This window comes from Oncorhynchus kisutch, linkage group LG20 (genome assembly GCF_002021735.2).
Source record: "Oncorhynchus kisutch isolate 150728-3 linkage group LG20, Okis_V2, whole genome shotgun sequence".
Taxonomy (NCBI): domain Eukaryota; kingdom Metazoa; phylum Chordata; class Actinopteri; order Salmoniformes; family Salmonidae; genus Oncorhynchus; species Oncorhynchus kisutch.
In genome coordinates, this window is record NC_034193.2 from 43,016,021 (window position 1) to 43,157,027 (window position 141,007).

A 141,007-nucleotide genomic window follows, 5' to 3' on the forward strand; every position below is an offset into this window, starting at 1 on the left:
CCTGGATTCCAATTTCTGTTTTTGCTTTACGCGCACACCTGTTTCTCCCACCTGTTTGGCCTAACTAATCAGCCTCGCAATACGGGCGCCATGCTGCAACAGACAGGAAGCAGAAATGGTGTGCGAGAAAACATTTGAGCAAACCTTGAAATCCATCTTTGATTAATAGTCATTTCAGCGTGACTTGACTTGAACGCTTCTCCAATGTCACGTCCCAAGACGGAAAGTTAAATAAATGTACTTACACGTTATTAACTGTATATATGATGGCGACCTGGTAGGGCTACAACATGTCAAATATAGTTTTGGTAAAAATGCATGATGTCAACATGAACATAATTATGTATGGAATAAATTAAAAGGCGAATGTGACAAAATCTAGATTTTTGCATGAACTATCCCTTTAATTCAAATGTAATTCTGCTTCCTGTGGAGTGTGGCCAATTCAAATCTAATACGTTTATGGGAATTAAAGACCAATTAGCAATTCAGAATTGGTACATACCTTACTCAGAATGTCCAGCACCCTCCGTTTAAGAGGTAGGCATACGCGTGACGACTGGTCCGCGACATTACTGTTGAATGTTCTATTGTTCGCCTTCCTCGGTTTAGACATGCCCTTCGCTGTTGTGTATGCAGTCTGTGTTTTAGGCATGTCCTTAGCTCCGCGTTTAACCTTTTGCAAAGCGAGAACAGCTCTCTTCTCCTCTATGAGCTCCAGGTCCTCCACACTGAGCTCCACAGGATCTCCATCAACATCCCCATCTGTGTCTGGGGAGAAGGGAGCACCACTACCCCTCAATGAGCCTTCGCTCCAGTCTCTGGACGATGGGTCCATTATGTAGCTCATATCAGAGGAAGCGCCATAGTCCCCCCAACCTTCTCTAGTCCTCCTCATGCTGGAGTATTCACTGTAGAGCTCTCTGGCCATAGCCTGGCCGTTGTCTCTCTTAAGGCTATCCTTCCATTGTCCTGAGCTCAGTTCTCCGTACTCCCTCCGCCGACTGCACCTCTCTGGTTCTCCATACTCCCTCCGCCGACTGCGCCTCTCTGGTTCTCCATACTCCCTCTGGTGACTGCGCCTCTCTGGTTCTCCATACTCCCTCTGGTGACTGCGCCTCTCTGGTTCTCCATACTCCCTCTGGTGACTGCGCCTCTCTGGTTCTCCATACTCCCTCTGGGGAATGCGCCTCTCTGGTTCTTCATACTCCCTCTGGGGAATGCGCCTCTCTGGTTCTCCATACTCCCTCTGGGGAATGCGCCTCTCTGGTTCTCCATACTCCCTCTGGGGAATGCGCCTCTCTGGTTCTCCATACTCCCTCTGGGGAATGCGCCTCTCTGGTTCTCCATACTCCCTCTGGGGAATGCGCCTCTCTGGTTCTCCATACTCCCTCTGGGGAATGCGCCTCTCTGGTTCTCCATACTCCCTCTGGGGAATGCGCCTCTCTGGTTCTCCATACTCCCTCTGGGGAATGCGCCTCTCTGGTTCTCCATACTCCCTCTGGGGAATGCGCCTCTCTGGTTCTCCATACTCCCTCTGGGGAATGCGCCTCTCTGGTTCTCCATACTCCCTCTGGGGAATGCGCCTCTCTGGTTCTCCATACTCCCTCTGGGGAATGCGCCTCTCTGGTTCTACATACTCCCTCTGGGGAATGCGCCTCTCTGGTTCTACATACTCCCTCTGGGGAATGCGCCTCTCTGGTTCTCCATACTCCCTCTGGTGACTGCGCCTCTCTGGTTCTCCATACTCCCTCTGGTGACTGCGCCTCTCTGGTTCTCCATACTCCCTCTGGTGACTGCGCCGCTCTGGATCTCCATACTCCCTCTGGTGCCTGCGCCTCTCTGGATCTTCATACTCCCTCTGGTGACTGCGCCTCTCTGGTTCTCCATACTCCCTCTGGTGACTGCGCCTCTCTGGATCTTCATACTCCCTCTGGTGACTGCGCCTCTCTGGTTCTCCATACTCCCTCTGGTGACTGCGCCTCTCTGGATCCATTCTGCCAAGGTGCCTGAGCTGGGCTGATACTCCAGGTTCACTGCAGAGAATAAAGGGGGCGGTGAACTGTACTGTGTGTCTGGGTGACAACTATATAACACTAATGTTAAGTATGTGATGAATATAAACATGTTGGTTCTTGATGATGCTATATTGGCTGTTATTTGCCCATATATGCACGCTCAAGGCAAGACATAAGTCCTCAAACGATTTAAAAGGCTTTTAAACAAACAAGTTGAGTTCCAATATATAAGTAGTTGCATGTCTTCTTTAATGCTAACTTAGCTTGCTTGTACGTTATTGTTCTGAATGTCAGCTGAAATGTGCTAGCGTTAGCCAGCTAACGTTAGCCATAGTTTACTACCTAGCTAGTTTGTAATGTAATTTTCAGAGCAGGCTGGCATATACCTTGCTAGCTAACGATGGTAAATGCAAGCATGCCAGATAGAATATCGACAAATACATGAAATTGCCACATTGAAATAGTCACATTACACATTTTCCATAATAAGTGGTGGCAAACATTGACTATAGCTAATGATTGCCTACCTCGAGTCTGTTACCTTCGCGCAGGCTTGTGTTCGCCGTCTCATTCTGGATCTTGTCGGGTCAAACAATTTGCATTACCAGTCTCTCTTAAAAATAGGAGTGCTTCGACTTCAATATAAAATGTATAGATCGTGTTATGTTCGTAATAAACTGGTCAAACAACATAAACTCTTTTCTTGTCTACTTCGTCTAATAGTTCTGTATTCAGCTTCATAGGATCGACATTCCAATACTGCCACCAATAGGACGGAGTGCGAAGAGCATGGCATTTTCTATGACCAAACCAATGAAAGTTATGCCTGAAAATAAATGTTAAATTACTTTTGACATACAATATTAGACAGAATATTTTATTAATTTAAATATATACAACGTGAAAGACGATCTATAGACTGAACCTGGGCAGTTTTCTTGCTTTTAGCTATCAGGCATGAGAACTTACAAACATGTCATTGCATTGATACACATGTACTATGCCCAGGGCCAGGAGTTTTTCCTGACCACATGACCAGACCAAGTAAACTCCACGGCCTTAAGATTTGGTTTATAACGGGCGAGAAAATGAATTTGCTGAGCAGATATCATAGTCAAGAAAAACTCCTGGCCCTACCCATACCACACACAATGCAAAACATTACACTGAAAATAGCTTCAACATGAAGCATTTAAGGATGAGGATAAACTATAACAAATCCTTTCGCTAGTGTCATGACAAATCTAGCTTCCTGAAGAACCACTTCTTCTGTGTCAGCATTTAGTTTCTCCCAATCTATCATTGCTACTCCTTCTGGATCTTGGGCTCCTCTTCAAAGGGGAAATCTGTTGCAGCGACCTGAGGGGTCACTTTCCCTGATGCTTCTGCAAGCAGTCACTCATTTTGTGCTGGGGAGCCTTATTCCTCCTCTTCAAAAGCCGTTTCCTCTTACACAGACGCTTCCTTAGATGATTGTGATAACTAAAATGAAAATACCTGGGAGGAATATTTTGTTTACCCCCTTTGCTCTCTTCATTCATCCCGGTTCAGAGGGGGACTTTGTCACCATCTGACAGGACACTTTCACATGTTTCTGTCTCTTCCATGTTTATTCTTTTCACTTTCACTACAGCTTCTGCATACTTCTGTCTCTTTTCCTTGTGGTTGCTAGCGGGCTGGATGTATGTGAGATGGTGGTTGCTAGCGGGTTGGATGTATGTTGTATCTCTGACTTAAGGTCAATCAATCAAATTAATTTACTTTTGAAAGCCTTTTTTCCATCAGTAAATGTCACAAAGTGCTTAGACAGAACTCAGTGCTTAGATAATGTGGCCCAGTCCGATGATACCCCCAGACAGGGCCAACAAGGCAGGATGTAACTGCTTAGGTGAAGTGAAGGCCATCCTCACATAGGGAATGCTGCTTTTTAGTTATCTTTTCGACAGTATAAAAAAAATACATTTTCGATTGTTTTTATCCACCTCAGTCTGGTTGGAAAAGTAGGCCGATCGAGCAGCAGTGAGGGCTTTTCGATAGTTCTTTCCAAGCTAGTCGGAAGACTTCCAATTTGGTGGAGCGCCATTTCCGTTCCATTTGTCTACAAACTTGCTTCAGGGCATGTTTTTTTTTCTTTATACCAGGGAGCATGTTTCTTGTGACAAATGGGGGGGGTTACATAGGAGGGGCAAGACTGCTGCAGTGTTGGCAGCCTGGGTAGATGAGAGCTGGAGGTTGCTAGTAGCAGGCTGGGTAGATGTGAGCTGGAGGTTGCTAGCAGGCTGGGAGTATACGCATGTCTGGTTTAAGGATGTGGTTCCATTAGAGTAATATGGGGGGGCGCTGGGGTAGGGTGGATCCCCAGGGGGGTTAGGTAGGGGGGGCTTATTACCAGGCGAAATGGCACCAGCAGGCATGATTCCAGGTGGCATTGTAACAGGAAGCATGGTACCAGGGGGCATAGTACCATGAGGATAACCCCACCCTGGAGGGAAGGCAATGGTGTAGGGGCTGCTGTGGTATGCCATATACTGAGAGTACTGGGTGGGGGAGCAGGTTGCCATCATAGAATCATGAGAAACAGGGTATATAGGGTCCATAGAGTATGAGTAGAGCTCAATGGAGCTTTCCCTGGACTCATTCCCATACCAATCCCTCTCAGATCTCTCCATGTCCCAGTCTCTAGTAATAGAGTGGCTGTCCCAGTCACTCTCACTGTCCCAGTCTCTGGTCCTAGAATGTTTGTCCCTGTCCCTTTGCAGGCACCTCGCTCTGTCCCTGTGCCTCTCAGATCTGTATCTGACCCGTCACTGTTTCTCTCTCGGCCTCCGTCCCCGTCGATCTCCGAGTCTCTGTGCCTCTCAGATCTGTCCCTGTGCTTCTCAGGTCTGTCTCTGTGCCTGTCACGCTCGGCCTCCGTCCCAGTGGCTCGCTCGGCCTCCGTCCCAGTGGCTCGCTCGGCCTCCGTCCCAGTGGCTCGCTCGGCCTCCGTCCCAGTGGCTCGCTCGGCCTCCGTCCCAGTGGCTCGCTCGGCCTCCGTCCCAGTGGCTCGCTCGGCCTCCGTCCCAGTGGCTCGCTCGGCCTCCGTCCCAGTGGCTCGCTCGGCCTCCGTCCCAGTCTCTCGCTCGGCCTCCGTCCCAGTCTCTCGCTCGGCCTCCGTCCCAGTCTCTCGCTCGGCCTCCGTCCCAGTCTCTCGCTCGGCCTCCGTCCCAGTCTCTCTCTGGGTCTCTGACTCTCTAAGATCTGTCACTGTCTTCCTCTCCATTTCTTTCTGATCTCTTAGTTTCTCTGACTACCGGTATGTCCTTGTCTCTCTTCGGTACTAGAGTGTCTGTGCCCATCTCCCTCTCAATCTCTTTCAGATCTGTCCATTTCTCTGACTATATCCTCCTCCCTCTCTCTTTCCTCGTCTCTGGCGCCAGAGTGTCGCTGGTAGTCCCTCAGATCTCTCCGTGTCTCTCTATGTCCCATACCCTGTTACTAGAGCTGCTGTATTCACCAGTCATGTTTGAGTGCTGGTTTAGAAGGGGGCTGGCGCTGTCTGATGGTAATGAGGAAGTACTAAGATGTTTAAATGAAGGCTCGCTTTCCTTTTTCTCTTTTCCCCTTCTCATTCTCGAACTCCTTCCTTTTCAAGTCTCCCATCTTCCCATATAGCCTGTCATTGGTCCCGTCTGTCAGCTGACCCAACTCCTCAACCCCCAAGTCCAGCCCAACGATCTCCAGCAGGGTCTGCATCTGCTCGTGCCACTGCTCATCCTCAAGCCTCACCTTCGTCTTCTCCTCAACTAGAGAAGACTTGGATCTACTGCTGGAGTCAACATGACCCTCGGGCAGAGTCGGCCAAACTTGTGGTAGCTCCTCGCCCACAATGAGTAACCCATTTTCGTCGTTGACGATCTTTGAGAGCTTGTTGAGGTCCACCCCTTCATTGAGGACATTGAGGAAGCACTGGAAGCCTGTGGCTGCTTTATCTTGCTCCTGTGTCCTGAGTGAATTAAGTGGCCTCTGAATGGTTGGATTATGCGGTTCATCATCAGGGACCACCTAACAGGAGACACGAGGAAATATCAATGAATATCTACCCACTTCAGCTACAAACAAACAAAATGTGTATGATCTGCTTGCATCATCAAGATGGCCCATCAAACGTATCCTTCATTTACATATCACTTGTGTGCGCATTTCACACTACCTGTGTGTTATCATGGGCTTGGTATATTTATCTGAATGTCACGATAGATGTACAGTGCCCTCCATAATTGCTGGGACAGTGAATACATTTTTTCTTCTTTTGGCTCTATATTCCAGAAGTTTGGATTTTAAATCAAACACTGACTATGAAATTGAAGTGCAGACTGTCAGATTTAAATTGATGATATTTTAATCTATAAATCGGGTGAACCGTTTAGAAATGACAGCACTTTCCGACATAGCGCCGCGCAATGATGTGGTCATTGTGTGCTATGAATATGGGACCAAATACTTCACTTTTTACTACTTTAATACACATAAGTGAATTTGTCCCAATACTTTGTCCCCTAAAATGGGGGACTATGTATAGAAAGTGCTGGAATTTCTAAATGGTTCACTTGATATGGATAAAAAAATACTCTCAAATTAAAGCTGACAGTCTGCACTTTAACCCCACAGTCATTATTTGATTTCAAATCCAAACCTGTGGAGTAAAGACAAAATAAGATCAAATGCTTCACTGTCCCCAAATAATTGCAGAGGGCACAGTATTTGGTTGCATTGTGTCAACTGCATTTTACTCATAATTACTCATTCAGCAATGATTGGCTGTTATCTGACTTGCTATGCTACAAGTCCATCTCAATGACTGTTAGCATGATAGGTAGCAATTGATGCATCTGAAAGGATAGCAACATTTTCATGCAGGTGGTCAACGGAGATGACGCGAATATAGCCATGACATTCGAGACAACAGTGTAGGTGTTCTATAAGAACACACAAAAAGATGAGGTGTCCAAGTAGGTAGACACTTAATATCTAGCGTATGTGGGATGGGTGTCAATCGCAGAAATCGATTGTATAAATCGGGGGGCCATGGTTTTCTTGACTTCCTTCTTATGATACTTTTGCCGACCTCTATGTTTTGTTATGGCTACATACCTCATTGTCGGGATAGCGTCGCTGGTTCATTAAAACCCTCTTCATTTTCTAGGGGAGCTCTAATCATCAGATCCAATGCTCGCATCTTGTTTTGATTCTTCAGCTCGGCAGGGGTATCCTGGAGGAAAATAGAGACAATATTTTAGAATAATATATGCCATTTAGCGGATGCTTTTATCCAGAACGACTTACAGTCATGTGTGCATACATTCTACGTATGGGTGGTCCCGGGAATCGAGTCCACCACCCAGGCGTTACAAGCGCCATGCTCTACCAACTGTGCTACAAAAGGACCACATACTAAAAGCACCATTTTAGTATGTGTAATGAGGTTGCCCCTGGATAGTGATCCAAGGTCAGTTTTTTATTTACCTCTTAGACTCTTAATAGTTCATGTAAGAACCAGGTTTTTCTACTGCTAAGTCCATGTAGTAGAAACATCAGAATCCAAACATCAAGAAAGATCTGGTGGTCACCCTGATGGTGCGGGTTTTTTCCATTCTCGCAATGCATAAGCCGTAAACAATAAAGGCGCTTGACTTTATTCTACACACCTTGATTCATTCTGGAAGTGTTTTTGCACAAATGCATTTTTGGAACTATTTACCATCAAGCAGCAACTTCTTTTTGATCTATCAGGAAATATCTATTCATAACAGGGTTAACGTCAATTCGGAATTAAAATGATATTCGACATCAATTGAAATTTGAATTGGTCACACCCCACAGGAAGCAGAATTTGAAATAAAGGAAGTAGAATTTAATTCAAATCAAAGAAATTCAACTGAGATATGAATATATGAGTCTCGACCCATTGACAAATACTTTGCCAAAATTACCTGCCACCTCTTGCTAAAGATTACAGATACAATTAAATGTTAGTTTGATTATAACTCAATGTCAAACAGTATTTTGTTTGTATTTTTGTCATGAAATTGAGAAATGTATGTTTTTCTATCATTACATTTAATAACATGTATAGCGAGTTATACTGAACAAAAACAAAGATTTTACAGAGTAACAGTTCATATAAGGAAATCAGTCAATTTAAATATATTCATTATGCCCTTATCTATGGATTTCACATGACTGGGAATACAGATATCCATCTGTTGGTCACACATACCTTTAAAAAAGGTAGAGGCATGAATCAGATAACCAGTCAGTATCTGGTGTGACCACCATTTGTCTCATGCAGCGCGACACATCTCCTTTGCATGGAGTTGATCAGGGTGTTGATTGTGGCCTGTGATATGTTGTCCCACTCCTCTTCAATCGCTGTGCAAAGTTCCTGGATATTGGCGGGAACTGGAACACGTTGTCCTACACGTCGATCCAGAGCATCCCAAACATGCTCAATGGGTAACATGTCTGGTGAGTATACAGGCCATGGAAGAACTAGGACATTTTCAGGTTCCAGCAATTGTGTACAGACCCTTGCGACATGGGGCTGTGCATTATCATGCTGAAACAAGGGGTGATGGTGACGAATGAATGGCACGACAATGGGCCTCAGGATTTCGACACAATATCTCTGTGCAGTCAAATTGTCATCATTAAAATGCAATTGTGTTTGTTTGCCGTAGCTAATGACTGTCCATACCATAACCAAACCGCCACCATGTGGCACTCTGTTCACAACGTTGACATCAGCAAACCGCTAGCCCACACAACGCCATACACATCGTCTGCGGTTGAGGCCAGTTGGATGTACTGACAAATTCTCTAAAATGACATTGGAGGCGGCTTATGGTGGAGAAATAAAAAATACAATTCTCTGGCAACAGCTCTAGTGGACATTCCTGCATTCAGAATGCCAATTGCAAGCTCCCTCAAAACATGAGACATCTGTGGCATTGTGTTATGTAACAAAACTTCACATTTTAGAGTGGCCTTTTGTTGTCCCCAGCACAAGGTGCACCTGTGTAATGATCACGCTTTTTAATCAGCTTCTTGATATGCCACACCTGTCAGATTAATGGATTATCTTGGCAAAAGGGAAATGCTCACTAACAGGGAAGTAATATATATAGAATATTTCTGGGATCTTTTATTTCAGCTCATGAAACCAACACTTTACATGTTGCATTTATATTTTTGTTCAGTGTGTAAGGGAGACAACCTACAAAATAATATTTACATATCTCCAGGCCACAAAGTAAAGGGAATTTGACCCAAATCTATCCCTTAAATTCTAATTAAATTCTGCTTCATGTGGCGTGTGTCCAATTCCAATCCCAACATTTTATGGAAATGTGAGACCAATTAGCAACTAAATTCAGAATTGACCCCAACCCTAATTAATAAATACAGAACTAATAGGTTACCTTATGCAGTAGGTACCGTACCGGTGTTCTTCTGAACTTACTTAGAATGTCCAGCACCCTCCGTTTAAGAGGTAGGCATACGCGTGACGACCTGTCGGCGACATTGTTGTATGTTTTGAATATTGTATTGTCCATATTTGGTCTGTTTAGACATGCCCTTCACTGTTGTGGATGCAGTCTGTTTTTTAGGCATGTCCTTAGCTCCGTGTTCAAGCTCTCGTGTAGCAAGAACAGCTTCCTTGCTAGCGAACTACTCCTCTATGACCTCCTTACGAGCGAGTTCCAGGTCCACACTGGGCTGCACAGGGTCAACGTCCCCATCTGTGTCTGGGGAGAAGGGAGCACTGCTACCCTTCAATGAGCCTTTGCTACAGTCTCTGGACAATGGATCCATGATGTAGCTCATATCAGAGTACTCCTCCGAATCCCCACTTGCTTATCCTTACTGCCACCGCGGGCTGTACCTCTCTGGAGCCATTGGGTATGTTCCAGCGTGCCTGAGCTGGGATGACTCTTCAGGCATAGGCGGAAATCCCAGGGGCGGTGGGGGGGGGGACACGACCCCCCCATCCTGGGAAAAATATGATTTGTCTCCCCCAATATATCACTGTAAACATAACTATGTAATTTAAATAATATTAATAATACGCAATGAAAGCACTTGCGCTGATTATAGACACTTAATAGCGTGTTTTTAAAAGATTAAAAGATTTCAAAAGATTGCGACCCCCCGCCCTTTGCCTCACAATGGTTTGATCCACTGCCAGTTCCTTATCTGGCAGGTAACAGAGGGTTCGTATCTTTTTTTTAAAATTAACAACAAAACAATACATAAAGCACATAAGGGAACACAAGCATACATAGATTACAAACAATGGACAATCGAGCTAGGGGGTACAATATCACATTACAATTACACAAGGACCTTAAGGGACATACATATACTTACAATTCGAACAGCTTTTTTGTTAGTAGAGCATTTAACCGTCTTAAAATACAGTTCAATTTATTTTTGTAGGGTACGAAAATGTGGTTTTCTGTTTGTAAATGTACATTTGTGAATATGAAATTTGACTAAAAGAATAATGAAATTAATTACATAAAAAATGTTTCCGCTTATTTCTATTGTATGTAAAGAATCCAAACAGTACATCTCTCCACAATAGTGTAAAATCTTCATAAATGTGTTCAATTATAAACCTACTGATGTCTTGCCACAGTTTTCTTACATGCATACAATGCCAACAAATATGCAAAACTGTTTCTGGGTGGTCATTACAAAAGGAGCAATTTGAGTTGATGTTTTCCTTAAACTTCTTCATATAGTGGTTGGCAGGATAATATTTATGAATAATTTTAAAGGAAACTTCCTTAATTTTGTTAACAAGTAGGTATGTGTGTGGCAACATCCAAACTTTTTCCCAACAGATATTAGTATCTACTTTCTGAAAGGCACGTAATTGACGTGAGGTCAATCCAGTCAATCGCGCCATAGCAATGTTTTTTTAAATAAAAATAATTATGTTGGCAGGGTTTACTCACACACTAGCTGAATTTTCAGAGCTAGCGGGCAAACATTAACTATTCGTCAAAGATGCAATCTTTGCTATCGTCAGTTTATTCCAAGATCAGCATGCAGTTGTAGTGCTTCAAAGTCCATGTGATAAGGTTAGCGATAAACTGAACTCCCAACTGAACAGAACTACACTCTCTTCTACCATTGTCTTAAATATCTGTAATGGTCTCGTTGCAAAAACTAAATCGTCGCTATGGGACTTTGAAGCACGTGTGCTGATCTTGGAGTAAACTAACAATAGCAAAGATTATAGGAAACACCACAGAAACGGAATTGGTGCTCGCTAGCTTTGCAAATTCAGCTATTGTTGGAAGCCAGCCAATATGAAACAAACTATATTAAAATGACAAAAGGTTGCAGTATATGTTGTGTAAATGGTGAACTCATAGCTGTCAACTCTTGTCACTGCAATCCGTTTCACATTTGCTAGCTACCTTTTAGATCGAAGCCCATATAGAATGATAGAAGATAAGATGATAGAAGCCCATCTTCTACTGTAAATAACCTACACACTGTGTGTGTTTGTGCAGCTAGCCAGCCTGCCAGGTAGAAGAATGTCAGAAAAAAAGTAAAAAGACAGACATCAGAGTATTTTTCAGTACACCAAAACGCAAAGCAAGAACCCTAGTAGCCTAAGACTAGTTGATAAAATGTTCATTAGAAAGAAGTGAAATGCTAATGTTAACGTTTCACAATGACGTCATTAGGCAGATCAGGCAACAGGGGGCACACAGACATCAGGGCTGGGGACAGATGGGCAGAGACAGGGAGTCTCAGATAAGTTTGTTGAGTCTTTATTTGGCAACATTATGAAAGGTTCTACATTTTTTTGAGTTGTAAAATAGGGACATAATTGGAAAATACCATGGATACCCCCACTCTCAACTTAAACTGGTGACTGAACTAGGATTTGTTTAAGACAATGGTATTGCTGTTGTGAATAATTGTGTCGTTTTGGGTAATGGTAGTTAGGAGTACGGCAAACACCTTATTTCTTTTCTAGAGACAGACTGTGAGTCAGTGAGTGTGGTGAAAGGGAAAGAGCCAAGGAGAGAGACTTCAGAGGACAGTGTCACAGCCACGGCAGGACCAGGTGTCAACCTTGTTGCCAGCAGCACCAGTATAGGGGACAGTGTCACAACTGACTTGCCTAGTTAAATAAAGGTTAAAAAAATAAACTAGAATCCTTGTGCTGCTGAATACGTTCATTACACTTTTTTATTTAATGGAACCCTTGCCATTACACCAGGGACCCCTAGGGGTCCACCTACCCTGTTTGAGAATCCCTGGTGTATAGTATGATATTTGTTATTTTGTTTAGTAGTTTTTAGCACAGTACACTTACTAATTATTTATTTAATTTAATATTGCATACTTTGTGTGACATACTTGTCCATAGCTGTTGTTTGAAGAGTTGAGACACTAACTGAACAATAACTAACTATTTCTGAAGGATATTTTGGTTGATTTGTTTGGGTTTTTCATTGAAGTAGTTACAGTGCCTTGCGAAAGTATTCGGCCCCCTTGAACTTTGCAACCTTTTGCCACATTTCAGGCTTCAAACATAAAGATATAAAACTGTATTTTTTTGTGAAGAATCAACAACAAGTGGGACACAATCATGAAGTGGAACGACATTTATTGGATATTTAAAACTTTTTTAACAAATCAAAAACTGAAAAATTGGGCCCCCTTAAGTTAATACTTTGTAGCGCCACATTTTGCTGCGATTACAGCTGTAAGTCGCTTGGGGTATGTCTCTATCAGTTTTGCACATCGAGAGACTGACATTTTTTCCCATTCCTCCTTGCAAAACAGCTCGAGCTCAGTGAGGTTGGATGGAGAGCATTTGTGAACAGCAGTTTTCAGTTCTTTCCACAGATTCTCGATTGGATTCAGGTCTGGACTTTGACTTGGCCATTCTAACACCTGGATATGTTTATTTTTGAACCATTCCATTGTAGATTTTGCTTTATGTTTTGGATCATTGTCTTGTTGGAAGACAAATCTCCGTCCCAGTCTCAGGTCTTTTGCACACTCCATCAGGTTTTCTTCCAGAATGGTCCTGTATTTGGCTCCATCCATCTTCCCATCAATTTTAACCATCTTCCCTGTCCCTGCTGAAGAAAAGCAGGCCCAAACCATGATGCTGCCACCACCATGTTTGACAGTGGGGATGGTGTGTTCAGGGTGATGAGCTGTGTTGCTTTTACGCCAAACATAACGTTTTGCATTGTTGCCAAAAAGTTCAATTTTGGTTTCATCTGACCAGAGCACCTTCTTCCACATGTTTGGTGTGTCTCCCAGGTGGCTTGTGGCAAACTTTAAACGACACTTTTTATGGATATCTTTAAGAAATGGCTTTCTTCTTGCCACTCTTCCATAAAGGCCAGATTTGTGCAATATACGACTGATTGTTGTCCTATGGACAGAGTCTCCCACCTCAGCTGTAGATCTCTGCAGTTCATCCAGAGTGATCATGGGCCTCTTGGCTGCATCTCTGATCAGTCTTCTCCTTGTATGAGCTGAAAGTTTAGAGGGACGGCCAGGTCTTGGTAGATTTGCAGTGGTCTGATACTCCTTCCATTTCAATATTATCGCTTGCACAGTGCTCCTTGGGATGTTTAAAGCTTGGGAAATCTTTTTGTATCCAAATCCGGCTTTAAACTTCTTCACAACAGTACCTCGGACCTGCCTGGTGTGTTCCTTGTTCTTCATGATGCTCTCTGCGCTTTTAACGGACCTCTGAGACTATCACAGTGCAGGTGCATTTATACGGAGACTTGATTACACACAGGTGATGTATTTATCATCATTAGTCATTTAGGTCAACATTGGATCATTCAGAGATCCTCACTGAACTTCCGGAGAGAGTTTGCTGCACTGAAAGTAAAGGGGCTGAATAATTTTGCACGCCCAATTTTTCCGTTTTTGATTTGTTAAAAAAGTTTGAAATATCCAATAAATGTCGTTCCACTTCATGATTGTGTCCCACTTGTTGTTGATTCTTCACAAAAAAATAGTTTTATATCTTTATGTTTGAAGCCTGAAATGTGGCAAAAGGTCACAAAGTTCAAGGGGGCCGAATACTTTCGCAAGGCACTGTATATAAACAAATTCATACTTTTATCATCTTTTGGTCGCTAGCAACGCGACCTAGTCATTCATTCTTTATGTTCTGTCATCATGCTCGCTGGCAACATTCCTATCCCTTGCGGCTAACACAGTCACTACCTCTGCAGGCAAAATAACAGCAAAGTAGCTGTTTTCTATTGACCTTAATATGGATACATCCATAACAATGAGCTGATAATGCCCGGCATAGCTAGAAAACGTCTTTCCACTAGATGTTGGAACATTGCTGCGGGAACTTGCTTCCATTCAGCCACAAGAGCATTAGTGAGGTCGGCCACAGATGGTTGGGCGATTAGTTCGTAGTCAGAGTTCCAATTCATCACAAAGGTGTTCGATGGGGTTGAGGTCAGGGCTCTGTGCAGGCCAGTCAAGTTCTTCCACACCAATCTCAACAAACGATTTCTGTATGGACCTCACTTTGTGCACGGGGGTATTGTCATGCTGAAACAGGAAAGGGCCTTCCCCAAACTGTTGCCACAAAGTTGGAAGCACAGAATCGTCTAGAATGTCATTGTACTGTATATATAGTGTAGATGTCCTGGAGGGCAGAAACTCGTCTTCAGTGATGTACTGGACTGTCCGCACCACCCTATTTGGCGCCATGCGATCGAGGGCAGTGCTATTGCCATACCAGGCAAGATCTGAACACAAATCAGATGACATAGCGACTTTTGTGCATCTAGACCAGTCTTTTCAATGGGATTTCCGTATTCTGATACTGTAGCAGAAGTCACATGTAAGTATCAAGTGTAGACACCAGGTCGTGTCTACACTTGACACCTACATGCGACTTATGGTATCAGCAGAGGTTTGGGGTCACTTAGAAATGTCCTGTCCTTTAAGAAGCAATACAACTTTCTTTAGACCAGTTGAGTATCTGGAGCATCAGCATTTGTGGGTTCGATTACAGGCTCAAAATGGCCAGAAAAAAAAGAACTTTCTTCTGAAACTCGTCAGTCTATTCTTGTTCTGAGAAATTACCAAGAAACTTAAGAAACTGATAAACAGACTCCTCACAAGTCATCAACTGGCAGCTTCATTAAATAGTACCCGCAAAACACCAGTCTCAACATCAACAGTGAAGAGGTGACTCATGCTGGCCTTCTAGGCAGAGTTGCAAAGAAAAGGCCATATCTCAGACTGGCCAATAAAAATAAAAGATTAAGATGGGCAAAAGAACAAAGACACTGGACAGAGGAACTCTGCCTAGAAGGCCAGCACGAGTCGCCTCTTCACTGTTAATGTTGAGACTGGTGTTTTGCGGGTACTATTTAATGAAGCTGCCAGTTGATGACTTGTGAGGAGTCTGTTTATCAGTGATTCTGAGATTCTGCCTAGAAGGCCAGAATCCGAGTCCCCTCTTCACTGTTGACGTTGAGACTGGCGTCCCCCTTCACTTCTAAAACTAAAGTTGCGCCCCTGGCTCTCAGAATACGAAGATCTCATAGGGGTCTAGACGCACAGAAGTGGCTTTGTGCTGATTGTGTTCAGATCTCGCTGAACATAACGTGATTGCTGGCCTCATAAATGCTAACTATGTTCAGAATACTAGAGCCGCATGAATCTGATGCAGAACCTCTGCTACTAAGTTAGGTAGCAAACGTTAGCTACAAGCTGTCATTTTCAGAATATGCTGTGAGCGTGACAGAAGCATATAGCCCGATAATTGTTTTGTTTTTTATCAAGACCAAACACATGACCTTAGTCTTAAAAAAGAATGTGCAAGCAGTAACTATAAAACGAGTGTTTACTTCCTGTCTGCAACCTCACCCGCGCTCTTTGTCTTAGGCCTGAAAGAGGGTACTGTCACATTATGTTCGCCGTGTCATTTCGGATTTTGAGGCGTCAAACAAGTTCCACGTACCCTACCAAAGCCTGACAGAGTGCTCGACTTCAAATACAATTGCATAAAAATGTATATATTAGTAAACACAAAAGTAACGATCTAGCTAGCCAAAGACAAAAAGTATTTTATTTTTCTGCTGTACCTGCTTCTGTAGATCCCCCCCCCCCCCCCCCCCCCCCCCACCTTCTTATGATTAAAATTATAATACTGCCGCCAACAGGACGGAGTGTGACATAGTTTAGAGCATCATCATGACTTCCATATTGAAGTAACTTTTTGAGAAAAAGAAATAAAATAACTCTTTATTTTGTATATATACACAGTGAAAGAGGATCCACAGAAATGGGTTAAGAGTTTTTCCTGACCAAATGACCAGCCTAGGAAAATATCCAGGACCGAATTAAAGCGAAAAGCCTATATAGGCAATCATTTTTGCTAGTCAGATCACGTTGTCAAGAAAAGCCCCTGACCGTACCCATGCTACTACAGATAAACCCAATCTGAAAGAAAAAAAAATCTTCACTATGTAGCCTTAAAGGATGTGGCTCAAAGATAACAAATCCTTTGCTAGTGTCATTACAAATCTATAAATGGTTGATAGGTAACAATGTAAGCCAACTGATGTCCATAGGGTCTAGATGGGTCAGCAGCAGGTTCTATTCTAGTGGGAGATGAGCTCATGATGCCAAGTGAAGATCTGCAGAAAAGAGGAAGAGTTCAGACAAATTACTTGCTACGACAGAAAAACAATCATTGCATAACTGACCCAAATCAAATATTCCAGGGTCATTAACTTAAGACACTTAAAACACAACTCTATTTTCCACATTTCTCCAAAGTGGAGTGAACACGCCAGTATACACATTCTTTGGCGAAATAGATGAGTATTTCTACTGCTTTTACTTACAACAAACTGCCTTGGAGTTTATGTTGGTGTTTGTTGCGTCGATTTCCGCTTCATCTTCAGGTTGAACTCTTCAAGCTGAGAAAGGGTATACACTCGCATGTCAACAAAAATATGAATGAATGGTGAATAATATCGCTAGCAAAAAAGACACAAGCAAATAACGACAAAAGTGAGAACAGCATAGAAGTAAGCAAAGGTCTTTCATACCAAAGATAATACTGTACATCCAGAAGTAATTACACAAACCTTCTTCTTTAGTTTCCCCTTAATCGCTTCTTCGGGCATTGTTTTTTTCTCCCCTTCAACATCGCTCTCTGCCTCCGCTTCAGAGAGGGCCCTGGGGTACTTTGCCGCCAACTGAGCGGCCACTTTCGCCGCAGCTCTTGCAATCAGTCCATCTCTCTTCCCTTGGAGATCTCGATATATTCTCCTCTTTCTCAGAACCTCTTTCTTGTATTTATTACACCTTTCTTCAAGCGCCTGCCTGTTTCTCGTGACTCTTGTCCGTCTCATGCGGCGTTTGCTGCCCTTGGGCACCACCGTCTTAACGTAATGCAGACAGCGGGGGGGTGATGGCTCCTTCAGTTGTTGGGCCTTGCTCAAGGAGATGGGGCCTGGGGTCAACACTTTCAGTGCTGGCGTCAGTACAGCCGTGCTTGTGAACTTGAGTTCACTATTGGGCTGGGTAGGTGTGACCTGGGGGTTGCTAGCAGTCTGGATGTATGTAAGCTGGCGGGTGCTAACGTGCTTGGTAGATGTGACCTGGGGGTTGCTAGCGGGCTGGAAGTATGTAAGCTGGCGGGTCCCACCAGGCTGGGTAGATTTACCCTGGGGGTTGTTAGCTGGCTGGATGTATGTAAGCTGGCGGGTGCTAGTGGGCTTGCTGTTTGGGAGTTGTAGGTTCATGAGCTGGAGCAGGTTGCCAGTGGGCTGGTTGTATGGGAGTGGGATAGATGTTAACTGGTGGTTACTGGCAGGCTGAGTAGATGAGAGCTGGAGGTTGCTAGCAGCCTGGGTGTATGCGTATGTCTGGCTTAAGGCTGCTGTGCTATTAGAGTAATGTGGTGGGGCGCTGGGGTAGGGTGGATACCCAGGGGGGGGGTATGGGAAGGGAGGCATGGTAGCAGGGGGCATAAAACCAGGGGGCATAAAGCCAGGGGGCATAATACCAGGGGGCCTAATACCAGGGGGCATAAAGCCAGGGGGCATAAAGCCAGGGGGCCTGGTACCAGGAGGCATAAGACCAGGGTGCATAAGGCCAGGGGGCATGGTACCAGGGGGCATAAGGCCTGGGGGCATGGTACCAGGGGGCATAAGACCAGGGGGCATAAGGCCAGGGGGCATGGTACCAGGAGGCATAAGGCCAGGGGGCATGGTACCAGGGGGGATGCTACCAGGGGGCATAAGGCCAGGAGGCATGGTAACAGGGGGCATGGTAACAGGGGGCATGGTAACAGGGGGCATGGTGCCAGGGGGATAACCCCAACCTGGAGGGAAGGCATTGGCGTAGGGGCTGCTGGTATACAGAGAGAACTGGGTGGTGGAGAAGGTTGCCATCATAGATGCATTAGGAGGGGGAGAAAAAGGATATATAGGGTCCTTGTGTGTGTTGAGCTCAGCAGAGCTTTCCTTGGACTTGTCCCTATACCAATCCATGTCACTTTCTTTTTCCCGGTCACCATCTCTGTCCCAGTCCCTGGTACTACATCGCCTGTCCCTGTCTCTGTCCCTAGAGCGCCTGTCCCGGTCTCTGTCCCTGTTACTAGAGCGCCTGTCCCGGTCTCGGTCCCTGTTACTAGAGCGCCTGTCCCTGTCTCTGTCCCTGGTACTAGAGCGCCTGTTCCTGTCCCTGGTACTAGAGCGCCCGTCCCTGTCTCTGTCCCTGGTACTAGAGCGCCTGTCCCTGGTACTAGAGCGCCTGTCCCTGGTACTAGAGCACCTGTCCCTGGTACTAGAGCACCTGTCCCCGGTACTAGAGCGCCTGTCCCCGGTACTAGAGCGCCTGTCCTCGTCTCTGTCCCTGGTACTAGAGCGCCTGTCCTCATCTCTGTCCCTGGTACTAGAGCGCCTGTCCTCGTCTCTCTCCCTGGTACTAGAGCGCCTGTCCCTGGCACCAGAGTGCCTGTCTCTCTCACTGTCCCTGGTACTAGAGCGCCTGTCCTCGTCTCTGTCCCTGGTACTAGAGCGCCTGTCCTCGTCTCTCTCCCTGGTACTAGAGCGCCTGTCCCTGGTACCAGAGTGCCTATCTCTCTCACTGTCCCTGGTATCAGAGCGCCTATCTATCTCGCTGTCCCTGGTACTAGAGCGCCTGTCCCTGTTGTTGTCCCTGGTACCCGAGTGCCTGTCCCTGTCTCTGGAACCAGAGTGCCTGTCTCTCTGACTGTCCCTGGTATCAGAGTGCCTGTCTCTCTCACTGTCCCTGGTATCAGAGTGCCTATCTCTCTGGCTGTCCCTGGTACTAGAGCGCCTGTCCCTGTTGCTGTCCCTGGTACCCGAGTGCCTGTCCCTGGAACCAGAGCGTCTGTCCCTGGTACTAGAGTGCTTGTCCCTGGGACCAGAGCGCCTGTCCCTGGTACTAGAGTGCCTGTCCCTGGGACCAGAGCGCTTGTCCCTGGTATTAGAGTGTCTGTCCCGGTCTCTCTCAGATTTTTCCCCGTCTCTCTCTCGGTCTCTCTCAGAACTGGCCCAGTCTCTGTCCCGTTCTCTTTCTCCATTTCTCTTAGATCCGTCCCTCTCTGTGTCCTCGTCTCGTTCTCTGTCTCTAGTACTAGAGTGCCTGTCTGACTTCAACGGGCTCCTCTCCTGGTCTCTCTTCATCCCGTACAGCCTCTCCTTGGTCCGGTCTGTCAGTCGGCCCAACTCCTCCACCCCCAGGTCTAGCCCGATGGACTCCAGCAGGCTCTGGAGCTGGCCATGTGGGAGATCCAGCCTCCTTTCTTCACGAATGTGAGAGTGACTGTGGTCTTGTGGCAGAGCTCTACTGTGGGGCCCCAAGCAATCCTGAGAGTTCTGAGCTGGGGCCTCCTTATACTCACTCCTGTAGGCAGTCTTGGGATGGGCCTCCTGTATAGGGGGTAACTCATTCACGGTGTTGACAATCTTTGAGAGCTTGTTTATGTCCACCCCTTTGTTGAGGACATTGAGGAAGCGCTGGAAGCCTGTGGCTGCTGTGTCCTGCTCCTGTGTCCCGAATGAGTAAATGGTGGATTCGTGTTGTTTATCCTCAGGGACCTAAAAGGAGACATGATAAAATTTCAATGGATAACCATCCACTAAGACAGCTGCTTGCTTTATAGCTTAAAAATGGATGAAGGTTGACATGATTCATACTCGATTCGTACCAGTTATATGGTCACATTCTGCAAAGAAGGACATGGGCCAACTGTACTTTGCCTAGAACAGAGTAGCATGTCTGGCCCTTAAATGTACACAGAGGGCTAACATCCAAAACATGTAAGTCAGTCTCTCCTGGCTCAAAGTAGTCTGTTTAATCAAGAATTTTGACAGTAACCCTCAAAAAGGTAATTAATATTAACGCTTTTAATTTCCATAGGTAAGCTAAGTTTTAGTTTATTGGGCTTCGGGAATGTGAATGAAAAAGTGCCTCAGGCCTTGAACAAAAATAAATCACTGATTGAGGGGATATCGGTGAACAAATGCCGTGGTTAAGGCTACGACGGCGCCAGTGCAATGAGTGGCGCTTACTCAGGGGTTCAATAGCTCATATCAGACCGAGAACCTAATGCGTCTTAGTTAGTTCCTTATGAGTTTTAGTATAGAAAACGATCTCTCCGCAGAAGCGACTGTTACAGGATTGTAAACACAGCTTGATTGCCATAGCAACATCCGGGAAACTGGGCAGAAGTGAGTTGTGCTTCAAATACAGCAGTTCTGCAACATATTTAATTGAGCCCCTCATTCTCCTTAATTGCCGGCTTCAACACGTTATGGAAATAAACGAATGTATTCGAAGCTCTGGGGACAGGTCGTCCTGGATACTGGACAGACAAAAAGAAAGCGGTTTGCGATTTCATTCATACTGGTGAACCTGTGTTTGAGTTGTGTGGTTGCAAATATCAACAATCTCTATATCTTGGCATGCATTATTCAAGAATACGTTTACATTTTGTGCAGCGCAATGGACATAGGCCAATAATGAAACATGTCAGGAAAGACGGTCTGGGTTGGCAATACTCCGTATAGAAAAGTCGGGCCGCAAACTGGATCTCCAGGCTGCGCTGAAAAGATTTGCACAAAAAAATGGAGGACTTCAGGAGACTCTAAAGTTAGATTTAACTTATCTTGAATATTGCAGCCCATTTGTGTAGGCTATTAGCCAGACAAAACCCGCTGAGTTCAACAATAAATAAATAGTGGCTGATTTTACCCTCAAGCCAAGTACTTTTTTCCTCTGTTTTTTACATTTTATTTAACTAGGCAAGTCAGTTAAAAACTCATTCTTATTTACAATGACGGCCTACCCCGACCAAACCCTCCCCTAACCCGGACAACGCTGAGCCAGTTGTGCGACACCCTATGGGACTCCCGATCACTGCCGGTTGTGATACAGCCCGAGATAAAACCAGGGTCTGTAGTGACACCTCTAGCACTGAGATGCAGTGTCTTAGACCTCTGTGCCACTCGGGAAGAAAACTTGTTAGGCAATTTTTTAAATGTATCCTTTATTTAATTAGGCGAGTCAGTTAAGGACAAATTCTTACTTACAATGACGGCCTAGGAACAGATTTTTACCTTGTCGGCTCGGGGATTCGATCAAGCAAACGATTACTAGTCCAACGCTCTAACCACAAGGCTACCTGCTACTTTTATAAAAAAGCAGCTAAATAGCAGCTAAATACAGTACATAGCTATAAATAGTACACTGAATAATGAAAGAATCCCTAGTAAACTAGTGTTTTGTGGGTGGACTGACTTATTTGGCATTAGTAGACTGGTTTTACTCACAACAACGTTCTATCTAAACTAGGAGAGAGCAGGAGGACGGCTCATGACAGGCAGGTTCAGGTAGCCTATACAGGACAGTTGTATATTATTTTAAAAATCCATTGGTAGCTGATTAGTATGCGGTTGCATAAAAACATGAATTTCCCATTTTAATGATTGAGCATGTAAATACATTATTGCCACCAGTCAGCAGTCTACAAATGGCAGCATTGCGTCATGTATAGGTTCGTGAAATGTTAGACTTAACATGAGAAAATGACTACCAATAAACATTTATCCATTAGCCAAAGCAAAGCTATAGATGCCTTCGCACTTTCAGCACCATGGACAGCCATCGTTTATTTTAAGGGGGGGGGGGGGTCAAAGAACTGTGTTACACCGGGGGTATTGAGGTATTGAAAGTACCAAACTATCTGTTCAATAAGTTAACACACAGCTCAGACACCAAGGCATATCCCATAAGACATGCTAGTATGCTACCAGGGTTCTCTTCACAGTCCCCAGAGGCTAGGAAACGCACAGTACTATATAGAGCCATGACTACGTGGAAATCTCTCCCAAAATGTGATGTAGTAGTGGAGCGATGTAGTGGTGGGAATGTGGATTTGTATGATGCACAATGTTTTGCAAGATGTGATGTTTTGTGTGTTCCCCCAGGAAGAGTAGCTGCTGCCTTGACAACAGCTAACGGGGTGCCTAATAAAATACTAAACTGGTTTGTAGTAGTAGATGTAATATATAGTAAGTGAGAGGGTTAGCTGTGCGTGAGTTGTGTGTGTCGGAAATACATGGAGGAAACTCAATTCTACACTCAGTTCTCTGTTCTGTATTTCGACTGCCAGCGCATGGAAGAGAAGCATCCACTTGGCAAACCACACTATTTTCCTAACTTGCAAAATGTATAATATATGCATCGTCAAAATAAAACCTGAAGTTTGGTAATTGAGAGAATTGGTAAGGAATGCTTGGATGTGGATGTCCATGCATATGGTAGGTCAGACAGTTTAGTTGGTCGTCATACGTTACATTGAATTATACTTGTAAAAACATGATATAAAAGCAGATCAGAGTTTCCTAGCAACTAACGTTAGCTAGCTTACGTCAGATTAGCTAACATTAGCTAATGTCTTTTTCAGAGCAGGCTGGCTATTTTAACATAAATATGCCAGTCAGGAAGGTACCGGCAAATAAATTAAATCACCAAATGTAAAGTCACATTGCCAATAGTTCTGGAAATGCATGCGCAAGAACGGACAAAACCGGATTATTTACCTTCTCTCCCTTCCCCCTGGTAGCATCGCGCATGTCTTCGTCATTATATGTTGTGTGTCGTCTCATTCTGGATTTTGAGGGTTCAGATATTTGATCGCCCTACCACTGAGCTCTTTGACTTGAAAACCAGATTGTAGTATTATAGTGTAGAAATAAAAAGGTTTATAAACTATGGTTTTACAGCTAGTTAGCTTTTCCAATCATACGTCTCCAGCAGGGTTGGGAGAAAGCGGATGTTTCCGGTTTTCACGGATACAGTATTTTCAACCTAACTTCCGTTTCCACTGATAAACGAATGTGGGGACTCCGTAAGGTCAGAGAGCAAGAGGCAAAGCGTAAGGTTTTACTCCGCCACAAAATCTAGCAATTAAAATAAGCCCAGGAAATGAGGCATTTTTGTAATGAGGTCAATGAGAGCGTATCGAATTTGGTCAACAAAAAATGTAATTGCTCATTTGTTTCATCGGGCTTATTTGATCGAATATAAGTTTCGTAATGGCTAGGTTGATACGAATGCACTGATATAAGTGTATGCACGTGGCAATTTAAAAAAATAACGACTTTAAATTGGAGTTGGGCTATGGAGATATAGGACACATCGTGGACATTGAAATTGAAAGCTTCCACTATTTTTAAGTAGTCAACTGGGTGGGTATTCCTATGAGTTGGAAGAAATCAGACAATGAAAAAGAAAATTAACTGATACAATAATAGCACTGATATACAAAGATGAGTCTTCTTTCAATCTCTATGGCTGTTGTTGAAACGCGTATCTGCCCTCTCATTGGGTGAATGGTCCCACCTGACCTCGCCTCCTCCAACCTGGCTTCAATCTTTGAGGGACATGTAATTTCCACTGTTAGACTGGTCACTCAAAACTCTTGTCAATATAATAGACAATCTTTGGTTAGGTTACTTCTAAAGTTGTTAGCTGGGATATTTTATAGGATTGGAAGTGCAACACTGCCACCAACAGGACGGTATTAGAATTTCCCCAACTTTAACAAAACGACATTTGTTGAATTCTTTACTTAACTTGACTAAATACGTCAGTAATTACTGAATTGAATACTGCAGTGTTCGTTTTAAACTACAGTGTTAATAAATACAGGACACATCAGCAGACAGAGCTAATATTTTATTAGTTAATTCACATGGGGGCAGTCAGTCAACTAACCCCCATTCACTTGTAACAATGAATAGCACATTTGACAAATGGCGTACTTACAGTAGGTGTTTAATGTAAAACAGATCTGCAAAGTCACATACATACAGTGCCAGCCCAAAGTTTGGACACACCTACTCATTCAAGGGGTTTTCTTTATTTGGACTATTTTCCACATTGTAGGATAATAGTGAAGACATCCAAACTATGAAATAACACATATGGAATCATGTAGTAACCAAAAATGAATTAAACCAATCAAAATATATTTTATATTTGAGATTCTTCAAAATAGCTACACTTTGCCTTGATGACAGCTTTGCGCACTCTTGGCATTCTCTCAACCAGCTTCATGGGGTAGTCACCCGGAATGCATTTCAATTAACAGGTGTGCCTTGTTAAAAGTGAATTTATTGAATTGGTTTTCTTCTTAATGCATTACAGCCAATCGGTTGTGTTGTTTCAAGGTAGGGGTGGTATACAGAAGATAGCCCTGAGGAAGACCAAGTCCATATTATGGCAAGAACAGCTCAAATAATCAAAGAGAAAATGACAGTCCATCATTACTGGTCAGTCCATCCGGAACATGTATGAAGTCATATTCTGCGGCAAAAGCAGATAAGGAGCTCGCAGAGAACGGGGGAGCGTTATCTGTAACCAGGACCTCTATCGACCCCTTGCCTGGAAAAAATGGACTTTAATCCATTGATAACACCAGCTGATGTGGTTATGGGTGTCTTTGCTATTCCAATGTATCTTGAGTAGTAATCTACCACTAGCAGATAAGTGTCATTTTTCCAATCGAACATATTGTCCCTACCTTTTGCCATGGCCGTTTTGGCAGCTCCGTTGCCATCATTGGCTCCGGATGACAAGGTTGACATTTTGTACAGACCTCACTCTAGGCCACTAGCTTGGCAATCTGAGTACTCAGACCAAGCTACCACACTGACTGTTGAGCCCTCAGTCTGCATTTGGTTATCCCCATGTGTCCCTCATGCACTCTGTCTAGCATTTCTGGTTGTAGAGTCTCTGGGATAACTATCCGTTGTCCTTTCATGAGAAGGTCTCCATTACAGTGGAAGTCACTTTGGTGAACCCAATAGGGCTTCAGCAGCTGAGGCAGTTCCTCCTAACTGGGCCATCCCTTTTTGCACTATCTGTTGGCAGATGTGGTCTTGTTGCTTCCTCTGCAATCTGCTGCAGTTTGGTCTGAGATGCAGGTAGACTGTCCCTTATTGCATTAATGGACACCTGTACCTCACCCTCTAGACATTGCTCCTCCTCTGATAATGGACGTTTAATTGGGGCCCTGGAGAGTGCATCTGCTGTGATCAGTGCCTTCCCTGGCACATACACCATCTTGTAGGTGAACCTCAGTAATCTGAGGCGGAAGCGCAGAACTCTGGGAGGCAAGTCGTCCAGTGCTTTTGTCCCTAACAGAGCCAACAGTGGTTTGTGGTCAGTCTCTGCTGTAAACTGCAGGCCAATAAGGTATTGGCTGAGCCTTTCACATGCCCATGTGATCGCCAACGCCTCCTTCTCCACTTGAGCATATCCTTGCTCTGTGTCGGATAAGCTTTGGGAGATGTATGCTATGTACGCCACTCCATCTTGTCCTGCATCTGTGTGAGGACCGCCCCTAGCCCAAAGGATGATGCATCTGCTGATACTTTTGTCTTAGCGTGGGGACGGTACTGGGCCAGCACTCTCTGTGAGGCCAGATCTCCTTTGATTTTGTCAAACGCTACCTGTTGCATGTGACTCCATGACCAGTCATTCTCTTTGGCTAGTAAGTCTCTCAGAGGTTTGGTTGTATCTAAGAACTGTGGGAGGAACTTACCCACATATGTGGCCATGCCTAAGAAGGTCCTGACTTCAGCCACATTCTGGGGTCTGGGTATATCTGTGATGGCGCTGATCTTCTCTGGGTCCGGCTCTATTCCAGCTGCACTGATTTTGTGTCCCAAGAACAAGACCTCTGATTGTGCAAAAGTGCATTTTTCATTGAGTGTCAGGCCAGTCTCCTGGAGTCGGGTCAGAACTGCTGTGAGCCTTACATCATGTTCTGCTCTGTCCCTTCCGCACACGAGCACATCGTCCGCGTGGACTACGACGCCACTCAGCCCATCCAACAGCTGGGACATGCGTCTTTGGAAATGCTCAGGACCGGAAGCGATTCCAAATGGCAAAACATTAAAACAGTACCGGCCAAACGGTGTGAGTGCCCTACTCTCTGATGACAGCGGTATCTGCCAGAAACCTGAGCGGGCATCCAGCTTTGTGAAGACTTGTGAGCCATCCAATTGAGCCAGTGACTGCTCCACTGTTGGTAAGATGTGTCTCTCTCTGCAGAGTGCCTCATCCAATTTAGTCATGTCCACACAGATCCTTATTTCCCCATTGGCTTTTGGGACCACCACCATCCCTGCACACCAGTCTGTGGGACTCTCTATTTTAGACACCACCCCAATTTCTTCCATCCTCCCCAACTCTTCCTTTACTCTGGCCAATAAAGGGATAGGCACCCGGCGGGGGGCGGTAAGGGCATAGGGGACAGCATCCTCTTCCAGGTGGATTTTGTAGTCACCTTCTATCCTTCCTAGACCAGAAAACACTTTTGGGAATTTCATTTTGAAAACCTCACCTGGGTCCTCCAGTTCGCTCACTCTCTCAATGAGTTACAATGCTTCCAATTGCTGGCAGCCCCAGCAACGGTCTGGCTAGAGAGTCAATGACGAAGACGGGCTGGATGGCACTTTTGTCTTTACTCTCCAGTTGAATCACCAAGTGCCCTACCACTGGTAAAATGTTATTACTGGGCCCGTACAGTTTTTTGTTTGTAGAGAGCAAAAGGGCCATCCCTGCTATAGCTATACAGCCTAGTTGGGATAGCTGTCACTGCTGCCCCAGTGTCTAGTTTAAATGACAACCTCCCCATTGAGTTTAATGTCTGAATGCCAGCCAGTATTGTTTCCCTTTACTTCTCTGCATTCTGCATCCTTTGCTGGGCAATCTGTCCATCTGTGGAAAGGGGACTTCCCACATTTGCGACAAACATTTGAACTAGCTACTGGTTGTGTCTGTGATTGTTTTCTCCACGTCTGTCTCTGTTCTCTGTTCCCCTCCGTTTTTTTTAGCTCAGGTATGAAAATGCATGTATTTCCTCACTCTCTTCGTTCTGCAAGGAGCTGCTGTCGCGCAGCATCGTCTGCTGTCTTTTTACTGTTTCACTCTGCCTAACCTGGTTTACAGCTTTGGACAAGGTAAGCTGGGAATCCAACTGTAACTTTTCAGAAAGTGAGATATTTCTTATTCCGACTACAATCCGATCTCGGATCAGCTCTTCCCTGAGCGCGCCAAACGGACAATGTTCTGCTAGTTTGTGAACAGCTGTGATAAAACTGTCGGTGTTTTCACCCTGCCCCTGTTTGCGCATATTAAACCTAGCTCTCTCAAAAATAAGGTTGCGTCTCCCTACAAAATGCGTTTCAAAACAGTCTTTAACGGCACTGTAGTTAAGTTTCTCTTCCTCGGTCAACGTTGAAACATTTAATATATCCTCGGCTTCATCACCCATAGATTAGATCAGTGTATTAACTTGAAATGCCTCATTTTTCACGTTTAAGCCTGATGCTACCCTGTACCTTTCAAAGCGCCTGATTGATCCATTTCGGCCAGTTTTGAATGTCCATACAAACTAAATTATCGGGGGGTCTAATGCGAAATCCGTCAGCACTAGCCACTGGCCTGTCCGTGTTAGCGCCAGAGCCCGTTGAACTTGGAGTCGCAAACCCTGAAATCCCGCCAGCTTCTTCCTCTTGCAACATGTTGCTTAGCAGTAGCTTAGTCCTTGCTTGTTAGCTAGCAAAATAATGATATGCGCTGTTTTATCTCCAACACTGTGCCCTCCCTGCTTTGAAACAGCCTGAATGTATGATTTACTTGGTACGTTCTTCACATTTATGTGAATTTTAAAACCACTTCTGACACCATGTATTATGATCTAAAATAAAGACGTGTGACAACGAGGTTCTAGCTCCAGCCTGTTTATTAACCTAACCCTCGCATGTCCTACATATGTACGGATACCCCCAAGGGACATCCTACTACACTACTAAAAGACACCAATAAGAAGAAGAGACTTGCTTGGGCCAAGAAACATGATTAATGGACATTAGACCGGTGGAAATCTGTCCCTTGGTCTGATGAGTCCAAATTTGAGATTTTTGGTTCAAACCACTGTGTCTTTGTGAGACGCAGAGTGGGTGAACAGATGATCTCTGCATGTGTAGTTCCCACTGTGTAGCATGGAGGAGGAGGTGTGATGGTGCTTTGCTGGTGACACTAAGTGATTTATTTAGAATTCAAGGAACACTTAACCAGCATGGCTACCACTGTATTCTGCAACGATACGCCATCCCATCTGGTTTGCGCTTAGTGAGACTATAGCGCAAAAACTCTGTTTTTCAACAGGACAATGACCCAACACACCTCCAGGCTGTATAAGGGCTATTTGACCAAGAAGGAGAGTGATGGAGTGCTGCATCACATGACCTGGCCTCCACAATCCCCCGATCTCAACCAAATTGAGATGGTTTGGGATGAGTTGGACTGCAGAGTGAAGGAAAAGCAGCCAACAAGTGCTCAGCATATGTGGAAACGCCTTCAAGACCGTTGGAAAAGCATTCCAGGTGAGACTGGTTGAGAGAAAGCCAAGAGTGTGCAAAGCTGTCATCAAGGAAAAGGATGGCTACTTTGAAGAATATCAAATATATTTTGATTGGTTTAAACCTTTAAACTTTGGTTACTACATGACTCCATATGTGTTTTCATAGTTTTGACATCTTAACTATTATTCTACAATGTAGAAAATAGTCAAATAAGAAAAACACTTGAATGAGAAGGTGTGTCCAAATTTTTGACTGGAACTGTACACTGCTGTAGTGGTCTATCACATAGTCACTAATGTGGGGCGAGCGTTGCTCCCTAAAGTGATACAAATGACAACGATGCTCCAATCCCATGGAACATTAAGACATTTATATTCTGTGTCAATGATGGATGGAATGGCATCAAGAGGGTTCTTGTGCATGAGACGGGAGGGAGCCAATCTAACAGGAGCACAGGACGAAACAGTCCCAGGGCCATCTCCTGCCGATCTGCAAGCACTAGCGATCTCCACATGAGGGCGCTGTAACAGAGAGCAACTGGAGGCAGCATTGGCGTAATGAGAAGGTTCCGTACTTCTGAAACAGAGACATACAGTACTACTAATACTACTACTACTACTACTACTACTACTACTACTACTCACACACACACGGTTCTTACCTCCTCACTGGTAGAACTTCAGCTCCGTCAAAGAACAGGTCCCCCAGTTCCTCTTCTGCTGGTGTTTCTCCACTGAGCAGGGCTGATATGTCCGTCAGACACTGGCCCTCCAACATCCTCAACGTCTCAGTCAGAGCATTCCCTGCGTCCTGAGGGACAGAAGCACACACGTGCAAAAATACACAAATTAACGCCCCCACACACAAGCACAAGCGGAGAAGACCTGACAAACAGCAATTTGTGACGTTTATATATGAAATTCTGAAAGTTCATAGTCGGAAATGTACGTCACATAATATCCATCAGTCCATACCCACACTCATGTAAAAAATATATATATAACACTATGAAAGTGTTGCCTATTACATTAGGCCATGGCATACTCTACCCATATTTGATTCTAACCCCTCCTACACGAGTCCATGCAGATCCCACTGGGCTTGTCCCTCAGGATGGACATCATCACCTCGGCCGTCACAGAACCTGGGGAAACCAGAAAAGGTGTTGTCTAAGTAGGTTATTAGTCGTCTATTTTTATGGGAAAGCCGACCGGAGAGAAAATGGCAGGAGACAGGAAATTACATAAGCTTGTTACATTCAATGTACTTTCTATGGTAAGAGGGGATACCAAGCCGTTATTAAAAATAGCTGTATAAGCAATACGACAACCAAACCAACCATGTATAGGGTTGTTAATAGAGCCTGCTTTAACATCATTTGGGGAGTTTTTACACTTATAAGGAGTTGAAAGTGTTGAATTAGATTAGAATATAATAGAAAGAATGGTCTCCCTCACCATCATGCTGTTGGAGGAGCTGTTGCCCCCACTGTGGCGCTTCTTGGCCAGTTCCATCCTGGCGGGGGGGTTTTCAGACTTGAACACCTCGTTGAAGCAGAACTCTCCCTCGCCGCTCCACCAACCCTGGGCCTGGGCCACACTCCGCAGCTCTGGGTGCTCCGCCGAGATATCCGTCCCAATGGTCAGCGCATTGGAGATGTTCTTCACCCCCTCTGTGGGAAGCAAAGACAGGTTGGGGGGGTGCATAGTTGTATGCTGCTGGTAGAAGTTGCTCAGAGATGCACAGTTCTAGGATCAGCTTACCCTCCCACTATCCTAACCACAACCGTAAGGGTGAAACCACAAATCGAGTCTCCCGTGGGCAGATTTTGCATGTAGACTGAAGAATCTGCAGAGACTGAATGGGATGTGTGAGATAAGGAGCAGCATTGGTTTCCGGTTTTGGGGTTTTCGTCACTGGTTATTTGCACGTATCAGGATTGGGCGAAGGCAGTGCTTAAACTGCTTTGGTTCGCACGTGTGCCCACACAGATCGGAAGGGGGAGGGGGCTTTGGCTGAGATTTCTTTATGCGAGGGTGGAGACTTCATATTTGCCACTCTCAATTTCTAACACGGACTGTATGAACAAATCAATTAATCACTCGGCTGACCAATTTCCGTGAGATTTTACTTCTTAACAGAGACTACCCCGAAACCAACCTGTTTCAAAACGTCTGTCCACACTACAGCTCCAGTGATGTTAGAGCAATTTCCACACCATGTAACTTCTTGTGCCCCCCCCCCCCCCGAAAACATCCATTCACACTACAGCTCCCACGGTGTTACAGTAGTTTCCTCACCTGTCACTTTCTGTGCCACCCAGAGCTTTCAGGACCAAGGCCTCATGGCGGTCCACCAGGAGGAAGGAGTTGTGGTAGCTGAAGGGAGCCGGGTCCTCCCTGCATGGCCCCCCCTGGCCGTGCTGCTCCAGCAGACCAGTGATCACACTCACTGGCCCCCAGGCACTGTCCGCACGCTCCAGTCCCAAGCTGTCAAGCAGTAGAGTAGAGTAGAGTAGAGCAGTAGTGTGGCGTAGAGCAGTAGAGTAGAATAAAGTAGAGTAGAATAGAATAGAGTAGAATACCGGTAGAATAGAACAGTGTTTCCCAACCCTGGTCCCCTGGTCCTCCAATGTAAAGGCAGCTTTATGACATAAGTGAAAACACACTTGGGCCGGATTCAATCAAAACTCCCATAGCAATGTTTGGGCAGTAGGCCTATCTTTGTTTACATGACTAGTCCCTACGCACACATGTAAGTATTAACCTGTGATGAAGGAAGTCTACCTAGTACATTTAGCACATCTGCTACTAGCACATCTGCTACTACCTAGCCCTATATTGCTATTCTGACTACGGGCTGAAATACTTGCACATCTCCAGTTAGGATATCTACTTTTCAACAAATTTACCAATGACATTAATGCATTGATTATTCACACCAAACTTTGAGTGATGTGATTCTGAAGTTAGTAAATAGATTCTTAAAGGGCAGCGCTACCCTATCATTGTCTGAAGTAGACCGGCCAGTCAATCAATCAGACCGCTCCTTCAGGAACCTGACCCAACAGCCAGCCCAGCCAGCTCAACTCGTCTCTCTATCTTTCGGACCAGGAGGTGATTCTGAAGTTAGGATTCACTTGGCCCCCAAAACAAACACCACTGTTTGGTATGCTGGCCTACGGTTAGCCGGGCTTACCGGACCAGGTCCATTCCTAGCAGGGCTTCCCCTGGGTCGATAGCTTCGCGGGTCCACACAGCCTCATTCCCGATGCAGACCCCCTTGTCGTTGGCCCCCATCTCGGCCCCCCACAGCCAGGGAGGCCGGCTGAGGACCACAGCATGGGTGTGTTCTGCTTGAGGGATCTGAATGTATGTGCACTGCAGGAGGAGAGATGGAGACTTATGTTGTCGTTCAATTCTCTTTTTATGTGATTGTAGCATAAATTCTACTGGCAAACCATACCAACACATACTCAGCCAATACCGCAAACCTGTCGTATCAACCGTTGGTAACATAAAGGCGTGGAAATACAGATAAATGATAGTCTGTCATTCAAACTTTAAACTTTGTGAATAGTAAATTAGAACATGTTGATTGTGTATAGCAAGGAGGGGTATTTCAGAGGTTTGATAACCCTTCTCCGTTATATTGCCCAGACTGACTGCTCACCAGTGACAACAACTCTAATCCAATTAGTGATGTTGGTCACAGAGCAAAACACCTGTTGTGACCATTTTTAACATAAATGCCTACACTCTGGCTACAGGCCTACATACAATGTTCAGAGGGCAGACCCATGCTTCATCCAGGTTTAATCTCATTGAGATCAAATCTCTTTTTTTCAAGAGAGCCCCGATCCAAGATGGCAGCAGGATTATAATTTGCAACAGGGTCAATCTATGGGGAGAAGTGAAGCTAGGCCTAGCTTACCTCCAGCATGGTCCCGGATGGGTGACTGGTTGCTGGGTAGTAAAGAACCTCTTGGACTTCATCTCTAGGACGGTCCGAGTTCTTCCCAAAGATCACGTGATCATCTTGTGAGCCAGGGGGCAAGGACACAAAGCAGTCACACGAGAGGGGTGGCTCGGGCTCTGCCATCCTGAATGAACAAGAGGACAAACAAGCACCATAACAAATGTATTACCAGGAAATAAACTGAAATCATATCAGAGGTCAGAAGTTTTTCCTGGTCAGGACAAATGATCAGGACAAATGATCATAGCCTTAGTCATCCATTGGTAAAATCAGGAACACTCATAGCTACGTTGGTCAATAAAATGGTATGTCTTTTTATTTTTTACCTTTATTTAACTAGGCAAGTCAGTTAAGAACAAATTCCTATTTTCAATGACGGCCTAGGAACAGTGGGTTAACTGCCTTGTTTAAGTAAACTCAAAAATATACACATACTGTGTATCACTGTCACTATCAGTTAGTCATGTTTTTTTTTACAGTTTTCCCATTTCTATTTCATGTCACACTGACTATTGTATATAGCCTAAGAAGCCTATAGAATGGGCACACGTGACATAAGGCATTCATCCCCTATACAGTATCTTTAGGGAAGAATCAGGTATAATATGTTATTCCTGTCAACTAGTGCATTGTCCATCCCTTCTCAAACAGCGATAAGGGGGAGTCTTGTGCACTGCACTTCTCGGTAATCTTTACAAATCCGAATGGTCCTTGCCGTCTCCTTCTTATCAACATGGCTATTTAGTAACGATGTTCTATTATACAATGCGGGAAACATTTGAAACAATGTGATCGAAGTCTTATGGAGACGTGATAGCCTAAAATGTGCTTTAGTCAAATGTTTATTTAAGATAGGGCCTATATAAACGGTATCGTTGGCGATGTGCACTTGCTGTCACTTCCCGGTTTCAGGAGATATCACGCTTAAAATGCACAAATAAACGCCTCTCATTTCACTTCAATCCAAGGGTTGGCTGCCATTATAACCTGTTGAGCAATAGGGTTACTGTAGCTACTGATATGTTGCAATTTCCTACAGGACAAATGTTACCTTTTTAATCGCAAAACCAGACGTGGTAGTTACCAGAAGGCAGATTGTAGTTGAGCTACTGTACCACGTGATCGTATCCAAAGGTTGTATTTAAAGGTCTAGTCTCGTTGATTACTTACTGCAAATACATAACTGAAAAACAAGTGCATAGCCCTATTCAACAATTAGCCAACAAATGTTGCTGTAACAAGCGCACAATGAGATTGTTCCAAATAAAGTAACTGGGAACATGGCAGCATGATTCAAGAATACATCATCACAACTTCTTAGATTTGGGTCCTCTATATTCTATTATCAAATAGATCATGTAATTGCTCAAAAAGAGCATATCCATCCCACCCATGGCATGTAGACTACACTGTAATGATTAATAACCAGTATGTTTTTATTCTCAGCGCACTAATAGCCTGGTCCCAGATCGGTTTGTGCTAACATGTCAAATCATTAGATGTGCCTGCTGAAAGCAAGAACAACTTCGAAAATCCGACATACTTTATTACTCTCCTTCTGCTGCCACCTGTAGCCCAAAACTAAAAGCAACCAACACCAAAGCAACTTTAAAACGTGCAGGCTTGCTGTCTTCAGGTTGTATGAACAATCATTTTTGATACTACTTATGGCTTACCTTTCACACTACAAATACCTTTGCATATATCCCGATGCATTTTAATGGCCATAGGTTTAAATGGAGAGGACAGGTTAAACAAAAATGGAGCCACTACTCCTCCAGAACTGTTAAAAGCTAAAAACTCCATTCAATCTTTAAAACATGCAGACCGGTTTGGAATTGGTGTACTTGTATACAGCTTTTTGATACTATACATTTTGAACAAAACTTTTTCAAATTTGCATACATTTCCATAGATTTAAAGGCAAAATATGGATTTGCCACTGCTCTTGAACTGTTCCAGCTACAAACACCAACCCAAAGTTGACATGTGCAGACTGAATCAACTTAGATTGCTTTAACACAGTTTGTTGCTACCATTCATACTTCATAAACTATAAAAGCTTTTTATATCCCATTTTAAAGGCAGAATGCAGGTTTCAACATTCTAAACTGAAATCACTGCCACAAAACATTCAGAATGTTCAAACTGAAGACCTTAGAGAGCTTAAAAACACATAATATGGCTTATGATGCTATGGTACTCACTCTATATTACTATACTAGCCCACTATAACCAACTATAATAACTCCAAACCAACAAACCACCCCAAAATAGGTAACTATAACTAACCCATAGCCTATGAAAACCCTATTACTACCAATACTACTTCTACTATTACTACAGCTGTTGCTACCACTACCACTATACTACTATTTCACAACCATAAATACTTCAAGACTATCAAGCACACACATTTACTTCAGGAAATGTCATTTTCTAGTTAATAAAAGTTATCCTTCAAGTAAGATTTTAAACTTATGTACGAAGAACTTTCACATTTGAGAGTCATTTGAGAGTAAACTCTCAAAAGTCTTTATATTACTTTGTAAGAGAAACGACCAATTGAAAAGCAGCCTTTCTGGAAATGTGGACGTAACCTCAGTGGCCTCAATAGGCCTCTATAGCATGATGCTGGGTCAGGGATTTGAACAATGGAGCTAGCGATTCTTTGGGTTTGGTCAGGTATAAAAGAAAGGGTTAAACCAGGTAGGAAGTCAGTTCAGGAGCAGCAACCAGCAGCACAGTTAGCAAACATGTCCACCACCAACATGAACAGGGGCAAGGTAAGCACTGGGAAGGTTTTGAAAATACATACCAAAATTTTTCTAGATTGGTATAGAAAAGGGCTCTAGCACCCCAAACTAAAACATGAATGTTTGACTTATCCCAATATCCTGGTTGCCATTGTGACTGAATAGTAGCCTATCCCACATGTCTCTCAAATGTTTCTTTCATACAATTGTTTAATTCATAGAAATGATTCCATTATATTTTCAGATCGTCTTCTACGAGGACAGGAACTTCCAGGGTCGTTCCTATGAGTGCAGCAGTGACTGCAGTGACATGAGCTCCTACCTGAGCAGGTGCCACTCCTGCAGGGTCGAGAGTGGCTGTTGGATGCTGTACAACCACAACAACTACATGGGAAACCAGTACTTCATGAGGAGGGGCGAGTACCCCGACTACATGCAGCACTTTGGAATGAGTGACTGCATCAAGTCCTGCCGCATGATCGCCATGGTAGGTCGAAAATATCTCCGCTTAAAAATAGTCACATCTTGTCATTGAAGGTAAAACATATTTTAATGGCCACACTCTCATATTCAACAATGTTCTAAATAATGATCTCATCTATGAACCCTGTACTTTTCTCCTGACAGCACAGAGGAAACTACAGGATGAGGATCTACGAGAGGGAGAACTTCGGAGGTCAGATGCACGAGATGATGAACGACTGTGACAACATCACGGATCATTACCGCATGTCCAAATGCCAGTCCTGCAACGTGATGGAAGGCCACTGGCTGATGTACGAGCAGCCCCACTTCAGAGGCAGGATGATGTACATGAGGCCTGGAGAGTACAGCAACTTCAGCATGGGCATGGGAATGGGAGCCATGGGCGGCATGAGTGGTATGAGGTTCATGAGCATGAGGCGTATCATGGATTCCTGGTACTAAATCATTCACAAACCTATTAAAATGTTCCCTTTTTAAGTGTGACAAAAAAAATGTGCCTGCTGATTTGTTGTTCACACACCTGCATCCCTTGTCATATACAGTCCCTTACATATGTATTTGGACAGTGAAGCTAAGAATGAACATTTGGAGTATTTTGGACTTGAGATCCAATGTTTCATATGATGCGACAGTACATAATGCCATATTTTATTTGAGGGTATTTTCACTTAGCACAGGAAGATTCGCAGTGACAACAGAGTGATCAAATTGAGATATGACATATGTATGTATCTTGTCACTCATTGTCGTGCAAAACATGCACTAGGCCTTCTATGCAAATTGTTTCAGTGCTAAAACTCTCAATGTTACATCACAGTTGGGGGTCTTGTAGCTGGACTAGACTGTCAGCCTCAGGACACTGATCCTGTCTGGGAGTTTATTTGTTTTGACAATGATACTCCATGGAAGTAACTTGGCAATACAAAAGGAAACGATATAAACCAGCCAAACATCATTTCTGAAATTGCTGTCAAAATGAAGTTTAGGACATTGTTATTACCCTCTGTTGGCTCCAGTAAAGGGGTTGAGTCCATTCCAAGTCTACAAGTCTCTTCACGCTTTTGATCAATAGCTAAAGTATTTCCCTTTGTTGTCTAAGCATAATAGGGTGTCATCCACACATACAAAAGGAAACTTGTGAAGTATAAACACAAACACTTTTAACCTTTAGTTTTTTGGCTTGTGATTCCAGTTGTCGTTGAACACTTGGCCATGTCAGTGCTCAGCTATGCCCAGCTTTGTTTGGGTGTTGAGTGTCTAGGAAAAAGGATGTCAAAGCACTTAGGTGGTGAGAGGTGTTTCCTTATGGCACTGTGCAGCACACTTGGAATGTATGTAGAGGTGGAGGTGGAGGTGGAGGAAGCAGGCTCAGATTCTTTCAGGTAGACAACCTGTTATCTGACCGGCACGACTATCCCCCCCCCCCCCTCCCCCCGTGCTGACAACCTCTGCTCTGCACATCCCATCTGTGCTAAGACACAAACACCAACAGCCCTGAAAAGTAAATGCCCACCTCAGGCACAGACAGCCACACCCAGTTAACACCGCTCAAACTGACACTCAAACTGACACACACACGCACGCACACACACACACACACACACACACACACACACACACACACACACACACACACACACACACACACACACACACACACACACACACACACACACACACACACACACACACACACACACACACACACACAGACAGACAGACAGACAGAGAAACACACACAGTCAGACACACACTTATTCACTCACGCATACCACACACAGACTAAACAAAACAGACACACTTTATAACAAACAAACTGTGGGCGTACACCCCCCCCCCCCAAGTCACTCTCAAAACAAACACCGGTTTATGAGGTACACAGCATATTTAAGTAAGTTAACATTACATTTTACAAATTTTATATTTAAGTTGCATTATGATGAATAAAATAGTATTGTAATCTAAAACGTAACATTTTCTGATTTAGTCCAAATTAATAAAGTGAAAGGCTATCATTTTATTTGATTTCATCAACAAAAGGTGGGGGCACTCCAAAGTTTTGAGCTATGTGACACAAGGCTCTTCCCTTAAAGCTGTCCACACAGGTTATACATTTTATATAACTTCAGTTATTTACAAGGGCGGTCTGGCATGTGGCGATGTGAACACACTGACACTCCTGCTAATGGGCGTGAGGGCGGCTATTCTCTCATAGATGCGCAGGCACTACGACAATGCGGCCCTATGGCCCAGCCCCAAAGACAGACTACCATCTGCCACCTGAACCAAGAGGCCAGCGGCCCGGGAAGATGAGGGGTGTTCTGGCACGTAAACAGCTGGTGGAGATCGGAGAGGACATTAATCTGGAGGGGAAGACAGGATGGCAGGGATGAGAGGTTGGATAATAAAGCCTGGTATTAAGGGTGAGGGGAAGAGGGCCGTGTGTGTGTGTGTGTGTGTGTGTGTGTGTGTGTGTGTGTGTGTGTGTGTGTGTGTGTGTGTGTGTGTGTGTGTGTGTGTGTGTGTGTGTGTGTGTGTGTGTGTGCGTCTGCTCTGTTCACACTCTCTCTGTACTGTTGATACAACCTAAGACAGAGCAAACAACTCTGACAGCATTTTCTACTAAAGTTACCTCTGATTCTCACTTTCCTCGCATTCAGGAGAATAGTCATAATCTTGTTGATTTTGAGCTAGAATGTTATGGCTCTGCTTCCTGGCATGATGATTCTTTGATGATTCTTTCTGATTTCCGCAGCCGTCACACACAGGAATATGAGATTCAAAGTCTTCATCTACAACTCAGATACTTTGGAATGGTGGAACGTGGATAAAATAAAATGGAGCTGGCCATACTCCGAGACCAATTCAAATTCTGGTTTAAAAGGAACTTAAGTGGAGGAGGAGGAGGGGAAGCAGGGCGGCATCAGTCTCTCAGACAGTAATGGCGGCGCCACTGCTGTTTAACAATCAAAGATGGGAGGCGGGGGCTACTGAGGAAGTCTCTCCCCAAAAATACAGGTGTTTGGTACAATCAAAGTAGCAGCTTGCAGAAATGACTGGGTTTGAAGTTGAAAGGGGAGGTAGAGAGAGAGAGAGCGAGGGAGAGGGGGCTGCTGTGGTGAGTGAGTGTCTAGGTGTGTTTGCATGAAGAAGGGAAGAAAAAAAAGGTGACTCAGTCAGACTCAGAACCCCTGGCAGCCGGTACCTCCTCTTATGGGATTTTGAATAGTAAACAAGGATATAGGAAGTCTGCTACTGTACACTTACTGTTTACTCTAGTTAACTTTTTTTTTCCCCCTCAGAGGGGAAATGAGGCTTTACCTGGCCAATCCCTCTGGAGGCTCCAACGGTGATATTAGGCTTTAGCTGAGACACCAGGGTAGTTTCCGTGGGACACACATAAAACATGCTTTATGGTTGGTTAGTCAATGTTAGGCTACTTATAACAGGTCTCCCTTGCAAATGAGATTTTTGTCTCTATGAGACAAATCTGTGCAAATTAAAGTTAAATAAGTTATAGACATAGACGAAAATAGACCATAGACATGAACACATCAACTATGATAATGATCATTTTCTTTAATCTTAAAAAAAACAAATCCATCTAGAGTCCTCTTAATGATACTGGATGACGAAAGCAAGTGTGGAACAGAAAACTACAAAAGATAAGTTCCTTGAATCGTTTATCTTTGGATACTTCAATGAAACGGCTTTAATCCAAGGAGAATGGCCAACAATGTGATAAAAAATGTACTTTGTTCACTATCCGTGACAGACGATTCATTTCAAAGGGATTTGTGGGATTTGTCTGCATTCGACCAGAGACATTCAGCTATACAGAATGTGCCTCAGGACTAGAGCGTTATAATAGCCCCAGAGAGTGTGAATGGATTTATATGAGTTGACACATAGGGGGGGATGAGGTCTATAGTGGGTCCTTGGCACCCGGGTTATAGCTGAAGGATTTAAGGCCCAATAAGATGGTGTGTCCTATCCTGAAATGGAGTCTGTGAGACAGTGTACTGTCAGTATATACGATTATACTATATATTTACAGTATATGACTAAGCATCTCCAACCAACTGCTAGAGGTTCAAATCCAGCTGTGAACAGTGTACTAGCAGCTCTATGCCTGGAAAAGGGCGGACCGAATTTTAGGTAAACCACCTTTGACATCTGAACAGACTACGGTTTAAGTGCGAGCCCTATCAAATGGTCTTTAACGTCAGTTTGAGGCGTCGAAGGTCAAATCCACGAACATATACGCAGACAATTGAGAAACACACACAACCTCGTGAAAGACGCTTAAAAGAATGCAGCCACGGACAGAAAAGGGGGCAACATGCCGTCTAAACAGATTCACAACCTTAAGAGAATTTGTAAGCCCCTTGTAATTGATCTTAAATGCACTGTAATTAAATGTTATTAAACAGTCTCTTTTGGAGTTGGAAGAATTTTATTCACAAGGAAATATGCCTGACTATTGAAAGACATTGGTAAACATCATTTAGGCTTTGTGTGTGGTCCCCAATTCAGCAACTTGATCCCTCTCTGTGTACATGCGTATCCAGATTAATTTCACGAGTGAGAACGCACACAAGATCAGTCCCCTATTGAAAGGAATTCTTTCTGTGTGAACTTTTCAATACAGGTTGGGAAAGCTAGTAAGTATAGAAGAAAAGCCTTACATCCCTTAGGAAGCACTTGTATAGCACAGTGCATGTAGGCTACAGTTTTTTTGTTATAATACACAGTCAGTCTGTTTTATTGAAACACGCTACGCATACACACACACAGCGCCTTCAGTAAGTATTCACACCCCTTGACTCTCTCCACATTTTGTTGTGTTACAGCCGGAATTTAAAATGGATTAAATTGAGATTTTGTGTCTCACTCTGTGTGCAATAATAGTGTTTAACATGATATTTGAATGACTACCTCATCTCTGTACCCCACACATACAATTAACTGTAAGGTCCCTCAGTCGAGCAGTGAATTTCAAACACAGATTCAACCACAAAGACCAGGGAGGTTTTCCATTGCCTCACAAAGAAGGGCACCTCTTGGTAGAAAAGAAAATAAATCAGACATTGAATATCTCTTTGAGCACGGTGAAGGTATTCATTACCCTTTTGATGGTGTATTAATATACCCGGTCACTACAAAGATACAGGCGTCCTTCCTAACTAAGTTGTCGGAGAGGAAGGGAACCCCTCAGGGATTTCACCATGAGGCAAATGTTGAACTTTAAAAGGGTTGCAGAGTTTAATCACTGTGATAGGAGAAAATTGAGGATGGATCAACAACATTATAGTTACTCCAAAATACTAACCTAAATGACACAGTGAAAATAATACAAATATTCCAAAACATGCATCCTGTTTGCAACAAGACACTAAAGTAATACTGCAAAAAATGTGACAAAGAAATGTACTTTTTGTCCTTAAATACAAAGTGTTATGTTTGGGGCAAGTCCAATGCAAGACATTACTAAGTACCACTCCCCATATTATCAAGCAATGTGGTGGCTACTGGGGTGTTTTTCAGAATAGAAAATACATTTAATGGAGCTCAGCACAGGCAAAATCCTAGAGGAAAACCTGGTTCTGTCTGCTTTCCACCGGACAAAGGGAGATGAATTCACCTTTCAGCAGGACAATAACCTAAAATACAAGGCCAAATCTACACTGATTACCAAGAAGACAGTAAAAGTTCCTGAGTGGCAAAACTTGAAAATGTCAGTAACTTTGCAAAAAATTTCGAAAAGCATGTTTTCACTTTGTCATTATGGGGTATTGTGTGGAAAAAAACCATACAATTAATCAATTTTGAATTCAGGTTGTAACACGACAAAATGTGGAATAAGTTAAGGGGTATGAATACTTTCTGAAGGCACTGTATCATTCATGGTTGTGAAAATGCGAATCGGAGTCAATATTTCATCATTTGATACAAATCTAAATACATCTGTATTCTGTTATGTTGCAGTCCAAACCATAGACACACTGTACCATGCATCAATGCTACAAACTCAGCGTTTTAAAAACTGCTGCTTCAGAGAAAGAGAAGAAGACGGCAGTAAGTAAGTAAACCACTTCCCGCCGGTCTGTCTGTGGCCTCTGTTTGTCCGTTGATTTGAAGTCACTCCACCAACATGCTGTGACAGGAAAGGAATTAACTGAGAAGAGAAAAAATAAAAACCTTTAGAAGAAGATGCTGATAAAACTGTGAAGAGCAGTGATGTTGGATTGGATTTAATCAGTGTTTTCATTGGCATGACAGAGAACAGTTAACGAGTGTTTCCTCTCATTTGGCAAAAGTAAGAGGACCAGCTATGTATTTGGGCACAACTGAGCTTTGATAAGGCACCTACACTGCCTGTAACATGCAGTAGATGAAAGGATATGATACTGTTTTGTAAATTGTGGTCTCTTGACAATTGAGAATTGAACTGACACTGAAGGTTAGACATAAACAGGTTACAGTAGATTAAGTATGCATAACAAGATACAATCTGTGCTATAGAGACCTGTTGCCTGTTGCCAGTAGTTTACGTAGGATGACATTGGAGCCTACATGGTGACCAGACCAGTGACAATAATGACCATTGCAATGGTACCAGATGCCACTGTGTCACCATGGGGTCAATAAGATGGGTGACATGTAATTTTTAACAAGCAATCTAATAAACAAGTAGTCTACTGTATTGTAAGTGACCAGCTACTAGTAATGTATCAGTGCATTGCGACATAATTCATTCGTTTTTATTTTATTTGACAGGTCAAAGGCTTTGAATAAAAGTTTTCCTCAGAGTAAGTTGCGGTGGGCAAACATTAGAGCCATTTGAAATGCAAGTATTAGGCACTGAGACAACCCCAAATTACGTAACAAGAGGGTTCAAAGAGTTGTCAACTTTCTCATGGGTCCGAATGTTGTAACGTAAGTGAGCCATGCCCATGTACACTTCCTGACCTCCAGCCGCGCGAGCGCATCTTCAAAGGGGAAAACACACACCGAAAGAGGGCGGAGCCAGCGAAAAGAAAAAGATACATAACCTATTATAAACTTTGCCACCACTGAGTACGCTTACCTGTACGTGGAAGCGTTGTCTCGTCTCACCTGAACCGCCCGAGATGGAGGGAACTGTATGATATACGAGGATATCTATTTATTTATTCGATTTTTTTTTTTTTTACCGAAGGCTTTTAGTTGACTTCTGCCAAGGTGGTTTATTTATTTTCATACCAGTGAATATAATAGGCTACAAAAAAGCTATTCCTACATCGCGTCGGAATAGAACTACGGGCACCATTGTGTAAACAGGTAGCTATATATGTTTCAATATAAACGTTTTTGATTCATAAGCATCGCATTGTTTACCCACGAGGTAACCGTTGCGTTGTATTTTTGTGTGTATAGTGGAACAATATCGAAGTGACGGGTACATCCTCTTCACAGTTGCATGAACAATGAAACAGAGGACTGTACCTGGAATATCTAGAACCACTTGAAAAAAAGGGATATGGCAAATATTTAAGTATTTGTTTTTAAGAAAAAGTAAGAAAAAATTATTGGAAATATCTGTATAAGTATTTATTATCTTCAATGTGTATTTTAATTTAGATTTGGAAAGACATATTTCAATTCATAATTTGTAATGAGTCATGGAGTAATGAATATATATATATATATATATATATATAGTTGTGCCCAAATAATATATATATTATTGTAAGCCTAATTCAAATTCATTCCCTACTCAATGAAAGGATTGGGTTTGAGTGACAGGTTGTGCATTTGATACCATATTTGAAAATAGTATAATTTGTACAATTTGCATCAAAATAAAGTAGAATAAAGTAGAATTTGAATAGATCTCCTTTCCAGTTTGAGTTAATATTTAGGTGAATGTTTCCTGGTCACAGATTAAACATAAAGCAGGAGGTAAAGATGCCCTAAAAGGTTGTTGAATGTCTCATATTTTGATGTGTTTTCACAACCCCAAAGACCTCGATTTAGAAATTGGTTATCCCACACAGGGTTATTCATTATGATTGAGGGAAACAATTAGTACCAGTAATCTGTATGCTTTCCAATGTTGAAAAACACTGAGGATCACCATCAAAACCAACAATCAAAATAAACAAAAAAAACATTTTAGGTACTTTTTTTAATAGTAATTTATTTTTTACAATGAATGGAATTCCAGTCGTTAGAATATGTTATAGTGAATTGTTTTTACAAATTTTTATAGGAGAGTAGCTTATCTTGCACTCTCTCATACAACATATTCCAATGCTGTAGTAGACTACAAAACTACAGTATGAATGTTATGGTGACTGAAATGCATAAAGAAGTGACTTTTAGTTGACAGAAAGAAGACTACATTACGTCATGCCTCATATAGACCTGTGTAGGCCTATGAGTGCAAGCTGATTCTCTTCAACCCAGATTGAGCCAAGACATTCAGGACCTTGATAATGTATGTGTAATCAACAGGGGCAGGGAACAACCCATTCAGCAAAAGGGAATGATATGATCCTAGATGATTTTAAGTACAAAAACAAGAAACAGGAAATCCCGAATGTCAGAACGAATCCAGTTGACAACCCAAATAACACTGTATCAGAAATCCAAATGCAATATATGCGTATATACACCAAAAAATATATATACAGCAGTATATCGAGAATCCAGTATATAAATAAACAGTGTAACAAAAATGCAATGTACAGTAGTAGATACGGAGCCTTCAGAAAGTGTTCACACCCCTTGACTTTTTCCACATTATTGTTATGTTACAGCCTACATTTAACATTTATTCCATTTAGATTTTGTGTCACTGGCCTACACACAATACCCCATAATGTCAAAGTGGAATTATGTTTTTAGAAATGTAATTTTTTTAAATAAAAAATGACAAGCTGAAATGTCTTGTGTCAATAAGTATATTGTGGCAAGCCTAAATAAGTTCAGGGGTAAAAATGTGCTTCACAAGTCACATAATAACTTGCAGGGATTCACTCGGTGTGCAATAATAGTGTTTAACATGATTTTTGAATGACTACTTCATCTCTGTACCCCACATACAATTATCTTTAAGGTCCCTCAGTCGAACAGTGAATTTCGAACACAGATTCAAGCACAAAGACCAGGGAGGTTTTCCAATGCCTCGCAAAGAAGGGCACCTCTTGGTAGAAGGGTAAACGTTTAAAAAAGCAGACATTGAATATCTCTTTGAGCAATGGTGAAGTTATTGATTACACTTTGTATGGTGTATCAATACACCCAGTCATTACAAAGATACAGGCGTCCTTCCTAACTCAGTTGCTGGAGAGGAAGGAAACCACTCAGGGATTTCACCATGAGGCCAATGGTGACTTTAAAACAGTTACAGAGTTTAATGGCTGTGATAGGAGAAAACATTTGGATGGATCAACAACATTGTAGTTACTCCACATTACTAACCTAAATGACAGAATAAAACTATTCCAAAACATACTAAAGTAAAACTGCAAGAAAGGTGGCCAAAAACGTTATGTCCTGAATATAAAGCCATAAGACTTCTGAACAGGCAATCAAATGGCCACCCAAACTATTTGCATTGTGTGTCCCCCCTCCAACCCCTCTTTTACGCTGCTACTCTCTGTTTATCTTATATGCATAGTAAACTTTAACTATACATTCATGTACATACTACCTCAATTAGCCTGACTAACCGGTGCCCCCGCACATTGGCTACCCGGACTATCTGCACTTGAAAATTGCACTGTTGGTTAGGGCCTGTAAGTAAGCACTTCATTGTAAGCTCTACACCTGTTGTATTCAGCGTTCGTGACAAATAAACTTTGATTTGATTTGATTATGTTTGTGGCAAATCCAATACAATACATCACTAAGTACCACTCTTCATATTTTCAAGCAAGGTGGTGGCTGCATCATGTTATGGGTATGCTTGTCATGGGCAAGGACTAGGGAGTTTTTTAGGTTAAAAATTAACAGAATATAGCTAAGCACAGACAAAATCCTTGAGGAAAACCTGGTTTAGTGTGCTTTCCAACAGACACTGGGAGACAAATGAACCTTTCAGCAAGACAGTAACCTTATAACATACAAATATACTTACCAATATGACATTGAATGTTCCTGAGTAGCCAAGCTACAGTTTTGACCTAAATCGACTTGAAAATCTATGGCAAGACTTGAAAATGTCTAGCAATGATCAACAACCAACTTGACAGAGCTTGAAGAATTTTAAAAATAACAATGTGCCAATATCGTACAATCCAGGTGTTTAAAACTCTTAGAGACTTACACAGAAATATTCACAGCTGTAATCGCTGCCAAAGGTGATTCTAACATGTATTGACTCAGGGATGTGAATTCTTATGTAAATTAGATATTTCTGTATTTCATTTTCAATACATTTTCTATAGATTTCTAAAAACATCTTTTCACTTTGTCATTTTAGAGTATTGTGTGCAGATGGGTGAGAAAATTAAATATTTCATCAATTTTGAATTCAGGCTGTAACACAACAAAATGTGAAATAAGTCAAGGGGTGTGAATACTTTCTGAAGGCACTTTATATTACAATGAGCTAAATGAAGAATACAGTATATGAATACACAGAGTAAACAAAAGTATAAAATAAACAGTCCAATGTTTAATGTCTCTATATACATGGGACAGCAGCATTGGCTGTGTGTGTGTGAGTGTGTGTGTGTGCGTGCGTGTGTATGTGTTTGGGTGTGTGTTTGTGTTTGTGAGTATGGGTGTATGCATGTGTGAGTCTATTTGTGAGTACATGAGTCTGCGTGTTTATGAGGTGTGTGTGTGTGTGTCTATCTTTGTCTTTTACTACAGAAGATGGCTCGATGGCTGTTGAACAGTCTGATGGCCTGGAGATAGAAGCTGTTTTTCAGTCCTTCTGTCCCAGCTTTGATGCACCTGTACTGTCTCTGTCTGCTAGATGTTAGCAGAGTGAACAGACTGTGACTCGGGCGCCCCGGTGATATGTTGTGCGGACCGCACCACCCTAGAGAGCGATTCCGTTGAGGGCGGTGCAGTTGCCGTACTAAGCAGTGATGCAGCCTGACAGAATGCTCTCGATGGTGCATCTGTAAAAGTTTGTGAGGGTCTTAGGGGCCATGCGGATTTATTTCAGCCGTCTGAGGTTGTATAGATGCGGTGCCGGTGTGGTGGGATCATTTCATGTGATGTGCACACCAAGGAACTTGAAGCTTTTGACACTCTTCACTGTGGCCCCGATCAACTCCTTTGTTTGTTTTTTTACATTGAAGGAGAGGCTATTTTCCTGGCACCACTCCGCCAGGCTCTAACCTCCTCACAGTACACTGTCAAGGCAGGTTTCCATTGGACCAGGTTTGTTTGACAAAAACAATGTTGAGTAAATCATTGCGACGTGTGTAATAGACAAATTTATTGTGACAAATGATGATGATGGAAACTTGTGTTTTTCAAATGAATGATGATTGACAAATAATTGTTTATTATCATCACTTAACTATAAAGCTCTTCAACCACTTCCTGTTATTCGAAGTAGGGGTGCCGAGGGTGCTGCAGAGACATGAATAGAAATTGAAAAACAAATAAAACATTTTAGAAATCACAAAATGATATTACTCCTGTATGAACTAGGGCTTTATTACTCCTGTGTGAGCGAACCCCAAAAAATACTCCTCAGTACACGTTCCATAGCTACTGGTGGGTTCGAGTAGATTACTGATCAATCCGTGTATGATAGGCCTACACTATAATCGCTATACTAGCCCTACTTGTGTAAGCTCAACCTTGGAGATCAATTTAGGGCTTATTGTAAACAGCTAAATACTTACCTCAAACATAGGTGTTTAAGAAGGATACACTCACTTGTTATTAAGTGTATGGGACTTTAGGGGCCAACCCAACCAGAGCACTTGAACTTCTAAATGACATTTAAACGTCAAAGTTGACAGGCAATATGCCTCAGAGGACCCTAAGCCTCACGGTGAGTTTTCCCATTCAATGACCATTGAAATGTAAAGATGTATTCCAAGTTTGTGTTGTAGCCTAATACAATGAGACAGGAGGTGTCATATCACTCGTGTACTCTATGTCCAACTGTCAACACATGGATTGTGCTCCTTTGTGTAGACCTGTCTCGATATGAGTCATGATGATTTATTGACACGCTAGTTGAGACACTTCCTCTACTCCGTCTTCACATTTTGATTGAGTATTTGAATTGGAATTTCATGTCTGTGCAAAAGACTGTTTACAAATCTGCTCACATTTGGACACATAATGTGTAACATTGACAACATTTGATGTAAAACCACATGAACATACAACAAATCAAGGTTGTTTCATTTGTTTCATTTGTCTGTGATACTAGTAGACAAACAGCTGTCAGACAGTCACTATCCTCTCAGGGACACCAACGTAAAAGGGAATATATTTCCGGATGTGTATGAGATTGCTTGTTGCCACTTTCAATATCAATCCTCATCTGTATTTTAATGACATTTTCCCATCTTAGTCTTCTAGAATGTCCTGGAACCAGTAACGTTATATCACATATCAGACTAAACCACAAGATTTTCTCATCTCAAAAAACCATTCAAACACAAACACAGATATTTAGAAGTAGGAGTACAGATAGTTCATACAGTAATGACAATTCCAAATGTCTGTGTTTGATAGAAACACATTTTGGATGGTAAAAAGAAAAGTATGGAGAATCCACAAGCTCCGGTCCAGCATCAGTTTTTATTCATGGTTGTGACAGTAAACATTGGGAGTCTTATTCTGCTATTATATCGTATTTGTACTTTTCCCTTTACTGGCTGAATCAGAACGATAACCAACATGGAATAACCCCAAAGTCAGTTCGTCATCTACCGTGATGCGTTCCTCCCCCGGAGCATCTTCTCCTCTCTAGCAGACTAGTAAAACTGGTGTGGGGGGGGGGGGGGGGGGGGGCTGTGCTGGGTCTTGGCAGGGCAGAGCCTCCACTGTCTCTGGCAGAATAGTAAACCGGGGACTGTGTTAGGTCTTGGTCGGGCAGGTTTTACGATGCAGTCCTGTCGTCCTGCACCTTCCTCCTCCCCGGCTCCCCTCCCCCAGGGGCCCCATATGCCAGCTGTTACCCTCAGGATACTCTCTAGTGTTCCAGCCAGCCACTTTTGTGAATGGAGGAGGATCGGCCACTCTCTTATTTGTTTACAGGGCTATTATATCAGAGAGCGAACGAGAGGAGGGGGAAGAGAGAGAGAAATAGGGGGACGCTTCACGCCACGGTGCATCTGACTCACATTCCCCCAAAATTACAGAGCAGCGGCGGAGCTCTGGCTCCGGGGCAGCGTAAAATAAATCAGCTTGACCTTTAACACCAGACCTCTAATTCTGGAATTCCAAACTAATTGCTTTACGATTTCATTCCAACTCAAGAGCATCTCCTCTCTAGTGTCTGAAGAGGGCCATGGGAAGACCAGTCCAAAGCATAGCTCGTAATCCTGTTGGTCTTCAAGGCATTGTTTGTTGTCTCAGCAAATTGAAAATCAATTGAAGGGATCAGCACTTGAGTTGTGCCCGTGCTCATTGGTAGGGAGTACCCGCACCCCAAATGTTCTATTGCTTGAGTACCAGTACCTGCACTACCGTTCAAAAGTTTGGGGTCACTTAGAAATGCCCTTGTTTTTTAAAGAAAAGCAAATTTTTTTGTCCATTAAAATAACATCAAATTGATCAGAAATACAGTGTAGGCATTGTTAATGTTGTAAATTACTATTGTAGCTGGAAACAGAAGATTTTTTATGGAATATCTACATAGGCGTATAGAGGCCCATTATCAGCAACTATCACTCCTGTGTTCCAATGGCACGTTGTGTTAGCTAATCCAAGTTTATCATTTTAAAAGGCTAATTTATCATTGCAAAAACCCTTTGCAATTATGTTAGCACAGCTGAAAACGGTTGTTCTGATTAAAGAAGCAATAAAACTGGCCTTTAGACTAGTTGAGTATCTGGAGCATCAGCATTTGTAGGTTCGATTACAGGCTCAAAATGGCCAGAAACAAAGAACCTTCTTCTGAAACTCGTCAGTCTATTCTTGTTCTGAGAAATGAAGGCTATTCCATGAGAGAAGATCTCATACAATGCTGTGTACTACTCCCTTCACAGAACAGCGCAAACTGTCTCTAACCAGAATAGAAAGAGGAGTGGGAGGCCCCGGTGTACAATTGAGCAAAAGGACAAGTACATTAGAGTGTCTAGTTTGAGAAACAGATGCCTCACAAGTCCTCAACTGGCAGCTTCATTAAATAGTACCCGCAAAACACCAGTCTCAACGTCAACAGTGAAGAGGCGGCTCCGGGATGCTGACCTTCAATTTGATGTTATTTTAATTGACAAAAAAATGTGCTTTTCTTTCAAAAACAAGGACATTTCTAAGTGACCCCAAACTTTTGAATGGTAGTGTACCTTGTATTGATACCTTTTCCATTCCATTTCAAGCACTGGAAGGGATGAGAGTGAATCTAAATCTCACAAGTTGTAGGCTATCTTTGCAAAGTTTCTGTATGTTGTGGAAATAGCTTGCTCAACCTGGCTTTAATGGTTTTGTGGACAAGGGACAGGAGACAGGTCTACCCTTGAACCTTGACCCTTCTATTGAAGCTTGATTGTCTGGGTGGCTAATGCTGTATGGTCTCTCTCTCCCAGATATGGTATCACGACCTATGATCTTCAGACTAACAAGATAGTAACCTCTTCAGTCCCAGACTTCTTTCTTGTTTCCTGCAGTCAAAATAATGGCATATATTTGCCAACTTATCATTTTGGGCCAGAACATTTTTGGAATCATTTTTTGTATTTTAAAGCAAGTAAAGCGTCTTCTGTCGATTGAGTTACAGCTTTTTGACCAATAAATGTCTCTCGACTCCTCCAATTTTAACAGGTGCATTCCGTCACCTCTTAAAATTCCAAGGTAACCTAATTTGCGGGGTGTATATTTGAGCATTGTTCTGGTCCACTGGAGTTTACGCACTGCAGAGCAGTGGGGACAAGATGCTGACTGTCTTAGAGCATGCTGCCCTAATTATATGGATAAAGTCATCATTCTTGTGTTATTGTTGGACTTGTGTTCGCAGGCTCCTGAAAGCCGTCAGCCAGCAACTGTTGATGCATGCTGCCGCCAGTGTGTAGGAGGCAGGCGTTTTGTTTTTATCGCAACGTCTCTTTTTTTTGTTAGTCGCCTCAAAGGGATGTTGTTGTAAATCATGTGTGATTCATTAAAAAAAACAGGTTGTTCCGTCTGCTAGGCTTCATCTCCGAAAATCTCAGAGACATACAAATACTGTAGATCTTGGCCCGCAGCCATTACCTCCCTGGATCTTCTTCCTTTTCACCCCCCATCTCTGCACGGGGCTGTTCCTGTCAACACTCCTCTCTCTCTTTCTCGCTCTCCTCCTCCTTCCTCCGCCACCTTTCGCATTTATCTCCACTCTGCCTCTGCCTCTTCATAGGGCCGCTGAAGTTGTTTTCTTTAGCTTTCTCTTTGACTGTCCTCCGCCATGGGAAGTACCTGGCATCGGATGCATTTGGCAGGTTTCTGTCCGGACACGTTTCCCCTCGTCTACTTCCCCGCATTCTGTCAGCTCTCTCCTCGGCCACGCAGCGTGAGAACTGGGGTGGGGTGTCCATGGAGACGGGGGCATGTCTGTTGGGCTACATTGTAGCCATTTGGCTAGAAGCAGTAGTCATCTTACAAGAATTTATTACACCATTTTACAATTTGACAATCCGTTTTTTTTGCCAACAGGTCAGTAATCGTGAATAGGATCCTCAAGCTCTCCATCCAGCCATGTGGTAGTCTACACATCTTCACCCAGTTATCAATTAGCACACCACACCCCAGACCCACCCGGCCACCGCTCACTCCTCACCAGACTCAGCCTTCAACACCAGTATCCCACAGACAGCATCTGGTCTCATGGCCCACCCCTATGAACCCTGGTTACGGACAGCACCCCCTGGTGGCAGCTCAGACGAGATGAACGTTCCCTCATGGTGGGACCTCCACACCGGGCCAGGGAGCTGGATGGACCTGCAGGCGGGCCAGGGTGTGGGCTTACAGGCAGTTGGTCAGAGCTCCATGGGACTGCAGTCCTCTCTGGGGCCTTACGGCTCCGAGACCCAGCTGTGTACTCCTGCTCAGCTAGCCCAGCTGGCCCCAGCCTCACATTCAGCTCACTCTCACCTCTTCCCCCAGGATGGCTTCAAGATGGAGCCACTGGGAGGACCTGAGCTCCTGCAGCCGGAGTCATACTCCCTGGAGGAGCCACAGGAGGGTGCCGCCTCGGTCCGGCCCAAGCCCCAGCGCCGCTCTGCCTCTAGGGGCTCGGGCCAGTCTGTGTGCCGGTGCCCCAACTGTGTCCACGCCGAGCAGATGGGCCAGAGCACTGACGACGACCGGAGGAAACACATGCACAACTGCCACATCCCGGGCTGCGGCAAGGCCTACGCCAAGACCTCCCACCTGAAGGCCCACCTGCGCTGGCACAGCGGGGACCGGCCCTTCGTCTGCAACTGGCTCTTCTGCGGCAAGCGCTTCACGCGCTCCGACGAACTTCAGCGACACCTGCAGACGCACACCGGCACCAAGAAGTTCAGCTGCACCATGTGCCCCCGCGTGTTCATACGCAACGACCACCTGGCCAAGCACATGCGCACACACGAGTCTCCCTCCGGGCCAGGGGAGGAGAGGATGTATGGAGAGGGGGGCAGGATAGGGAAGAGCTTTGACACGCCTTCTCCTCAGCCCTCCCACGCCACTGCCTCTGACACAGAGGCACCCCTTAAGCAGCCGAAATGTGAGAAAGACCCCTCTGGGACAGGACAGTCCAGCTAACTGTCCACATTTGGAATGCTATACAGATAATGTACGGTGGGCTACTATCAGCCCCTTTTTATCAGACAGAGAATCAATCCATAGTTTATAACACATGTAGTCCAGTGGAGGTAGAATCATAGGGGGTCTTATATTATAAATTGATAGTTTATTTCTACCAGATGCATTGAACAACATAAGGCAACAAAGGCCCCTCTGATTTTCGGAATGCATCATATCACATATAATAGCACCATACAGCATAGACGGGCATAAAACCAAAGAGTCCAAAGCAATTACCCGTATGTTACATCACCAACAGAGGACAAGCTGTCAAGTGCCTTGCTGGAAGGCTATCCATCTAAGGAATGTCCTCTTCCATTTACATGGCAACCAAGTGGCAACCGAGCCAGAGCCAGAGCCAAAGCTTGCTAGCTGCTAGGACTTCCATTGCTGCTACTGCTATTATGCCATCCATCCACAGAGACTTGGGGAACGAGTTAAACTGAAGATGGTGCTTGATGCGTTTACAGTAAAACTACTAGCTACTCGGAGAGAGATTTATTTCCATGGCAGCCATCAAACTCTCCAGGCTCCACTGCACACATCTAACTGAATTTAAGGCAATGGAAGTGGAGGGTTAGGATATGTTGGTATGTTGTGTTGGCTGCCTTTCCCCACCCTTTAACCCACCCCCTTGCCTTGCTGTGTATAATATACTGTATGTGAGTGTATGAACATGTCACCGGGAAAATTCCCACACTGTATTTTTTGGTCTTGACCACGCGCAATGTTGGCGTCAACCTTTTGCCAAAGAGCACCACAGTAAAGCACCACTGTAATTCAGTTTGGTGCGGTATGTGGGCGGTGCAATTAAAAAATGGCTGCTTTTGCTCAATAGACGTGCAGAGATGTCCCACTGCAGCACATTGTGGCATGGAATTCACACTGCGTGTTTTATGTCAACAACATATATGTTCTGTTTAATGTACAGTAAGAAGACGTGATTTGTGTTATCAATGCATTTCACTTGGATGCCCCGCCCCCCGCATGTGTCATCGTGTTCAAATGTCCCTCAACTGTGACTGAAAAGCACCGTTGTTCGTCTTTTGACACTCCTTTATCTCAGCGCTACAGGTGTGAATGTGACATGATGGCAGCGTATCTCATTCACGGGAAATGTGTAATTCCCTGGTCTTAGTAGTGTACGATCCACACAATACCACGTTCACACTTCACGGAACCCACTGTGGTAACACTTGATGGGGATTTCCTCGGGGACAAAAGACAGGCTGGATACATCACTACTCACAAAATGTACGCCAGACTGAAATGTGAGCTGGACTGAAATCCCTCATTGAGAGGAACTTAGGTAAACCATATTTTGTCACACCAACATCTTCCAGGATAAGCAACAATTCCTCCTCCAAGGTTGTTCAAGCATAAAGCCAAAAACAGATGGAGTGGAATTGTTTGGAGACCATTTTGATATTAATAGTCATAAATAATCATTTATATCTTGATAGAAGATGCACTTTGATCAAGTTTTCGGAATCCAGTCTAGACCTTTCTAAATAGGCTTAGGCCTGTGTGCCGTGGTTTAGGCTTCTTAGCTTATTGTGCTCACTGTAAAACAAATTGGCCTTGTTATGAAAGCATTGTTGTATTTTGAGTAGTGACTTAGTCAAAATGTGCTTAAAAGGGTCTAAGCTGAGGTTTAGCTATGTAGAGATCTCTCACTGAGGTGTTTATTGTAGCCCCCTTTAGACATATCCCTAAATAAAATAAAACATAATGGTTTTTGATGGTTTACTTGCATTTTGTTAATCAAATGTGATGAAAGGACATCACCTTGAGACTCGATCTATTGCAAATCACTTGGGGCCCGATTCAGACTTAGGAAATGTACGCCTTTCCTACACACACCTTTTATACGCTCTTCACAGTAGTTGGTATTCAGTCTTAACTTATGCAGGTGCTGTTCCCTTGCGCGTGCTGAATACATTTAATTAAACTGCTGAAAACCCTGCCACTTGCTGGCCAATAGATTTTGTTATGGAGTTTTCTTTCAATAGGGTTTCCAGTACATTTATCTAAAGCACCACTTTAAATGTGGTGTACCTTTAAATTCAAATTTTCTCGACAGACTCATTAGAATAAATGGATAGAACAGTTCAGAATATTAGGGATCAACGAAAGAAAGCCATGTGTTCATCTCCTTTTCAGGACCAATTGGTGGAGCTTGTATATTATTTAGGGTTAGGAAAGTATTTATGAATAATCAGTGGTGGAAATAATATCCAGTTGTCATACTTGAGTAAAAGTAAAGATACCTTAATAGAAAATGACTCAGGTAAAAGTCACCCAGTAAAATACTACTTGAGTACAATTCTAAAAGTGTTGGGTTTGAAATATACTTAAGAATTAAAAGTCAATTTAATTAGTAAAATATACTTAAGTATCTAAAGTTAAAGTGTAAATAATTTCAAGTTCCTTATATTAAGCAACCCAGATGGCACAATTTTCATGTTTTTTTATTTAAAGATATCTAGGGACACACTCCAACACTCAGACATCACACATATGAAGAATTTGAGTCCGCCAGGTCAGAGGCAGTAGAGATGAGCAGGGATGTTCTCTTGTTAGGTGCGTGAATTGGACCATTTTCCTTTTCTTTCATTCAAAATGTAATGAGTACTTTTGGGTGTCAGGGAAAGTGTATGGAAGTAAAAGTAAAAGTTGTCAAAAATATAAATAGTAAAGTAAAGAAGTAAAGTATTTTTACTTAAGTACTTTACACCACTGTGGATCATTTAAAAAAGCATCCACTCAATAAATATATTGATGAATCAAAAATACAGTGGTTTGATTTATCCTGAAAGTTGCCAAATTCCATTGTTCAATTCTGAAATATTTGAATGTGAGAAAAGTGTACAATAGGGGTTGAACAGTAGTCCTATAAATCTATCCTAATAATCCTCACTCATCATGGAACTTTGATGATAATGGTCCATTTGTCGTAAACTATGCACCAGGCTCCAGATTTAAACTGCTACATATGGTCTGCGTTCCATAATGATTCAAATAGGCTTACATGTCCCGAATTATTGCCCAATTTGTAATACGGTAGCCTAATATGATCCACTATTGCTAGCTATCCTCAGGAACAACCACACAGCAGAGAGTGGCTAATATTAAAACAGATTGGAAAAAAATACAGTAAAAAGTCTGGGTTTATAATTCAAACATTCTAAAAGTCATAAATCAACTCGGTAGGTTTGAAGCTATGAAGTCATTTGCGGATGGCCACAGAAGCCTGTAGCTTGGGTCTCCAAACTTCACACTTGCAAGTTACAGTATAAGGCCAGCATTTCATAAACTTCACCGTGGAAAAGATGATAGGCTAGGTTGATACACTTCAGTTTGCTGCCATACGACTGGTTTCACATTTGTCTCCAGCTATCACAAGGTTAAATAGATCAAAAAACAATTGTCACTTATCTTTACAATCCCCTTATCCAAACGGCTTACTCATTTACCTAGCTTTAATCAAAAGCTCTTATCAATTTGTAAATTACAGTGCATGGAGAATTGTGTTACTTCTATCAGAAAAAATAAAGTAGATGTTGTTTCGCTTGGAACCAACAGGTAGCTCGACCTTATTCATCATGTCATTGGGTAAAGGGGGTGGAATTATGAGGGAATTAAGTCAAGACAAGGTTAGAATATGGTGTTTCTGAGGGCCTCCCAAGTGGTGCAGCATCTAAGGCACTGCATCACAATGCTAAAGGTGTCACTACAGACCCGGGTTCGATCCTGGGCTGTATCACAACCGCCCGTGATCGGAAGTCCCATAGGGCGGCGCACAACTGGCCCAGCGTCACCTGGATTAGGGGAGCGACTCGCTCTAGCGACTCCTTGTGACGGACTGGGTGCCTGCAGGCTGAGCTCGGTTGTCAGTTGAACAGTGTTTTCTCTGACACATTGGTGCTGCTGGCTTCCGGGTTAAGCAGGCGGGTGTTAAGAAGTGCGGTTTGGCGGGTCATGTTTCGGAGGACTCGTTGGTGAGTTTCAGCGATGAGACAAGATTGAAATGGGGGAGAAAAGAAATACAAAAAATAATACAAAAATAAAAATAATATGGGGTATGGGGTCTCCACTACACCTTCATTTCTTTATGTCTACCGAAACAAATAGCAAGTGAATAGCATGCTATTCTCATGCCTAAGTTCAAGGTCAGAATACGTGTAGAGAGAAAAGTGCATAAAAAGGGAATTAAATTCCCTTCTACACGTTTAAATCGGGTCGGAATTTCCCCCTTGTAGCTTTGCGTTTCCAACAGGCCTACCTAGGAACACTTGATACATGTATTAAATAGGCCTACTGGCTATCTCTATTATCATCAGAAATGCTATTATTGAGTTGTATGTGTTAGATAGGAGCAGATTGAAGATGATTAAAATATTATTTAAATGATCTTATTTTATTGATTACAGTAGTATGTTGTCGCAGTAGATATGAATTTAAACAATACTTTGTAATAATTTAAGTACTGCTGTACTATTGCCTGGTTTTAAGACTTGCTTGTAATTTTAATAGAGAAATGTTCTTTATGGAAATAAAAAGAGACATATCATTAAGTAGTATGTTGTTTATTTATTCAGTACTTCATCATAATGTATTATAAGATGCACTGCTAGAACCAGCTTGCATGTGTGTGTGTGTGTGTGTGTGTGTGTGTGTGTGTGTGTGTGTGTGTGTGTGTGTGTGTGTGTGTGTGTGTGTGTGTGTGTGTGTGTGTGTGTGTGTGTGTGTGTGTGTGTGTGTGTGTGTGTGTGTGTGTGTGTGTGCGTGTGTGTGTGCGTGTGTGTGCGTGTGTGTGAGAGAGGGTTAAACAGATCAGAGAGCATTTTCATGGCTACTTTTTGGAAAACAGTTCCACAATGCTGCGCTGTTGAATGCATTCTGGGAGTAAGAGGAGACATGGAGATGTCTTAAAGAGAAAAGGGGAGTCAGGAGAAGCAATGGATGCAGAGTTTTCTAAGTTTGAGATGACAAGGGAGTTGGAGAGCTGTGGAGAAGATAAAGTGTGTTATATGATGTTTAAGCATGCACTGCACAGTGTGTTGGAAACAATGTTAGGGTGGTATAATAAGGTGTGGAAGACTGGGGTGATACCTGCTGGGTGGAAACGTGCGGTGATATTGTTGTTTGTAAAACCAGGTAAAGATCCCACTAGGGCGGGCAGTTATAGGCCTATCACACTGACAACCAACATGTGTAAATTGATGGAAAAGATGGTAGTGAGTAGAATAATGTATTTCTTGGGATTTATGGGTTTGATGAGCTTAGCACAGAGTAGGTTCAGGACAGTGGGGGCTGGTGGGAGGAGATATAGGAGGACAGGTTCATTGTAATGAATGGAATTGGATAAATGGAACGGAGTCAAACATGGTTACCATATGTTTGATACCGTTCCATTAATTCCATATCAGCCATGAGCCTGTCCTCCTATAGCTCCTCCCACCAGCCTCTTCTCGTTCAGTAGAGGGAGGTCTGCCATGGATGCCCTGGTGACAGTTAGTACAGAAATAACAAAGGCCCTGTCAATAAAAGAGGTGATGAGGGTTGCGTATTTTGACATTGAAAAAGCTACAATATCATATGGAGGGAAGGGTTGTTGATCCAGTTGAGTGCATTGGGAATTGGGGGACGTCTGTAAAACTGGATCATGGATTTCCTGTTTGATTGAGTCATACGGGTGAGGGTGGAGTTAGAATTGTCAATGCGGTTTGAAGTGGACCATGGTACTCCTCAGGGAAGTGTGGTTAGTCCGATGTTGTTCACCCTGATGATAGATGACAGATTTAAGGAGGTGGGACAGGGAGAAGAAAGATGGAAGGAAGGAAGACGGACAGGTCGGATAGGGGAGACTTGGTGCTGTTAATGAGACTGGAAAGGATGGGAGTGGTGGGAAGCTTTTGTTGGGTTCCTACCCATGTGGGTGTGGAGGGTAAAGAGAAGGCCAATTTGGTGACTAAGAGTGCTGTGAGGAGAGAGGGGGTAGATATTCAGGTCCCACTGGGCCGCTGGGAAGTCAAGTCCTAGTAAGAGGAGGCCATTTTATTGCGTGTATCGGTCAGTAAAGGAAGAGGTGGGGAGTATGGGATGTAGGACAGAGTAAGTTGTGTGGAGTAGACTACGATTTGGGCACACAGGTTTGAATGCCATGTTGTGGATAATAGGGAGACATGAAACAGGTCTGTGTGATGAGTGTTTAGTAGAGGAAACGGTGGAGCCTGTGTTGATATTTTGAGAATTGTATGATGTAGATAGGGAGAGATTGTGTGAAAGGGTCAGAGAGGTTGGACAGGGTTGGGGTTGGTGGTGTAGTGGGGAAGGAAAGGGGAGGGAAGTGATGTCTAGGGGTCTATTTCACTTTCTTAGAGGAACAGGACTAACGAAGGGAATTTAATATACTGTAGTTAGGCCGTGATTGGCCTTACACTTCAGTACAGTAGGTGGCGGTGTATGCTCCTTGAAAGTTGGATGCGATCCGCCTACCCAATCCCCAAGAAGAAGAAGAAGAAGAAGAAGAATAACGCACTCTTGAACAACCGGAAAAAAATATCAGAAAGGCCGGAAGTACTATGAAAAACACATCACGCTAGCCTAGCATGCAATTGTCGATGTTTTTTTTTAGATAATAACAGACATTTGTTTTGTCAAGTACAATAACCACATAGGTAGAGGACACGTTTATTCACATCTTATTTCTCAATCGGACCGAGTGGACGATCTAAGTCAAGATGGGAGGAGGTGACCTCGTAAGTATGAGCAAATTATTAGCGTACAAAGCTAACGTTAGCGCTTAACTAGCTAACTAACTTAGCTAGCTACGCATGTTTGTTTTGTTTATGTCTAGCAAGCTAACTAACTAATCACAAAAACACTTGATTCACCTACTGCCAACTTCTGAACTAGTGTTTAGTGAAGCGAAACGAAACGCCATCACTGCCACGACAACGATGGCTAGTTGGCGTAACTAGTTAACTAAGTTGATCCCTAACTAAATAAAGTTTTGACGGTGTGCTTATTTTATATTTTTCCAGTTATGTTGTTACACAACTACTTAGCTAGTTAACGTTACTCAGACGTAGTAATTCCTTACCTTCCCAGAAGAACAATTGGAATTCAGAAATGGTTGTATTGATCAATTGTAGCGATCTTTCCCAGTTCTGTTTAATTATATCGAATATCACTTTCCCTCATCTCTGTCAGAACTTGAAGAAGAGCTGGCATCCCCAGACTATGAAAAACATAGAGCGGGTGTGGAAGGCTGAACAGAAGCACGAGGCTGAGGCGAAGAAGATCGAGGAGCTTCAGAAGGAGCTGAGAGAGGAACGAGCTCGAGAAGATATCACCAGATTCGCTCAGCAGACTGGGGCTCTAAAGTAATGCTCACCTCACCGACCCTTGTGATGAGGAGGAAGTAATAGGTCTCACCTTGATAGAGAAACCACTGTCCTGTCTAGGTTTAAAAATCAAAACGAGAGCAATTTAAGTGTGCCCCTCTCACCACAGACAAATGGACAGAGATACTCCCCTTGGATGCAGTCACTAACACTCAACTGCATTTTTGTTGTTGTTTTACAGGAAAAAAGATGACCGGTTGGACTGGATGTACCAGGGGCCAGGTGGTCAGGTGTCCCGTGATGAGTACCTGCTGGGCCGCCCCATCGACAAGCAGATTACCCAGCAGTTTGAGGAGCCAGAGAATGGTCCATCCGAACAAACCGGCCTCCTGCCTGGCTCAATCTTCAACCCCTCCACCCCTGCATCCAACCTCGACATGGCCGCCAAGATCAGAGAGGACCCGCTGTTTGATATCAAGTCAGTCACTCTGGTCTCTTTCTTTACCATTTAGTGTGTCCATCTAGCAACTGTTATACCATACACTGATGTTCTGCTGTTAGCCAAGAGCTGATTATAATGACACGTGTCTTATTTTTCAAGGAAACGAGAGGAGGAGAAGAGGAGGGAGGTCTTGACAAACCCAGTGAAAATGAAGAAGATCAAAGAAATGGTCAATTGGATGGCTCCAATAAAACTGCAATGAAATCAGTTTCAGCCTGCCGTAGTAATAGCTGGGTTCTAAAGTAGCAACTGTTTTTCACTTTTTATTTCCTTTCAGCTGCGTCAGAATCTTGAAAAGAAGGACAAGAAAAAGAAGAGGAAGAAGGACAAGAAGGAGAAAAGGGAAGAGAAGGAAAGGAGAAAGGAGAAGAAGCATAAGAGAAGGAGCTTGAGCTCAAGCTCCGAGGATGAAGACAAAAAACACAGGTGCACCTAACTTCAATAGAGGTTTCTCGGGTGCGGTGAACGTATGCCAATATGATCAGATGTTCAGTTGAACTGTTTTGATCTTATAAGCATTTTGTGATAGTTTACAAATCTAGCTCGCAGCTTCTATTGTTGACGGCAATTGGGTAGATTGTGTGTTTAATCCTATCAGTCCTTAGACCCCAGCTAAATTCGGCTTTTAATTAGGATTTATCTGATTTACATTTATCTGCATGTCTAGCCCTTATATTTAGCCTCTCAGTGAAGTGTTTTACTATTTTCTTTTCAGGACAACCAGGGCTACATGTAGAACACAAAACAATTTGTCATAAGTAGTTGCGTTAATTGACAAATGTCCATAAAGAAATAAGGTTTGCCGAAGCAAAAACCTGATAAAAATGAATTTATATTAATGCTGCAAGTACAGAAATTGTTTGCTCACTGGGAAATGGATAGTCAGTGACAACTATGTGAATTTATCACAGTATTATAGACACTGTCCTGGGATTTCCTATGATCTTCTATGTAGAAGAACCTCTTACCTTCTAATGACTTCTTTTGTAGCTTGTGAGCGTCAGAACAAAACTTGTTACATGTGCGTGTTCATGAGCCTTTCGTAGATGGGTAGCTGAAACCATTCGGACTCTACAGACATTCGCCCTTGTCTCACAAACACCGCTCTAGCTCAGCCGCCGTTAATAATCACACAGACTAATGGTTAGCACCTACGGATGCAGAAGAAATAGATTCATCCAATGGTACAACCCATAAGTATGTAGCTCAAACACACAATGTTTAAAAGGGTTAGAAGTACAAACTCATTGGGTTAACTGAGTGATGTATCTTTACTTAGGCACCATTCTAAAGAGGAATCCAAAGAAACAACCCACACACATTCCCACCACCGCAATGTCCCAGCTGGCTATGGACTACAGGTCAGTACGGCTCAATCTTTATATATTGACAGTGACACCATGAACGTTGTTATCTTAGTCCAATCAATTCAAAGTTATTTAAATCCTCCTGAGAGAGATGTGAACCGCTCATCGCCTAATTTCTCTCCTCAGTTTCCAGCTGGGAGGCATCATCAGTCCTCAAAGCCCCCCAACCACTCGAGGCACCGTTCTCAGGAGAGGAGCTGCTCTCGATCTCCTCAAAGGACAGACGGGAACGGCCATCATTCTTCTCACAGGACAGACAACCATTCCTCTAACAGGACAGACAACCACTCCTCTCACAAATCAGAGAACCACTCATCCCATAGGACAGACCAGTTCAAAGTTCCACAGTTCCAGCGTCCCAAAGCCCCCAGCCCACAGAAAGATCGCTACCAAAGGCGTCAGAGCAGTACCACCAAGTAAGAGTCCACAGCACCTGTTTTATACAATTATCACACTTGGGTTCAATCATCGGCGAACTAATGATAATCGAACAACCCCATCCTAAAGTGTTTTCTTATCCCCATATTTATCTGTGTGCTATTCTCTTAGATGTCTCTCTGCTGAACAGCTGGAGAAGAAGAGGAGAGAGATGATGGACTTTGCCAAACAGAGAGACGAAGAGCGTGAAATCAACATTAGAAGTTACAAACGGCAGGATGAGAAGGAGCGCGAGAAAGAGAAAGGCGGCAAGCATGACCGCAACGCTGGCTTTATCCAGTAAGTATCTCGCTGACTGACGTGCACACATTAGTGCACGTATGGCATGCTTACTATGGCTGTTGTCTGGTCCTTTAAAACTCTTGCTTCCTTCCCTGCAGTAACATGAAGCTGGAGAGTGCGTCCACCTCATCCTTGGAGGACCGAGTCAAGAGAAACATCCACTCCATACAGAGGACCCCCGCATCCCTGGAGAAGAATTTCATGAGGAGATGAGAACTAGAAGAAGCAGGAATGGGTTGATGGAGGAGAGAGTAAAAAATATGCACCAGCTACCACTGAAATATCTGCACTGGTTTGCCAGGATTGCCAACTCATTTATATTTTAATAAACAAAACAGACACTGCAGAGGCACCATGCATTTGCACTCAGGCCCTGTGAAACTGTCCCTTAGTCATTGCCCTGACTAAAGAAATGCAAAGGATCCTCTGTAATGGCAAAACTCACCAGTGCCATTCACCAGCAACATGCTCACCTTTATAGAATGAGCAACCTTAGATTTGTTTTAAGTGGAAATTGTATATTGTGTTCTCTATAATGGTTAGAATTATTCAAACTTTTATCACACACACACACACACACACACACAACCCTTTTGTAAATGATGTTCCTTGGATATCTTTAGTGTATTGCTGTAAAGGAGAAGAATTGTGGATCTTAATAAAAAATAGTTCCTAAAGTTCTTTGAGTTGGGGACTAACAAACTAAATACCGTCTTTGAGTTGACGTGTTGTTGTATGTGATGCTGATTACTGCTTTGATACACCTTCAGAGAACTACGATAATTGAAAATGTCCTATGAAGACGAAATACAGAAATTCTCAGGCACACTGTCACCAGCATCATCATAAAGTAGACATTTTTGAATGACGATCGTGGAATCCTTTTGGTTTTATAGGATAATAATAATGCTGGATTTAAGTGTAGCCCATCTCCAGTGGTTTGGTGTTTCAGTCACAGGCTCATAGCTTACTGTACTGTAACTTGTCTTTATTTCCATTATTGTTTCGCTTTCGCACGCTTCAAACAAACTGAACATTTGCACACTCCCCCAACACAACCGTCAATGATATCAACGGTGGCCACCCATAACTTTTTTACAGACCCAATCATCGTGTAGTACCGAATGACGTATCAAACAGCAAGGTTGACTGATTTCCGGCTGTTCCAAATCGTGTAGTCACTGTGGGATTGTTATCCGCAGTTATTAAAAATAGTGAACATTTACAAGATATTTCAAGGGCTAAGGAAGACATCTCAACGTATTCACAATGGTAAGATTGTCAATAAATAATGTATGCATGTAGCTAGTACTTGTGGTCCGTAGATTGGTTTGTAAAACTAGCTCAGCTAACGTTAGCAACCGGCTGCCTAATCAGTTTGGTAGCTAGCATTTAGCTTGCTAATGTTAGCTAGCCATGCCAAAAGTCACCTGCAATGGTAACTAACTTGTTTAACGAAAATATAACTAGCGTTTGGTATTTTCCAAACGTAACTACCACATTAACTCGCAACCTAGTTTGCTATAAACTGGATTATTGTCGCTAACGCTAGTATGTGAATGAGCAGACTAGCTAATGTTAGTACTAGCTATCTGAAGAGGGATGCAACAACCTCATGCAATTTGGGAGTCTGTTGATGGAAGTTTATAATCTTGACGTTCTTAGCTAATAGTTATACCAATGTTTCTACTGATTCACGAATGTTTCAAGTGCTGGTCGCCCGTCAAAGTTAGTAACTCAATAGTTAGTGATGGAAATGTTGTTTGGGTTTTGAAATTGTCCCCGTCACGATTGCTACTTAACTTCTATCCCTCGTCTCCTTCCTTGTCTTCCATCCCCAGTCTATTATGTCCTATAATGGTGGCGCCGTCATGGCGATGAAGGGTAAGCAATGTGTAGCCATTGCAGCAGATCGAAGATTCGGTGTACAGGCTCAGATGGTGACCACCGACTTCCAGAAGATCTTTCCCATGGGAGACAGACTCTACATTGGCCTGGCTGGTCTGGCTACTGACGTGCAGACAGTGTAAGTGTGCCTTGGTCCATCAGTGCACCTCGTATCTCCCAAGTTCTGGAGTATTTGGATGGTCAGTGCAACAGATCGACTTTGCAGGTGATATTAAATATCCACTCTATTTCTCGAACAGTTCCCAGAGGCTCAAGTTCAGATTGAACCTCTATGAGCTGAAGGAGGGGCGTCAGATCAAACCTAAGACATTCATGAGCATGGTCTCCAACCTGCTCTATGAGAGGAGGTGAGTTCACTGATGTGAAGAAGCACAGTATTTCATATACAAGTCTACACTTCCGCCTGGGTGGCAAGTCTGTGACTGATCAAACGTGAATCCGTTGTCTCAGATTTGGGCCATACTACATTGAGCCTGTGATCGCTGGTCTGGACCCCAAGACCTTTGAGCCATTCATCTGCTCCCTGGACCTGATTGGCTGCCCCATGGTGACAGAGGACTTTGTTGTGAGCGGCACTTGCTCAGAGCAGATGTACGGCATGTGTGAATCTCTCTGGGAGCCAGACATGGTAGGTTATTGTGTCCTGTATTGTAAGATAATACATTGAGTGCGATAGTTGACTATGTTTCTGACTGTCTTTATTTACAATGGTTATTTTTGACACCTGCAGGAACCAGAGGACCTGTTTGAGACCATCTCCCAAGCCATGCTGAATGCAGTGGACAGGGATGCCGTTTCAGGCATGGGTGTCGTCGTGCAAGTCATGTAAGCACAGTTATACTTTTCTTTTCCCACTGCCTACATTTTGGATTAAATAGTTGCTAAATTTGTAATCTGAGGATTCATACAAATGTCATGACATTTAGATGGTGATCTTTAGTAACGCTCTGGTCAATGTTGTAGTGACAGTACCTTGATTTTTACTTATTTTGACAGTGAGAAGGACAAGATCACCACACGTACCCTGAAGGCCCGAATGGATTAAAGCTCCTCTCCCTCTGCTGCTTCAACCCCTCATCTCTACCAATTCCCACTATTTTGTATGAAAATGATAAACACTGCGTGTACTGTTTTTCTTAAGATACTGTTCAATAAAATGAATGACTATTAGTGTTACAATGACTCTGATTTGCCATTTCAGAGCAAGTAATGAAAGATGAGGGTTTAACATTATCAGATTATGATAACTGTGGATTAATAAAACCGGGAAGTCTGCAGCCTAATTCAGTAATCTCAGAAGAATAGTTTCCAGGGACGAATTTGAATGAATTGAGCGGCTAAACAGCTATTGTCTAACACTTGTCTCATGCGGAAATTTTGCTGCGCTCTCGATACAGAATAGGTCATTATAATAACTTAATTTAAAACCACCTCTACAAGGCACGAAGGAATGATCTTTGTTAGTCAAAGGTGAGAAAATGAATTAGATTCAGGGAAAATAAAACAATAACTCCCTTTAATATGTAATGAATCCTTTTCAAGTAACTTTTCTGATCTAACGTCGATAACAAAACAACTATACAAACACAAATGCTACATTAATGTAAACAAGATATAAAAAACGATTCTTATGGTAATAAAACAAGAATTTGCTTTAGTATTCCCCTTTTTATGTGGATTTTCTTTTACCAACCTCCAAGTTCATGGTAAAAATGTCAAGTGTTTAGAACAATATGGCAACGTAACATTCAGACATGTTTTTTCTTTTTTAGTCAATGCTCAGATGCTAAGTTCAGTGGTTTGCCATTTCAGCTAACTGGCGAAGTCATGTACATATTAGCCATGCATTTTGATATTGCATTCATTTACGTAAAACCCTTATATATTAATTAATCTCCTGCATTTCCAATTTTGTTACTGTCGGCTGTGAATCTCCTGACAAGTCAGAGTTTGTAAACGCCTGTTGGCCACTAGGTCAAAAGATTAATGCGATCTGACCGCTTCTGTGTCTGTGAGAGGTGTGTGTGTGTCAAAATAATCACGAACAGACGGTACTAAACAGACTCCTACTGCTGAAGCAGACTCTTTCAAGGCATTAGTGAGACAGTTCCCGTGCTGGCGTGAGGACTAGTATAAGGGGGAGGGTCTCAAATATCCTATAGAACTCTGTTTCACAAGCCTTCCTTGTTGAGCACTCAGACCGGGGAATAGGACATGGGAGGAAAAGAGACGCGTTGCTTTTTTTTTTAAAGAAAGAGTCCGGCGCCCCCTCTGGGGGTCAATGGAACAGGCTTGTCTGTGCATCCTTTCAGTCTGTCGTCCCCTGGGTGGGAGGGTAAGGGGTGGGGCTAAGTCAGGTGGGAGGGGCAGGAGGAGCGAGAGAGGGGTGGGTGTGGCTGATGGCTCTATGACAGGTAGTGATTGGCTGGGGTAGGAGAGATGATTCTATGACAGGATGTTGGACATGAACTCAAAGAATCTTTTGGAGTACTGCTCTGGGTTTACGGTGGAGATCTCTGCCCCGGCCTGAGGGAGGGACAACAGAGAGTAAAGTGTAAACATATGCACATTAGGAACATACAACTACAATTTCTATGTCATAACACGTCTCACAAGATCATCTTCTACTTGAAACTACTATATGATCTAGCATCTTTGTAGCCTAAACACTTGGCTTCATGTTAGGTCAGATCTAGTCCATTACTCACCCCATGTTTCACAGTTTTGGCAGCATGTGCAGCTTTTTTCTTAGCGTCGTAGTGCGTGAGGATGTCGATGATAGCCATGAAGTACACTTCTTTCTTCACAGCACCTACCACAAGGAGCAAGACAGTGAATAGGTGTATAAATAGCAAGTATTACTTTTCACTGGGCTGTCCCATGATGTCTGTTCTAAAATTAGTTAGTTAGTTTCATTTTCAAATGTTAATTCAAGATGCACTATACAGAAATTGCTCCAACATTTCCTGGTTGCTTACCTATCTACACACAATACCCCATAATGACAAAGTGAAAATGTGTTTTTAGACATTTTTGCAAATGTATTGAAAACGAAATACAGAAATAGCTCATTTACATTAGTATTCACACCACGGAGTCAATACTTTGTAGAAACACCGGGTAAGTCTCTAAGAGCTTTCCACACCTGGTTTGTACAACACTTGCCCATTGTTATTTTAAAAATTCTTCAAGCTCTGTCAAATTGGTTGTTATCCTGTTGAGTGTAGGGGGTAGTATTTTGATGTTTGGATGAAAAACGTACCCAAATGAAACTGTCTATTTTTCAGGCCCAGAATCTAGAATATGCATATAATTGTCAGATTAGGATAGAAAACACTCTAAAGTTTCCAAAACTGTCAAAATATTGTCTGTGAGTATAACAGAACTGATATTGCAGTCGAAAACCTGAGGAAAATCAGGTTGAAAGCTCTCTGTTCCATTGCCTGCCTTCGCTCCATTTAAAGGGATATCAACCAGATTCCTTTTCCTATGGCTTCCACATGTTGTGAACAGTCTTTAGACATAGTTTCAGGCTTTTATTTTGAAAAATGAGCGAGAAAGATCACATCGTGTCATTGGATGGCTGGGTGTCAGCAGCGTTTTGCATGCGCAACAGCTTGAAGCAGACATTTTCTCTCTCTCTCTCCTATTGAAGAAGGTACAGTCCGGTTGAAATATTATCGATTATATATTGTAAAAACAACCTGAGGATCGATTATAAAAAACGTTTGACATGTTTCTACGAACTTTACGGATACTATTTGGAATTTTCGTCAGCCCGGTTGTGACCACTCGAGCCTTTGGATTTCTGAACATAACGCGCCAACCAAATGGAGGTATTTTGGATATAAAAATAATCTTTATGGAACAAAAGGAACATTTATTGTGTAACTGTCACGTGAGTGCAAATATCCGAAGATCATCAAAGGTAAGCGATTCATTTTATTGCTTTTCTGACTTTCGTGACCAATCTACTTGGCTGCTAGCTGTTTGTAATGTTTTGTCTGCTGAGAGAGATGTCCTTACATAAACGCTTGGTATGCTTTCGCCTAAAAGCTTTTTTGAAATCTGACACGCCAGGTGGATTAACAACAAGCTAAGCTGTGTTTTGCTATATTGCACTTGTGATTTCATGAAAATTAAATATTTTTAGTAATTTAATTTGAACTTGGTGCTCTGCAATTCAGCGGATATTGACAGCAATGATCCCGCGGATATTGACAGAAATGATCCCGCTAACGGGATGGGTGCATCAAGAAGTGAATCACTGCTAGACAACCGTCAGGTCCTTTTTTTGCAGTATTATTTAAGTGACTTGTTGCAAAAAGGATGCATGTTTTGGATTATGTTTTATTCTGTACAGGCTTCCTTTTCACTGTCATTTAGGTTAGTATTGTGGAATAACTACAATGTTGTTGATCCATCCTCAGTGTTCTCCTATCACAACCATTAAACTCTGTAACTGTTTTAAAGTCACCATTGGCCTCATGGTGAAATCCCTGAGTGGTTTCCTTCCTCTCCAGTTTGGAAGGACTCCTGAATCTTTGTAGTGACTGGGTATATTGATACAGCATCCAAAGTGTAATTAATAACTTCACCATTGCTCAAAGGGATATTCAATGTCTGTATTTTGTTTTACCCATCTATCAATAGGTGCCCTTCTTTGCGAGGCATTTCAGCTTCCAATTTTTATTAATAAGTAAACATTTAGAAAAAAACATAATTCCACTTCGACATTATGGGGTATTTATTGTGTGTAGGCCAGTGACAAAACATCTAAAATGTAATCCATTTTAAATTCAGGCTGTAACACAACAACATGTGGAAAAAGTCAAGGTGTCAATACTTTCTGAAGCACTGTAGATAGAGAGTAGCACAAATATAGCACAATTGCATAGAAAAATCACTTGACAAAACTCAAGAAAGAGTGTCTCTTACTGTCGTTGCTCTTGATTGCGTAGACGTCCACGGAGGAGTCGAACTCGCCAGGGCTGAAGAACCCGCCAAAGTTGAGGGGGTTCCCAGGGCTGTCTGGAGGGGTGCCGAAGGAGCCAGTGAGTGCTCCTCCCATCCCATCATTCTCGTACTCCTCCTCCTCTCCTCCTGCCTCCACCTCCATCTCCTCCTGCTCTGCCCGGTCCACATCATGGATCCCCACCAGCAGACTGTAGTCCATGATCTTCAGAGTGGCCAGGAACTGATGCACACAAACGGGAGAGATGGCAGATATTGCAACAAATGTTAATTTGGGAAATTTCCCTGGAGGACATTAAACTCACTATTCTTCTATTTGTCAACCTAAAGTCATGTCTTTGTTCACAGGTACTTAGGTGAAACTGGTTGAAAGGACTAGAAACAAAAACACAATGTGCAGAAGTCCATTTACCCGGATATTTAAACAACGACGACTGTAATGAGAATAAAAACAACATCAATTCGAGCAGCCGTGAGATGTCTCCTACCTCTACGTCGCGCTTTAGTTTCTCCAAGAAGTACTTCTTGTTGTCATCTCCTATCTGCAGCTTCTGGCCCTCGTTCAGAAAGTCGTTGTCTTTAAAGGTGGGGAGTTCCTTGGCCTGAGCAGAGTGATAGAAATTAGAATCAAAATATTCAGAGACTGGCACAAATGACAGAGGTCTTTCTTGCTGTTAATTTTAATGCATGAAAAGTAGGGTCATTTGATTCAGTTTCCACTCATTGTCCTTGGATTGACTTTTTAGGGAGAACAACTATTTCAGCTATTTCCTCTTGGTGTAATGGTTAAGACGGTGGGTTTCTTGAGCGAGAGGTCCGCAGTACGAATCCGACCAGTGACACAGGTTCTGTCTGTCCCTCACTGGGCGTGAACCAGCAACCTTCTGTTCCCAACAACAACTCAGCAGTCACAAAGCAGTATCACGCACCGCTCTACAAAAGACATAGCCAGGAAGGGAAATAACTACTTCTAGGTTTCAGAGCGGGTAATGTAACTCGCATGGTGGATACTACTAGCGCACACAGCTAACTATTCCACATGGACTACACTCACCCCCTTTTGACTTCCCCTTCTGCGCAGCATGGACAGCAGTCGGACATGGCCCAACTGTGGATGTGTTATTTCATTTGTGCTTCATTATCATTAGATGGAAAAATCATTACTTCTGCACTTTTCTAAAAGTATTTTGGGCTGTAAATGAGTTTTGTTTATAGCTGGTTAGTGTGATGCTTTTTTTGTTGTTGCATGATCCACACAATTATTTTGGGTTCCTGTCCTTGTACCCCAACACTCCTCTCATCATCATCGTATCTATGTAAATGAACGCACCTTCTCTTTGTCACTGGCTTCCCTTGACACTGTGGAACCCTGAATGAGAGAGAGAGAAAAAAAGAAAAGATCATTCACAGAGATGTCACGGAATTCAGAGTTAGAGACAGATATTCGTTGCATCTTTGTTCCCCCTTTGTTTCTCCTGGACTTGACAGTATGGTTATAACATTGTCATATTTCAGAAAGCAGAATTGTTTCCCCCAGAGAATGCCTGTCAGCCACAGAGGTGTTTGTTGTGAAGGGAAACGACGTTCTGCGAGTCAATAGGCATGTACGCCGTCACACCTCTATTCTCAGTGTTGTTGCCCATGCACAAAGAGACAGATTTACTGAGCTTTTCCACAAGAGCAGAATTCTTAACCATTTCCCCTTCTAAATAATGGGCTCCCGAGTGGTGCAGCGGTCTAAGGCACTGCATCTCAGTGCAAGATGCGTCACTACAGTCTCTGGTTGGATTCCAGGCTGTATCACATCCAGCCGTGATTGGGAGTCCCATAGGGGGAACACAATTGGCCCAGCATCGTTCGGGTTTGGCCGGGGGTAGGCCGTCATTGTAAATAAGAATGTGTTCTTAACAGACTTGCCTAGTTAAATAAAGTTTAAAAATAATAATAATAATAAAAAAATAATACATCACATAAGCAGAAAATAGTCTGTAAATCTAGACTTAAGTAAATTGCTGGAGCCTCAAGTTCTACTGGGAACCGGAATACTCTGCAAGCACCCTATGCATTGAGCTTGTTATAAATGCCCTTACCCCAATGAGCGCCAACAGTGTTACAGCTGTAAGTGTGCTCCTAGTGCCCTACTGGAGTTCGTGTACTACCAGTAAGTGTTCTCCCAGTTAGTTCCCTCCAAGCTAGTGTGCACATCGACACCTACCTTCAGGTCGTACTTGCGGTGCACGGTGAGACGGTGGCTGAATACATTACGGGTCACCACCAGGTACGTCTCAACCCCGTCCACTGTTAGCCGGTACATGCCCAGGAACTGGGGGAGCAGAGTGCTGCCATGACACTCCACTATGAACTGAGGAGACCCAGAGGAGGAGGATGGAAATATAAGGAGAGGAAAGGAGAGAGAGAGAGAGGAGGAAGGAGAATGAGTAATGCAAAGGAAACAGTGGAAGAGCTTCAGTAATGACGTCGGCATAATTGTTAGCTATTACAAAAGGATTGTCCCGTCAAATCGGACAATTCGCAGATATTTCTACAGCATCACATTGAAAGGTCCTTCGATATTTGAGGACAACATGCTCCCATCAACATGTACTACATGTATGTTTGTACAGAAAATATATATTTTTAAATTCTAACGTGTTATATTTGTGCCTGCGTTAACTCTCCCACCTGGTGGTACTTCTTGAGGATGTTGTGCATCTCGGCGATGTCTTCGCTGGACACCGTCTTGATGACGAAGCGGTGGTCGTAGCTGGACAGGAAGCGGTTGCCAAAGCGCCCCTGGGAGTCGCTGTTCAGCGGGGCGCTCCTTGTCAGAGAGTTCTGATGATGATCCACCACAGGAGGGAGCACGGGGGAGGGAGAGACATACAGAGCAGAAAATTGAGGCTTTGGCCTGAATGAAAAGCCCTCTATAAAGAAAATGTGTCATAATTACTTCACGAGTTAGTAATGGATCAATGGATTTCATTTACAGAGCTATTCCAAGCTCAAAAAAAACCTTCACATAGGGATCCATTTAGCAAGGCTACCAAGATAGTTGAACTTAATGTAACAAACCATGCTTGGTATGATTCTCTAAACACTAAAAACACACACTGTTTAAACGTGATAACTCAGTAAAAAGGGGGCAGTCTTTTAGTTCTATATCAACAAATGCTGATAAAGAATTACTACATTGAGTTGAAGGGTGAAATCCAGAGAAAGACTTACTACATTGGGTTGAAGGGTGAAATCCAGAGAAAGACTGGGCAGGGAACAACAGGGAGTTCCCTCTGGTACTCTGATCTGCTCTCTCCTTAACTGTCCTCCAGCCTTTTGACATCACTGAGCCGTGCCAAGCAAACGTCTATCCTCACTCTGTCTTTCAGTTCGCTACTGTGTACCCATCCTCAAATGGTCTTTCTCCTCAGTTAACCCATCCTACATTCTTCCCCCGTAGACATCTCCACACGGGAGACCATATTTTACCTGGTAATCCTGGTCATCGATGGAGAACCTCTCCCTCAGGTTGCGGAACACCATAGGGCAGTACTCTTTGAATTTAAAGCGGCTGGGCAGGTTCTCTCTGAGAGATACAAGAGTGTTGAAGAGTGTTAATATAGAAGAGTGTGTTAGCCCATTAGCAGTCAGAGCGTTGATGTCATCTGAGTAAGCATTGGAACAGATAACGGAAATGTGAGAAGCAATTGACCAGCATACTACACTAGAGGTGCTTCACTGCGAGGATGATTTGCAATGCAAAGATAATCTGTTAAGTGTTCGATTCATGTTTTGACTACAACCCCAGTGTAGTGGAGATCGCCAGAGGCATAATCCTGATTTGGCAGGAAAATAAAAGTAAGGCATGTGATATATCAGAAGATGTGTAGTAGACTTATTACCAACCTAAAATAGTCATATAAATCATACAGTTTATCCGGGTTTTAAACTCATTTTCAGCTTCTAAAATATATGTAAACAGACCATTCTTGTCTCAATTTTGTGTTTTCTTGGAAAGCTGTGAGTGCTATTACATGCCACAATGTCAGTACTTGTTACATTACAACGTGTCTAAGTCCTATCATCAACTGATTTCAGTCAGTTTATGGCTGTGGGTTGATTGCATTGTTTGAATGGAATGTTGACATATTGGCTGTTCATTTGACAAAATGTATGGAATCATTCCTCTAAAACTGTCTGGCTAGCTAAATTCATTACATTACACAATATCTTATCACAGCACTGGCAAACCATGGTTGACCAACTCCCTGACCAAAATGCTGACTGTTAGCACATCATAAGAAGGTTCATGTCCATTCTATTACTCTAAATCTATGGTTAGTCCCTTAGCAGAGTCAGAGTGTCTGAGGAACTCACTGGACTAGATAAAGGAAATATGAGAAGCTCCTGACCAGCATACTAGAGGTGCTTCACTATGAGGATGATTTCCATTGCAAAGCTGCACAGTTAAGTGTTCAGTTAATGTTTTGACTACAACTCCAGCTTAGTGGGGATCGCTAGACCCATGGTGAGTTATATTACAGGTGATAAGAAGAACTTGATCTGGCTCGTGATTTAAAAGCACACCACATCATAGACAATTGGGCCAACCAAGCCAAGACCTTCTCTCTCCTAATCAGTAGCATAACATAGTGTTAGCAGATTTCAGGTAGTACCGTACCATATATTTTAGACAATGCAGCTAAATTGGCCTCTTGTTTGAGTTTATATGGGGCAGTAATATGATATGGCAGGTTGCAAAGTTAGGACCCGGGATACCTACTTGTTAAATAGGTGGTTGTCCACTTTGATCTTACTGTAGGCTTTAAAATCATCAGGCATCAGCATTACTGGTACAGGCACGTTACTTAACTCGTTGATCTGAAATAGAGGGGAGATAGAAAGAGCAGGAGATCAGAATAGAATGCTAGAGCAGGGAAGAGGAGGTCAACACACTAATCCCCACACCAGACCAAACTGCAGTGAACCAGTGTCTATTTACTGACAATCATTCACTTTGGACCAAAGCGAACTGACAGCAGTGCTCTCTGGCTGAGTCCCTTGTCACACTGTTGAGCTTATCTACTGAGACAGATTCACTGTAAGGAACAGACTGATTCCCAGAGCGAGCCCTCTCCATAGATTTATAAACTCCAGACAGTAAGAGGAGTGGCAGGGAGGGAACGTGAATAAACGCTTCAAAAGAAAAAAAGGAGACAAGAATGCATCCGGGAGACACAGACGCGGCTAAAATAGGAGAGAAATGGGAAAGTTACCTTGAGGTAGAAAAATAATAGCATACGGAGCACAAACACATTGAGTTGTATGGAATATGCAGGACATAGCCTCTCATAGAGCTGGGGTTTTGAGTTATATCAGGCTCTCTCTCTGAGACTACTTCAAGGGATAGACTCTCATTCAACTGTCTGACATGCTATGAAAAATCACCGTCTATCATGCCGACAGGTTATGCTCTGGTCAATTTTATTTGAACCTTTTATTTAACGAGAGAAGTCAAACGAAGAACAGATTATTATTTACAATGACGGCCTACACCGGCCAAGCACCGCTGGGCCAATTGTGCGCCACCCTATGGGACTCCCGATCACAGCCGATTGTGATCCAGCCTGGATTTGAACCAGGGTTTCCGCAGTGATGCCTCAAGCAGAGACCGATGCGCCACTCAGGAGCCCAAATGAATGTGTCCTTCAAAAGTATCATCATATTCATTTTGTCATTAGAGGCATAGCTTAATGCCTTCAGCAGGCAGACACAATCGATATCCTGACTATATGTTGGATTATGTCTAATCAACCTACACACAAGGTTTGATGAAGGTGGTCGTTTGTAGCTCAGTTGGTAGAGCATGGCGCTTGTAAAGACAGGTTAGTGGGTTCGATTCCCGGAACCACCCATCTGCATGACTGTAAGTTGCGTTAGATAAAAGTGTCTGCTCAATGGCAGATTTTATTGTAAGTTTGATGAAAGCCCGTATCAGATTTGAAGATGTAGGTTTTTCCCGGTGTTGGAAAGCCTGTAAGGCTGGCATTATCTACCATCAAGACTGAATCCATATTTTTGAAGGGAGCTTCAATTAAATCTGTGTTTGGCTATATGCTCCAACTGACAAAGGTATTCTCTAAGCAAAAGCTTAGTTTGGAACTGAATTCATCCGGCTTTGTGACTAGCAGAACGATGTTACGACTGACTACCAAGATGAAATATATTCTGGTTATGAGAGCCTTGAGGAGAAGGCTCTTTTGACGTCCTTCTTGTAATCGCCTAAATTAGCCTGCCGCCTACACCTTGAATCTACACCCAGCCTCCACCACACACTAAACTTGTCCATGATGAATATTGCAGAATGCATCACAGGATGATTATTACAGCTTCACTAAATATGCGAGTTTGGTTAATTAATGCCATTGTTTTCTCCATTTGAAGCATGTATTCTTTCCCTGGTCTACAAGAACTGCCTGTTTGACGATGGTCTATATTTATCCTTATCTTTCTTATATAAGGCATTGAAATGTACATAAAATAAGCTCGCCAAAAACACAGCAAGCAGAGGGGGAAATCAATTGAGAAAGAATAATTACAGACAATAGTACCTGCAAGATGTAATGTACATGTTAGTGTGTAGGCAACATATTGAAATGCATGCAAACATTGGAAGTGAAATGATGCATCAGCACTGTTATTCAAATTGTGGGTGAAGCGAATCCAAAACTGGGGCATCATATTCATGCCAAAGACATTTATCTGGAGGTGTCAGTTAAGCAGGGAAGGGGGTGTGTTCGCCTACTACTGCTGGCCACAAGAAAATGGAGCCTTGAAGCTCTCTGCAATGCATTTGGTGATCGCTGCATTCATGCGAGTGAGAAACTTGATGCATTTGGTGAAAAACAGTCTCAATAAAGTGTATTTTAGGATGAGTTGAAGACAATGTCACTTTTCCCACTCAAATTTGACTAACTGTGAGCCTATTATTGTTATGGTTGAGTGTTCAAATGTGTTCTCCACACTAAACCACGTTAAATCATGAATAAAGGTTAAAAAAAAAAAAAATACAGGCTAGAATCTGCAAATGTAAGATTTGCCGCTTTATTATTCATTGATGCCTGTAAAACAATAGGCAGTCAGGCTGCGGTTGGGGCGTAATGCAACTTGCTGCTCTCCAACAGTCACACCCCTCTCTGGCCTGCGCTAGACAGAATGGATGCTTTGGTTGGAGCAGTGCTCACGACCTCCTCCCCTAACCAACTAACTAGCTCACTTCAGACCACCACACATCCCACGTTCTTACAGAACAGAAGACGTTATGCAGCTTGTGCCGAATAATTCCTGCATAGTGCACGGGGTAATGTCAAATGTTTATGTTCAACGTCGCAGCTATATTTGCTGCACATTTTTAAAGCGCACGCGACTGGCACACAAACTAGCTAGAATGTTGCTACATTGATATTCCTGACCAGGGAGAATGGTGACTGAAGGGTTAACAGCTTTCACCTAAGCATCAGACTAAGTACCTGGCTAACACCCATACACTACAGACTACTAGACGACGGATGAGCTCTAAAATTTACTATGGTCAATCAAGCAGCTGGCTAACTATCGCGTTACCGTTTGCTAGTCAAAACACCATAAACACAAACAAGCTAGCGTGGGAACATGAACAAAAATACATTTACCGTATGGTTGACACCCCACATTAAAACGCTGAGAATAGGCTCACTTGCACGGAATAATTTCACTTTCTGTCCTATAAAATGTTTCTTTTTCGTCTTCGTTTTGCTAGCGCTCACCGGCGCAACGCTGGTACAGTTGGATGACATGTCTCCTGTTGGGAATAATTTAGGAAATGCAAGACAGCACTGTAATCAAGCAGGCTAGCTGGGTCGTAAGCACTCCAGACAACGAAATTTACTTTTAAAAGCGTGATATCTATACGTGCATTTTCGCATCCAATTTGCAGGGTCTTTGAATCAAATTAGATTCTGTAGTAAATTAACGGGATTGCATGTTGCGTGGTCACCACCCTTCCTCCCGAGCAGGCCACACGGTTCAGTCCGGAGCGGCACACAGACCAGCTGTTGGCATAGATAGCTAGCCAGCCATCTCGCTACAGGCAAGGTTGCCTTTAGCTACGCCGCAGTCTTCTTTGATAAGTAATACACTCTTGGTGTACGTCTCCTCTCCTTTCTGTTGTCGTCTGCTACCCACAACGGTTTGAGGTGATTTTATTTAGAGGTTAGTAATCCCATTATGATGCGCCTGAGATTGTTGTCACCAGTTTTGGGGTCTCCTCAAGATGGCGTCTAGACTGAACGTCGCAAAGCGAAGTGCGCCCCCAAGAGGCAGAGAGTAGAAGCGCGCGTACTGTAGTCGGTACATGTAGGTGTGAAAATGAGTAAATCTCTGTATTTGTAAAAGCTGCTAATGGCAAAAGTAATGCTGTGGATCAGATATCAGGATTTCTCATAGAGTAAATGTGTCATTCATACTGAATGGTGATGAAGCAGAAAAGGCATACATTTCATGTGTAGGCCTATGTTATAAATCATGCACGTTTTACAGTCAAGTTGACCCGCAAAATCCTACAATAAATCCAATAATATAGTTATCAATGTTCTGTAGTAAAAACTTCAGGATTGTCTCTAGGGGAGCATTGTCTAGGGGGGCGTGGTTTTCCGTCTAGAAATGGTTGTCAAAATAGAAAATGAATGCAATGACTCCTTCATAAACAAATGTGGTTAATGTATAGAGAGGAGGGTGTTTTAGTGACTTATCCGCGAGAGTTGTATTTTTTTTTAAATAAAATGTTGCAAATACAATGTATATGGCAAGCGGCAGGGACTGAAAATATTATCACGTGACCATAATGGGCGGTCCTCTGACTATGTGGGGGAAAAAAAAGCCATTTTCTGGCGCTGCTGCAAGATCTAACGTTAACCAACTCAAAATAATTTACCTGTATCCACGTCGGGAGGTACGGGTGTTTTTCATGTCAAATCAGGTAGGAAGCAAAGGCATCAATTGTTTTTATTCGCATATCGCGATGCACAGGTACATCAACACACAAACGGAGGTACTCGGTGTTATGTTTGGATTCTCTCTTGTTCGTTTCTCATATCCAGTCCTGTCACTGAATTTAAGATGGCTGCTTTGTTTTCCACTCTCCATCTAAGCGTATTTTTCGTCTGTCTTTACATAGTTTTTATAAAGAATGTCTATAATGCATAAGAACCCACTGGTATAGGAGGGGCTCATTGTGGGTCCTCTCGGGGTTTGGGGTACGTGCCTCCCCGTGCACAGGCCCCACTGGGGTAGTCGGGTCTAGACTAGAGCAGTTCCAAACGTATTTTGTTACATTGATGGATGGGAAATATATAAAAAAAACAATCAGGCTGGAAATAATGACAAAATAAATAGTCATATACTAGTAGCCATGCTTCTAACAAAAACACGTGATCCATATTATTATAGACAATGTCAGTGGACCAAAATATGTCAGTACACATTTTGTATGTATAGGCCCTGTGTTGGAAAAGAAATCACAACAGCAGAAAAGGTCACTAAATGTGTCATGTACTTTAGTGGTTCAAATCTTGCTACCTAAGTAATTCTTTGATGATTTTTTTTTCTTTTTTTGCAGATCCTTCCAGATGGATAAAATGCAACCCAGTCGGCTAAAAATCACAGAGCTGAATCCTAACCTGATATGCCCACTGTGTGTGGGCTACTTCATCGATGCCACAACCATTGTGGAGTGCTTGCACTCATGTAAGATTCCTAAGTCCACTGCATTATTCTAAATGAATATGAACCAATAATAACATTATTAGTATATGGGCTAGAGTATATGGCCTATAAACTGACGTAGAAATGCATTTTCTTTTTATAAAAAGTCATACAGTAAATCACCAGCATTAAGTCTGTCTTCTTACTCCAGTCTGCAAGACGTGCATTGTTGCCTTCCTGGAAACCAACAAGTTCTGCCCCAGATGTGATGTGCAAGTACACAAGACGTGTCCACAGCTCAGTATCAGGTTAGTCACATTGCATGTGTGTGTGCGCGCACACGTCTCTCTCGGAGTACCTATGTTATTATGCATCTATAAGTGCAACCAACATGCTCTTATCTTTAGTAAGTGGCTTTATCATTTGCATATCCTTTCTCAGGTCAGACAAGACTCTACAGGACATTGTATACAAGTTGGTGCCTGGATTATTCAAAGGTAAGACCATATCTCTTGAGTAATGGGGTGGGTTTTCTATACAAATACTGAACAAAAATATAAAACGCAACTATGTCAAAGATTTTACAGAGTTACAGTTCATAGAAGGAAGTCGGTCAATTTAAATACATTTATTAGGCCCTCATCTATGGATTTCACATGACTGGGCAGGGGCACAGCCATGGGTGGGCCTGGGAGGGCATAGGCCCACCCACGGGGGAGCCACGCCGAGCCAATCCGAATGAGTTTTTCCCCCAAAAAGCGCTTCATTAAAGCCAGAAATACTCCTCAGCACCCCCTCCCCCTCAGAGGATGAAGAAGTCCGATATGAAGGTCTTGGGCTGGCGTGGTTACTCATTGTCTGTGGTTGTAAGGCCTTTTTTTATGGGGTAGATCAGTTTTAATATTGAAGATAGATTATGGCTTCTATCACTAATTGTCTGCATCATTTCCAATACCCCATTTTTTTATATATATATTGCTGTCATCAAGGCAAAAGGTGGCTACTTTGAAGAATTTCAAATATCAAATATATTTGGATTTTTTTTTAAACACTTTTGGTTACTACATGATTCCATGTATGTTATTTCATAGTTTTGATGTCTTCACTATTATCCTAAAATGTAGAAAATAGTACAAATAAAGAAAAATCCTGGAATGAGTAGGTGTGTCCAAACTTGTACTGTATGTGTATATATATATATCTCATACTATTGGTTGCTAGAATTGTGTATAATCATTTTTATTAAACTTTCGTATGTCATTTTGTGCATCAGTTCATAAACCATGTGCAATGGTTTAACCATATTATTTTTTGTAATATTTGTTTAGTCTTTTCTGGTGGATTAAACTGAAATTGCAACCAACTTTAAGAATTAAATAAAAATATTTTTAGATTATTTCATTTTCAAATGACCGAAGGGGAGAGGTTGTTATCTGTTAGATGTAATGCCAAATTCTCTAAAACAACGTACAAGGTGGCTTATGGTAGAGAAATTAACATTAAACTCTTTGGCAACATTCCTGCAGTCAGCATGCCACTTGCACACTCCATCAAAACTTGAGACGTCTGTGGAATTGTGTTGTGGCTTTTTTATTGCCCCCAGCACAAGGTGCACCTGTGTAATGGTCATGCTGTTTCATCTGCTTCTTGATATGCCGCACCTGTTAGGTGGATAGATTATCTTGGCAAAGGAGAAATGCTCACTAACAGGGCTATAAACAAATGTTTGCACAAAATTTGAGAGAAGTATGTTTTTTGTGCGTATGGAAAATTTTAGATATTTTATTTCAGCTCATGAAAAATGGGACCAACACTTTACATGTTGCATTTATATTTGTGTTCAGTGTACATTTCAGTATTTTACAACGAGCATATTTAGTGATAATTACAGTATAATAAGCCTGTTTGAGACTTTGCCCATGAAAAGTTGCCCCCTTTAATAATTAAAAGCGGACACGTGCCAATGTCTTTTCCACTCTAATAACTTTATTGTTTTGTTTACATCAGATGAGATGAAACGAAGGCGGGACTTCTACACAAACCAGGAAAACCAACACCTGGAGCCAGGAGAAGTGGTGGAGGAGCCGACTATTATTGCAGAAGATGAAATCATCAGTCTCTCCATTCAGTTCCATGAGAAGAACAAGTACGTTCTAGAATGTGTGATCTCTTAATATTTTATAGTATAGAACAGACCAAATGTGTTACAATAGGGCTGTATCTCTATGTGTAAGTACGTTTTAACAGGAAGCTGGGTAAAAAAAGGCACATCAAAACAAAGCTATGCTCATCTTAACCCATGCTGTCTTTCCATTTGCTTATAGAAGTGACACACAACCTGTGGATACAGAAGGAGACAATGTGAGTGATTCAACCATAAAATGCTAACCCAATATACATGTGCTAATGTCAATTTGTCATCCACACTCTCTCAATGATAAGAAATGCCATTTAGCATACGCTTTTAAAAGCGACTGTCATGCATTCATACATTGCAAGCGCCATGCTCTACCAACTGAGCCATACAGGACCACATTTTTCTAACATTTCATATTATTGTCATGCCCTTACCCTCTAGTTATAAATCTGTTCTAACCACACGTGCTGTCCTCTTCATTTTCAGACCAACAGCAAACGCTTCCTGCAATGCCCGGCAGCCATGACAGTCCTGCACTTAGCCAAGTTCCTGCGTAGCAAGATGGACATTCCGAACACCTTACGGGTAATTGCTACAGGCTGCACAGCATCGCCTCACAACTCCATAGAAAGCCACAGTATACACCAACAACCACTTTGTCTCAATACTGTATTTGAGTGACAAGCTGCATTCCTATACAGTAGATCATGCATGCTTTCGCGTAGGTGGACTGGCCCTACTATCCCCCCTTCTTGGACTTGTGTGCGATTAATGTGTAATAATGATCTCTACCTTGACAGATTGAAGTGCTCTACGCTGATGAGCCCTTAAAGGACTACTACACGCTGATGGATATCGCCTACATGTATTCTTGGCGACGTGTAAGTGCCAACTGACACACTGGCTATAACAACAACACTGACGAAGCTTCAGTTGTCACTTCCAACGCTAATCCCAACTTCACTAAACATCTACGTTGCTAGGTCCTAGGATCTGAGTGATCTTTCACGTGTCTGGAGAGTTCTCATCTTCTCTCTGTGACTCTTTGCAGAATGGCCCCCTCCCCCTGCAGTACTGTGTCAAGCCCACCCGGAAGCGTCGAAGGCTGTCCCAAGGTGCCGCCCAGGCCCACTCCGACGGTGTCAACACAAGCCCCACCTCTGAGAGCGACTCCCACAGCGACAAGGCCCTGAGCCCGGCTGGTCAGGTCCCCAGAGCCTCCACCCTGCCCAGCCCTGCCGTCCGAGGCCAACCCTCTACCCTTCAGAGCCCCAGCGGTACCACAGGACCCAACGGTACTCAACGGCTCCCTCTAGCCTCCAAGTCAGGGAGCAACGCCCGCAAGGTGAACGTCAACGGCAAAAGCAATGGAGCAGCGACTGAGACTAGGGGAGGGGACAAAGGGGCAGTATCACCCCCAACCTAAATCTGATACATCCCAGAAACATGGAGAGTGGAACAGAATTGCCCCAAAATGTCGGAGTAGCCCCTCAATGGACCAATGGACAGACAAGGAGAAAATCTGCCAAGAGAGTACTGAGGGAGAGGGCGATTGTGATCAGCAAACAGACTGTCAAGTGCAGCCAAATAGACATTTCAATGTGTGTGTGTCTGTGCGTTAGAGTAAACATGCATACAAAATGTACAATATGTATCCAATGTGAGCATTCGTACATACCTGGTCATGTATATAGAGTATCTTTTATACAGGATATTGTAATTGTTTTGTAACTGTATGATATGCAGTCGGTTCACGGATTCCTTCCCCCAAGTCTTCACAATTAATTTGGCTTTAAAATATCAATTGACAAAATGCTGAATGGCACTGCGATGCGATTGTCTGTCTGTATGGGTATGTAATATATATATAATATATATACACACACACAGTTGAAGTCGGAAGTTTACATACACCTTAGCCAAATATATTTAAACTCAGTTTTTCACAATTCCTGACATATATAATCCCAGTAAACATTTCCTGTCCTAGGTCAGTTAGGATCACCACTTTATTTTAAGAATGTGAATTGTCAGAATAATAGTCGAGATAATTATTTATTTCAGCTTTTATTTCTTTCATCACATTCCCACTGGGTCAGAAGTTTACATACACTCAATTAGTATTTGGTAGCATTGCCTTTAAATTGTTTAAATTGGGTCAAACATTTTAAGGTAGCCTTCCACATGCTTCCTACAATAAGTTGGGTGAATTTTGGCCCATTCCTCCTGACAGAGCTGGTGTAACTGAGTCAGGTTTGTAGGCTTCCTTGCTCGCACACTTTTTTTTTCAGTTCTGCACACAATTTTCTTTATAGGATTGAGGTCAGGGCTTTGTGATGGCCACTCCAATACCTTGACTTTGTTGTCCTTAAGCCATTTTGCCACAACTTTGGAAGTATGCTTGGGGTCATTGTCTATTTGGAAGACCCATTTGCGACCAAGCTTTAACTTCCTGACTGATGTCTTGAGATGTTGCTTCAAAATAACCACAATTTTCCTTCCTCATGGTGCCATCTATTTTGTGAAGTGCACCAGTCCCTCCTGCAGCAAAGCACCCCCACAACATGATGCTGCAACCCCCGTGCTTCACGGTTGGGATGGTGTTCTTCGGCTTGCAAGCCTCCCCCTTTTTCCTCCAAACCTAACGATGGTCATTATGGCAAACCAGTTCTATTTGTTATTCATCAGATCAGAGGATATTTCTCCAAAAAGTACGATCTTTGTCCCCATGTGCCGTTGCAAACCGTAGTCTTGCTTTTTTATGGCGGTTTTGAAGCAGTGGCTTCTTCCTTGCTAAGTGGCCTTTCCGGTTATGTCGATATAGGACTCGTTTTACTGTGGATTTAGATACTTTTGTACCTGTTTCCTCCAGCATCTTCACAAGGCCCTTTGCTGTTGTTCTGGGATTGATTTGCACCTTTCGCACCAAAGTCCATTCATCTCTAGGAGACAGAATGTGTCTCCTTCCTGAGAGGTATGACTGCTGCATGGTCCCATGATGTTAATACTTGCGTACAATTGTTTGTATAGATGAATGTGGTATCTTCAGGCGTTTGGAAATTGTCCCCAAGAATGAACCAGACTTGTGGAGGTCTACAATTTTTTTTCTGTGGTCTTGGCTGATTTCTTTAGATTTTCCCATGATGTCAAGCAAAGAGGCACTGAGTTTAATGGTAGGCCTTGAAATACATCCACAGGTACACCTCTAATTGACTCAAATGATGTCAATTAGCCTATCAGAAGATTCTAAAGCCATGACATAATTTTCTGGAATTTTCCAAGCTGTTTAAAGGCACAGTCAACTTAGTGAATGTAAACTTCTGACCCACTGGAATTGTGATACAGTGAATTATAAGTGAAATAATCTGTCTGTAAGCAATTGTTGGAAAAATTACTTGTGTCATGCACAAAGTAGATGTCTTAACCGACTTGCCAAAATTATAGTTTGTTAACAAGAAATTTGTGGAGTGGTTGAAAAACTTGTTTTAATGACTCCAACCTAAGTGTATGTAATCTTCTGACTTCAACTGTATGTGTGTGTATGTATATATATATATATATATATAACCTAGAAGTATAAAGGCAAGATCTGTCTTCTTGCCGTCAGTCATACTGTATATAATAACTCTGGTGTATGTAGATAGATGCAGTACTTTCTACTGGTAATGGCCCCAATCACCAAGGACAATAGATGTGTACGAAACGTTGGATGCACTTTCTTTGAAATGCAGATCACAGTATATACGAGTACTGAACTTCCCTGTGCTTTTGACATTAGAAAAGCCATTATATTTATCAAGCCTCAAGCAGCACTTACAATCGTCTGAAAAACGTAGCTTACTGTACGTTTCTCAGCGTTTACATACCGGTACCCAGTTCTACTCACATCAGAGAATTGTATATCTGACCATGTACACCTTGTTGTATTTTCATACACTTTTGACATTCCCTCAATGTATATTTTGACCATTCAATGATATTATTCTAAAATATCAGCCATATGTGCATGTTTAGGTCATTAAAAAGTTTACTTGCTTGGTTTTGAGTTCGGTGTCCCATTCTGATTAATTTTTGGGTTATATTCTTGAGTAGTTCAAATATCAGAACTTGCCAGTGCTCCTGTGATAAGTCTCCATTTGGACATTTAATACATAAATCTGTTACATTGCTATCAACAACAATTTGAGTAGCAGAGCTTTAAATCATGTATTATCATTATGCTGCTATTCAGGACTGTTTAACTTGATTTTAAGTTGGGAACCACGGTAACTATGTGCTCTCCAAAGAATCTGTGGATTTTCATGACTTCAAAGGCAGAGGATGTTTTCGGTTGAAACATTGCATTTCTTCATAAGTGACGTACAAAACAGGTTATGGGATGGCAAAATGTGACAGTAATTAAGAGAAAGTAAAAAAAAAAATATTTGATCGTTTTAATTTCAACACAGACAGAATACACCATGGAGGAAATAATACTGTTTTTAGATCTATAGAAATACATCTTAATTCATCTTACATCAAGCTTATGATTGTGTTCTATCACAATACTTGATTTTGAGAAACAGTCCATCACAATACTTGTGCGTATCATTAGCGGAGCATTAAAATTTTAAATATCTGTTTCATCACAATTTCAAACATTTACAGAAGCACCAGTGCATTCCCACACAGGGCAATTCCACGGTAACAGAACATTTACAGAAGCACCAGTGCATTCCCACACAGGGCAATTCCATGGTAACAGAACATTTACAGAAGCACCAGTGCATTCCCACACAGGGCAATTCCACGGTAACAGAACAATGCCGTGACTCTGATTTTTCACTTTAAAATGTATGCCAAAAAAAACTAAACAATGATTGCAAAGATTAAGACACTGTTATTCTGTTACCAAACTTTGCATCTGCACTCAAGTAAATGTGTTTTGTGGAAATTGTTAAAACTAGTCCTTGTGCATAAAGTTGAATGGTCTGAATAACTTTAATCTTTGGTTTTTACATTTTAAAAGTGAAATATCTGAATCTCAGCATCATTCTGTTATCGTGGAATCGCCTCATAACAAGTATCACCTTGCAAATTGCTTATCATGTGATGAATCCTTAATTGAGTTGTTCACAGAGCTCTCGTCATGCAAATCTTGTATGGATGACAATGGGAGATTTGTTCAAAGCTAGTGCTAAGCCCAGAGTTTCCCATTATATTCTAATGAGGCACCTAAGGCTGCATTTAGACAGGCAGCTTAATTCTGATATTTTTTCCACTAATCGGTCGTTTGACCAATCACATCAGATCTAAGCACGTCAGATATGCATACGTCATCTGTTCACGGTCAATCACCCTTCTGAACCAGTGATTAGGGCCCCCCATCTCCAGGACCAGAACTGACACCACAGTAAATTGGACAAAAACACATGCAGCTCCTATCCATTCAGAAGTTTGTGTTCCCCTTGAGCAGGGCAGACTGAATGAATTCCTGCTTGTGAGTGGTGGGTTAGCGGTGTACTTGCAGCCACACAGCTAAGCTTTGGAGTCCTTCTCAGGGACGAAGCGCTGAGGCATCAGGCCCTGGGCTTTAGCCTTGTGGGTTCCATCACAGAAAGGCTAATACAGAAAGATGGGAGAAACAAGCCGGTGATTGAGTACCTGAATAATCTGCTGCTTTGGTATGCTAAAGACAATCTGATCCAGAGTTCAATGAACCCGTTTCAATGAAAGCGGAGCGATGGGCACATGGTGGCCAACGTAAAGCATGATTGTAGTGCCCTCACCTGTTTCTCTCGGTGTCCACAAGTGCACCATGAGTGACGCTTTCCACATACAAGCTCCGCCTTGAAAGGCTTTTTGGAAGCGATGACAGACTCAGTGGATAGAGTGGAGCGCTGGACCTGTAACGTAAGTTTCAGATTTAGTGTAGCAAAACAGATTTCCTTTATGCAAATGCAGTGAATGCACCCTACAAATGCCAATGTGTGGTCAGCAAACACGAAAATTGAAAAGTAATAATCGGCCATATCCAAGGTTGTATCAAGGTTGCTAAAACCAATTTGCGCACTCTGCCTGAGTGCTAATGTTGTGTTAATGTTTGGTTGTGTGTGCGTAAGTAATCTGCAGCACTGTATATTGTTTTTTACAACCAAATAAAGCCTTCAAATTCATCGTATTCATATTAATGACAGACAATTAGCAACAAAATGAAAATGGCATCAACGTCAGCTGAACCTGAGATAAGGACGAGCAGAGATTTTGTGTAGCTAACCGCTGGCCATGTAGAGGTAGATTCCGGAATCAGTCACATGGGCCGCTGAACCCGGCTTCTCTCCAAGCAAGATACGCAGCATTTGAGGGGATTTGATTATGAAAGAATTTCGACCTGGACTCAGGGGTAGATGTTGTGTGACATACTTGTCCATAGCTGTTGTTTGAAGTGTTGAAACACTGACTGAACAATAATTAAGTATATTTGGAGGATATTTTGGTTTATTTATTTGGTTATTCATTGAAGTAGTTCTTTCGCTTTTAGAACTGTACTTATTGAGCATTTTGTTCTTGTAAAGCTATTGTAGTAGACTCAGGCCAGTGGCACACATTTATATAGTCATTAAATATCAGAAGTCAAATAAAAAAGATCAATTCAATACTGAGACCAACTTTGTGATGGTTCTCAATGGAGATTTTAGATGAGATGCTCATTGTATTTACGAAAACTGCACCCGTACAGTACCATTGCCACTTACTGGCCCTTATTGGTATTGCTGGTTGTAAATACAAATACCTGCATACACACTGGACTGATAAGGAACACTGCCATAACTATTATTAGCAGTAGTATTATTATTATAAACATTTGACAAGTTGGGACAACCCTTCAGTTAACTCAATATAAATGATCCAGTAGTAGTAATTATGATTCCTCAATATACATTGAACATATTACAATGTAGGCAATTTGTGTTACAGCACTACTTTAGGTGTCCCCCTTAGGAATTGCTCTTGAGAAAATGTAATGTAATGATCCCCTCCAAAGTTGTTATCACGTAACATAGTAAACGTAAATCCGGGACCCTCAATTAGTATACATTACATTTCGTATGGTATGAATTAATTTGCAAGTGTCCATAATCCATTTTGTATGATATGTTATGGAATACAATTCGTATAATATGTTACTTCTTGCAATTCATACAATATGTTACACATTTGCAAAACGTTTGATATGTTAACAATTCCAATTTGTTGTAGCCAATGTTAGCTACTGTAGGTGGCAACCTAGCTAGGCTTGGTGTTAGGGTCGAGGTTAAAGGGTTAAGGTTAGAGGAAGGGTTAGCTAACATGCAAAGTTGTTGCATAGTAGCTAAAACGTAGTTGCATAGTAGCTAAAAAGTAGTTGCAAAGTTGTCCATGATGAGATTTGAACATGCAACCCTTTGGGTTGCTTGATGTTCACATAATACACCCTCCTATCCACCCCTGACCAACCAACCACCCTACTTTTCATTTTTTCTTTAAGTAATCCTCGGTCTTATGTAACCATACCAAATGTAACTTATCATACTAATTTGAGTATCCCAGATTTACAATGTGTCCCGGATTTACAGTCTCTAGTCTGAGACCAGGCTGGAGCGTAAACCAGTTTCCCCGTTCAAAGCCCATGGCAAGTCGTCTCAAAACAAAAGTGACACTCTAGGCTAGATTAAGAACGCGGAGTAATGAGTATGATTCTGTGTTTTCACATGCATTAGGCTGTGTTTACACAGGCAGCCCAATTCAGATTTTTTTGCCCAAATATTGTTCTTTGGACTAATCAGATCTTTTGCCAATAATTGGGCAGCATATCAGAATTGGGACGCCTGTATAAACACAGCCAAAATGATTGCTTTTGATAAAAAATGCTTTATCTACCTTCCCAATGAAAACTAGTTTGAAAAAACAAACACATTTTATGGAAAGGAGATGTTGTATAGGTTTCTGGACGATGCATCATGCTGCCTTGTTGACAACATGACCAAGCAGCAGGTAGCCTGGTCGTTAGAGAGGTGAGACAGTGGCCGGAGGGTTGCGAGTTTGAATCTCGGGTCCAACTGGAAGATCTGGCGGGAAGTGAGCTGGCAACCATTGGTTGCTGGTATCAAATTCCTAGATGCCATTTGCCTGTTGTTGTGCCCTTGAGAAAGGCACTTAACCCTCACAACAACAGCTCCCCGAGTGCCCAGTGTGGCAGCCCCCCCCCCCCCCCCCCCCGCAACTCTCCAAAACCTGTATGTGTGTCTTTTGGAGTGGTTGGGTTAAAAGCGGTTATATATATATATATTTTTTACTCATTAACTTAGTTTAAGAACGATCATCATATATCAGCTATATGAATTTGCCAGACACCAGCATGTTTCTCAAAAGAATGCATGGTTTAGGGGGAAAAAATAAGAATGACAAAATGTGTATTGAAATAGTAGGCCTTTATTTATTCCCTTATGGACAGTGACAAAACATAAATGCCTTTTTTCCATTTATCATAAATAAAATGTTTGTCAACAAGTGATTCATGAACAATGAATATAGGCGGTACAGTTATAAGGAAATTAGCTGCGTCATGCCATTTTTTTTAAACGTTATTAATTTTAAACACTTTTTTCACTAAGCTGACTAGATCCTGGAAGAGGACCTTGAAATGTGTGCCATCGCAGTAAGGTGCATTTTTGGTTTGCTTACAGGCACACAGCATAAGGGTGCTGTCCTTCTCGGGAGTGAAGAGTCGTGGAGAGATGCTGGGTGCCTTAGTCCTGTGAGCACCGTCACAGAAGGGCTGACAGAGAGAGAGCGTGAGAGAAAGACTGTCAGTGCTATTGCTTCACTGATTTAAATGAGTTAATTATAGCACAGATTACAATCTCAGACATTATTCTCATGTAGAAGACCATATAGGAGAGCATATAGGCCTACATCACTACTGCTGGGAAAGGAAAGGGTTAATATCGCGTCAATTTTGGCTCATCGGTCCTAATCCTTTAGTTGTTGTTTTTTGACATTCAATGCTTTCAACTAGAACTCTGGGCCCGACATACATCGGGTTAGGGTCGGGCCTGTTTTTTTTCATCAATAACTAGGGTACAGGCTAGAGCCCTGCACGGGCATGAATTTTGACATGCCCGAACACCCACCTGTTTCTTGCTGTGTCCACAGGCACACCAGACGTAGCGTTTGCCTCCAGTCACTTTCACCCTGAAAGGCATCTTGGCAGCGACAACAGGTTTATTGGTCTGAGTGGAGCACTGCATCTGAGGAGGTAGTAGTTTAGATTAGTCACACAATAATAGTGCATTGCTTATGCTCGTCATATGAACAGCAGTGTAGATCCCGGCATTGAGAACTCATGGTGCAGTGGTACCCAAACGGTGGCAGGGGGGTGTGGGGGAGTTGTAATAGTAGAATGCGCAAGGTGAAATTTCGAAATGAGGTAGTGCATCATCAGTACTCCTCTTTTCGTGTCAGTTATCGCATACCTGAGAGAGCTATTTATAACTTCTCAGAAATGTCCAGATCAACTAGCCCACGTCAGCTAACGTTTTTTAGCTGGGTTTTTTAGTCCAAAGATTTTGTAGTAATGGTCGAGTCACACAATGAATCACATGGATACACATTAGACATGGCAAAACATATAGAATTGCAAGAAAATTAGCTTTAAAACTGCAAAACATGTATCTGCACCCCATGACAAAATGGGTAGAATTGCAGATAATAATCTTTAAACCTGGCAACAAACCAAAAAAATCTCTCCTCCAACAACAGTTTGTGTCATGAACAGTGCTTGAGATAGAAATGGGGGGTTGTTCCCCAATGCTGGGAGAGGGGCCTGAGTCTAAAATATTTTTATGTTCCAACCCAGCACTAGAACTTACTATCTGAATGTAACTTGGAATTTAGTAGCCTATTCAGTGGACCTGACAAATTACTGTTGAACTTTGCTTTAGGTCAATTATTTGATTAAAGATGGAGATTTAATGGCACAATGCTGCTTCACGGCCATATGAATGGCATATCTGTGCCATAGGTGAATACGGCGTTCTCTAATGACTATACAGGTTTTCTTTGAACAGCTGCCCTTCCTTTATCTACTATGAACAGCATGTTGCTATTTCATACAATGCCTTATAATTAGTCTTTAAACGCTAGAACCTAGATTTATATGTATATATTTATTCAAATGCACATGTCAACAGTAATACTTTGACAATCATATCGTCTATTTGAACTATTTTAGCGAGGGTTTATAGAGAGGCTGGAATCCAGATCGCCACAGAAAGCTGCCAAAATGTGTTATTCTGTAACTATTGCACTTGCAGTCTATACTCACAAGCGACCAACATACAAACATGGATTTTCCTTGACTTTATACTTGCCATTGAACTGGCAAGAGCCGTAAATAGCCGAGGTTGCCTTAAAGTTGCCCTGGTCCCGTTCCGCATTGTTCCTATGATCACATTCATTCTTCCTGATACGGCACGCGAACGTTTTAGTCAATTTCACTGTAGACGGTTTAGCCTTTTTAGTAAAGCTGCCTTCTAAGAAAAGTCAGAGAAAACAATCTCCAGTAGTTTTCACTTCACCCTCTTCACACAAAAAAACAACATTAAAAAGACAAATTAGACCACGCACAACAAGTCTTAACTTCCAAATGGGCTTATACCGCCAATGACAATGATTGTAGCACAGACAGGTAAGCTATTGGCCTGTAAATGTCAACAGACGACCCAGGGCGAGGTCCACTACCATACAAGTCATCACCAATCATAGAGAATGATAGAGGCCTCTAGTAGCCAAAAGGCTGTTTTGGCATGGGCTGCACCATTGAAGGTTTCCGTCATACTTACGCCATTTTAAAGTCGTCAAATTAGTCAACTGGGTGGGTTTTCCTATGGGTTGTAGCCTCAATGGCGCTTCCTGTGCAGTCACAGACGCTATAATGGTACAGATAGAAAGAGGAATCCCCTATCCAGGGGTGAAAGTAGAATACATTTTTTCACGGTATGGGACCTCCTATATGTGCAAACATGTTCATGGGCCTAATCATATAATTTACATATAGAATCCTTATTAATTCAATAGGATCTCTGTGGGCCTAGTCGTAAAAATGTGTAATTGAACTTTTACAATGTATTACCTTTTATTGTGGCATAAACACAAGCAGTTATTATATTCTCATCTGATTGTCAAATAATCACTTCAAAATGCTCCTTTGGTGTGACAGGTTAAAGGAAATAGTCATAGCCTGTTATACATTAAAAAGTATTAGTAAGTTCATAGTATGTGAGGATCTTAAAACATCTAAGGTTAAAAAGATGCATTCAGTATCAGTTGATAAAGATTGATAACATTCATATAATTGTGTTAAAGTTCAAATCTGTCAAAGGGTACGAATTGTGAGAGTAATGTGTAAATGTTATATTGATTACTTGATTTTGTAGTGCCTAAAAGTGTTAATCTGTGATCTACGAAATGCTCTTAATTACGAAATGCTCTTAATCTATGAGCCGGAGATCGATTGCTCTGGTCTCCACCCATATTCCTGGGGAAAATCGCGGTCTTTTTCTCATTCAACTAAACGTTAAATTGAGAATACAACACCGTATCACTCTCGTGATTATTTCTCCCCTGTTTTCAGGTACTTTATTGATGATAAAAATAGTAATTTAAATGTTATAACTCACTAACATGTCAAGAGTGTTTAAGGTGTGTCTTAGTAACGTTTTGAGGAAGTTAGAGTTAAGTTGAAGAGAGTAATATTAGCCCTGCTCGGTTGAAGTGAAGAATAGCATCGTACTGAGAGTAGCTGCCATTTTATGTCGATTGTGAATGAACATGTACGTTGTTAATAAGATATTTTGCTGTGTTATTTGTATAATGGTTTTTCTGTTGTTTTGTAATGTGTTACTTTTGTGAAACTGATTCAACTAAACGTTAAATTGAGAATACAACACCGTATCACTCTCGTGATTATTTCTCCCCTGTTTTCAGGGGCGTAACACATCCACTTGCAAAATATTTCCAGCCCCCAACAGTGTTGAATGGAAAGAGACACCTGTTACACAAAACACCATAAAGTGTAATAACATTTGTGGATTCCATTAGGCCGGAATCAGTGTCAGCCACTCATCTCTGCCTTGGCAAAAATGGCAGTATTCTCATCTAACCACATCGCATTTTGGATCGTAGGCTATACCACCAGTTTTCAAGTCCATTCACTAACTTTTCATGGCTCTGACATGCAGTAATGATAAAAGTGGTGTAATAGCATAGATGTCCTTTTTTTGTTTATGTTTTACTTATATAGCCTATCCCCACTATTTATTTTGCCGGGACCATACCGCCTTACTTTCACCTCTCTCTATCTATCTCTATGTCACCAATCCTACATGTCTTGTAGAGGTGCTCCTGAGCCACCTGGCCATGTTGGCAAGAGCTGCATTATAACAAATTCTACAGACCATAAAATGTATTGTACTACAACATCCTAATAACTCAAAAATGCCGTTTTTTTCCCTACAGGGTGAGCACAGATAGGTTTCACTTTCAGAGATCAATCATCACTGCAGTTTTTTCTTCCTCAGCATAAAATGTTCTGTGCAATCAAGTCACAGGGCTCTTATACAGTGCCTTGCGAAAGTATTCGGCCCCCTTGAACTTTGCGACCTTTTGCCACATTTCAGGCTTCAAACATAAAGATATAAAATGTATTTTTTTTGTGAAGAATCAACAACAAGTGGGACACAATCATGAAGTGGAACGACATTTATTGGATATTTCAAACTTTTTTAACTAATCAAAAACTGAAATTGGGCGTGCAAAATGATTCAGCCCCCTTAAGTTAATACTTTGTAGCGCCACCTTTTGCTGCGATTACAGCTGTAAATCGCTTGGGGTATGTCTCTATCAGTTTTGCACATCGAGAGACTGACATTTTTTCCCATTCCTCCTTGCAAAACAGCACGAGCTCAGTGAGGTTGGATGGAGAGCATTTGTGAACAGCAGTTTTCAGTTCTTTCCACAGATTCTCGATTGGATTCAGGTCTGGACTTTGACTTGGCCCTTCTAACACCTGGATATGTTTATTTTTGAACCATTCCATTGTAGATTTTGCTTTATGTTTTGGATCATTGTCTTGTTGGAAGACAAATCTCCGTCCCAGTCTCAGGTCTTTTGCAGACTCCATCAGGTTTTCTTCCAGAATGGTCCTGTATTTGGCTCCATCCATCTTCCCATCAATTTTAACCATCTTCCCTGTCCCTGCTGAAGAAAAGCAGGCCCAAACCATGATGCTGCCACCACCATGTTTGACAGTGGGGATGGTGTGTTCAGGGTGATGAGCTGTGTTGCTTTTACGCCAAACATAACGTTTTGCATTGTTGCCAAAAAGTTCAATTTTGGTTTCATCTGACCAGAGCATCTTCTTCCACATGTTTGGTGTGTCTCCCAGGTGGCTTGTGGCAAACTTTAAACGACACTTTTTATGGATATCTTTAAGAAATGGCTTTCTTCTTGCCACTCTTCCATAAAGGCCAGATTTGTGCAATATACGACTGATTGTTGTCCTATGGACAGAGTCTCCCACCTCAGCTGTAGATCTCTGCAGTTCATCCAGAGTGATCATGGGCCTCTTGGCTGCATCTCTGATCAGTCTTCTCCTTGTATGATACTGAAAGTTTAGAGGGACGGCCAGGTCTTGGTAGATTTGCAGTGGTCTGATACTCCTTCCATTTCAATATTATCGCTTGCACAGTGCTCCTTGGGATGTTTAAAGCTTGGGAAATCTTTTTGTATCCAAATCCGGCTTTAAACTTCTTCACAACAGTATCTCGGACCTGCCTGGTGTGTTCCTTGTTCTTCATGATGCTCTCTGCGCTTTTAACGGACCTCTGAGACTATCACAGTGCAGGTGCATTTATACGGAGACTTGATTACACACAGGTGGATTGTATTTATCATCATTAGTCATTTAGGTCAACATTGGATCATTCAGAGATCCTCACTGAACTTCTGGAGAGTTTGCTGCACTGAAAGTAAAGGGGCTGAATAATTTAGCACGCCCAATTTTTCAGTTTTTGATTTGTTAAAAAAGTTTGAAATATCCAATAAATGTCGTTCCACTTCATGATTGTGTCCCACTTGTTGTTGATTCTTCACAAAAAAATACAGTTTTATATCTTTATGTTTGAAGCCTGAAATGTGGCAAAAGGTCGCAAAGTTCAAGGGGGCCGAATACTTTCGCAAGGCACTGTACATCAACAGGTATCCAATATAATTCCAACCTGATCAAGCTAGACAACACCTTTGCTTCTACAGTGTTTTGACTGATTCATGACACTTATTGTTACGGATTCCCCCGCCTTTGAGCTTTTTAACTTCATGCAGCTCACTCTACCCATCACTTGATGGCGCCAGAGAGACTAGGGCAGGGACATGTAGCCCCTCATGATGAATCAGATTTTTGTTGTGTCTCCCACTCCCATCAAAATTACCCATCCCTGGAGTAGGGGGATCATAAACGGTCTCCCAAAACTTCCGGTGACTTCCGCTACCAGGCCTTGCAGGCCACCGATAGGTTGCTAGGGGGCAGAAGACCCGACAGTCCTTCTGCTGGCTTAGGTCAGAGCCTCCTCAATCTCCCTCCAGGTGGACAAGAGTGATGGAGTACGTGGATTGAAGTGAGCGATGTTGTTATTGAAACATGCATTTACAGTTGGTTGTTACGATGGCCAGTTGTTAATAGTAGTTGATGCTATCTATGTGTTATGCAGTCCTTTGCTTATGTCACTATCTCCTTATACCATGGGTGTCGAACTCATTTTACCCTGGAGGCCGCGTTCCGTCTTCAACAAGGTCCGGAGGTCCACACTGAAAATTGGTTATACTGTGTTTCCTTGCCATCAAAATAGCTAAACATAGTCCTCTATTCATCGTTTTTGTGTGTTTCCGATGCTCCCTGACTGTCTAGTGATTGTTAGCGAGCTGGACAGTCAAGAAACGGTATAAATATAGGTCCATTATCATTTCTACTGTTTCCATTTTTATTTTAGTAATTTTAAAGTACATTGAGTTAGACCCCCCCCCCCCCCCAAAAAAAATATATAAATAATAATAAATAATAATAAATCAGCTGCAGGTGTTTTATTACTCAAACCACCTGGATTGGACCCCCCCCCCAGGCCTTATTTTTGACATCCCGGCCTTATACAGTCAATATTATAATTGCTCTTTTGCTATTACTCAGAACCACATCCACCCCATACGTATGTCCTCTGGAAATAAAGTTTTCTATTGTGTGTAACTCTCTGTGAGGTTGCCTTATTCCTCTGAATGGAAAATATGTCGGGGGGGGTCACAGACCAGCCCAACTGGGGAACCGCTCTCTTTCACTGTTATGACTGTTCATAACACTGTTATGACTGGTTCATGAAGGCATTATGACAGGCTGCTTCAAGTAAGTGATGCACACAAGGACTTTGTCAATGGGAAAGAACATGTCTGTAAATAAAGCTTTGAAACCAAGAGAACATGCAAATCAACTCAGTAAAATACATTTATTGACAGTAAAAGTTCAGTCGTCTTAATTGTACCTCAATTTTTACACAAAAATATCAAAATACTTTACAGGGCATTAAATCTGAATATTGGCAAATTGTTGATTAATACTCTCTAACAAATACACTGTACATTGACAACAATGCTTGTCTTTTCTTAAATGCAGTGCTCAACTTAAATTTCATAAAACATTTTTTGAGAACAATGCATTTAAAAACTATGCGTAGTCAAACTTGGTATTTAGCTACTGATTTGCGAGACTTAACTGCATTTCATGCATTTTATGTCCCAAGAAGTTAGTTCCATTTTTGTCAAACTTCATTGAGAGAGGTGCTTAAATATGATGTAATACATAACAGATACACATAACAACATACGTACATAATAACATGGATTATCTTGGTTACCCAAACTTCAAAGCTTAGAAAATGAATGTGTCTATACACAAACACATTTAAGTATACAATTTGCACTCAAACAATAAAAAAAAAAAAAAAAGTATATATATATATATAAAAAAAAGATTTACATTTATTGGGCCAAATCGCCCCAGTGCAACATGGGAAAGATTCCCTTTCAAGATTCCTTCGAGGTACTCTTTCAGTCAAAACAACCTCTTCGACATGTTCTTTCCCAGATTTTTTTTTTTACCTTAATCGTACAACAACTCATAAGGACGTACTTGTTCAACCGCAGACCTCCTTCGGAAGTCCTGTCAATGTGGAAGAATAGGCTCATGTGTTGTCAACGTTAACATTCTCTTATCGTCTCGTTGCTACAGTATTTTAACCAACTAACAATAGTCGCTTGAAAGCTCCTCACTGTTAACTAACAACAAAAACAGAACAGATCTAATACTTACCGGATATCACATGTACGGGGAGGTCAATATCGAGGTCGCAAACGGAAAACTAACACACATTTGGAAACGATCGTTGACCGTAGTTAAATGAGGAAATGATCGAATAAGATTAGTAACGAACACTGCAAAGGAAAAATATTATTCCAGTCTAACAGTGAGTTAAAAGACCTGGGAGAACGGCCAATGTTAATAGGTTAACTTGATCCCAGCACAGAAGGACCTGTTGTTATGTGCCACACAGGAAAGGAGATGCAGTAAAGAAAGTTACATATTAGAGTTCCCGAGTTGCCTATGTGTTCTGAATGGTAACATTTTATAACTTGACATCATGATCTCAGTAGTAAGACATACTGTACATAATGGTGTTACTAGAGTGACGTAACAGATGTCATGGGCAGTCGTATCATAACAGATAAAGTCACCTGATGACAATTGAATCAACATTTGAACCTGATGACACCAATAAGAGTTTGAGTCACAATTGTATAAGAACATAGTCACAAATACCATGACTGCTATGTCATTACTATGACTGCATTTTTATAGATCTTAAGACAAAGTAAAGTGATACCATCTAACATGGGATGTTGCTTGTCAGTTCTTCTAAAACATTGAGCAGCATCTTAAGACACAATTTACAGATGATTTGAGACTTACCAATAAACATATTTTCATTTTACAATTGTTGACATTATCACCGTTGCCTATCAATAGTATAAATGGTAAGATTGAAAAGAGTGCTTTCGCCTAAATCTGAAATAACGGTAAATGTAACCAGAACAAAAACTAGATTAAGAAATGAATAAGACAAAAGAAGCTGCCTTTTGGCTGTTAAGTGTGAGTTGATTTTCCTCAGTAATTCTAGCGTTATTTTAAGGCATTGACAACTATACAGTATTGCTAAAAGAACAACTAGTTTCCCGGGCATCAACAGAACAATATGTACAACAGAAACAAATAAGAAAACACTAACACTTCAGGATAGAGTGCAAAATATTCATACTAATCAATCATTAACTTATCAGTTCCAAGTATCCAAATGTCCCTTATTAGGTTATATATCAGCAAAGTACACATGGGTTGAGGAAACAAAAATATTAATTTCTTACATATTTACTTGGGACAATTTTCAAATGTTTGGTTTCGTTTGATTAATCTTGGCAGCGGCACACATATTGAAGATCATACATTCTCTCTAAATTCTCAGGGGTGGACTGAGGCATAGTTCACACTCTACACTGCCAATGCCAGTCCCCAGATCATTTGATGCCAGCCTGTAGCTGTGACATTTAATAGGATAGAATAGGAATATCATAGTTGTATAGTATATGGGAGGGAAGAAAATGAAAGGAAGACAGACCTTGAGGAAGACAGTTGATGTTTAGAGAGGTTTCAGACAGATTGTCCTCAACAAGGATGTTTAGAGGGATACATTGGTTCCACAGGGGTATAATTGCTTAAGCGGAGGGTCAGTGCTTCAGTAAAGTTATGGCCTAAGGACACTTTGGCCCAAAACACTCACACCCAAATTCCAAGTTGACACTTAGCCCTACCCATAGGCACTCCAGGAGATCTAAAAGGATTGGATAGGTTTAAAGTTTACCATGTCTTCTGATTGGCTAGGTGGAATAGTCATCATGTTGTTTACGCCCATCGAATCATTTCAGATCTCAGGAAGTGCCTTGAGAGTAGCGGCTAGGGGTTGATTTGGAATTGATCACCAGAGTCCAATTTCTATGCTGGACCCCAATACTCTCCACATTTACCGTCAGGACACCAGAATCTCTGGCTCTTGCTACAAGAGTGAACCCAATTGGTCTAGCTAACAGATTAGTGCAATTCAATTACAGACCACTGTATTCATGCTCTCTGAAAGCTGCCTACACACACAGACCTGGAAGAAAAAAAACGTCCTCAAATAAAAGGAATTCAATGCATTAGAAATAAAACATAACCGTTTAAATCGATTCCATTATACATTCATAAAAGAGGGAGAAAGACAGAGATGATAGAAGACAGAGTTCAAGAGTCTTTCAGATGGAGATTAAAGGTGACATTAGTTTCTGATGGAACAGCTCAATTACTTTCCTTTCCCCTGCTATAGCTGCTGTTATAGCTGCAACAGTTCAGACACGAAGATAACATATCAGCCATTGTTGTCTCCGCCCTTCTCTCCCACCCCCTGAAATTAAACACATTTAAAACTGACCTGTGAGTTTAGATGTTCGGCCCACACATACATGTATCAACATTATATCCTCAGGTTTAACAGCATTACAAAGCAAGTCAACCTTCTAGAAAGGTTTATTCTTTAAGAAGTTTATTCTTTAAAGCTTCAGTCGATCAAGAATTGACATATACAATGGCCTATTCAAATAAGGAGTCTCGAACAACTGCATATCGGCACTCACCCCGGGCTTGTGAAGTGCATTCTCCTGCAGGCCGAAGAGGGGGTTTCCCTGGCCACCCTGCAGGGGCGAGGCCCCCAGGTTTGGGGACTGGGCAGTGGGGGTGGAGGTGAGGGCCCCGGTCAGTGTGAGGCGCTGTAGCTCCCTCTGCCACTGCTGCTGCAGCATCTGATAGACCACCACCTGCTGCTCCTGAGACACACAGCCAAATATATAAGGGACTTGAACATGGGTAGTGATATGCACATTCAAAATGAATCTACCGGTGCCGGGCCAGAAAAAGACTGCAGCATATACTGTTTTTTTTCTCCATTTCTTTTTCGGGACCAAAATAAACCTGACCATGGTCACACTCATTGAATAATTAGGGGTTAACAGTCAATCAGATTGGAACAGAGAAACTAGCGGCCATGAATAACTTGGGCAAAAAGAACGGCACTGATTGGCCTATAGGTGACACTGTCATAAGCAGTCTCGCTTTAAACCGTCATATCCACCGCCCTGTTTGACCTAGAGACTTGAACGTTTGAATGCACAGTTCCTTCAGTAAGTATTCACACCCCTTGACCTTTTCAACATTTTGTTGTTGTTACAGCCCAAATTTAAAATGTATTATGCAGTGTGTGTGCAAATATACCCCCCCCCCCCCGAACTCTGAATCCGTCAAAACCTTCTTCAGTTCACCTTTGCTATATGGAACAACCAGAGGCGCAGGGGCCATTCCCAAAAACACACTGCCAGGAGTGAAAGTAAGGTGGTACGGAAAAGATACAGCGTCCCGGGAAAACTAAATGGTGGGGGTACGCCTTATTGGTAAAACATGAGCCTGTAAAAATAGAACAAAATGTCAAAAGAACTGAAGGTTATTGCATCACTTTTCTTATTACCGCAATTTTTTTAAAAGTGCAAATGGACTTGAAAACGGGTCATATAGCCTACGCTCAAATGTGATGTGGTTTGAGGAAAACCCTGACAAGGCAGAGACGTGCCCGAACAGCAGTGGACGCATAAATGATGTCCTAACGACAATCGCCAAATGTCATTACACTTTTTGGTATTTTGTGTAACAGATGTCTCTTTCCCATTCACCATTATTTGGAGGCTGGGAATATGTTGCGAGTGGATGAACGTGCGCCGGTAGCCAAGTCACGGAGCCCTTTGAAGTGATTATTTGACAATCATATGAAAACATCATGACTGGTTGTGTTTATTACCACAGTAAATTGACATTCTGTCCTTGAGCTGTCCTTGTTTATTAGTCTTCTGTATTACTTCATGTTTGGCGTGGACCCCGGGAAGGCTAGCTACTGCTTTAGCAACAGCTAATGGGGATCCTAATAATACACCAAATTAAAGGTTATACATTTTAAAAGTTCAATTACAATTCTTTACAACTAGGCCCGCAGAGATCCTATTTGAATTAATAGAGATTCTATATGTTTTGGTGCACGACAGGACGTCCTGTACCGGGAAGAAAATAATTCCACTTTCACCCCTGCACAGAAGTACAAAGAATCTGAGGAGGAACAAGAGGGAGACTTCAAAGTTCAACCCTCATCCAGGTCCAACCCCCATAACCGGACACCAAAGACAACTCATGACCTCGTCCATCATAGGTCAGGAAAATCCAATCCAACAGCTCTTGGCTATGGTGCAAGCTTTAAAGACAACTGTTGAAAATCATGGAGTAATTTTGGAGAAGCTGAGGTTTCAGATGGCACCTTCTAGCACAAATTCCAGTCCGAAACAATACACCAACGCAGCTCCCAGCGTTGGCATTAGCTACACCCGATCAAGGTCAGGCAACACCTGAACCACTAGCAATGGGCTGCCATTCCAGGGCTGCAGCCGCCCCCTACCAATCACCTCTGCCACCTCACCTCCAGACTCATCCTATCCAACCTCAACCTATAGCGCCCCCTAACAAACCTAGCTCCAAAGAAAAAATCAGATATTACACGTCCATTTAAAACACTGCAAATCCAATCCACAGTTGCCCATCAACTTCAAACTTGTCATCACTATCATAGACATCCCTAAGACGAACCACACTGAATTTGGTAATAATATGTAAAAAAACAAGGAAAATATTAATAACTAATACTTTGCATATGTAACACTAATGCTCAAAATCATCTCATGAACCACATGTCAGATTCACTCCAGATGTTGTATTTAGAATCATGATTGCACATAAAGGAAGATAATTCCTACATGATCGAGTGATCTTCTGTCCTTTTTGTCATCCTGTGAACGCCATTCATTGCTGCTCACAGCTATATTTTAATAATGTACAGTAGAAGTCGGAAGTTTACACACACCTTAGCCAAATTCATTTAAACTTAGTTTTTCACAATTCCTGACATTTAATCCTAGTAAAAAAATCCCTGTCTTAGGTCAGTTAGGATCACCACTATATTTTAAGAATGTGAAATGTCAGAATAATAGTAGAGAGAATGATTTATTTCAACTTGTATTTCTTTCATCACATTCCCACTGGGTCAGAAGTTCACATACACTCAATTAGTATTTGATTGCCTTTAAATTGTTTAACTTGGGTCAAACGTTTCAGGTAGCCTTCCACAAGCTTCCAACAATAAGATGGTTGAATTTTGGCCCATTCCTCCAACAGAGCTGATGTAACCGAGTCAGGTTTGTAGGCCTCCTTGCTCACACACGTTTTTTTTCAGTTCTGCCCACAAACTTTCTATAGGATTGAGGTCAGGGCTTTGTGATGGCCACTCCAATACCTTGACCTGGTTGTCCTTAAGCCACATTTTGCCACAACTTTGGAAGTTTGCTTGGGGTTGTTGTCCATTTGGAAGACCCATTTGCGACCAAGCTTTAAATTCCTGACTGATGTCTTGAGATGTTGCTTCAATATATCCACATTATTTCACTCACGATGCCATCTATTTCGTGAAGTGCACCAATCCCTCCTGCAGCAAAGCACCCCCACAACATGATGCTGCCTCTTTGTCCCCATGTGCAGTTGCAAACTGTAGTCTGGCTTTTTATGGCAGTTTTGGAGCAGTGGCATCTTCCTTGCTGAGCAGCCTTTCAGGTTATGTCGATATAGGACTCGTTTTACTGTGGATATAGATACTTTTGTACCTGTTTCCTCTAGCATCTTCACAAGGTCCTTTGCTGTTGTTCTGGGATTGATTTGCACTTTTCGCACCAAAGTCCGTTCATCTCTAGGAGACAGAACGCTTCTCCTTCCTGAGCGGTATGACGGCTGTGTGGTCCCATGGTGTTTATACTTGCGTACTAATGTTTGTACAGATGAACGTGGTACCTTCAGGCGTTTGGAAATTGCTCCCAAGGATGAACCAGACTTGTGGAGGTCTACAATAGATTTTTTGAGGTCTTGGCAGATTTCTTTTGATTTTCCCATGATGTCAAGCAAAGAGACACTGGGTATGAAGGTAGGCCTTGAAATACATCCACAGGTACACCTCCAATTGACTCAAATTATGTCAATTATCCTATCAGAAGCTTCTAAAGCCATGACATAATTTTCTGGAATTTTCCAAGCTGTTTAAAGGCACAGTCAACTTAGTGTATGTAAACTTCTGACCCTCTGGAATTGTGATACAGTGAATAATAAGTGAAATAGTCTGTCTGTAAACAATTGTTGGGAAAATGACTTGTGTCATGCACAAAGAAGATGTCCTAACCGACTTGCCAAAACTATAGTTTGTTAAAAAGAATTTAGTGGAGTGGTTGAAAAAACTAGTTTTAATGACTCCAACCTAAGTGTATGTAAACTTTCTACTTCAACTGTATCTCTTATTTCGGTCGTGATAATTCATCCATTAATACGGTTTCAGTTTTATTTTAACTTCTTATGATGATCCATCTTATCATCATGGTTGTGTTGTATTGCGTTACCAAACATCAAGAGCATGTACTGCAAGTGTTTGCATGTCTGAGTGTGTTTGTAAGGCATGGTAGAGTCATTACTGGAGTGAAGTGCTGCTGGAGAAGGAGCTGCTTCTGCTGCTCAGACAGGAGGGAAGACCTGAAACACAACCATGTTCAATATTACTCATCATGGGACACTTCCAGTCCAAACAACACCTATCCAGTCAACCCATTAGTCACAACAAAAATCAATTACAGTAACAGCCTAGACCAGAATCAGTCAGCACAGCCAGTCACAACAGGACAATATAAAAATGTATCCCTGTCACAAAAAGAATGGCCGTGGCTATCACAACAACAACAACTGATCAACAGCAATCAACAAACAACATCCTCACAAAACAATCAACCAACACTATCACCAACCATTATACTTTTCTGGTGATCAGACAGAGAGGAGGTACTCACGGACTCATGCTCTTGGGGATTTGCAGGCCCTGTGCCAGTCCCTGGGGGCCCAAAGGAGGAGGCTGGGGCCGCAGGGCCGGCAGGGTGGGCTGGGGTCCGTTCTGGACAGGTGACTGGATCACCCCGTTCAGGTTGCCCAGCATGCCGTTCATGTTCAGCTGGGGACTTCCTGCTAGGGAGACCATGAGCCCGCCCACCATGGAACTGCTGGCCTGACTGAGGCCCCCCAGGCTGTCAGTCAAACCCCGCCCACCCAGCCCGTTCAGCAAGGGCTGGCCGAAGAAGGCGGGACTCTGCTGTGGGGGCGGAGTGCTCTGGAAGGAGAGGGAGGAGCTACTGCGGGAGGGACTACCAGAGTGGAGCTCCTAGAGTCGGAAGAGAAAAACACAGGGTAAAACTAATAGGACAGTTATGGTTCATCTAAAGGTGAAATCTGTGAGTTTCATTTCCCCATATTTCATATATTAACATTCCCTCAAATGTAATAACACCCATGCCCCGCCCACTTGAGGATTTGTCTTTTTCACCCATCTACTTCCTGTGTTTGAGGGGTGAAAATCCACTTGTCACTTCAATTTCGCTGGATCAATTGCTTTCATTTTACTCCTGTGACTCTTTCATACTCTTGATTATGCCTGTCGTTTTTTCCCGTTAACGTTCGTAATGACCTGTCAAACACACTCCGGTAATGGCTAAAATGGGCTCAATGAAATGCATTGTCTTTACACTGATTCTGTAAAAAACGCTAAATCTTGGTTAGGGATTTAACGCACCATCTTGACACCTCCATCACAAGAAAGATAACTTTATTTTAATGGGTGTTCATTTTTTTGCGGAATTTGGAAAAGTAATCCTTTAATACAGTTGAAATGTTTACAAATTAGAGGCTCTGAAATGAAAGCATCTTCTGAAAATGAACACTCGGATTATAGTGATATTAGTTTGTTTAGATAGGTGTAATCTAGAGCCAAGCGTGTTGATTTTTACTCTGAGGGTATCCTGCTATTGACACACTTGTTGAATTATGCAAGGGAACGTGAGAACAACAGGGGCAGCTAAGCCAGCGCAGGTGAGTGCAGGCAGGGTCGACAGAGGTCGTGTTTTGGGGGTTGCAGCCCTGTGCCACCCCTTTATGTTAATTTATTCCTATATACAAATCTAACCTGGTGTATTTATGCAAACGACGCATATAGAATCGTCTTTATTTTAACACAAAATATCCCCCAAAATACCTAATACAATAAGAACATTTATATATGAGTGCATTCTAATAAAGAAAAGTGACATTTTACAATAAATTGAATACCTGAATCCCTAAACTCATTATTCTTCCGTGCCAGTAAGATGAGTATCTTCATCCATTGTCCTTCTGTTGCATTTTTAGCTATTTAGATGACCGTTGCTACTCAATGTACAAACAAGTGGAGGCGGCACGTTTGATTGGAAATGAAACCCAGATATCCCCTTTAATGCTACAGTTGGGGATAAAGTGCAAGAGTATTGTATAAGTAACTATACAGTGGGTTCAGGTGTTGGCCGGTACTAAGTAAGGCGTGGTGGGCACAAAGGGGTTCTCACCTCGGATGAGGTGATGAAGGAGGTATCATTCAGGAAGCAGCATTTAGACAGGGGACTCTTATTGGTGCTGAGGGGGTCTATAGGGACGAGAGGTACACACACAGGGATATAGATACAGGGACAGGGTACCAACTACAACAACAAAAAAACACAACACACAACTGTCTAGATTATAATGACAAAAACAAGGTTTGTTTTGGGGGATGGTGACACTCTTTTCCAGACTAGCAAACTGACTCTATCAACGAATGAGGTAAGGAGGATGGGAAGCTTCCGAGAGGAGGTGAATGAGAGGAGGGTTTCCTGAGTCTGACCGTGTGCGGAGGAGAGGAAGCTGATGTGGGTGGTGGTGGGCACTAGGCCCTGGGCGGAGTGGTGGGAGTGGTGGACCTGCGGGGGGAAGGGACAGGCCAGCTCCACGTTGAGCAGCTGCAGCCGCTCCTTCTTGGCCGTCAGGCTGAGAATCTGGTCCTGGAGACGCTGGTTCTCCTGCTGCAGCGAGTGGAGGGACTGGAGCATCTCTACAACTGGTGGAGAGAGAGAGATGGAAAGGGGGAGGGAGAGGGGGGAAGAGACAGGGAAAAGGGGTAGGAAAGAAAGTGAGTGAGTGTAGAGCACTGTATTAGAGTCAGTTTCATTTTTTTGTTACAGTTTCCATACTAAGCCATTTTATTTTAAATATAATTTTTTTAACTAGGCAAGTCAGTTAAGAACAAATTCTTATCTACAATGACGGCCTAGGAACAGTGGGTTAATCGCCTTGTTCAGGGATAGAACGACAGATTTTTACCTGGTCAGCTCAAGGATTTGAACTTGCAACCTTTCGGATTTACTGGCCCAACGCTCTAACCTCTAGTCTACCTGCCGCTACCGGCCATGATACACTAATTATCATCGCAGAACAGCATAGCGCATTTGAAAGGATCTGAAAGCAAGCGTATCAGACTGACTCGGGTTGATAAGAATCCACTTCCTCTTCAAAGGGTCCAAAAATAAATTTCACAATCGGGTGTGTATGACCGACTGTGTCACAAAGGCAGACACATCGCCCAAAAAAGACCAACTGAAAATCCTCAGAGAATGAAGATATATTATAGACTGCCACAAAGAATCCCAGTGTACTTACTGTTGGCACCCATCTCTCCGTTGCCATGCTTCTCCAGGAGGAGCTCTATGTGGGAGCTGGATGGAGGGACGTTTTCAGGGTGACCTCTGACCCCAGGGCCCACACCCTCCCTCTGGTCAAACAGTAGAGGCAGACAGCTCATAGGAGACCTGAGAGAATAACAGTGGTAAATGAACAGGCATATGGCTACAGAGAACAGAAACAGATTGAAATGGAATAACGTTGGTATACAAGAGACAGAATGAAATGGAATGGTAAAGTATACACAAGTAAAAGTGACCGTATGAGAGAACAGTGTTGATAGTGGCAGTGAGAGAGAACAGTGTTGATAGTGACAGTATGAGAGAACAGTGTTGATAGTGGCAGTGAGAGAGAACAGTGTTGATAGTGACAGTATGAGAGAACAGTGTTGATAGTGACAGTATGAGAGAACAGTGTTGATAGTGGCAGTGAGAGAGAACAGTGTTGATAGTGACAGTATGAGAGAACAGTGTTGATAGTGGCAGTGAGAGAGAACAGTGTTGATAGTGACAGTATGAGAGAACAGTGTTGATAGTGGCAGTGAGAGAGAACAGTGTTGATAGTGACAGTATGAGAGAACAGTGTTGATAGTGGCAGTGAGAGAGAACAGTGTTGATAGTGACAGTATGAGAGAACAGTGTTGATAGTGGCAGTGAGAGAGAACAGTGTTGATAGTGACAGTATGAGAGAACAGTGTTGATAGTGGCAGTGAGAGAGAACAGTGTTGATAGTGACAGTATGAGAGAACAGTGTTGATAGTGGCAGTGAGAGAGAACAGTGTTGATAGTGACAGTATGAGAGAACAGTGTTGATAGTGACAGTGAGAGAGAACAGTGTTGATAGTGACAGTGAGAGAGAATAGTGTTGATAGTGGCAGTGAGCGAGAACAGTGTTGATAGTGACAGTGAGAGAGAACAGTGTTGATAGTGACAGTGAGAGAGAACAGTGTTGATAGTGGCAGTGAGAGAGAATAGTGTTGATAGTGGCAGTGAGAGAGAACAGTGTTGATAGTGACAGTGAGAGAGAACAGTGTTGATAGTGACAGTGAGAGAGCAGTGTTGATAGTGACAGTATGAGAGAACAGTGTTGATAGTGACAGTATGAGAGAACAGTGTTGATAGTGGCAGTGAGAGAGAACAGTGTTGATAGTGGCAGTGAGAGAGAACAGTGTTGATAGTGGCAGTGAGAGAGAACAGTGTTGATAGTGACAGTATGAGAGAACAGTGTTGATAGTGACAGTATGAGAGAACAGTGTTGATAGTGACAGTGAGAGAGAATAGTGTTGATAGTGGCAGTGAGAGAGAACAGTGTTGATAGTGGCAGTGAGAGAGGATAGTGACAGTGAGAGAGAACAGTGTTGATAGTGGCAGTGAGAGAGGATAGTGACAGTGAGAGAGAATAGTGTTGATAGTGACAGTGAGAGAGAATAGTGTTGATAGTGACAGTGAGAGAGAATAGTGTTGATAGTGACCGTGAGAGAGCATAGTGTTGATAGTGACAGTGAGAGAACAGTGCTAATAGTGACAGTGACAGAGAACAGTGTTGATAGTGACAGTGAGAGAACAGTGCTGATAGTGGCAGTGAGGGAGCAGTGTTGATAGTGACAGTGAGAGAGAACAGTGTTGATAACAGTGAGAGTAGAGTCAAACAGAAACTTACTGTGAGGAAAGGCTCTCTCGTGGCGAGTTGTCGTGACATGGGAAGCGACAGTCGTCCATCTCGGACTCTGAGAGGAGAGAGAGCAATCCCGATAAACTACCAGGTAGCTACAGTAGGGGAGAGTGGGGTAAGTTGAGCCATTTTTTACATTCAGCATCACTCCGTCAAGGGAAATATACTATGTCTTTCTGTTTTGAAAACATTGCTTGTCCAAAAAAAAGTGGTCTCTTCGCACAACTTAGCTGAGCTGTGGGACAGGGTAAGTTAAGTTGAGCTGTGGGACAGGGTCAGTTAAGTTGAGCTGTGGGACAGGGTAGGTTAAGTTGAGCTGTGGGACAGGGTAGGTTAAGTTGAGCTGTGGGACAGGGTAAGTTAAGTTGAGCTGTGGGACAGGGTAAGTTAAGTTGAGCTGTGGGACAGGGTAAGTTAAGTTGAGCTGTGGGACAGGGTAAGTTAAGTTGAGCTGTGGGACAGGGTAAGTTAAGTTGAGCTGTGGGACAGGGTAAGTTAAGCCGCATACACATTTCTGGACTAAATTAAATATATATATATATATTTTTTAAACCATGTCTATCTTAATTTCCCAGAACACAATTCAACACAATCACAATCGCTTTTTGTCTTTTAATCATTTTAAGCATCTTTTAACAGAGGCTTAACACCTAAGGCCCTGTTGTTACCTCATATCCCTGAGATAATGCCTTGATTTTTTCTGCCTGGGAAGAAAACACTTCAATTTGCTCAACTTGTCATTGGCTCAACCATTGGCTCAACTTACCACATGACCATTGGCTCAACTTACCACATGACCATTGGCTCAACTTACCCCATGACCATTGGCTCGACTTACCCCATAACCATTGGCTCAACTTACCACATGACCATTGGCTCAACTTACCCCATGACCATTGGCTCAACTTACGCCATGACCATTGGCTCAACTTACGCCATGACCATTGGCTCAACTTACCCCATGACCATTGGCTCAACTTACCCCATGACCATTGGCTCAACTTACCCCATAACCATTGGCTCAACTTACCACATGACCATTGGCTCAACTTACCCCATGACCATTGGCTCAACTTACGCCATGACCATTGGCTCAACTTACGCCATGACCATTGGCTCAACTTACCCCATGACCATTGGCTCAACTTACCCCATGACCATTGGCTCAACTTACCCCATGACCATTGGCTCAACTTACCCCATGACCATTGGCTCAACTTACCCCATGACCATTGGCTCAACTTACCCCCATGACCATTGGCTCAACTTACCCCATGGTCATTGGCTCAACTTACCCCATGGTCATTGGCTCAACGTACCCCATGGAAACATTTTGACTATATTATCCCACACACAAAATGATGCACTTTCATGCTAGGTTTAGGATCTCATACTGAAGCTTATAGAGACCCAAACTGATGTAAAGAACAATCTTAAAATTGTCTATTTTGGTTTAGATACAAGCATCATGAAACCTCTAACACAATAAATTAATTTGACTTAAATTTATTTTTACCTAACTTGCTAACCACTTTTTCCATGTGATTTCTTCCGTCACAGACTGAAATGAAGACCTCTTCCTAAATATTTGGTCAAATTATTCATTTTGTGTATGGTTTCCTAGCAACAAGGGTGGCTCAACCTACCCCTTTGTCTCAATTTACCCCACTCTCCCCTATGTAACTTCATAGCAAACATAAGTATCTCACTAACGAGTGTGTGTGTTACCTTGAAGTGAGGTCTGGGCTTGGCTCAGTAGTGAGGGCAGTGTACGGGCAGTAGAAAAGACCCTGCCAAACGGCTGAGAGGAGCTGAGGCTGTAGGAAGAACTGGAACATGGAACATGCACCTACAAGGGTTTAACACACACAGAACAAAGTTAGGATCTCATTTACCTGGCAACTGAATACCAGTGGGATACTATTTTAGTTGTAACATGATATCGTTGATAAGCTCAGTCATGGGCTGCGTTTCAAATGGCACTATATATTCCCTGCATAGTGCACTACTTTGACCAGATGCCTATGCGCCCCGGTCAAAAGTAGTGCACTACAGATGTAGGATCATAATTTGATCACCCTGTTGCAGGAGAACTTTCCTGCAATGCAGGACATTTTTAACTTGCCGTGTATTTGAGGTTGAAAAAGGCGCCCGAAGTTTGTAATTTCCACTTTGAAATGTCAGACTCCTTTACGAAAAAACCTATCAACCCCTACAAAAGTGTCCATTAATTAAAATCCACATAATAATTCATATTTCCTGCAGAAGCAGGATACTTTTTCTGCTGTAGCAAACTGGCTCAAATGAAGATCATACATCTGTATATAGGTAATAGTGTGCCATTTTTAAGAAGACGAAAGCTCTGCTACCTGACCCGAGCTCGACGGGCTCTGACATTATACATGAGAGTTAGGGCCGGGTGGGGCCTGTTTTTTCATAAATAACTAGGGTATGTGCCGGGCCCGGGTATCACTAAATTGATGACAAAAATGTTGAAGCTGAGCCATTTGCTTATGCTCTGCTGCGCAGTACAGTAATATTTGGCTCAGCTCGCAACATGATGTCAGAAGTGCTTCCACCTCATCAAATATAAGGCCGGAGAGATTATTTCACAGAGTTTCGAGTGACGAAAAGTATCTAACAGCTAACTGCTCTCTCATGCCTCCTCATTGAGCAGAGTAGCCCAAGCGGAGCCGTTGCTATGGATACTCACAGACTCAGAGCCGCCATGAGCAGAGCAGGGAGCTCGTGGCGGACAGAGAGGAGCGGCTAATGGATTGACTAACGCAGGAAGTTATTTCTGATTTTGGCCAGGGCCGGGCCTTAAATTTGGCAGAAGCAACCGGGCCTGGGTAGGGTAGAGCCTGAACGTCGCGGGTATGGGTAAAGGCTCGAACGCAGACATGATGTTGATTTCCCGGAGTACCTGTGGGTTGAGGGCAGAGTTGACTGGTTGAAGTGACAGTGTGGAGACGTGAGATGGCAGGAGTCCTGAAGAGAGAGCGGTGCTACATACGCCTCCGCCCAACGATAGAGGGGTGTTACAGACACTCCCACTCAAAGACAGAGGGCCCTCGTGACAGGTGTAGATTCCTAACCAAGAGAATAGTATCAGACCTAATTCATAAATGCAATTCATTTATAGAACACACACACAACCGCACACCTAAAAGTGTTGAGGTCATATCTTGTCAGAGTAGAGCAAAAGCAGGATGTCATCCCAGCCATTGACGCACATGCTCTCTCTGTTGACACTGCACACAAAACCACAATCTAACAAATCTCTTAACGACGCACAGATCACTAACTACCTAAGATTTACTACGCACGTGCAAAGTCTGCACTTCTAGTTCTGCTCAAGAAGTCATAAGCAAAAAGCGTTATACATACAAGGGTTATTTCCTCTGATTTTTACTCAATCTCTTACTCCTCTTCATCCTTTTCTTTCTCTGTCGTGCAAATATGTACAAGCTTAAATCTGGCCGCCATTTTCTAAACGAGGCATCTTGCTTCCTGAACATCTCTAAATACACATACTTGATGATGTGTACGTTCATCATCCACAGCCACAATACATAGAAGTGCTGTGTATTATTTTCACATGCAAGTGCACACAGGAAGCTAGAGGGCTACCACACAGAGACTACGCCCGCTCAAGACGGATCTGGTGAGAGACTCACCGGAGCCGAGCAGCGTATTGCCGCTAGAGGAAGTGGAGGAGGAGGGGAAGGAGGAGGAGGAGAGGGAGGAGGTGGGCAGGGTGGAGGAGTATGCTGTGTGGGGGAGGGAGGAGGAGCTGGGGAAGAGCGAGGAGGACGAGGTGGAGGAGGAGGTTAGGGAAGGAGGTGGAGCAGGAGCCGTGTGGTGACGGTACTCCTCCTCTCGCCTCTCCATCCGCTCCCGGTTCTTGCTCCCCCGCGGGCGCCCCGGGCCGTGCCGGCTCTTCTTGTTGCCACGGTGCCTCCTCTCCCGGTGTGTTGGCAGCGGTGGTGGGGGCGTGGCCTTGTCCTCCTCTAGGTTGGCCTCCTCCAGTATAGGGGGCGTGGCTAGGTGCGGGGACTTGAGAAGCGACTTGGAAAGCTTGTAGTCCCCCGAGGAGGAGGAAGTGATTTTGCGGAGCTTGCTGCTGCCGCTGCCTATCCCAGCCGAGGAGGAAGTGATGCGCATGATGGAGCCGAAGGTGGAGATGGTGACCTTGGTCTCGAAAGAGTTGGTCTCGCCCTCTGACCTCTCGTGACCCTGCGACGACCCTCCGTGAGGTCCGTCAACCGGGGTCAGGGCCGGGGGCTGCAGAGAGGCCTTGTTGTGGTATTTACTATTGTCCAATTCCTCCTCCACTTCTTTCTCTTCTTCCTTTTCCTCCTCCGCTTCCTCGTCATCTTCCTCAGGCGCTGTTCGTCTGGTCCGCTCGTCCCGGGGCTCCTCGGCGCCGCGCTCGTCCGCTCCTCGGTCGGGGTCGCGCTCCAAACGAGAGGTAGAGGAGAACGGGAGGAGGTCTTGGGAGCCGCCACCTGGGAATACACACCGTAGTTATTCCTAAACACAATAAGTAGACAACACTATACGGTGCAGTTATACCTAAACCCTTATAAAACACACGTTCAGACTAAACACAGTGAAGGTATACCAAAACATAGAGTTCTGCACTAGAGAGTTGGTTATTCACAAACAGAACTGACTGAGAAGTTGCTTGGACACAAAACGGCAGGTTAGTTGGCCCATAAAGGCTTTGTACCCGTGTTGAAGGGACTGGAGGAGCAAGAGGAAGAGGAGCAGCTTCCTGTCTTCTTACTGCGGTGTCCCAGCTGGCCGTGAGAGCTCAACCTCTTCAAATTCCCCTCGCTGTCCTTGTTGCTGTGGTGACCCGACGACAACTAAATCAACAGCACAGAGAGGTGACGGGTGGGAAATGTGTCATTGGAGATCGAGAAGCGGTTTGATGTCATAGATTAAAGCCCTTTACGCTCGTTAGAAAGTATTGCGAGACGGTCCTGTTAGAGAGTTCAACCAAGGACCTCACCTGAATAAAAAACATTTTCTCAAATGTATCCACTTAGGAACGCACAATAGTTCAAACTATTTAGGAAACCAAATGGTTATACTCGGTCAATGATGGAAGAGGATTGGTGGATGTGGGGAAAGACGAGAGGAGAAAGAGAGAGTTAAGAGAGGTTAGAGACAGAGACTGAGGGCATTTAGGGGTGTACATATTGGGGTTGGCTTTACCTTGTCCATGCTGCTGGACAGTGAGGACCCCAGACCATCAGATGACTTTTTATGCCTCTCCTTTTGCCTCACCTTGTCCTTGTGACTCTGAATGAAACCCAAGGGAGAGGCTGAGGATTTGAGCATTCATGCAAATACACCAATACAAAGCCACACCAAGCAATAGTCAAATGCACGTTCAGTATGTACACAACAATACACAAGACACTCACCTTCCTGAGCCTGTGGTGGTGGGAGCCGTGTTTGTCCTGGGCGGGGGACGTGGAGCCCCCCCTAGAGTGGCCGAAGGAGCCGCGTTCGGTGTTCTCTCCACTGGAGCGCATCTTCCTCTGCTACAGGACCCCGCCGAGGAGTCAGAGAGTCAGAGAGTCACACTGCTGCCAACCGTGACGGTCACAGGGGCAAGTACAGCTATAGGGGCAATAGCTGGACGGGCAATCGGCTAGAGCTACAGGGGAAACTAGAGGGCGGAGACTATTTCTCCACGCCGGCTTGAAAAGCTATGTCTCCTTGCCTTCCTCAACGCAGTATGTGAATGTTACAAACCCAAGTGGAAGTGGAAGTCCTTTCCAAAGCCGTCTCAATACCCAACACAACCCATTTACACATTTCATTCCATTTAAATAAATAAGAATTGGAGCTCTCCTAAAAAGCTGAAAAGAGACTTGAATAACTCTGCCAGTCTCTTACCATCTTGATGTAATGGTGCTTGCAGTAGCCACAGTACTTGACGTTGTCAGCCTCGGGGCCCTCCTCCTCACACAGCAGGCCAGCCATCTGAGCACTGCACAGGATCAGACAGTCAGACAGATGGGAGAGGACACACACACACACAAAAGCATGCACGCACAGTCACGCACACACAGTCACGCACACGCAGTCACGCACACACACAGACCACTCACCAGGTGACGTGGAAGGCTTGTCGACAGCCCTGCCGGTTGCACGTCATGCAGGCCCCACACGCAGCCTTGCTCTCTCGCCCATGGTCCTCACAGATATAACACGTCTAAAGAGAGAGGAGGAGGAAGATGAAAAAGAAGGATGACTGACCAGAACAGATCTCCTCTTATCAACGTCAGATGTCATGTCCACCTGAAATCCCTCACAGATCTAATGGGCACACTTAGCTATGGAAGGGAAATCAGGTCGTTCAAAGAAATTAATGCTTTTTTTGCATTAAATAAAAAGTTATGACTACTTAACTACCTAATTGGTGGAACGACCAATTTGTATCTATGCCAAATGGCATCCCATTCCCTATAGAGCGCACTACCTTTGACCAGGGCGCATAGGGCTAAAAAGTAGTGCACTCTACTCTGGGCTCTGGTCAAAAGTAGTGCACGACATAGAGAATAGGGCTCCATTTGGGACACAGCCAGTGTGATACTGTTCCACTGTATGGGCCTCACCAGTGCCCAGAGTCCCACACTAGCCTGTCATTGATATCAGCCTGTTATGAAACATTCTACCCCCCCTACTCCTCTTCACACCTCGCTCCCCTACGGCTACCCTACGGCTATTACCCAGACAGAGGGGGCTGGCTGTCTGCCTAGCAACAGGTGCTGGACAAAAGAACAGCGGGCCTCCTTACCTTTCTTCTCTTCTACCCCTCCTTCCCTTCATCTACCCCCTCCTTCCCTTCATCTACCCCCTCCTCCTCCCCTTGTGAGCCATATGCATCATGGGCCAAAGGGAAACAGGGAAACTGCATTTTTGGAGCTACTGTAAAGGAGGGAGGGAGGGTGGTGGGCTTATTGAGCCCTCACCCGTTGTCTGCGTCCCAAAAGGCTCCCTATTCTCTGTGTGGTAAAACCACTTTTGACCAGGGCCCATTTTGGATCGTGTACTATTTGGGACACGGCCCATTGTCCACTCAAACGCTCTAAGAATGCAGGGCAGCAAATCCTTGATGAATGGCTCTGACAACCCAGACCAGAGAGGTGCAAGCCATTTACTGTAGCTGCCCCTGACATGGTGGCGCGAGGCCACTACCAGACGAGCACCCACTATCGTTCAGCAGCAGGCGTCTACGTAGCTTCCCATTGACTCGAATAGAACTGTAATCCAATCATATAAAAGCTTTCATTCAAAAACAAATCTGTCTGATGGGCATATGCTGAATATAGATTTTTCCACAATAGCAATCACTCAAGACCATTAGGCCTGAAAGCATGCAGACAGTGGTGGGATACATGGCCCGTGACTATCCAGATGCCAACTCTAAAGGCTAAACTTGCAGAGAGGACTTAGGAAAAGCTCTGGATGATCTCATGAAAGCTTTGCCCCGTGCAAAAAATATACTGTATACTAATGACTGCGTGCAAATCACAAAAACGCCCCCACGAGTTTCTGTGGAATTTTGAAGGGAAGCACAGAGATGGACAACCATTTACTCTGGCTAAAGAAACGATATCTCCAATTTCATTCAATCGTTTTAGGCCAATAAAATGCATTTCAAATGACGGTCAGAACGTCCTTCACAAAAGACAAACAAGGCTATAAAAGTGGAAGTGAACAGTGACGAATACCTTGATGTATCTGTCGTGAGGGACGTACTGTAGTACGATAGGCTCCATGGTGAGAACGTTGGCGAACTGCACCTCGGGAATGTAGAGTGCACAAACCACATGGGCCCAGCCTGGAGAGAGAACAGCTCACATTAGTACAGACACACACACACACACACACACACACACACACATTAACACGGACACATTATATGTTTGTAAGACAAGGGAAACGTGGAGGATGAAGAATAGAGGAAGGAAAGTCAGCGTCCAGTAGTTTACCTCCACTGTCTGTCCTCTTGAGGGCGCCATCTTTGTGAGGGCACAGCTCACATCTCTGATGAGAAATGAGAGCACACCTCACAATAACCAACTACGCACAGTAGCTTCAATATTACACTGTACTACCAGTGTTATTTACTATGACTGGCAGGGATATCCTGTACATTGATAGAGATTTGAAAGAGTATACGGATAATATATTGATATATGGGATATAAATACTCACCACTCTGGCAGCTCTCTCCTGAGACTCACATTTTCGACAGAACCATGGGCCAGTGGGCACCTGGACAATACCATAGCACGCTGTGACACACACACACACATAAATAAAGACACAAATACAGACAAATCATTAGTCTACCACTCAAATGAATGAGACACAAACAAGTTACCTAACTTATTAGTTATGTAACTAACTAACTTCTTGGTATACCTTCAACTTTTAATTAAACTTTTTTTTTTTTTTTTACTGTTGAGAGCAAGCATAGAGTAAGTAAGTAGCCTTGCACGAGCCTTGGCTTGTAGGAGCCGGAACGACTCATAGGAGCAAGAGCCAATCTCCTGTTTCCGTAGCGACCCCCTGGACAGGATGCTAGTCTATCACTGGGCTTTACCCCCAATCTATCTCCTTAATGCTGAGTTCCAAGCAGAGATGCAACAGGACCCATTTTACAGTCTTTGGTATGACTCAGCCGGGAATCAAACTCCCAACCCTTTCAGGACAGACACTCTTACCACAAGGCCACTGAATCGAGAGAAGGCATAGCCAGGGCATAAAGTTAAGTGTCACAATGATTTATATATTTCTTATTCCCGAGATGATCCCAATATTGATAGGCTATTGATGTAGGTCACCTTTTTCAAAGAGTGGTGGCTGTTTGAACGCAACCATAGTGGTTTTACTTTGCAAGACATAGCCTGATTAATAATACTATGACGTGAATAACAGTTTGTAAACTCAAGATTGTATCGTGTGTCGACGATATTGTTATTGATGTTTCCTACATAGCACAATAAATAAAAGCCACGGGGTATATACTGCGAAGGTGTGCACTACTCTTATAGCCTTACAACCGTAAAGATGTACACATTAAATCATAATTCATGGCTCTTATTCGAATCAAAACTCATGGACATATTGAGTGGCTACATTGCTGCAGGGCTGAGATACAAAGATGTCAACAAAGAATGTGGATGCATCGTTGAGGAAACAATTCATCCGGAAGGCCCGATAGGCCAGCTAGTCTGCTGCTCCAGTAGTAGCAAATGCTTCCTAACGATGCGTAACTTTGGATCGAATAATAGCCATTCTACCAAAACCGCAATAGTCCGCGCCATAAGGTCTCGATGAAATGTTATATGTCCCCTCTCGCACCACGGCAACGCGTGTTAAAGGAAAACACCCCCTCCCACATAAACACAGACAGACACGCACGCACGTAGGCACGCACCACCCCATCCTTCCCCCAATACCGTAATTACATTGTAGTATAGCAAGCTAGTTACCCTGGTGAACAGCGACGCTGCACCCGTGCCCATCACAGTATACAAGAGGATTTTCAGCCCAGCCTCGCTCATCGGAACACACGCAGCAACCTCCAACCATTTCCCGCATACTGTTCCCATACGGTATTTGATACGGTTTTGCGGCGACTTAAATCGCCAGGGTGTCAAGTAGTCCCTGACTTCAACAGTGTATCAAACATGGTAGTCGGTAGTCGTGCTACACTGCATCCAAGAATGAATTTCAGCGTGGGGGTTTCGGTGTACAGCGAGTTTTTCCGTGATGTCTTCCCGTCCCCTGTAGAACCGATGCAGTGCGCATGCCCACATCTGCAGAATAGTCTCACGGTGTGAAGATGACAATATTTCCATCCCTTGAAGTTGTGTGTCCTCAGTTGTCCATGCTCAATGACAAAATGTATGTTCCCTTTCTACATTAGAATGACCAAACAGCCCGATCTCCTGCTGTCGAAAAGCAATAATGACAAGTGTAGACTAAAGCGTGCCTCTTCTCTTTGAACGGTAGATTTAAAAAAGCACTTTAAATGCATAGCGCCATCTTTAGGGATCAGACAAAACAGAAATGTCTTGGCCTACTTGCCTAAATGGAATACCCAGAGATAGTTTGGGGAAACCGTTAATATCATTCAACAATATGTAGTCCAGGCCAACTACTTTTGTCGATTTATTTAGAGACTTTATAACAACTATATCCAATATGTAGGCATATTAAAAAGTTATCATAACAATAGTCCATAAAACAGAATCAGGTAACGTATGTTGTATTAGTGGCGTTATAAAGTCTCATAATGATGGTTGCTTAATCAGAGGTCAACAAAATACAATTATAGGCTAATAATGCGTTTTATTAGGCACTTGTGTAATGTAAAGCATTGTTGTAAAAGCTGAGACTGCAAAGCCTTACATGACTTATTACATGATCTTTCTCAGAAAGTGAAGTGAACTATGTTAGAGATGAATGCATAAACATGTGAAAAATACAACACAATATAATAATGTCTGCAATAGCCTTGTAATCCAACGTTTTAATAGAAGTTTACAGCAGACCTCAAAAACAACGGATGTCATTCTCTTTCCTTGGAATGACAGACAGTCAGTCAGCCTGTGAGACTTTTAATAGCCATGTTTTTTTCAAATATTCAGCTCTGGCAACAACATCATTGGCATAATTCCCTCCAGTGGTTTTAGCGTCCACCTGCTCATATGAGGAGATGCTGCCAGCCCCCATATTGTAGGCTGCCAAAGCCCATGAAAAACATACACACAATAGGTTGAACATAAACACAATAGGTTGAACATAAACACAACAGGATAGTAGCTGCGTACGGTACTACAACATGTATGATTCATCAGCTCAATCCAGGAGTGAGTCAGTCAATACATTTCAGCTTCTGCTCCTTGGTCAGGTGAGGCTACTTCTTTTCTCGACATCTGAATAGGAGCCAACCAACATCTGTGTGCCTTTGGTCGACATGTTCCCGACTGTCCCATGCCCCCCCCCTCCCCCTTTTGGACTGTGGCAGCGTTTGTCAACCTCGAAAAATAACAGAGATCTCCAATGGAACTGTAGATTCTGTAAACTCATAGTGTATTGTAGAATGTTCATCAAACAATAGTGGGGCGGCAGCGTAGCCTAGTGGTGCGAGCGTTGGACTAGTTAACCGAAAGGTTGCAAGATTGAATCCCCGAGCTGACACGGTACAAATCTGTCGTTCTGCAACAAGGTACAAATCTGTCGTCCCTGAACAAGGCAGTTCACCCACTGTTCCTAGGCTGTCATTGAAAATAATAATTTGTTCCTAACTGACTTGCCGAGTTAAATAAAGGTCAAATAAAAAAAACAAGTCATTCCACATTAGACATGACCTCCTGGGAAGCAGTTGTGTAAACAAATGTTTGAAATTGAACAACCAGATTACAATAATGGGTGTAAAAATGACGTCTCTACAACCTGCACATAATCATGATTGTAATTATGCCATTTCAACCCTTGATCCAGAGTCTCACATTCATTCTCAAAGGTTTATATTACCTGCATTAGCCCATGGGCATTTCCATTGTCAACCTGAGCGATTGACCAGTCCTGTCCCACCCCTGGACTCTCTAGAGACGATACCACCGAGGACAGCTGGGTCCACTCCATACCTTTGCCCTGCACTGGTGATGCGGCCCTTGTACTTGTCCACCTAGAGCCGATCACGCTCTGCCATTTCATGAGATGCTGACACGCCTTGATGATTCATTGCAAAGAAAAATAAGAATGTTATTACCATTCTGTGTTTGCTTTTCTATCAAATGGAATTTTTAGATGAATGTATATGTGACATGGTTTAGGTCTTGCCCAGAAATAAGCCAAAAGCGTGCTAATTCAACAAGACATAACCATGTCACATATAGACTAGCGGTATTGATTATTTGTGTGTACTGAATTTATACATACAATACCAGTCCAAGGTTTGGACACCTACTCATTCCAGGGTCTTTCTTTATTTTGGCTATTTTCCACATTGTAGGATAATAGTGAAGACACCAAAACTATGAAATTACGCATATGGAATCATGTAGTAACCAAAAAAGTGTAAAACAAATCTAAATAGATTTTATATTTGAGATTCTTCAAAGTTGCCACCCTTTGCCTTGATGAAAGCTTTGCACACTCTTGGCATTCTTTCAACCAGCTTCATGAGGTGGTCACCTGGAATGCATTTCAATTAACAGGTGTGTCTTGTTAAAAGTTAATTTGTGGAATTTCTTTCCTTATTAAATTCATGTGTTTGAGCCAATCAGTTGTGTTGTGACAAGGTAGCGGTGGTCTACAGAAGATAGCCCAATTTGGTAAGTCCATACTATGGCAAGAACAGCTTAAATAAGCAAAGAGAAATGACAGTCCATCATTATTTTAAGACACGAAGGTCAGTAAATCTGGAAAATATCAAGAACTTTTAAAGTTTCTTCAAGTGCAGTCGCAAAAACCATCAAGCGGCTTTAATGAAACTGGCTCTTATGAGGCCTGCCACAGGAAAGGAAGACCCAGAGGTACCTCTGCTGCAGAGGATACGTTCATTAGAGTTAATTGCACCTCAGATTGCAGCCCAAATACATTCTTCACAGAGTTCAAGTAACAGACACATCTCAACATGAACTGTTCAGAGGAGACTGTGTGAATCAGGCCTTCATGGTTGAATTGCCGTGCCGCAAAGAAACCACTACTAAAGGACACCAATAATAAGAAGAGACTTGCTTGGGCCAAGAAACACGAGCAATGGACATTAGACCGGTGGAAATTTGTCCTTTGGTCTGATGAGTCCAAATTGTAGATTTTTGGTTCCAACCGCCGTGTCTTTGTGAGACGCAGAGTAGGTGAACGGATGATCTCCGCATGTGTGGTTCCCACTGTGAAGCATGGAGGAGGAGGTGTGGGGCTGCTTTACTGGTGACACAGACTGATTTATTTAGAATTCAAGGCACACTTAACCAGCATGGCTACCACACCATTCTGCAGTGATACGCCACCCCATCTGGTTTGCTCTTAGTGGGACTATCATTTGTTTTTCAACAGGACAATAACCCAAAACACACCTCCAGGCTGTTTAAGGGCTATTTGTCCAAGGGGAGTGATGGAGTGCTGACTCAGATTATTATTATTATTTTTTAAATTCAACCTTTATTTAACAAGGCAAGTCAGTTAAGAACAAAACCTTATTTACAATGACGGCCTACACCGGTCAAACCCGGACGACGCTGGGCCAATTGTGCGCCGCCCTATGGGACTCCCAATCAGGGCCGGTTGTGATACAGCCTGGATTCAAACCATAGGGACGCCACTAGCACTGAGATGCAGTGCCTTAGACCATTGCACCACTCGGGATATGACCTGGCCGCCTTACCTCAATCCAATTAAAATGGTTTGTGGATGAGTTGGACAGTAGAGTGGAGTAAATGCAGCCAACAAGTGCTCAGCATTTGTGGGAACTCCATCCAGATAGTTGGAAAAGCATTCCTCATTAAGCTGGTTGAGAGAATGCCAAGAGTGTGCAAAGCTGTCATCAAGGCAAAGGGGGCCTACTTTGAAGAATATCAAATATAAAATATACTTTTTTTTGTGTTATTTCATACTTTTGATGTCTTCACTATTATTCTACAATGTAGAAAATAGTAAAAATAAAGAAAAACCCTTGAATGAGTAGGTGTGTCCAAACCTTTAAATGGTATGAGGCACCAGTAGGGTAGCCTAGTGGTTAGAGCGTTGGACTAGTAAACGAAAGGTTGCAAGTTCAAATCCCGAGCTGACAAGGTACAAATCTGACGTTCTGCCCCTGAACAGGCAGGTAACTCACTGTTCCTATGCCGTCATTGAAAATAAGAATGTGTTCTTAACTGACTTGCCTGGTTAAATAAAGAAAAAATAAAGTGTCAATTCTCCCAATTTGTGTAATCATCAATCAAAGCAATTTCTTGGACGCAGATAAGTTATACCTTGATTTAGTCAGTAGATGTCACTGTGAGCCCTATTCCATTGTGCATCGTATGTCCACAAGGCCGTCCTCCATTACTTGGGGAGGACGGCCTTGTGGTAATGGCTGGAGCGGAATCAGTGGAATGGTATCAAACACAGTTGCTCTGTTTCCCAGGCAATATTATGAGCAGTTCTCCTCTCAGCATCCTCCACTGCTGTCTGTGTAAGTAAATTGCTGCCGGGTAAACTTGTTTTAAACTTGTGGAAGATAGGGAACGTTACAGGGACACTTGGGCAGATAGAGAAAGTTAGACAATGGACTGGGTCATCAAACGAGGGAAGAAACAATGACTGGATGTATGCTTTTCTACCATTGACACCCACCCCACCTCTCTACCCTTCTATACTCCCCTTTCAACCTATAGGAGTCAGTTCTGTTGTTTCTATTACCGTTTACTCTCAACATTGACAAATATCTATTTTGCATCATTGTTTTTAATGCAGAGACATACAGACCTGTCATCTTTACAACAAACAACCTGATAACCATATCTGGGCGTATTCATTGAGAGCACAGCCTGCTTTATAAGTAACAAGTCTTTTCACTCAACTCCTCACAGAGAGAGAGAGAGAGAGAGAGAGAGAGAGAGAGAGAAAGGGGAAGTGAATGCTGATGGAAAGGACAGATAAAGAGATGTCAGCAGCTGGATGAGATGAGAATCACACCTGTTCTGGTGGTCTGACGCCGGCTTGAGCAGTGAGTCATGACTGACTGTGTCCCTGGTCTGTCTGACATGTGACTGGCTCGTCAACGTATTGCCTGCTTACTGTTACTGATAAGACTAGCTATATGTACATATCTACCTTAATGACCTCGTTCGTACCCCTGCACAACGACTCGGTACTGGTACCCCGTGTAAATAGTTATCATTACTTATTGTGTTATTATTTTTATCTCTCTGCGTTGTTGAGAAAGCCCTAAGTAAGCATTTCACTGTTAGTCTACACCTGTTGTTATGAGGTATGTGAGTTGACCCTAAGGTTACTGGTGTGACTGACTGATACTCAGGTGAAGGTGGACAGAAGCAGTTTCGATTGGTTTGAGGATTTATCTGGATTGGGGTAGGCAAGTTCTCTCCTAAGGGACCTTCTGCACTTTAGGAATTGCTTACTGTGTGCCAGACTTCTAGTTTCATATTAAGTGGAACTGAAGACGTGTACTGTAGCAGGAAAACAAGACTATTGACTGGGTGACGAACCACAATAGTGGCCTACTTTAGCCACCAGAGGGCGTCGTCGAGTAAAAAAAAGCAGAATGAAATCTTATCAGTGAATCGCCCCAGCCTCCGGGTTGGACAATGGATCTCAAAATCCCATAATGTGATTGGAACTTTCTCCCAAATCAAATCAAGTGTGTTTTTACATTTTGCTCCCACCGGCCATATCTTTAGCCAACTTTTATATGCAAGCACAGTTCCCCATTATAATCACACTGTATGTACATAGAATACAGCCTAAACCTTGGTATTAATGAAAAATGAATCAAGCGGTAATCAATTATAAGTCCTACTAATCAATCCTACATGCTCTTTATTAATGACGGTCTATTTGTGCAATAATGTCCCCTCTATGGGACAGACATGCTTCAGCAGAGCCACAGAACATGTCTACAGAGCAGTCTCTCACAGCAAGTCTTCATAGCGACAGTTTGACGTTGAGGAGTTGTGAAGAGGGGAGTGTACTGTGAAGTGCTGTCTTTCTTTGAAGCTGTGAACTTCTCAAACTACAGCCTAAAACGAGACACATGAACTTTGAGCTCATAAGGATCGTTTATTTTTTAAATGTATTAGCACATAGTCTGTATTAAGAAGACGGTCTTTCGCTGTGGGGGCTCTTGCTGTTTCTTTCACAAGGTACACAGTCCACACAATGACCAGATTAGCTTGAATGAACTTGTTTTTATTTTTGAACCTCAGTAGTTTACAAGGAAAACAAAATGTACAGCAGAGTCTGTCAGTCAGCTTACAGTGAACGTAAAATGTACTCAGTACTATGTCCTACTGCTACTGCTGTACATACAGAGGATATTTGGACACACTGTAGTATATCCCAACCTAAAAGCAGCAGGCACGGCAAAGGTAATGCCAAATATTGACTGCCAATTACCCCCTTTATATTGACAATTCTGTTGAATAGTCACCAAAAATAAAATGAAGGAACACATATATTTCTGTAGAAAAGTTATTCCGCGGCTTAGTGAAGTAGAATAAAATGTAGTCCCATATAAAACATAAAACATAGATAATCATTTGATCAATAGTTATCTTTCAGATAATCCTGATTTCTTTTACTTTTGACACTGTTATTTGTCATAAATAAATGTTGGCACTTGAGTCAAGCATGATTATCCTCTATAAAACATTTTAAATGCTACTTTACTGAAATGCTACATTTCCTTGTGTGTGTGTGTGTGTGTGTGTGTGTGTGTGTGGTAACACTGGTGCTAATTAAAAACAAAAAGGAAAGTCCCTGAGATCATTTTTGTGTGTATGTAATGTTTGTACACAATTCATGTGTGTAAGTGTATAAATGTGTATGTATGCATTATTCCGTTTAGGAGTCTGACTACATGTATGGGTGTATGTGTGTGTTCACGTGCAAATGTGTCTATACTACTTCAACTCCAGGCGGTGCTCGCCGCGCGCAATGTGTGAGGAGAACTCATAACGGTCCCGGCTGCGGTGGCCACATACATTGCACTCCAGTGGGTCACGGAAGCCATGGCAGCCCATGTGGATGGTGAACATGACGTAGTCCAGAAACCACACCCTGCAGTGACCGCAGGGGTACACCGCCCCCGCTCCTGTACCTACCCCAACCCCTACCTCCCCCTCGCTCCTTACCACCCTCAGAGCCTCGATGGGGGGCATGGGGAGCGCGTGAGCCTGGCTATGGGGGCGTGGGAGGCTGTTGTGAGGACTGGGCCCCAGCAGGTGCCCCAGGCTGTAGATGAGAGGCTGGGAGAGCTGGGCCCGATCGGCGTGGAGTGTGTCCATGCTAGGGTGGCCCTGGCTGGGCCGGGGCAGGTAGGCGAGACCAGTGCTCTGCTGCTGCTCCAGCTTGTGACCATTGGTGAGGGCCAGGGGGCTCATGTCAGCGCGGCTCAGGGGGATGGGGTAGGCCCTGTGGGGGGAAGCAGAGTCACGGTCCTGGCCTGTGTAGAGGGGCTGGTGGCTGTGGTGGTTCTCGGATCCTGGGGAGGTGAGCGGAGGGTCCATGACGTCAGAGCGGTGGATCAGCTCCCTGTTGAAGCTCAGGTCCAGACACACGCCGTTGTCCCCTAGATCACCCACACAGGGAGAGACACCTCAGCATTCACTCACTCAGCACTGTGCAGGTAGGGCCACTAACCCAGAGCCAAAAATACATAAACTGTATATCTCTGTCTACCACAAAAATATATCTCTATATAAATGGCTCTGCAGTAACCATTTCGCTCTCAGAAAAAAGCCAGAGACGTGCAGTGGAGAGGGAGCCACAAGATAGCCACCTCCACTAACCATAAGGAGCATCAGCAGCAAAGGAGCAAGCTTGGTCACACTTGAAGATAAAAAGCACATTTTGTACAATTGAAATCTTGATAGCTCGTGTAATGGAGAACTAGCAGGCAGCCGCTGACCCTGTAGATAAACGAGCTTCCTACCACAGAACGAACACTAAGAGGGCGTGACAGAACAAGAGATCTGTGTCCCAAACGTCACCCTGTTCTATACGATGCACAATGGAATAGGGTGCCATTTGGTGAACTACAGGGAATAGGGTGCCATTTAGGACTCAGCCACAGAGACGAGGAGGAGACGAAGAGGCCTCTCAGTCTCCACGGCTGCAGCTGCTGTTCCACCACAAGAGGAGACGGAGGCATCTGCTCACGTTTCGCGCTCTCGTCTGTTTTTCAACCCTGTGGTCGAACACACCACCTCTCTTTTCCTCCTGTGGTCGTTATATTGCAAGATTTCAGTTCATTTGTCAGGGTGATGAGTGACAGGAGGATCTCTTTAGTCCAGACGCTTTGCTGTTTCTTTGCAGCGCCTCGAATTCTGAAACGAAACACTCCATGATAAGCGGAGGCGCTTGACAAGAAAATGTGACCTGAGTATTGGAAATGGGTACAACGCCTTAGGGTTTGGGAAGTCAACGTGATGACAAATCACTCATTTACTGAAACGGATGGTTTTCAAACACTCAGCAGTAGTAGTAGTAGTGGTAGTGCAGAAGTTTCAATGAAGCACTTTCGACTTGGATGTTTATACTTGTCCGTTTGTGTGTGAGAGTGTTCCAGTGTGCAAAAGGCACATCTCTCACGATTGCTTCATGTTATTGGCATTCTATTCCTATGCGTGGTTAACCATACCCACCTAACATATACATGAGGCAGGGAAATTAGGGCAGTGGTCTACCACCCTATGGCGCGGTGCAGCAGATGAGGCTGGCGTTCTGCCCAGAATTCCTGCTTGGGCAAGCAGAGCAGATAGACAGATAGACAGATAGACAGAGAGCGAAAAAGACAGACAGACAGACATGTAGCTTAGACAGACAACAATATGACACACTTTAAAAAATATAGATATATCATTAAAACGTACATTTATTTTAATTAAGTGCAACTGACAGTAAACACGAATACGATAACAGCAGCAGCAGCAGCAGCAGCAGCAGCAGCAGCAAGTAGCAAGTAGCAAGGGGTCAGATTATAGTAAAAACCTGACAGGTGCAGCAATGAAGCCAGTAATCAAAGACCCATTACACAGACATACAATTAATCCACTTGCTATTGAATTGCCAAATTAGCAATTTCTCAAAAGAATAAGCAACCAGCAGTCCAGTCACAAAGGAATCATCAAATCAAAAATTGCAATTCCTCATTATGTTTGAATGACTACATCTACAGCAAAAAAACATCTGCAGTTTTCACCGCCTACACACTCACCCATGCCTAGTTAACCCTACCAAGGTGACAGCCTGCAAGACAGTTGAGGAATGAGTCAGACTGGTCTTACCAGTGAACTTCTGTGGCATAGAGCTCTTGCGTTTGGCCACGTTGCTCGCCAATCTGTCCAGTAGCAGAGCGCGCTCCGTGCCCATGTGAGTAGTCCTGGACACGTGGGTGTCCTCACCGGCTGAGAGATACACAGAGAGAGAGAGAAGTCTCTTAGCAGTACAGAGGTACAGTAAGGACAGAGTGTGTGCTTTCTGTCCGCTGTGCTGCAACTGTCTACTGCCTCGAGCATTTGAGGTTGTGAAATGATCTTTTTCTTTTACAGAACTAACAAACAAAATGACTTTAAAATGAAACTCGCCCTCAGAGGAACCAATAAAACATTGAGCGCAGCCAAGATAACAAAGCCCGTGACCTCACTTCCTGGTGTTTTGCCTCATCGACTAGTGAGGCCTGCAGGAGGAAGACCGCAAGGTCGAGGATGTGCTTCCTCACCACACGCTATCTATCTGCCGTACTTACGACATTCAACCGACCACAAAACAACTAGGTATTTTTTTGTGTCGCAACCGTCCTGACTGTCCATCATGGCTGGCAAACAGACTTCTGGGGGGGGGGGGGGGGGGGGGGAGTGTGTGCAGTCAGAACAGGACACCGAGACGTTTGTCCTACATCTCTTCTGACTGACTTCCCCTCTGGTGTCCTTACAACACAACGTCTCCCACCACAACAGCCACAACCTATTTAGCTGTAATGGTGGGGCAACTTACGACCGTGAACTAAATGGAATGAAGCTACACAACTCTGCAGCCAGCAAATGTGTATGTGTGTATGCGTGTGTGCACAAATGTGTGAGTAGACAACAGAATGTGCACAGATCTGCGTGTGAGTGCCTGCGAATGTTGTATGTGTGTATGTGTGTGTGTGTGATTGCATGAGAAAAGTGTGTATGTGTGTATGTCTAAAGTGCATTTGTGTAAGTGTGTATGTGTGTGTCTGAAGTGTGTGTGTGTAACAGAGGGTAGGGAGGAGTGTTCCAGGGCCTCTCACCTCTCTCAGCGTTGCCTTTGTTCTGGATATACACATGGCACCTCTCTCTGTGCTCTTCAAGGGAGCTGCGCTGCTTGTAACTGCGACCGCAGTGGTTGCACTTGTAGGGCTTCTCTACTGTGAGAAAAGAGTTTCAGTTAAAACTACAAACTCCCACTTCAAACCATCATACACTTTGCTTACTGAGGCTGTTGTTAAATAATGGGGCAACTGCGATCTCTGCAAGAACCTCCCTTTATTTTTGAGGTTGTATTTTACTCCCTTTTTCTCACCAATTTCGATCTGGTCTCATCGCTGCAACTCCCCAACGGGCTCGGGAGGCGAAGGTCGAGGCACGCGTCCTCCGAAACATGACCCGCCAAACCGCGCTCCTGAACACCCGCCAGCTTAACCCGGAAGCCAGCCGCACCAATGCGTCGGAGGAAACACTGTTCACCTGATGACCGGGGTCAACCTGCAGGCACTCGGCCCGTCACAGTAAGTCGCTAGAGCGCAATGAGCCAAGTAAAGCCCCACCGGTCAAACCATCCCCTAACCCGGACGACGCTGTGCCAATTGTGCGCAGTCCTATGGGACTCTCGGACACGGCCCAGTTGTGGCACAGCCCGGGAAATGAACCCGGGTATGCGCCACTCGGGAGGCCTCAAGAACCTCCTTTAAATGAACGTCACTGACAGCCCCAACGTGATATCAACGCATGTCTAAATAACTGTGTGCAGACAGGTTATAGGTACTTACTTATATTTTGTGCACGTGTGTAAGTAAGTGCGAACAGATGGAAAATACCTGAGTTTGTGTTATTATGAGATGCATGTGTGGTTATACATATGTAAACGCAGGTGGCACACAGATGGTGGATAGGTACTTGAGTGAGTGCGCAGGTGTCCGCTGAGGGCGTCTCGCCTGCGGCAGGCGTAGCTGCACATCGGGCACTTGAAGGGCTTCTCCCCGGAGTGCAGTTTGATGTGGCGAAGCAGGTTTCCCTTCTGGGTGAAGGAGGCGCCACACTGGCTGCAGTGGAACGGACGTTCACCTGGGTGTAGGGAAAAACAGAGGGATCCCACGTCATGGAGAAACTCGGGTCAACACCGCCAAGACTTACTGATACAGTAGTTATGTAGCGCATAGTTGAGCTACTGTGGTACGTGAACTCGTATGTATTACTCTGCAGTACTGTGACTGAATAGGAGTTAACACTTGGTTTGTTATAAAGCAGACGGTTGAGTGAAGTGTACTTGCTGTGTTATAGCAGATGTTGAAATGGCATTTTATCAGTGCTAGGGCAAGTAATGCAGAGTGCATGTAAAGTCAAATGTGCCCATTCAGAGTGTGACGCACGAGTCACTGTACATATTGAAACACAAATATTTTAATCAAACACCTTGATCTACTGAGTTTATTTAAAAAAAATAACCATTATTTAAGGTCAGGGTTGGTTTGGCTGTGTTACTCTGCTCACCGGTGTGGCTTCGCTTGTGCACGAGCAGCACATTGATGCTGACGCAGGACAGGCCACAGATGTCACAGTTGAGCTTGCCTGCTGCCTGGCTGCGGGGTTCTGCTGCGTACGGCGAGGAGTCGGTGTGGGCGTCCTGCGGGCCTGTGCTCTCATACTTTACATAATCTGCCAGAGACAGGTCCTGTGGTTCGTTAAGGGTTTCTCCCTCTTCCTCCCCTTCCCCCTCCCCTTCTCCTTCGTCTTCCTCATCCCTTTCCTTCTCCTCCTCTTCCTCTTCTTCATAAAGGTAATTGTCTCGTTCACCTTCTTCTTCACTCTTGGGGTACTGATCGTCATTGTCGTCATACTCTTCATTCTCAGTTTTCACAGGAACCCCATCTAGGAAGGAGGGGAGAGAAAGAGAGGGTTAAATATATTTCCCTCCTTGGTTATTTGACTTCATGAGCACCTAGAGCAAATTGCATGAAACTAGTTATGGCTGGTCTATGGTGGTAAAACAACATTAAATAAATCAATATTTTTTGCTTTTCGACTAGTCTTATTTCAGCTGACCGGTTTCATAAACAGACTGACTGACTTTAAAGGGGCAATCAGCAGTTGCTCCTTCCATTTTTGGACTTATAAATGAATTATATGTACCCATAGATTCTTGAAGAATATAACTTATAAATGCCTCATGATCTTAATTAAACTGTCATAGCCCATCAGAACCCAAAATATATGCTTGTTTTACTCCAATGTTTGTAAACAAAGAACATGTAAACAAACCCTATATAGCCTCAAAACATGGTTAAAACTATAATTTTGATATCATGGATGGTCAATCCTTGCATCCATAGCTCTGCCTATGAATTTGAGAGTGATTACATTTCTCCAGTCCAATCCCTCAGCTTTTTACCGAACCAGCGGTGGGGAGAGGGATTTGCTATAGTTTCTACTGCCGATTGCCACTTTAAGCCCCAAAAGTTAGTATTTTGTCCACAGCCAGTGTGCGAAGAGAAAAATGCCGGTCTATGTTGTAAAACCTATCTAATGATTCTACATGCAGTTTTCTGCAAATATGGACATAAATAGCTTCCCAGCTAACACAGCATTCTGAGAACCCGATGATTCAGAGAGCTTGGTGAGAGCGTGGTTGTCCTATGATTATTTTGCATACAACCTTCCCACAACTTTCCGGGAATGGTGCAGGATATTTGCTAGGCTTTGGAATATTCTCAGCACATTTAAGGAACTTGACAAAAAAATATATATACAGTGCCTTGCGAAAGTATTCGGCCCCCTTGAACTTTGCGACCTTTTGCCACATTTCAGGCTTCAAACATAAAGATATAAAACTGTATTTTTGTGTGAAGAATCAACAACAAGTGGGACACAATCATGAAGTGGAACGACATTTATTGGATATTTCAAACTTTTTTAACAAATCAAAAACTGAAAAATTGGGCGTGCAAAATTATTCAGCCCCCTTAGGTTAATACTTTGTAGCGCCACCTTTTGCTGCGATTACAGCTGTAAGTCGCCTGGGGTATGTCTCTATCAGTTTTGCACATCGAGAGACCGACATTTTTTCCCATTCCTCCTTCCAAAACAGCTCGAGCTCAGTGAGGTTGGATGGAGAGCATTTGTGAACAGCAGTTTTCAGTTCTTTCCACAGATTCTCGATTGGATTCAGGTCTGGACTTTGACTTGGCCATTCTAACACCTGGATATGTTTATTTTTGAACCATTCCATTGTAGATTTTGCTTTATGTTTTGGATCATTGTCTTGTTGGAAGACATATCTCCGTCCCAGTCTCAGGTCTTTTGCAGACTCCATCAGGTTTTCTTCCAGAATGGTCCTGTATTTCTATGTACTCTCTATGGGGGTGCCACAGGGTTCAATTCTTGGACCGACTCTCTTCTCTGTATACATCAATGAGGTCGCTCTTGCTGCTGGTGAGTCCCTGATCCACCTCTACGCAGACGACACCATTCTGTATACCTCCGGCCCTTCTTTGGACACTGTGTTAACAACCCTCCAGGCAAGCTTCAATGCCATACAACTCTCCTTCCGTGGCCTCCAATTGCTCTTAAATACAAGTAAAACTAAATGCATGCTCTTCAACCGATCGCTACCTGCACCTACCCGCCTGTCCAACATCACTACTCTGGACGGCTCTGACTTAGAATACGTGGACAACTACAAATACTTAGGTGTCTGGTTAGACTGTAAACTCTCCTTCCAGACCCATATCAAACATCTCCAATCCAAAGTTAAATCTAGAATTGGCTTCCTATTTCGCAACAAAGCATCCTTCACTCATGCTGCCAAACATACCCTTGTAAAACTGACCATCCTACCAATCCTCGACTTTGGCGATGTCATTTACAAAATAGCCTCCAATACCCTACTCAACAAATTGGATGCAGTCTATCACAGTGCAATCCGTTTTATCACCAAAGCCCCATATACTACCCACCATTGCGACCTGTACGCTCTCGTTGGCTGGCCCTCGCTTCATACTCGTCGCCAAACCCACTGGCTCCATGTCATCTACAAGACCCTGCTAGGTAAAGTCCCCCCTTATCTCAGCTCGCTGGTCACCATAGCATCTCCCACCTGTAGCACACGCTCCAGCAGGTATATCTCTCTAGTCACCCCCAAAACCAATTCTTTCTTTGGCCGCCTCTCCTTCCAGTTCTCTGCTGCCAATGACTGGAACGAACTACAAAAATCTCTGAAACTGGAAACACTTATCTCCCTCACTAGCTTTAAGCACCAACTGTCAGAGCAGCTCACAGATTACTGCACCTGTACATAGCCCACCTATAATTTAGCCCAAACAACTACCTCTTTCCCAACTGTATTTAATTTTTATTTATTTATTTATTTTGCTCCTTTGCACCCCATTATTTTTATTTCTACTTTGCACATTCTTCCATTGCAAAACTACCATTCCAGTATTTTACTTGCTATATTGTATTTACTTTGCCATCATGGCCTTTTTTGCCTTTACCTCCCTTCTCACCTCATTTGCTCACATTGTATATAGACTTGTTTATACTGCATTATTGACTGTATGTTTGTTTTTACTCCATGTGTAACTCTGTGTCGTTTTATCTGTCGAACTGCTTTGCTTTATCTTGGCCAGGTCGCAATTGTAAATGAGAACTTGTTCTCAACTTGCCTACCTGGTTAAATAAAGGTAAAATAAAAAAATAAAAAATAAAAAGTATTTGGCTCCATCCATCTTCCCATCAATTTTAACCATCTTCCCTGTCCCTGCTGAAGAAAAGCAGGCCCAAACCATGATGCTGCCACCACCATGTTTGACAGTGGGGATGGTGTGTTCAGGGTGATGAGCTGTGTTGCTTTTATGCCAAACATAACGTTTTGCATTGTTGCCAAAAAGTTCAATTTTGGTTTCATCTGACCAGAGCACCTTCTTCCACATGTTTGGTGTGTCTCCCAGGTGGCTTGTGGCAAACTTTAAACAACACTTTTTATGGATATCTTTAAGAAATGGCTTTCTTCTTGCCACTCTTCCATAAAGGCCAGATTTGTGCAATATACAACTGATTGTTGTCCTATGGACAGAGTCTCCCACCTCAGCTGTAGATCTCTGCAGTTCATCCAGAGTGATCATGGGCCTCTTGGCTGCATCTCTGATCAGTCTTCTCCTTGTATGAGCTGAAAGTTTAGAGGGACGGCCAGGTCTTGGTAGATTTGCAGTGGTCTGATACTCCTTCCATTTCAATATTATCGCTTGCACAGTGCTCCTTGGGATGTTTAAAGCTTGGGAAATCTTTTTGTATCCAAATCCGGCTTTAAACTTCATCACAACAGTATCTCGGACCTGCCTGGTGTGTTCCTTGTTCTTCATGATGCTCTCTGCGCTTTTAACGGACCTCTGAGACTATCACAGTGCAGGTGCATTTATACGGAGACTTGATTACACACAGGTGGATTGTATTTATCATCATTAGTCATTTAGGTCAACATTGGATCATTCAGAGATCCTCACTGAACTTCTGGAGAGAGTTTGCTGCACTGAAAGTAAAGGGGCTGAATAATTTTGCACGCCCAATTTTTCAGTTTTTGATTTGTTAAAAAAGTTTGAAATATCCAATAAATGTCGTTCCACTTCATGATTGTGTCCCACTTGTTGTTGATTCTTCACAAAAAAATACAGTTTTATATCTTTATGTTTGAAGCCTGAAATGTGGCAAAAGGTCGCAATGTTCAAGGGGGCTGAATACTTTCGCAAGGCACTGTATATTTTCTTGGTGTTTCATTACCTTAACAGAATGTTTCCTAAATGTTCAAACATGGTTACATTTTATTTCACTGTTAGTAATGTTCTAGGAACGTTCTCCAAATGGTTTGACATTGGGAATGTTCTCAAATTGTTGAGAGAATGTTAAGAAACTTAAGAAACAACTTTATTCTTCAGGAATTTCATTACTTCAATATAACGTTTCCTACAGATTTCCTCGTGGTTCCATTTAAAGTAATGTTCTCAAATTGTTCCAAGAACATTAAGAAACAATGTTCTTCTGTGGGAATTTCAGTACGTCAGCAATTACGTTTCCTACAAGTTTCCTCATGTTTCTATTTAAAAGACATGTTCTCAAATTGTTCCGAGAACCAAAATGTTGTAATTTTCTAAGAATGTAATTTAAAAACATACATTCCGAAAACTTTCCATAAAAAACATAACACTTTCGTAACGTTCAGAGATGTACATTTACATTCTGCCCTCAGCATCAACAAAACTCTCCCTAAACTCTACCTTGTTAATGGTGTTGGCCGTGCCCACTAATTGGCCACACCTGATCTTAATGAGTGCTTGCATGGTATGCTAGCTCCATCCTGGTGGCGCAGTGGACTAATTCCATGGTTAGAGAAGAGAAGATTATTGGTTCAAATCTTCACTGATGGTGTGTCACAATAAAAAATAAAGATGTTTGCATAAGTACTGATTCATAAGGAAATTGATTTTCATGTGTCTTATCTGTGCTTGGATTTCAAAAAAGTTAACCCACAATAAGATAGCAGTGTTATTAAGTGTTATTGAAACATTCAGGTGAAAGGTTTAAGGAAGTTATTAAAAAACCTCCAAATAACCTATAATTTTCATTCTCAGAGCTTTAATAAAACCTCCCAGGAAAACTTTCAAGGAACCAGAGTAAAACATTCTCATAACCTCCCTGCAACTTAAAAATAAAATTCTCATAACGTTTAAAAAACGTTCATTTTTACCAGTCAGGAAACATATGGCTTCGTTCCCACAACCAATGTGAAACTGAAAATATACAGTACCAGTCAAAAATGTGGATACATCTACTCATTCAAGGGTTTTTCTTTTTTTTAAACCATTTTCTACGTTGTAGAATAATAGTGAAGACATCAAAACTATGAAATAACACATTTAGAATCATGTAGTAACCAAAAAAGTTTTAAACAAATCAAAATATATTTTTTATTCTTCAAATTAGCCATGACAACTTTGCACACTCTTGGCATTCTCCAAACCAGCTTCACCTGGAATGCTTATCCAATAGTCTTGAACGAGTTCCCACATATGCTGAGCACTTGTTGGCTGCTTTTCCTTCACTCTGCGGTCCAACTCATCCCAAACCATCTCAAATGGGTTGAGGCCGGGTGATTGTGGAGGCCAGGTTATCTGATGCAGCACTCCATCATTCTCCTTCTTGGACAAATATCCCTTGCACAGCCTGGAGGTGTGTTTTGGGTCATTGTCCTGTTGAAAAACAAATGATAGTCCCACTAAGCGCAAACAAGATGGGATGGCGTATTGCTGCAAAATGCTGTGGTAGCCATGTTGGTTAAGCGTGCCTTAAATTATAAATAAATCACTGACAGTGTCACCATCACACCACCTCCTCCATGCTTCACGGTGGGAACCACACATCATCCATTCATATACTCTGCGTCTCACAAAGGCACAGCGGTTGGAACCAAAAATCTCAAATTTGGACCAAAGGACAGACTCCCACCGGTCTGATGTCCATTGATCTTGTTTCTTGGCCCAAGCAAGTCTCTTCTTCTTATTGGTATCCTTTAGTAGTGGTTTCTTTGTGCAGCAATTCGACCATTAAGGCCTGAATCACACAGTCTCTTCTGAACAGTTGATGTTGAGATGTGTCTGTTACATGAACTTTGTGAAAATCATTTTTGGGCTGCTGTTAACTCTAATGAACGTATCCTCTGCAGCAGAGGTAACTCTGGGTTGTTCCTTTCCTGTGGCGGTCCTCATGAGGGACAGTTAACTCCAATGAACTTATCCTCTGCAGCAGAGGTAACTCTGGGTCTTCCTTTCCTGTGGTGGTCCTCATGAGGGACAGTTTCATCATAGCACTTGATGGTTTTTGCGACTGCACTTGAAGAAACTTTCAAAGTTCTTGAAATGTTGCGCATTGACTGACCTTTGTGTCTTAAATTAATGATGGACTGTTTGCTTATTTGAGCTGTTCTTGCCATAATATGGACTTGGTCTTTTACCACCCCTACCTTGTCACAACACAACGGATGTGCTCAAACGTATTAAGAAGGAAAGAAATTCCACAAATGAACTTTTAACAAGGCACAGCTGTTAATTGAAATGCATACCAGGTGACTACCTCATGAAGCTGGTTGAGAGAATGCCAAGACTGTGCAAACGCTGTCATCAAGGCAAAGGGTGGCTACTTTGAAGAATTTGTTTAACACTTTTTAGGTTACTACATGATTCCATATGTGTTATTTCATAGTTTTGATGTCTTCACTATTATTCTACAATGTAGGAAATAGTCAAATAAAGAAAAACCCTTGAATGAGAAGGTGTGTCCAAACTTTTGACTGGTACTGTACATTCCCACAACTTCCAAAGCACCAAATATGCTAGCTGGGTTAGCAGAGCTCCATGGGACCAATCATCAGACAGAAACTTCTACAAGGTTTTGTGATAAACACCACATCTCCACTTCTACATTTGTATTTACGCTTAGAATATTTTATAATATTGACACCAGCCCGTCTCCTAGTTTGGTTAGGCGAATTTAGGACAAGGCAGACTGCCAGAGAAAGATTTAGGAGATGTTTTTCGTAGATAACAGCAAGGCATTTCCTTTCTATGCTCAGAAACCAGAACCAGGGCAGGGACAAAGCGGCAAAGAGAAACCTCTCAGTCAACGTCGAAGAAAAGAAAACAACAGCCATGCTTCATCTTCTTCTGATCATACAGATTGAGAGCATTGCCCTCCCCATAAGTGTAGCATTGCCTTTTCAAGTTAGAAGTGTATACCCCAAACCACGCAAGTGTGCAACCCAAGTCCTTAAAAGTACATAACTCAAACCCAGCAAATGTACACCAATATAGGGCTGGGAGATATATTGTGAATACCTACATACCGGTATGGATTTTTCAAATACCATATTTAAAGATGTTTTTCATACAGTGCTAAATAACTTAAAATGGACTACTTCACTGTCAGTATTATCCTAGTTTGATCACGAATAAAAAACAGAATTTGTTGCCATTCTAGGGTCATGTCCTACTTCTAAACCATATTTGGAACATTTATTGTTCAGAAACATACAATTCTGTCAAATGTCGCCATACCATCAAAAATAAGAAAAATATAGCGAAATGATATTTGGGCCATATCGCCAAGCCCCACACCAATAAGCCCTGCAAGAGTAGGCCTACACCCCAAGCATTGCAAGTTTAAGACCCAAACCCTGCAAGTGTGCACCTCATACCATACAAGTAAATCCCAAGCTCTGCAGTGTATAGGTATATCCCCTAAGTCCTACAGTCTATATATTCTACAACTGCACCTGTGTACACGTCAAGTCCTGGGCTCTGGCCTGCAATGCCTGTCCCTGCTGAGAGTCAACCAACCCCTGTCGAGACTCAAGTTATATTCCATCCAGAAACCACATTGTGGTCTCAGCGGTGGCTGATGCTCTTCCTTGTCATGCAAAGCGCTCAGAGGTACGATGGAAACTTTGCACAGAGAGAGGCCCTATATAGAGTCCAGGGCCTGAGCGCAGTGAACCGCAGGGCGCGCTTCAGTAGAAATTCTGAGCTACAGGGTTACACCCCGACTGTGTAGTTGTGACAAAATACTAAAATAAGGAAGCGCATGGCCTCCAATAGTAGCTCCAGCAGACTTACACCACACCGGTAACACTTTATTTAAGGGTCCATAATAAACCATTTATAAGGCATTTAAAAACAGTTTTATACACCATTTTATTTATTATTACTCCCACATCTGTAAATGTTAGTAAGTTAGTTATTCACACATGTATATATATATTTCCTTAAACATCCTGTGTTGTGTGCCTATTCTTTTGCCAGGTACTGCAGGAATGTCTGCCAATGGCATGCCCGTCTTTTTGTGAGGTATTACACTGCTCACTCAAAACATGTATAAAGTACACATAAAGTATCAATTGTGCTCACTTTAGATTAGGGACTGCAAATAAAACGCATGTATACTTATGATTAGTAATGATTCATAAATGGTTTATACATGTCTAAGTAATGATTAATAAATGCCTTATACATAGTTTTTTTTTACTACAGACCCGTAAAATAAAGTGTTAACAGCAACTCCTCTAACTCGGGTTGTAAAATGGAGTCAATGTCTGGTTAACACTGGTGGTCTTGGGCGTCTGACCCCCTTTGTTCACAGCCTCTGTTAAGCCCAATGACTTGTTGCATTTCATCCCATAGGTCGGTTGAGTATTGAACGCAAGTGGGTAAACGAGTCAATACAGCATGGTTTTGGGGCAATGTTCTCATCAACACATGTTTTGTACCTGTCATTCCCTCGTTTCCTGTGGGTTCTGAGCACTCCATTCCACTCTCCGAGGTCTTCCCTGGGGCCTCCTCTTCCTCTCCCTGTCTCTCCCCTGCCCCTTCTCCTCTCTCCTCCTCCTCTGCCCGTGGCCTCTCATCTGTCACGGCGCTGCTAACGTCTGTGAAGAGACCATAGAGCCTAACATACATCTCAAACTGTATACGTTTTTTGGGGGGCATCATTTTTTTGTAAGTCAATTCATGACCACATCCTTTTTGCAACAGTAAAGATGATTAGCCTATGGTATGAAATATAAGTTAGGGTGAAAGTTCTACGTTGAAAAAAGCATACCCATCGTTTCATCTTGTGATGACTTGAGCTCTTGTTTTTCCTCTGTGTTCATCTTCAATGATTCTCTGTGGAAATAAAAACACAAAAGAGGCAGTGTGCCAAATAACCCATTACTGCAAAAGTTAACATGAACCTCAGAAAGCACTAAATCGGTTATTATATGCTAAATAATATTGATTTCATTTGGCATATTTCCATGGAATTAGTGACTTTTCATGCAATAAGCCACTAAGTAGGGCATACGCAATGCAATATGTATATATATTTAAAAAATGTTCATGAAAATAACCATGAAAACGACTAAAGAAATGTGTTGTAAATTGTTCGTGCATGGTCCATTGCTCAACCCTAGCAGTTCATTCAAATGAAGAAGAAAAAAATATGACGATCACTGAACATGCATTTCCTGCCAAGATGATGCAAATAGAAAACTGTGAAAGAGACAATTCTACACTTCTACAGCAATGTAGCCATACAATTCTCCAGCATATTATTTTATTTTTCAACAGAAAAGACACCCTGCCATTGAGGTAGTTCATTGATTTGACAAAGTTAAGCCCTATTTCTTACAGTACACATAGGTTTTTTCATGCTTAAAACAATATAAAACTCTCATTATCACACGACTTTTTGAATTATAGCTAAATGCACCTATTTTAATGTGAACTATTCCGTTTTTTTTCTATACAGTAGGCTTATCTTCCTATTCCCATTTCACATTCCTGTTAAAAATATATTTAACTCGGGGAAGACAACAGCAGTTTTCATAATCTCTTTTTAAAACGTCTCACCTGTAATGTGTGTATCTCCCCCCTGATACTGAAGCGCTCACGTCCAGTTTTAAATTCACCTGTCTCTCCCGCCGTTCAGATTCCCTTCTCCGCCACTGGATCGCCTC

The 141,007-nt window shown here is 42.9% G+C and overlaps 11 protein-coding genes, 1 long non-coding RNA gene and 1 pseudogene across 22 annotated transcripts in view; 5 read left to right on the forward strand and 8 right to left on the reverse strand.

The window, feature by feature from the left end:
* Positions 1-2,750, reverse strand: part of LOC109865739 (repetin) — a 9,699-nt gene extending 6,949 nt beyond the window's left edge. The window contains exons 1-3 of one of the 2 annotated variants that reach the window (XM_031799211.1): positions 2,546-2,750; positions 1,983-2,036; positions 506-1,910 (exon numbers count right to left, since the gene is read on the reverse strand). In XM_031799211.1, coding sequence (XP_031655071.1) covers positions 506-1,910; positions 1,983-2,036; positions 2,546-2,589 — 1,503 coding nt within the window. In that variant the 5' untranslated portion in view covers positions 2,590-2,750. Of the gene's footprint in view, positions 1-505; positions 2,037-2,545 lie in introns of both variants that reach the window. The other variant, XM_020454154.2, reaches the window with a different exon arrangement.
* A 13,571-nt stretch (positions 2,751-16,321) lies between these two features.
* Positions 16,322-23,448, reverse strand: LOC109887251 (YLP motif-containing protein 1). 2 transcript variants are annotated; one of them, XM_031799489.1, is made up of 5 exons: positions 23,180-23,448; positions 19,131-20,173; positions 17,189-18,977; positions 16,943-17,017; positions 16,322-16,732 (listed from the first exon to the last, which is right to left on the reverse strand). In XM_031799489.1, the coding sequence occupies exons 1-4, from the start codon at positions 23,243-23,245 to the stop codon at positions 16,961-16,963; spliced, it is 2,955 nt and encodes a 984-aa protein (XP_031655349.1). In that variant the 5' UTR covers positions 23,246-23,448; the 3' UTR covers positions 16,322-16,732; positions 16,943-16,960. The 2 variants fall into 2 exon arrangements, with proteins under 2 accessions (XP_031655349.1, XP_031655348.1); XM_031799488.1 differs by having other exon boundaries at positions 17,189-20,173.
* A 5,768-nt stretch (positions 23,449-29,216) lies between these two features.
* Positions 29,217-33,218, reverse strand: LOC109865809 (secernin-2-like; annotated as a pseudogene).
* Positions 33,100-37,390, forward strand: LOC109865810 (gamma-crystallin M2). Of its 2 annotated transcripts, none has more exons than XM_020454255.2 (3): positions 33,100-33,300; positions 35,996-36,238; positions 36,379-37,390. In XM_020454255.2, the coding sequence occupies exons 1-3, from the start codon at positions 33,220-33,222 to the stop codon at positions 36,676-36,678; spliced, it is 624 nt and encodes a 207-aa protein (XP_020309844.1). In that variant the 5' UTR covers positions 33,100-33,219; the 3' UTR covers positions 36,679-37,390. The 2 variants fall into 2 exon arrangements, with proteins under 2 accessions (XP_020309844.1, XP_031655501.1); XM_031799641.1 differs by lacking the exon at positions 33,100-33,300 and adding an exon at positions 35,702-35,781 and having other exon boundaries at positions 36,379-37,387.
* A 5,926-nt stretch (positions 37,391-43,316) lies between these two features.
* Positions 43,317-55,816, forward strand: LOC109865281 (transcription factor Sp6). The gene is made up of 2 exons (XM_020453384.2): positions 43,317-43,560; positions 52,060-55,816. The coding sequence occupies exon 2, from the start codon at positions 52,231-52,233 to the stop codon at positions 53,146-53,148; it is 918 nt and encodes a 305-aa protein (XP_020308973.2). The 5' UTR covers positions 43,317-43,560; positions 52,060-52,230; the 3' UTR covers positions 53,149-55,816.
* A 3,931-nt stretch (positions 55,817-59,747) lies between these two features.
* Positions 59,748-63,838, forward strand: LOC109865740 (pre-mRNA-splicing factor CWC25 homolog). Its single transcript, XM_020454155.2, has 9 exons — positions 59,748-59,954; positions 60,409-60,581; positions 60,784-61,020; positions 61,144-61,213; positions 61,322-61,470; positions 62,324-62,405; positions 62,538-62,827; positions 62,961-63,128; positions 63,230-63,838. Exons 1-9 carry the CDS (start codon positions 59,937-59,939, stop codon positions 63,342-63,344), a joined length of 1,302 nt encoding a protein of 433 aa, XP_020309744.2. The 5' UTR covers positions 59,748-59,936; the 3' UTR covers positions 63,345-63,838.
* A 395-nt stretch (positions 63,839-64,233) lies between these two features.
* On the forward strand, positions 64,234-66,215 carry LOC109865743 (proteasome subunit beta type-3). The gene is made up of 6 exons (XM_020454162.2): positions 64,234-64,403; positions 64,973-65,157; positions 65,279-65,386; positions 65,490-65,667; positions 65,770-65,864; positions 66,036-66,215. The coding sequence occupies exons 1-6, from the start codon at positions 64,401-64,403 to the stop codon at positions 66,082-66,084; spliced, it is 618 nt and encodes a 205-aa protein (XP_020309751.1). The 5' UTR covers positions 64,234-64,400; the 3' UTR covers positions 66,085-66,215.
* Positions 66,216-66,533: 318 nt separating this feature from the next.
* Positions 66,534-78,361, reverse strand: LOC109865741 (phosphatidylinositol 5-phosphate 4-kinase type-2 beta-like). 6 transcript variants are annotated; one of them, XM_020454157.2, is made up of 12 exons: positions 77,962-78,348; positions 77,699-77,847; positions 74,791-74,888; positions 73,497-73,593; positions 72,696-72,848; positions 72,229-72,375; positions 71,344-71,382; positions 71,068-71,121; positions 70,502-70,615; positions 69,978-70,236; positions 67,748-67,851; positions 66,534-67,565 (listed from the first exon to the last, which is right to left on the reverse strand). In XM_020454157.2, the coding sequence occupies exons 2-12, from the start codon at positions 77,840-77,842 to the stop codon at positions 67,485-67,487; spliced, it is 1,290 nt and encodes a 429-aa protein (XP_020309746.1). In that variant the 5' UTR covers positions 77,843-77,847; positions 77,962-78,348; the 3' UTR covers positions 66,534-67,484. The 6 variants fall into 6 exon arrangements, with proteins under 6 accessions (XP_020309746.1, XP_031654769.1, XP_020309749.1 ...); XM_031798909.1 differs by lacking the exon at positions 71,068-71,121 and having other exon boundaries at positions 77,962-78,352; XM_020454160.2 differs by lacking the exon at positions 77,699-77,847.
* Positions 78,362-78,904: 543 nt separating this feature from the next.
* LOC109865742 (polycomb complex protein BMI-1-like) lies at positions 78,905-84,071 on the forward strand. Its single transcript, XM_020454161.2, has 9 exons — positions 78,905-79,023; positions 79,663-79,790; positions 79,960-80,056; positions 80,190-80,245; positions 81,756-81,894; positions 82,073-82,109; positions 82,372-82,470; positions 82,686-82,766; positions 82,937-84,071. Exons 2-9 carry the CDS (start codon positions 79,673-79,675, stop codon positions 83,309-83,311), a joined length of 1,002 nt encoding a protein of 333 aa, XP_020309750.1. The 5' UTR covers positions 78,905-79,023; positions 79,663-79,672; the 3' UTR covers positions 83,312-84,071.
* Positions 84,072-86,097: 2,026 nt separating this feature from the next.
* On the reverse strand, positions 86,098-88,486 carry LOC109865183 (uncharacterized). Its single transcript, XR_002251536.2, has 3 exons — positions 88,105-88,486; positions 87,654-87,770; positions 86,098-87,486 (listed from the first exon to the last, which is right to left on the reverse strand). It is a non-coding gene; the product is annotated as an uncharacterized LOC109865183 (long non-coding RNA).
* A 1,830-nt stretch (positions 88,487-90,316) lies between these two features.
* Positions 90,317-92,651, reverse strand: LOC109865697 (CDGSH iron-sulfur domain-containing protein 3, mitochondrial-like). Its single transcript, XM_020454075.2, has 3 exons — positions 92,277-92,651; positions 91,038-91,154; positions 90,317-90,682 (listed from the first exon to the last, which is right to left on the reverse strand). Exons 1-3 carry the CDS (start codon positions 92,361-92,363, stop codon positions 90,482-90,484), a joined length of 405 nt encoding a protein of 134 aa, XP_020309664.1. The 5' UTR covers positions 92,364-92,651; the 3' UTR covers positions 90,317-90,481.
* Positions 92,652-97,435: 4,784 nt separating this feature from the next.
* On the reverse strand, positions 97,436-119,444 carry LOC109865282 (protein AF-17). 2 transcript variants are annotated; one of them, XM_031799370.1, is made up of 20 exons: positions 118,984-119,444; positions 117,701-117,780; positions 117,475-117,529; positions 117,214-117,323; positions 115,588-115,691; positions 115,373-115,466; positions 114,895-115,014; positions 114,683-114,769; positions 114,192-114,330; positions 113,137-113,967; positions 112,383-112,549; positions 111,185-111,305; positions 109,445-109,511; positions 107,765-107,913; positions 106,953-107,165; positions 106,639-106,715; positions 105,061-105,425; positions 104,692-104,749; positions 100,729-100,917; positions 97,436-100,499 (listed from the first exon to the last, which is right to left on the reverse strand). In XM_031799370.1, exons 1-20 carry the CDS (start codon positions 119,090-119,092, stop codon positions 100,464-100,466), a joined length of 3,171 nt encoding a protein of 1,056 aa, XP_031655230.1. In that variant the 5' UTR covers positions 119,093-119,444; the 3' UTR covers positions 97,436-100,463. The 2 variants fall into 2 exon arrangements, with proteins under 2 accessions (XP_031655230.1, XP_020308974.1); XM_020453385.2 differs by having other exon boundaries at positions 97,436-100,917.
* Positions 119,445-125,395: 5,951 nt separating this feature from the next.
* LOC109865284 (zinc finger protein Aiolos-like) overlaps positions 125,396-141,007 on the reverse strand; it is a 15,756-nt gene continuing 144 nt past the window's right edge. Inside the window, exons 1-8 of one of the 2 annotated variants that reach the window (XM_031799644.1) lie at positions 140,901-141,007; positions 140,110-140,174; positions 139,778-139,936; positions 130,963-131,340; positions 130,369-130,536; positions 129,504-129,620; positions 128,515-128,634; positions 125,396-126,797 (exon numbers count right to left, since the gene is read on the reverse strand). The exon at positions 140,901-141,007 is cut by the window's right edge and continues 144 nt beyond it. In XM_031799644.1, the coding sequence (XP_031655504.1) occupies positions 126,130-126,797; positions 128,515-128,634; positions 129,504-129,620; positions 130,369-130,536; positions 130,963-131,340; positions 139,778-139,936; positions 140,110-140,161 (1,662 nt within the window). In that variant the 5' untranslated portion in view covers positions 140,162-140,174; positions 140,901-141,007 and the 3' untranslated portion in view covers positions 125,396-126,129. Of the gene's footprint in view, positions 126,798-128,514; positions 128,635-129,503; positions 129,621-130,368; positions 130,537-130,962; positions 131,341-139,777; positions 139,937-140,109 lie in introns of both variants that reach the window. The other variant, XM_031799643.1, reaches the window with a different exon arrangement.

What these genes read in the sequence shown, in the direction of transcription:
- LOC109887251 (XM_031799488.1), bottom strand. Translation starts at nt 23,245, where the DNA reads ATGAGACGACACACAACATATAATGACGAAGACATGCGCGATGCTACC. An exon ending in CCAGGGGGAAGGGAGAGAAG is followed by an intron (nt 20,174 to 23,179) that starts GTAAATAATCCG and finishes GTCTCCTTTTAG; the next exon opens with GTCCCTGAGGATAAACAACA. An exon ending in AGGGGAAACTAAAGAAGAAG is followed by an intron (nt 17,018 to 17,188) that starts GTTTGTGTAATT and finishes ACCCTTTCTCAG; the next exon opens with CTTGAAGAGTTCAACCTGAA.
- LOC109865810 (XM_020454255.2), top strand. Translation starts at nt 33,220, where the DNA reads ATGATCAGGACAAATGATCATAGCCTTAGTCATCCATTGGTAAAATCA. An exon ending in CTACGTTGGTCAATAAAATG is followed by an intron (nt 33,301 to 35,995) that starts GTATGTCTTTTT and finishes TTATATTTTCAG; the next exon opens with ATCGTCTTCTACGAGGACAG. An exon ending in CCTGCCGCATGATCGCCATG is followed by an intron (nt 36,239 to 36,378) that starts GTAGGTCGAAAA and finishes TTCTCCTGACAG; the next exon opens with CACAGAGGAAACTACAGGAT.
- LOC109865281 (XM_020453384.2), top strand. Translation starts at nt 52,231, where the DNA reads ATGGCCCACCCCTATGAACCCTGGTTACGGACAGCACCCCCTGGTGGC.
- LOC109865740 (XM_020454155.2), top strand. An exon ending in TGAAGAAGATCAAAGAAATG is followed by an intron (nt 61,214 to 61,321) that starts GTCAATTGGATG and finishes ATTTCCTTTCAG; the next exon opens with CTGCGTCAGAATCTTGAAAA. An exon ending in CGCAACGCTGGCTTTATCCA is followed by an intron (nt 63,129 to 63,229) that starts GTAAGTATCTCG and finishes CCTTCCCTGCAG; the next exon opens with TAACATGAAGCTGGAGAGTG.
- LOC109865743 (XM_020454162.2), top strand. An exon ending in AACCTGCTCTATGAGAGGAG is followed by an intron (nt 65,387 to 65,489) that starts GTGAGTTCACTG and finishes CCGTTGTCTCAG; the next exon opens with ATTTGGGCCATACTACATTG. An exon ending in CTCTCTGGGAGCCAGACATG is followed by an intron (nt 65,668 to 65,769) that starts GTAGGTTATTGT and finishes TGACACCTGCAG; the next exon opens with GAACCAGAGGACCTGTTTGA.
- LOC109865741 (XM_020454157.2), bottom strand. Translation starts at nt 77,842, where the DNA reads ATGTCATCCAACTGTACCAGCGTTGCGCCGGTGAGCGCTAGCAAAACG. An exon ending in TGTGGGGTGTCAACCATACG is followed by an intron (nt 74,889 to 77,698) that starts GTAAATGTATTT and finishes CCTCTATTTCAG; the next exon opens with ATCAACGAGTTAAGTAACGT. An exon ending in GAAGGGGAAGTCAAAAGGGG is followed by an intron (nt 70,616 to 71,067) that starts GTGAGTGTAGTC and finishes CACTCTGCTCAG; the next exon opens with GCCAAGGAACTCCCCACCTT.
- LOC109865742 (XM_020454161.2), top strand. Translation starts at nt 79,673, where the DNA reads ATGGATAAAATGCAACCCAGTCGGCTAAAAATCACAGAGCTGAATCCT. An exon ending in TGTCCACAGCTCAGTATCAG is followed by an intron (nt 80,057 to 80,189) that starts GTTAGTCACATT and finishes ATCCTTTCTCAG; the next exon opens with GTCAGACAAGACTCTACAGG. An exon ending in GGTGCCTGGATTATTCAAAG is followed by an intron (nt 80,246 to 81,755) that starts GTAAGACCATAT and finishes TGTTTACATCAG; the next exon opens with ATGAGATGAAACGAAGGCGG.
- LOC109865697 (XM_020454075.2), bottom strand. Translation starts at nt 92,363, where the DNA reads ATGAATGTGATCATAGGAACAATGCGGAACGGGACCAGGGCAACTTTA. An exon ending in CGGCTCTTGCCAGTTCAATG is followed by an intron (nt 91,155 to 92,276) that starts GCAAGTATAAAG and finishes CTACCTCCTCAG; the next exon opens with ATGCAGTGCTCCACTCAGAC. An exon ending in GTGGACACAGCAAGAAACAG is followed by an intron (nt 90,683 to 91,037) that starts GTGGGTGTTCGG and finishes TCTCTCTGTCAG; the next exon opens with CCCTTCTGTGACGGTGCTCA.
- LOC109865282 (XM_020453385.2), bottom strand. Translation starts at nt 119,092, where the DNA reads ATGCGGGAAATGGTTGGAGGTTGCTGCGTGTGTTCCGATGAGCGAGGC. An exon ending in CTCCAGTCCCTTCAACACGG is followed by an intron (nt 113,968 to 114,191) that starts GTACAAAGCCTT and finishes GTGTATTCCCAG; the next exon opens with GTGGCGGCTCCCAAGACCTC. An exon ending in CAATACGCTGCTCGGCTCCG is followed by an intron (nt 112,550 to 113,136) that starts GTGAGTCTCTCA and finishes TCTCTTGGTTAG; the next exon opens with GAATCTACACCTGTCACGAG.